The sequence below is a fragment of the Xyrauchen texanus genome, chromosome 20 (assembly GCF_025860055.1).
Source record: "Xyrauchen texanus isolate HMW12.3.18 chromosome 20, RBS_HiC_50CHRs, whole genome shotgun sequence".
Classification (NCBI taxonomy): domain Eukaryota; kingdom Metazoa; phylum Chordata; class Actinopteri; order Cypriniformes; family Catostomidae; genus Xyrauchen; species Xyrauchen texanus.
The window spans coordinates 11,878,049-11,999,561 of record NC_068295.1 but is presented as its reverse complement, the minus strand read 5'-3'; the positions used below and the strand labels follow the sequence as shown (position 1 = coordinate 11,999,561).

General features: G+C 40.2%; 5 protein-coding genes across 7 annotated transcripts in view; 2 read left to right on the top strand and 3 right to left on the bottom strand.

The window, feature by feature from the left end:
- kcnk1b (potassium channel, subfamily K, member 1b) overlaps window positions 1–4,518 on the top strand; it is a 21,462-nt gene extending 16,944 nt beyond the window's left edge. Inside the window, exon 3 of the mRNA XM_052151306.1 lies at window positions 1,064–4,518. Coding sequence (XP_052007266.1) covers window positions 1,064–1,326 — 263 coding nt within the window. The 3' untranslated portion in view covers window positions 1,327–4,518. The remainder of the gene's footprint in view (window positions 1–1,063) is intronic.
- An 8,272-nt stretch (window positions 4,519–12,790) lies between these two features.
- On the bottom strand, window positions 12,791–22,853 carry LOC127660886 (transforming acidic coiled-coil-containing protein 3-like). Its single transcript, XM_052151348.1, has 16 exons — window positions 22,756–22,853; window positions 20,404–20,575; window positions 19,979–20,109; window positions 18,325–19,542; window positions 17,780–17,843; window positions 17,523–17,691; window positions 17,359–17,420; window positions 17,114–17,247; window positions 15,545–15,626; window positions 15,238–15,387; window positions 15,091–15,158; window positions 14,617–14,660; window positions 14,361–14,521; window positions 13,531–13,637; window positions 13,220–13,340; window positions 12,791–13,107 (listed from the first exon to the last, which is right to left on the bottom strand). Exons 2-16 carry the CDS (start codon window positions 20,572–20,574, stop codon window positions 13,036–13,038), a joined length of 2,754 nt encoding a protein of 917 aa, XP_052007308.1. The 5' UTR covers window position 20,575; window positions 22,756–22,853; the 3' UTR covers window positions 12,791–13,035.
- An 8,254-nt stretch (window positions 22,854–31,107) lies between these two features.
- On the bottom strand, window positions 31,108–34,434 carry mycla (MYCL proto-oncogene, bHLH transcription factor a). The gene is made up of 3 exons (XM_052151575.1): window positions 34,179–34,434; window positions 33,176–33,759; window positions 31,108–32,176 (listed from the first exon to the last, which is right to left on the bottom strand). Exons 2-3 carry the CDS (start codon window positions 33,735–33,737, stop codon window positions 31,623–31,625), a joined length of 1,116 nt encoding a protein of 371 aa, XP_052007535.1. The 5' UTR covers window positions 33,738–33,759; window positions 34,179–34,434; the 3' UTR covers window positions 31,108–31,622.
- A 27,923-nt stretch (window positions 34,435–62,357) lies between these two features.
- Window positions 62,358–88,908, top strand: LOC127660878 (sodium-dependent lysophosphatidylcholine symporter 1-A-like). 2 transcript variants are annotated; one of them, XM_052151338.1, is made up of 14 exons: window positions 62,358–62,634; window positions 70,191–70,316; window positions 72,414–72,538; window positions 78,454–78,577; window positions 80,289–80,367; window positions 80,657–80,829; window positions 80,940–81,030; window positions 81,829–81,953; window positions 82,476–82,559; window positions 85,785–85,868; window positions 85,958–86,070; window positions 86,800–86,943; window positions 87,413–87,592; window positions 87,834–88,908. In XM_052151338.1, exons 1-14 carry the CDS (start codon window positions 62,545–62,547, stop codon window positions 87,877–87,879), a joined length of 1,584 nt encoding a protein of 527 aa, XP_052007298.1. In that variant the 5' UTR covers window positions 62,358–62,544; the 3' UTR covers window positions 87,880–88,908. The 2 variants fall into 2 exon arrangements, with proteins under 2 accessions (XP_052007298.1, XP_052007299.1); XM_052151339.1 differs by lacking the exon at window positions 82,476–82,559.
- Window positions 88,909–109,466: 20,558 nt separating this feature from the next.
- On the bottom strand, window positions 109,467–112,603 carry LOC127660743 (CD276 antigen-like). 2 transcript variants are annotated; one of them, XM_052151140.1, is made up of 4 exons: window positions 112,442–112,603; window positions 111,081–111,428; window positions 110,343–110,630; window positions 109,467–110,095 (listed from the first exon to the last, which is right to left on the bottom strand). In XM_052151140.1, exons 1-4 carry the CDS (start codon window positions 112,572–112,574, stop codon window positions 109,899–109,901), a joined length of 966 nt encoding a protein of 321 aa, XP_052007100.1. In that variant the 5' UTR covers window positions 112,575–112,603; the 3' UTR covers window positions 109,467–109,898. The 2 variants fall into 2 exon arrangements, with proteins under 2 accessions (XP_052007100.1, XP_052007099.1); XM_052151139.1 differs by lacking the exon at window positions 109,467–110,095 and having other exon boundaries at window positions 110,104–110,630.
- Between the last annotated feature and the right edge of the window lie 8,910 nt (window positions 112,604–121,513).

The window sequence follows — 121,513 nt, the reverse complement described above, 5'->3', positions numbered from 1 at the left end:
ATGGTGGACGTCTTGAAGCATGTAGGAACCACAGACAGGGAGAGGAAGACATTGAAAAAGTCTGTAAAAACACCTGCTAGTTAATCCACGCATGCTCTGAGATAAGAAAAAAGAGGGCTTTGAGATGTCAGCCAATAAAGAAAGTCTTTTCAAAGGTGGAGCAAGTCATTACATTTTGATGAAAGATTACAAAGACAAACATTTGTTCACATTAAACCCAGGATTGTATTAAGAAGGAAAATTACATCAATTTTGATTTGATTTATTCAATTTGCTTGACTGTTTACTCTGTCAAAATTCTGGCATTAACATGATGATTCAATTCACAGGTATACACACTTCTCGACAAAATAAGCCTTTTGTACTGTAACGGTACATTGTATTAAGTAAACATCCTCCTAAACAATACTTCATTGGTTCACAAGCTTTCTGGCTTGTCCTCTTTCTTTTCAGTGACGTTCAGCCCAACATGGAACTAAAATACTCCACTGACTTCCTTTTTTATATCTATATGTATCTCTGGTCTAATGTCATAGCAACATATGTAAGCTGTAAAGGAAGTGCTTGGGCAGTGTTACAGTGTGCAAATTGCTCTTTCACTGCTTTAGTCTACAACTGCATCTGGTGGTTGAATAACAGTTGCAGTACATTTTCAAAAAAGTTAATAAGATTATATTTTACCAAAGTTCCACATGGCTTCTGTGCATGTGGGTTTTTAGATGACACAAATGGTCCCACTTTCCACTCTGTATGCAGGAGATGGTGAGAAAGGGCCACATTTGCTATAGTGTAGTTGTTAGTAATTATCTTTATAATATATGTTTTACAGTTTTTAATGAATTAAATACAAAATTTTAATCTGTTTTGTATATACATTTTTCTGTGAAAAAAAAAAGCCACATTTCATTGGCTAACAGAGTTAGTGTCCATTTGTAACATTTTACCAGAATGGTAAAGAGCAGAGCACAGATGTAAATGCTTATAATACACAGTTAAACTAAAAAAAAAAAAAACATAACTTGGTTACTTTCCTTCATCATGCTGTCTCTCTTCCCTTCTACAGTGTATCTTCTGCTCGGCCTGATTGGCATGCTGGTTGTGTTGGAGACCTTCTGTGAACTGCAGCAGTTGAAGCAGCTGAGAAAGATGTTCTACCTGAAGAAGGAGAAGCCCCAGGACCGTCTGGCCATCATGGAACATGATCACCTGGCCTTTACCTCTATGCCAGATGGTACCATCAACTCACCCTCTGAGGACAAATCTGAGTGCTTTGGGGACTTTCCTGTCCTAACATCTCCGGGTGGTGATGACCCCATGATCAGATAAATGTTAGCTTTCATTAATATAACCCTCAATCGAGGGAGACATCTTCAGCCAATGGGTTTCCAACATGTGGCTTGCAAGTGACTGGTTGGCTATGGAAAACAGAAATCAAGCACCTGCCACAGAATAATGAAAATTATTTGAATATGTTACTTGATATTCAGCATAGTTAACGGCCCTCTATGAAGCAAATCTAATCCGGCTTCCTACATAATTCAGTGTGCTTACTGACACAATATGTGCAAATTATCACACACATTTTCCCTGTGAAAACGGAGGAGCTTGATTGTAGCAGTATTCCGATATATCGGCCAGGTCCAGTAATTGGCAGATACTTGGACATTATCAATAACTGTATCCACTTGGACAATTAACAGAAGTAGCAGTAATATGTCTCTCATTTCATATAATTAAATTATATGATATAGGCAAAATCCGTGTTATAACTGTAATATTGCTCTCTAGATATCGGTTTCGGCCACAGGAAAACTCACTGTTCGACCACTACCTGATAAATCAAAGAACATGCTTAACTGCAGGCTAAAATCTAGTATGCTACTTACAAATTGGGATAGTGGAAGCAGTATAACATAACCTTGTTTTCTTAAGATACAAGCTCTGACCTAAACCCCCTTGCTCCAGACCTTCTTACCCTGAACCCTAACCTTAAAAGGAGATGCATGTCATTTATTCACTTTTTAAATAATTTATTGTATCCAAGTTAATATGTATAGTGCCTATAGAAAATCATCATACCCCTTTGGAATCATCACTTTTTTTAAGTCAAAATCTATTTTCCATCTTATTTACACATTTTGACTTTCAAGTAACATTCAGGTAACATAAAAAAAGAGCTACAATTAAAAAAAGTTATAAAAGATGAAAAACTAGAATAACAGGGTTTGAAAAGTGATCATATCCCTGAATTTAATACTTTGTAGAGCTACCTTTTGCTTTAATAACAGCTATCAGTCTGATTGATATATCTCTACTAGCTTCACACACCTAGATTGGGGAGTATTTGCCCGTTCTTCCTTCAAGTTAAGTCAAATTGCGGGCCAAGCTGCGATGGACTGCTCTCTTCAAGTCCATCTACAGGTTTCTATTGGATTTAGGTCAGGACTTTGACCTTCCTATTCTTAAGCCACTTCATTGGTTTATTGGCAGTGTGTTTAGGGACATTTTATTGTGCTGAAAGGTTAACCACCTGCCCATCTTCAGTTGTCGATCCGAGGGCCACAGATTTTCTTTAAGGATTTGGGTGTAAATGTCAGCATCCATTTTCCCTTCAATCCTAACCAATTGCCCAGTCGCCGCTGAAGGGAAACACCCCCACAACGCTTCACAGCAGGTCTAGTATGTTCTGGGTGGTCTGCTGTGTTTGGTTTTCTACAAATAGAGCGCTTGGGAGTTCAGTCCAAAATGTTAAATTTTAATTTCATCTCACCTTAAAACCTTTTGCCACATGGCATCGATATCATAAAATCAGAATCCTCCATGGTCAGATTTTCTATAGGCACTGTAGAGTCAACCAAGTAAGCAATTTGTAGGTTGATTTCACCTAAAAGTGTAACACTGTTGCTCTATGTCACTATCAAAACATTCCTGTTTGCTTCAGCAGCCCGTCTAGCCCCACACAGCAACATTGGCTTGGCCAATTGTGTGAATCTTGGGCAGCACTATCGGTTTTCTCTTGAAGTTTCTGGAATCTGTTTGAATACAGCAATTCCATTTGGTACCGCAACAATGACAAGCCTAACCTTGACAGTCCAAATCTTGACTCAACATAGTCCTCTTGCCCTGATCTAAAACTTGGCCTAAAAACCCCTGTCCACTCAGACCTTAGTGAATATGTTGTGAGGGCTCACTCACGTATGGTGTTGGAGACCCATGCCATCAAACATAGTAGATGTTGCACATCATCTGTTAAGCTTTATTTAGATTTGTGTGATTTAGCTTGTAAACAGCTTTAGAATAAGGTTTAAAAGATGTCTGCTACTGAAGGTTAAAGAATCTCTAGTTATATCCAGTGAAACCATTTTGCTCCACTACTGCATAAAATTTTAAGATATTGGAGACTATAATGCACTGAACTGCAATGTATGCTGCGGGAAATTTAACAATTGTAGAGCAAGTCAATGTATAATAGTGTCAGCCAGATCATAATTGTGGCCAAGTCAACATATATAGATGAAAACATAACATTTAACTAAAGGGGTAATTTAAATTTGTGTTAGAAAGGGAAAAAACATTTCACTGTTTGTGAAATGCAAAGCAGCTATGCTACATGGCATAATTTTCTTGTTTTAGAGAGTAATATTTTACCTATTAACCTAAGTATACATATTTAAATGCCCGAGAGAGCTAGTCAATCTCAGTTTACATGGATTTTTTAATCCAGGGTTGAAAAATGGCTACAATGACATGTCAGCACAATGCAGTTACATACCAAAACAAGTTCTATGAAAATCGAGGATTACAGAAATGTTCTTTGTATCGACTAATTGACTGTATTACACTTGAAACATCTAGAAAGTTATTTAAATGTTTGCATTCAAAATTTTGTAGCTTTTTAATAAATGCAAAGCACTTAAATTGTATTTTTGAACATGCTTGAAGTGTTCTTTACAGATAAAGAATACATGTGTATTTGTATTATGAGAATGACTGTTGTAGGCATAGACTTATGACTGCTGTTAAAGGTCTTATTGGAAGATCACACTTTACAGAAGATTGCGTTCTATCACTGTCACAGCAGTAGAATGTCATGAGATTTTTATTACAATAGAATAAAAGGTGAATGTTTTAGGGACATTTCTCTTATTTTAATGGCTGTTGTGTCTGTATTTAGGTAAACAAAAATATATATATATTGCCGTGTCTTTACACTAATAAACATGTTTAAAGCTCAGGCAAAGGGAACTTGAATATGCTGATGTGACATTTTATTGTGTGAAAAATGCTATGCTTTGTGATGTCACTGCTGAATTCTTTGTACTTACTGTAATTCTTACTAGCTGCACGTGTCTCTGTATGGTCATTTACAGTGTATCAACATTGTATCAGTGCTGCACAGCATTGTATATATTTGTGAATATTTAATAATTTTTGTGTACACTTGTTGTGCATTTAGTACATGAGGGCATAAACATGGTCATGATCTTATCCGTTTTATTTGTGTATATGACTGTTGAATAAATGCATTATCATAAATTATTTCTGAATCATGTATTTAATAATCCTCAGACTGAATAAACAGGCTTAGAAACCATTTTGAAAAGGCACCAAAACTGGCATCTGATGAACTATTGCCCTTGTGTTTAACTTCTGTCCATATTGGAAGAAAAATCTGTTTCTTTTATAGGGAATTCTCTGTTATTCACTCACCCTCATGCCATCCCAGATGTATATGACTTTTGTTTTTTCCTGCAGAACACGATTTTTAGAAGAATATCTCAACTATGTAGGTCAACACAAATTAATGGTGACCAAAACCTTGAAGCTTCAAAAAGCACAAAGGCCGTAAAAAGGTAATCCCAAAGACTCCAGTGGTTAAATCCATTTCTTCTGAAACGATCCAAATGGTTTTGGGTTTGAACTAACCAAAATGTAAATTTTTTTATTTTCTTTATTTTAAAGTTTTTGATCAATTCATTTCCTAAAATTTCCAGTCATATGTGATTGTTTTTTTTTAAATCCCTTTCGATTCAGACAGTTTTAAATTCATTTATTCTGCTTTGTAATCTAATTAAATGAAAGACTCAAAATACAATTAGCTCACCAATCAAATATCACTTTGACTTGCAAGTTTTACTCTAAAGAAGGGCAATATAGCCTAGATTAAATATTTTAGAGACCCTGAACAGTGAGATGATTTTCAAAATTAAAGTACTTCAGAGGCTGTCATTAAGAAAAAAATGAAACAAAAAGGTAATAAGGGAAAGGAGTTTTGAAAATATACCAAAAAAAAAAAAAATAATAATAATATTAAAGGCCTTGGTAACTTCTGCAGTCTAATTTAATTTCTTTAATTTGTCTTAAAGGGTAAATAAACCCTAAACCAACTTTTTTTAGTTAATGATCTGTAAGAATGGGGCTTTATTAGTACTGGTCATTGATTCAAGTAATTTTTTTGACATTTGTGTATAAAGTGTTTTAATTCTACAATATATGGTGTAAAAACATCTGAGTGCTGCCCTCTTCAGGTTGAACGGTGGCTACTGCAGTTGAATTTTCCTATTGGCTGTTTGCGGTACTTCGTGATGTACGCGGTGACAGCTGACGTAAGCAGGTTCCAGCTCACCACGCCCTTGGTACGAGCTACCACGCCCATGGCAGTATAAACCATCTCGTTTCATCAAAACCACTGTAGCGAGTCAGGAGTTGGAATTGCGAGTATTGAAAACGATCAGGATAGAGTATTTTAGCATCTATTTAGCATAGCATTCATATAGTTATTTAGATTATTTCGTGTAGCCTAGGTAGTTAATTAGCATATTTGTTAGTGTAGTATTGTTAGAAGCATAGTTAGTTAGTAGCATAGTATTGCGTCAGTTAGGATAGCTTCAAGTTAGCGTAGATTATCTGTATTTAGTACAGTGGTCAGGATGGTATGTAGGTGTAATGTTGCTGGTTGCAACAGCACTGCTGGACTGTATTGCTTTCCATATAGACTTGGAAATTAGGCGCCAGGGGTTGCACGTCCTTGTTCTGGAAGACCGCGAGTTCCCGCCTAGAGCTGGGATTGCTTCTCCAACGCAATGGAGGTGGAAATGGGCTTCTCCAAACAGCTCGCGCTGAAAAGCAACGCAGTGCCAAACACTGCTCCTCCTGCATGGACTCCACCACCTCAGCGGCGTCTTGAGGTGAGTGATCATATATATTTGAATCACAATTTATGGTTAGGCTAAAGTTAATCCTCTGGGGCCGACAAACTCGCGTTCGCGATGCGGGAGTGTTAAACGTATTGCACCCTTATACATTGTATTACGGTACTGACTACCTGTATAGTTTTATTTAGAGGTATATGGTTTTGTACATGATGACGTTACGCTTTACGTCACATTCTTCTAAGTTGAGAGAACAGCTAACTGATGTTATGTTCGAGTGAAGCTTGCTAAATAAAAATCCTGCTAAAAGGATAAACATCACTGAACAGCGTTTCGTTTGTTTTTCCTGCACGCGAGTGAAGGTGAATGCGCACTCGGATGCTCAACAGGGAGTTAAAACCGCCTCTATCCCCGCTGGGGTCTGCCCACTTTTCAAATATTGCTAGTGGGTGGAGTCAGACTCTGAGCAGGGGTTTAGTTACCCTTTAATGAAAACGGCACTATAGGTGAGAACTCACTAAACATCTCACTAAAAACTCATTAACATCACTAAAAGCAGTGTCTGGCCGTGCCTTTAAAGTCTAGGCCTTCAGTGTGATGCCATTGAAAACACAGTTTCAAAATGAAAAAGACATCCTATGTCTTTGGCATGTCTCATCTAACTAATAATACCAACTGACATTTTAAAAACATCCACGCACGAAAGCCAGAACTTGAAATGACACTTAATGCAAGCATTTAAAGTCAGCATGACCGTTTTGTGAAATGAACTTCTCCCGAACAGACATTCAAAAATCATAATTTTTCATATGAATCTACTGAGGTCTATAATACCTGGAAAAATCTATCCAATAATATTTGCGATTTAAATGTCGCTTGCAATACGTTTCGTTAGAGTACACGGTCATGCTGCGTTTCATTCAAGTTGGATGTGGATTCCTACTTGATATCTCAGACCATAAATGCATTCCATTCCCCGATATGCAGAACTGCAATGCTCCCGTTGTCTTAGCAGAGGTTTGACTCTCATTAGAGATATCAGAACAGAGACGGATCCTCACCAAATACAGACTCAGTGATCACAGTCTGGCCATAGAAAAAGGCAGACACAGACAAACATAGCTTCCAAAGGAAGAACGAGTCTGTGCTCACTGACACGGGTGAGGTCGAGACAGAGACACACTTTCTCCTTCACTGTGCGACATTTACAGTGTTGAGAGAGAGAGATACCTCCACATACTCTCAAACCTCATGCCACAGTTTTCCAGTTTGGCCGATCAGATGCTGGTCCCAGATAGCAATAAGTCGGCGGGCCGCTGGCGGTGCTCCGGCGGCAGTAGAAGCGGCAGAATGGCGATATCGCAAACACGTTTGACGGCGAACACCTGTTCTGACGATTTGTGCTGCCTTGTCGAGAAATGCTACCGTAGCGTGAATCGATAGCAGAGTCTGAGAGACATATCCAGCTGCAGACCCGCAGCACCACCAGTTTCAGAACCCCAGCGCCAGAACCTGAAGTGAGGGGCGGAGTTATTGACAATGAGACAAGCATGGCGGAGAGCATGGTGAGTTGTGTAACGTTTTTGACATCATGTTGTGAAAAATTATCGCATATATTAAGTTCAGCGTTTATCTGCTAAATATTTAATTTGTGCATAACTTTATCATCTTAATGAAGCTTGAATATGTTGTCATACGTTCAATACATTTTTGCGTGTTGTAAATGAGCCTTGCGGTGACGTTTTGAAGACATCTTGTGAAGGTGTTAAAGTGTTTGTTCCACGCTCCTCTGTTATATGCATTGTTTGTGAGTTAATGTTACCTTATAGTTGAGGTTTTTTTTGACGTTGAGATTATTGTGTGGTGCTTTCATCTCTTGTAGAGACATTTCGAATGAATGAAGACCACAAGGAAAAGGCCCGCAACAATCTCCTGGAACAGTCAGAAGCTTCCAGTGAGCCCTTTCTATTTCATTTTGTGTTCAGGGATGACATGGAGTTATTTTAGCAAGAATGTAAGGACAAAATGGGCCTGAGAGTGAATTCCTCATTTGATACATTTTAAGTTTAATTTATACAGGATTGTCATGTTAAAATGGGCCTAGGGCTGAATTGGTCATTTGTTGTATATATTTTTATTGTTTCTTTTAAAATTATGCTGAATTTTCTCACTTTTTTAGTTTTTTGACATGTTTTATTTTACATAAAGAAAAATGCATTGTGAAATAAAGTATATTTTATATAAAATGCCCATAAGTTTCAAGCATTTTTTTTCACCATCATGATCAGGAAGTAACTCTCATAATACAATGAAACGGATAACTATATACAATTATATTACACAAGATCAATGTTTTAAAGTGCTTATTGTACTGTACCTTAAAGAATCATTATAACATACGTATAAAGTATGATGTTTCGGTTGTAATAAAAGCAAAGTACTCTCCAAAAAGTTAGGTGGCGCTACTCGGTTTCGAACGTAAGCTCCGCCCCTCACTTCAGGTTCTGGCGCTGGGGTTCTGAAAATGGGGTTCTGAAACTGGTGGTGCTGCGGGTCTGCAGCTGGATACTATTGGAGTCTGACGATTTGTGCTGCCTTGTCGAAAAATGCTACCCAAGCGCGAATCGATCACAGAGAATGTCGATTCATTCTCTAGCTACTGTTTCCATAATGATGTAAATCTCACAATATTAAGACATCGTTATTTCATTTAAAACAGGGTAAGTGTATGGGGAGCATATTTTTATATTTTAAATGAACCAGCAATTATCACATTTGATATAACAAGTAAAAATGACATTATTGTATATTATATGAAATACAATTATAATAAAATTCTAAGTTATGAGTACTGTATACTGTACTGTTTTTATTTTTAAAACTGTGTGAAAAGTAAAAAAAAAATCATAAAATATTAATCTTTGACCTGTCAAAGCACACCTTTCCTAACTGAAACTTTCAGTTATTCTTGTTCAGCTGGCTGACCGTACAAATATTCATATGGTAGTTAGCATTTTTTGACACATGAATATTTTTACCTTATGTTCACTGTCATTAGAAAAAACAATACTACATAATAATGTCTTCAAGATGTAAGGAGTTGCATATTTTGATAGACCAACGTGCCCTATCAAATAATGCTCCCAGTGCAAATTCACTTTATTTTACATCACTACTCACTCCATATGCACCTTATGAATATGGAGAGTATGTTGAGATATTTTGTAATTATGCCTTCAAGATGTCAGGAGCAGCATATTCTGTAATAGCATCTTTAAGATGTCAGGAGTTGCATATTTTGATAGACCAACGTGCCCTATCAAATAATGCTCCCAGTTTTTTTAAACTAAATAAATGATGAAAGTACTCTGAATCTGGCAAAACAGTACATTTATTTATTTATGTAAGCACATTTCAATCCTTGAAAACATACAGGTTAAAAATCAAGAATTTTCCAAACTTTCAAAACTCTGAAAGAAGTAGAACACACGATGAACGTAGGTCATTCATAGCTAATTGCTATATTATGCTGAAAATAAGGTGTGCATGCTAACATTTACACGTTCACATGTCAAATTATGTAATAAAAAAAGGATTATTGCAATGCTCACCGTCAAGTCTCCACAGCAAGGATGCATAGATTTATGGGCGTGGTAACGCAGAACAAAACTGTGAGTCTGCACATGCGCATAACCAGTAAGTAGCACATATCGATGGGTAGCACAAATCGTCAGAACACCGGCGGCAGCCGCCTTCGTTCCGCGGCCGGCCCGCTGGCCATCCGCCGTCGTTATATCGAAGGCGGACCTTCCGCGGAGCGTCGGAGGCAAACGCTTTTTTCGAGCGATCTGCCGCCGCTTATTGTATATGTATATATATATATACATTTATAGCATGCAGTTTATCAAGAATAATGATCGATCAAACCAGACACATTTCCATTTGGCGTTTTAATTCCACATTTCAAAGTACAGTAACTGTCATTGAAACAAGATGTCAGATCACTGAAATATAAATAACAGAAAAATACAAACATTAAATACACACACACACACACACACACACACTAAAGAGCATGCAGGTTTCCAATTCAATTTTGGTAAAAAAAAAAAAAAATTTTTTTTTCAAAAACACTATTGTAACACTTACAATAATTGTTAATAATATAAAGAGGTCAGCTCTGGGATGAAAAGAATTACCAGTAAACATAAGCAATGAGGATATTTGGTACCAAAGAAAGTGCAGGATACCAAATAAATTGAGGTATAACATCATATTTCCAATCATTTCTAACAATAGGTTAAGTGGTAATAATTTAGAGTAAAGCTCTGGAGTAGAATATACCATTATAACTGCAATGCTGACCTGTGGCACAAGGATTTACAAGCTATATTTAACAATAGAATAACAGTTAAGCACTGTGACGGAATGAAAGTAGAATTTTTGGTACTAGTTAATGTGCAATATCAAGTATCAGAGGTATGAAATAGGATTTACAAACTATAATAGAATCGTTAAGCACTGACGGAATGAAATAAGCCAATACTAAAGTCACGGTAAGTAGAATATTTGATACCGCCTTTTTCCACCTTCCAGTAACAATTGTTACTTACTGGGGGAGGACCGTCATGCATCAGTTGCAGCTAAATTCATTTTTGAGCTGCACACCATCAGAAACCAATTACTGCCTTAATGTACTTCATTCACAGTACTTTTATGAACGTAAGAAAATAATAATAATAATAAGAAAATGCTTATTTTATATTGTGTATATTGTTATTATAGTTTTTATTTGATTAATTACCTGGCACCTCTTTATTGCTATTGTTACCATTTTATTATTTGTCTTGTGTATTAATGCTTTGGCAATATTGTATTTAAACACAATCATACCAATTAAGTAGCCTACTTTTAAATTGAAATCTCCTAGCAACCCAACTGATAAACAATGCTGCCACGGTAGCATTTGTGCTTTAGGTGTACGTTTATGAAATTAGATTATGTTTTATACACCCGTTTCTGCAGGCGTTTGTTACACACGCTTTAATATCATGTAAAGTGGAAACAACTCTTTTATCGATATCACTCAAATTGCATATCTAGTGTCGACATGTTTGTGTGACAGCAGTATCTTGGCAAAATCGGAGTTGATAATTTCTTCACGAGCCTACAAGTTGTAATTCTGACTGTGCATCCCATTGCACGTTTTCTAGTAGGAAATTGTAAAATTCGACTTTCCGAATTGAATGGAACACAGCAAAACTTGATCGACACTGAATGCTCCAGCAGCCTAATTTACACTTAGAAAACTTCTGATGTTTATATAACAATGAACAAGAGCACTTACCAATTTACTTGGAAGTGAAAATCAGTCCTCCTTTCGTGATTAACAAATCAGACGATCATGCAGAACATCTTTGTTTTTAAATCCACAAAGATCTCTTTATCAGTGGTGATATGGCAGTGATGTCAGCGAGATCTCGCGCTCTTCGCTTTCCGTACAAATTGTAACGCGTGATTGCATCACTCAAGGCAGCTAGAAGGCCTAGACCTGGGGCACGTTCAAGTTCAAAACGGTGCGCAACGTTTTGCTACGGTTTCCGGGTTGAACGTCATGTTTCCATGCGTTTTCTCTTGTTTGGTGGGTGTGTCAGAACTGCAGTCCAATCAGCAGCAACATGTATATAAAGCACGTGGAATTAAAGTGAACTCACACAATGGGTTCAAATAAAGTATTTTACAAATGTGTTCGATGCAGCTCGGTTTACGCATCAACTGAGGATATTAGAAGACATGTTTGTCGTAAGTTTTATTGTAAAATATAGGATATCAACATAATGATGTAGTTGTTTAGGCTATATTTTTAGCTTCATTGCAAGTGTATGACATTTGGTATAGAAATAAACAATGGTAATTAAGTGCTTTTCCTAAAAATGAGAAAGAAAATACAGGGTATTAAAACAGTATGAACTACAAATCAAGTCAGTATGTGAGGCTAAATAGATGTTTTAGTCTGAATTAGGTAAGATGTGTGCTTCCATTTCAGTTTCCACAAATCCCTTCACTCGACTGGGAAGTTCTCTCGTGTTCTGGGCGGCAAGTGCAGTAACTGTAACATCGGGCATATTTTGCAGTATTAAACACATATTTATATCGACTTCATCAGGCTCCGAAAATTCTTCACAAAGAATGGCCTTCTCAGTTGCCATAGTTGCAACTCTTGCGTCATCAGAACAGTGCGTTCAACGCATCACCGTTTCTGTTTAAAAACCGTTGTGCAACGTTTTGTCGGCGCTGAACGCAGCCCTGGACTTATCCTAAAGATAACACCCACCAAGAACAAATAAATCAATCTGATTTGGCTGATGAATCTGACTTTAGTTGCTCATTCGTTTGCACTTTTGAGGGTTTCTGAACGCATGAGGGGGTGGAACTCAAACTCACAATGCTTTGGGCTTGCAATTTGGGAAACAATTGTCACACTTCACTTGTAAGCATCAAGGAATAACTTTTCATTTTTCTCTATTCGTTTATAGATTAAGAGTGGAAAGCTATTTAAAATACATACAAAATGTGACTGAGGAGAATGAAAGGATGAAAAATATTTATTTATTTGGCAGTTAGACCAGCAGAAGGCTTTGTTGGCCCCGAGTATTCACCACTAATAAAAAGCCACAACTGAATCAAAGAAATGACTGGTGACTAGGAGGATGTAGTCTTTCATCAGCTGCCTTAACCTTATGGTTACGATAATCACCCAACATACGTTTTCAATCATTGACGTTCAAGACAATGTGCTTCCAGACTTCATTTATTATTTATTAAAACGGCGTATAACGAACACAAATAAACATAACAAACAACAAAGATAAAGGCAAACACATTAAAAGCCATGCTTCTGCACTTTATGCAGCAGCTCATCACACAGTTCTGTGACATCATTGACTTCTTTAGCCTGAGAAAAGATAAGAGAAACATGTCAGAAAAATGGAAAGATACAATTAAATGACTTATTTCAGAACTACACCCATACAAAATGGCTACACCACCACTGTAAAAGTGTAAACCTTTTGTTCCAGATCCTTCTCTAGGGACTGAACTTTCAGCTGTTCTCTCTTGAGTTGTATTTGAAGAGTTGCCACCTCTGCACCCTGCTTAGTGCGCAACTCTGCTATCACCTTATTCGCTCTGAAACAAGAGTATTGTTACAGACACTTCCAGGCATCTAATCTCTTCATATTCACTACACAATTCTACATTACCAGCATGTTCATAAAAACTGACAGTTTAGACTTCAATATTACAAACTCGCAGCTTCACTATGATGACAAATATCACAATGAGTGTGCATTTTTGTTTGGTGCAGAAGAGCTCATACTGATCTAGTTTCTCCTCCGCATGGGCTTTAAGAGCATGATAACGCTTTTCTTCTTTCTGCAGCCTGTCCATGCAGTTCTGGGCATACTGTTTTAGAGTCTCCTCATTCTATATAAGAGAAGAAAAATGACCATTATACTCAAAATATCTACATGACTTAAAGGGATAGTTCACCCAAAAATTTAAATTCACTCATCATTTACTCACCCTCATTCCAATCCAGATGTCTATGACTTTATTTTGCTGAACACAAAGATATTTAGAATATCTCAGCTCAGTATTTCCATACAACACACACACACAATAATAATTAAGGTAACATAAAAGTAATCCATAAGATTCCAGTGGTTAAATCAATGTCTTTAGAAGTAATATAATAGGTGTGGGTGAGAAAAAGATCAATATTATGTCCTTTTACTATAAATCTGACTTTCACATCAAAGTGGTGCCTGTTTAGTTTCAATTCACATCTGAATGTGAAATTTAAAATTTAGGGTAAAACAGGACTTAAATATTAATGTTTCTCAAATCGCACCTATCATATAGTTTCTGAAGACATGGATTAAACCACTGGAATCCAATGGATTACATTTATGTTTCCTTTATGCTATTTTTCATTCACTTGTATACAGAGCTGAGATATTCTTACAATGTTCATTTATGTTCTGCAAAACATATAAACTCATACACATATGGGATGGCATGAGTGTGAGTAAATGATAAGAGAATTTACATTTTTGAGTGAACTATCCCTCTAAGAAGCATGAATGTTAGGTACTGACAGCCTCATTCTTCACCATTCACTTTCATTGTCATTGAAGCATAAAATACCTTTTTGAATCCCTCGATAACTTCCTTGCATCTGTCAAGGCGTTTCACAATAGAGGAAAAAGATTGTTCCAAATCATTTAAGTCTTTGGCCAGCTGATCTTTTTCCTGAAGGACTTGTTCGAACTCTATTTTAGCCAAATCTTCCTTCTGTTTATGTTTATCTACAAACAAACATACACATGGATGTTTGAGTATACCTCAAAAGGCATCATGTTGTATTGTACGTGGAACAGGGATTCTGATGACATTTTCATACCTGTGAGCTGAGTGATGGTGGCCTCAAACTCTGACACTATAAATCTGAGAGAAGTAAAGAGTGTGTGACTGGTGTGTGGTCCAAATATCAACCATTTATCAGGGTTCCAAAATTACAAACATTTTTGACCAATGAATTTCTATTTGTTTGTGATTACTAGATAAGGATTTTTAAAAATCAACTTTTAGCTGTAGATAGATAGATAGATAGGCTGATTTGAGTCATACTGATCTGAAAGCCAAGAACGGACTCAAAATATGATTCATGCACAAATCAGACATCACTATGGCTTGCAGGTTTTACTCTAACAAGAGCAGTTTTTCCTAGATTAACAATTTTAGAGAAACGCAAAGTTAAAAAAAAAACAACCACATTCAATGTATATATTTCCTGGTTTTCCAAGATCGTGGGGAAACCTTTTTCTCAATGCTCTGCAAACATCACATGAAAGTGTTAGTCCGATCAGAGACTTACAACATGTGCTGATTTTCTAGTTGCACTGCTTCAATCTGAGACTTCAGCTCTTGTTGCCTCTCCTCTGCCTTACAAAAGAAAAACAAAAAACATGAGAACCCAGGAGAGACCAGACATTGGTCATCTTGTGAGGCTATGAAATCTCACCTGTCTGTCTGCTTTCTGAAGTGCAGCATCCAAGTCTCTCTGACTGTACTTCAGAACATCTATGATGGAGTCTTCCATCTTAAACGGCTGTTTAAAGGTGGGAACCAGCAAATCCAGGACAGTTGGATCTGGCACCACGTTGTCCACTGTCTGGAGATGGACAGATGAAAATATTAGTTTAAATGTCCGTAGAAACTAGCAAATTTGTCTGTGTTCAAATTTTGGCCTGTTTCAGGGCCTTAAACGGTCACTATTTTGTTTTAGCGAAGATACAAACAGAGGATTATGAGAATATGCGTTTTCTTACTGGTGGAGGCAGATTGTAAAGCAGCTTCACACTATCACATTGAGACTTCTGCTTTCCCTCTGATTTTGCAGCCTCCATCATTCTAACACAAAATCAAAATGGTGATTTTTATAATTTCATGCAAACAGTCATTCAAAATGTAAAAAAAAAAAAAAGAAACACAGTAAAATAATACACCAATAGAACAACAGATAGTAAATATAGAGGCAAGTAGCAACGATGGGCACAAACACCATGGGTCTATTTCCACCTGGTAGCTTTCGGAAAACAGTGCAAGATGGACACATGCATTTGACATTATTCTAAACAATTTTTAAGCAATTTGAGTACATGTAAGAGGGCTATTTTAAAGTCTGTTTTAAGAACCACACATCCTGCTGCCAGGTGGTGGCGCAATGACCGTGACCCAAAACAGTGTCATCCATGTGATTAGCCCCCAAAACTAAACATACTAAATCACACATTGCACACAGAAGATATGTGACCCTTTCGGTTTCCTATTTTTCACTATTAAATTTAATGCCTCGCCATGGCAACACTGTTCGATATATCAAAAGTCTGTTCACAATTTAGCATCTTTAATGTCTTGGCATAATATTGTCTAAATGTGGTGACAGTCTCATGAATTCCCAAGAAGTATTTAAAAGTTCAGAGACTGCAATATTAAAAAAATCCAAAATGGCTGACTTCCTTTTGGGCAGAGCTCTAACTATAATTATGCAAGTTATCCAGCTTGATGAGAACTATATATGTACCAATTTTTGTGACTGAAAATGGGGGTGCTACAGAGGACGTCTTACACGCCCATTTTAAAGGGAATGCAACAGAGTCCTCCCTACACAGCCATGCATGAAATGGCCAATGACTCTGATGTGTGTGCAAAATCTTATGAAATTTTAAGCATGCCAAGTGCCTCAAAAACACCCAAATATAGGAAGGAATAACAACAATTAATGCGATGCCATGGCAACACTAAGATATTAAATATCCCTTGACAATTTTACATCAGCAGTGTCTTGACATTATTCTAAAGAATTCTGAAGCAATTCACTTAAACATATGAGGGCTATTTCAAAGTCTGTTCAAAGTGCCATACTTCCTGCTGCCAGTTGGATGCGCTATGACTGTGACCCATAATAGTTGCATCAATGTGATCAGTCTTAATTACCAAACATACAGCTGATTTTATATTTAAAAAAAAAATACTAAAATCACATAATGCTCACAGAACTTCCTGTTTTCCATTTCTTGGCATAAATGTATTGCTTCGCCATGGCGACCGTTCAAAATATAAAAAATCTGTTCTCAACTTAGACTTTACAATGTCCCATTACATGAATCCCCTCAGAGGAGTATTTAAAATGTCAGAGCCGGCCCTGCAATTTTCAGAAAATCCAAAATGGATGAATTCATGTAGTGAATGTAGGAGTATGAAAGTTGTTCTACAGAGCCCCACTTACATGCCAATTTTAAAAGGGGCGCTAAAGAGAGCCTACTACTAATAATAATATCAATTAACTTAAATTTGGAAAACAAGTTATTTACTGCAAGTGCACAAAAGAGACTGACCTGATGGCAAGTGAGGGTCTTGGCATGCTGAATCCATAGTTCCCACTCTCCATTGCGGTTTTCTTTGGACTGTCTTTCAGCAGTGGGTCAAACTTCATATACAGCGATTGCTTCCGCAAGGCTGACTCCTTGAACTATAAAACGTTTTTGTAAAGAGCTGAACAACTGAATGTTAAGTAGTGTTTGAAATTTAGTTTTTACCCCCAAAATGGCTGGCTTTATTGACTCAAAACAGAAACACTCACATTGCTTGATCCAAACTGCTCCAAGTAATCGATCTGCCCATCAAAATCTCCTCCTGGCATGACTGCAACAAAAAGGATGTTTCTCAGCTGTAAAGAGCTTGCACTGAATGGGATGCTTGTCTTTATCCAACGGTTCAAATATAAGCATAAATAAGTTCACTCACACAATGCACCATGCACAAACTCATCTTCACTTGGTATGCCAAAGTCACAAGTCTGATTCTGAAAGTCTGGCCTGGGTTCTGGGGTCACAGTGACCTCCGGGTCCTGAGGGGCTGGACTATGAGTCAAGTTAGTGTGGGAGGCAGTGAATGACTCCACATCTTCTGCTTGCTGTGAGGGAGTATAAAATATTGGTTCAGGATTGCAGTCGGTGGTAACAATGATTTACAGAATGTTCTTGGTTTAAATACACATGTACCTGCACAGTAACAGAACTCTCAGTTTCTGCTATTTTTATATTTTCAGAAGCAGCCTGGGGAGACCTGGATAAAAAAAAATATATGAGCTCAACAATTGAAGTTATTAGGCTAAGGAATGACATGCATTATACCTTGGCAGGTGCTTAACCCTTCTGTGCTACTGATTTTAAACCCATTTGAGCTATGTTTAGAATCCATATATTCCTAAGAATCCTGTCCACTAACATCTAATTATTATATTACTTTGCTAATTTTCTTATTATACAATAGTAAAAAAAATTTAAAGAATTATAAACCCGGTTAACCATGATTTTTTTCTCAGATGGAAATCTAACAGTCAAAAACTCACACGTGGTATCTATTCATGACATCCTAAATACCAAAATTAGTAAATGTTACAGTTTGTTATAGATTTCTTATTGATGCAAAATAAATAATTGGGGAAAGTGCAAACTGACTCTTGACCTGCAATTTGTAATCACTAAATCTTTACACGGTAAGAGCACAGAAGTGTTAAACACTTTGCTAGCTCAAGATTCTGTACCGGCACTCAGGCTGTTCATCCTGTGCAGGGGCCTCAGGCTGCTGTACTGGAATTGCAGTCTTTGTCAAAACCGGGCTGGTCTGGATGCAACATGGTGGAGAGCTACTCATCTTAGCCTTTGTGCCAAAAGGGTTAAAGTCTGGGTCATCAAACTTGTCAAAATCAAAGGGGTAAGATCCTTTAGCAGCAGGAATGTCCAAAGGTTCTGTCTGCTCTAGGTTATTAGGAGACACCTGCTTGAGTTCTGGTTCCTTATCTGTGACTGCTGATTTTTTATTTTTGGGGACCTGTTTGGCATCTGTAGGTCTTTTAACCCCAAGCCGTTTTGGAGGAGGTTTGCGCTTCACTTCAGCACCATCATCAAAATGAAACTCCAGAAGCATCTGGTTCACTTTTGGGGGTGATGGAGATGAGGAGCCCTCAGCGCCGGTGGAACTCTCCTGAGAGGGAGCGCAGGTGGAACTCTCCTGAGAGGGAGCGCGGACATCAGGGGCTGTTGGATGGGCCTGGACTAACATCACCGGTTCCACCTTGACTTCTTGGCTTGACAAGGGTGGATTGAGAATTGCTAATGTCTTGCAAAGCAGAGGAGAGTTGGGGATCTTTGAGCCACCAGTTTGGAACGGGTCAAGCAAATCAAGGTTGTCAAAGTCCAAGTTGTATGATCCCGCACAGGGTAGTGGCAAGTCCTGGGCCTCAGGCTGGTTGTCCATAACACGAATCTGCGGATATACTTGCACTGGTTCCATGATATCAGTCTCCTCAAAGTCTGTAACAATCTTCTCAATGTTCTCAGTCTTGATGATTACAGTGGCCTCTGCTGAAGATGTGTTAACAGAACATTCTGCAAGTGCATTCTCCACTGATGGGGAAAAGGGAAGGGTCTCATCAAGAGCAGTCTCAGTCATCTCTGGAACCTTATCCTCGGGTGCAGAAACAGGGGCTGCAGTTTCATCTGACTCTAGAAGCTCATAAGTCACAGGTGAAATGTAAGATTTAGGAGGGGAATTTGCCAAAAGAGATTTAGATGGGGAATTTGCCAAAAGAGATTTAGGAGGGGAATTCGCCATTTTATTGGACTCCTGAAAAGGGTTGATGGCATCTAGGTTGTCAAGGTCAAGTTTGTAGGCCCCTTTGCTCTGAATAGGAATGTCGTCATCAGTGTAGAAATCTATGTTACCCTGCATGTTGACTGGGGTAGAAGTGCTATTCACAGCCCTTTAAAACACAATACATTAATCATTTGACACATTATTGAATTTTGCCTTTTCTTTAAAGAATAGGTTTTTTTTTGTTTTGACATGTGTCTGTGTACCAAATCTGTTGCATGCTGTTGACTACCACAAACAATTTACACTTGTCTCTTTTTTGTACAATTTACAATTGTACAAATGAGTAAATTTACTTTCAATCTAAGCCATGCTGGCAGTACCACAAAGAAAATATGAAACCATCACACTGTTTCTGAAGTGTTACAGTTAAACAATTACACAGGTTAGAATGAGACTGGTGTGACAGAACTGCTTACCAACCCTGTCTGTGCAAAGTTCTATGCGGTTTACATTTTGGCTGAACTACTCCTTTAAGACCAAAGTTAGTCCTATAAATCTTAACTTGTTTACAGAAACTCTAGATTTTTAGCTAATTTGCTCACTGGTCAGTAGAAGATGATGTGTGAGTCTCCAGTGCATTAGTGCCGTTTTCCTGGCTGGTGATCCTGCTGGTGCGGCTTGGGGACATAATCCTCTTTGTGATTAGGTTTCGCCGTGGAGTCTGAAAACACACCTATATAAACCAACGAAAAACCACGCATATAAATCTTAATGACAGTCCATGCCTGCGAAAATACACAGCAATATGAACAAATGTTTAACTTCAATGTGTGAATGAGAGCTCTGTTTAGACCCGAATGAGAACTAAACCAAACAATTACTTAAGAAATGCAGATCCATGCCTGACTTGTTACAGAAGGAAATTAAAAACTTAGAGTTAAAATCTCCTAATACATCCTGGATTGCTTTAGTATTTTAACCCACATAAAGATAAAATGGTCTATTTTAAATATAGAAGTTTGCAAACCTTTGCTCCTCTATTTACAGTCTTGCTAATGTTGTCAGCCTGTGATTGCTGCAAGATGGAGGGCCTGCCAGTTGGTTGCTCCAAAGAGAAAATGTCACAAGGGTCTTCAAAACTGCTGTTCTTCCATACAGCACATACTCCCTGATTCTCCTTCACCACAACAGAACTCATACTGCAAGACAGAGACAGTTAGAATATGATGATCAGCTTGGCAAAGACACACCCAGAGAACACCATACCCAGCTGGTTTTACTGATAAAACCATGACGCGGGCATCTGACCTTCTAACCCTTCACCAGAAGAGCTAAACACAGATGCCTGGTATTTTCTTGCACAGAATTTCTTGTAAATTCAAATCGGTTGCATTTCTTGTGAGCAAATGTCTATTGCTTTAGGGTAGTACAGAGATTCTGGCAAACCAACAGGGTGACTCACAACCCCAAAAACTTAAACGTGGCATCAACTGGTGCAGTAGGGTGCCGATGGAAATCAAGAGGGGTTCTTTAAAGTCAACATGAAACAGCATTTCAGTTCCACAATGTGAAACATACAGTAGACAAGTGAAATAGAATATACTGTAGAGAAAATCACAAGATGGGATTTCTTTTACGCATAAGCCAACATGAAATAACGGTGTTAAAGGATATGCTGTTCAATACAAGTTAAACTCAATTGACAGCATTTGTGACAATGTTATTTACCACAAAAATGTATTTCGACTTGTTCGTCCTTTTCTTTAAAAAAGCAAAAAAAAAAAAAAAAAAAAAAAAAAAGAGTGAGGACCATTTTTGGAGGGTTTAAATTTTTTAAATGTGAATATTAAAAAAAAAAATTAAAAGCAGTTGCATTAATTCTTAAAATTAGAGTATAATTTGGGCTGTAAAGTTGTTATAATCCTCATCCTGAAATTAGCGTTGAAGTGTTGTGTTGTCATGGCAACCAAATGTAAAATTGCATATAACTTAACACAGAAAAGGTTAATAAGTGATTTTATCACACTAAAATAGTGTTAAAACATCTTTTTATCTATACTTTTAAAATGGTGAGTATTTTAATGTTTAAAGATTGGCCCCATTCACATCCATTGCAAGTGCCTCACATTAACAGATTATTGCTCTTTTAAAAGAAAAGGAGGGATGAGATGAAATAAATTTGTGGCAGTCAACATTATGCATCGATACAGCGTAACTTGTATTTAACAAAGAATAATCCTTTAAATAGGTTATAGACTTACATTATTTCCAGCATGTGTAATGTCAGCCAAAAAGGAAAGTAATTTTAAAGCCAGAGACAAAACACTTAATTCCTTTGCGCATTGGGCAAATAGGGTCCATTTTGATTGTACACAGTAAGACCAGGATTTTATTGTGCATAAAATTAATTTTTATTTCATGTTGACCTTAAATGTGAATTAATCATGCCTTAGAGAGATGGTCGTTGGCAATCAAAGAAAATCAGCTGTCACTGAGTTAAATATGTTGACAAAGGCAACACTGTCTTGTAATTTGACTAAAGCTGGCCTTTGGTCTACTAAGCACTGTGACAATCCCTTGATGGCATGAAATGTATAAGAACAAGGAAGGAACAAGGAAGAGATTGACAAAACCTTCAGAAGAAACGTTACCAATTATGGCATCATCTGTCCTTCCATGGATTCTGCTGAACTATGTAGGATTGATAATAAAATTGACAGCTTTGTAAGAACAGTTTTCTCACTCATTTGCCTTCCATACAGCCTACCTTGACAGGTGATAAACCGGACTACTATCACGGAGATTCGCAACCAAAGTCCACACTTATAAACACACAAGCACTGTTTCGAGTGCAAAAGAAATGTACAACGCCAGAAAGGAAAGAAACCAACCAAGCCCAACCTTTAGTGATGAACAGTGTATTGAGTGTGTTAAACTGAACTAAATCTAACATTACAGTTCAGTACCATGTGACCACATGAATGGCAGATGCCTTTCTTCAAAAAACAGCCTGAAATAACAGCAAAAATACAAGCTGTTTTGTAAATACAATCGCTATACAATACACTTACATTAGGATGCTAACTTAAAAAGATGCACATTAATATTGTCATGAACGGCCTCTTATCATTATCAATGCCAATTACACACATTTCAAGAACCAACAGCGAATAAGGCGCTATTATATCCGCATTCAAATGAGTTAAAATGAAATTAATTTTTATATATATATTTAGCGACTGTACATCATCTGTTGCGATTTTTTTAAATTCTAGCAATTCTACTAAAAAGACCAATACGAATTATTTTATCGAACTACAGTGCAATATCTCAATGTCGCTCTCCCGTGGTGGTGTAAACAGTTTCCTAAAATACGTACCTTATTCAAAATGCTCAAATTGAACACAAAATCGTTTTACTTCTCGGATAACGTGCGCGACCAAAAGATATGTTGCACGTTTATAACTTTCTCCCGTTTGAGACGGTTCAAATTTAAACGGCGCAGTCTTAGCCAATGAAATTTAAGATTCAGCGCTCTTAAGGCGGGAACATTATATGAATTGACCAATAGTATTTAACGTAGAGTTGTGTCTCCAGTTGGATGTTCCTTTGACAGGCATACAAATCAGCCAGTCGGACAAAGCCGTGAATGCAAACGGGTTATGTTTGTATACAAACATGACCTCGTTTAACCTTTCCATTTGTTAGCGTGCGCTGATTCTGAATTTGAAATATTAAATATAAGCGTTTTGTGTTTCTTTTCCCCCCAGAGCGTTTCACCTTAATAAAGTATGGAGGACGAAACCTGCAATAATAATAATAATAATAATACAATAAAGAAAAACCAGAAATACATAAATAAATAAACATATTTGAGCATAAATACATAATTAAAAGTGCAAGGACATATACAAATAATTAAATAAATACATCAATGAATAAATAAATAAATAAATGCACCAATCAAATCAAAATAATGCATAGACAATTTAGGTCAGTTAGCAGGTACATTTGATATTTTGACTGTGATTCACGCCTACAAACAGAAATAAAAGAATGATTAAAGAAATATTTAAATTTTTCAACTTTCAATATTGCATATCCTTAAACCTTTTTGCATTTCCCAAACCATGTATTTTCTATATTGTTTTCTTTATGCATTGATGGTTGTATTTATTTATTTGTATATCTCCTCGCAATGGTCATTTATATATGTATTTATGCACAAATATGTGTATTTATTAAAATATGCATTTATGTATTTGTTTATTTTGTATTTTTGCAGGTTTCCTTCTTCAAATAATGGACACATTTGCGAGAAATAGAGAGATAATACGAATCTTTTTAATAAACAGCAGTGACATTATAGTAATTGTAATTGGCCGACAGTTTAGAGAACACACACACACATATATATATATATATATATATATATATATATATATATATATATATATATATATATATATATATATATGCTGAGTGCTCTGAAGCGTCGAGCAGAAGGCAACAGTTCAAAAAGAAAGTGAGCTGGGTGAGTGGGTTCCAGAGTGATTTTTCCAACCCTTTTCCTCACATTGGAAGTGTACAGTTCTTGAAGAAAGAGCAGGGGGCAACCAATAATCCTCTCGGCAGTCCGAACTGCCTTTGTAGTCTTCTGATGTCCGATTTCGTAGTGTATATATAGGCCTATATGTACACACTACTGGTCAAAACCTTTGAAACACTTGACTGAAATGTTTCTCATGATCTTAGATCTTAGAAAATCTGTTGATCTGAAGGCATATGCTTAAATGTTTGAAATTAGTTTTGTAGAAAAAAATATAATTGTGCCACCATTTTAATTTATTTCATTATAAAACTAAAATTGAATATTAAAAAAAGTTTTTGAAATTGATGACTTGGACCAAATAATAAAGAAAAGCAGCCAATAAGTGCCCAACATAGATGGGAACTCCTTCAATACTGTTTAAAAAGCATCCCAGGGTGATACCTCAAGAAGAAAATGTCAAGAGTACATGTCTGCAAATTCTAAGCAAAGGGTATATATATATATAGTCTCATTATATATTTATATTTTTTATATTATCTCTGTCTTGTTGCTGTATTGTTTGTGCACTGGAAGCTTGTCACCAAGACAAATTTCTTGTAAGCATACTTAGCAATGAAGCTAATTCTGATTCCGATTGTATTACTGTTAATTTTTTCATGTACTAGGCATACAAATGATATACGTTTCATTTATTTAGACTTCGTTAACTTTATGTGTGAAGAAGAAAAACCCATTTGCTTTTTGGATTAATTGGCCTATTAGTGGTCGATTAGGTAAAAGTTATATCCCTAGATAACAGCATTGCAACACGAACGTAAATCTGTGCATACTTCAAATGTTCAAATAAAAATCTGTGCATAATTCAGTGCTCTAAACGGTTATTTAACAGGTTCACTGAATTACTGTTAATTAATTATTGGTGCATATAATAGGCATGCAAATTTACACTGTCATGATTTATAATAATAATAATCAAAATAATCAATACAATTATTTGTTTTCATTATGTGTGTAAAAACATCTGATTGTATTACGCATTAAAAAAGATCAATGCGCTGTAAGAAAATGGCACTCAAGAAATAAACTCATACTGTGCTATAATTGCCCTAATATTACCGGTCGAATACGGCAGTACCCAATTCTAACACCAGCAAGCAGCATCGCAGCACAGTTGATATTGCACTGTATTTGCGCACTAATAAAGCTGCCGTTTCCCTTGCTAGTAAGAGAGCGCGCAGATGGACTGGGGTGATAAAGACAAAAGTTTATTGTGTGTTTACATTTGTATGGGCTTTATATGTAAATGCAATGTTAATCGATGCTTTAAAGCATTTTATCAGGCAAAACGCCTCAGTCAGATTCTGGATCTGAGAAAAAAAAGAGGGAGATAGGGCGGGGCAGGGAGGAGACGAGAGTTACATAACAGTGGCACGTTTGTGCAGAGGTCAGCCAGTGCTGTTGTGTTGAACACACCCACCCCCACTCTACTGACCCACATTCATCTTACATCACACAAGACTGCACAAAAAGGCTATGCACAAAACGCAAAAATTACAGAATACTATTTTGTAGTCTATAGATCTTTCTTTCATTCTACGCATAAACAATAGTCTACATTTGCCTTGAACTGGAAGATAATTTAAATACCCATAAAACACAGTTGTATATTAAATAAATAAAACAAGGATAATCAAACAATACATAGACTACAATGGAACAAAATTGTGTAAATTGTTACATTTCCAGATTCTTTACAATTACAGCATTTTCAATAATATAAATATTTTTTTAGGGATTTAAAACAGTTAATCTAGGCATGCACGGATTAGTACACTATCTAGATAGATAGATAGATAGTTTTTTAGTATGGTTATTTCTAAGTCATGAATTCAAGCTTATAATTGAAGCTTTGGTCTGATGACTGTGAGTCTAAAATCTCATTAAAGACAAAACCCCAAAAAGACAAAGACCCCACCAATCTAACACCCCTCCAATGTCTGAGCTACAGCCCCCTCAACCAATCACAGCACAGAGGGTCTAGGTTCAGTTGAGCCTCCATTCATCTGAGAGCATATACACAATGCACCAGCTGTTCTTTACCAATGCTCCGCAAACACACAGACACGCAAACCAGGCATCCGATCTACAAATCTGCATTATGGCACTAAGGACAAAGTCTAATGGTTGCTAATTTTGTGTGTGCAGTAAAACAACATTAATTCATGTAATTTATGACAGGAATTACAAGGTTATCATGATTTAATTCTGGATTTGCTTATTTCCCTGTATGGTCCCATCTACTGTCCAATGCCAATGACGGAACATCTCTCCATAGTCAGGATCACAGTATTTACCATCTCTCCTCCTCTAGAGCACAGAAAGTCTGTTCAGGAATCTGCAGTTGTGGGTGACTGCATGTTTTCCAAACTTCTGAAGGAGCCATCTTTAAGGGTTTTAAGTGTGGTTAACACTGTCTAGATCTTTTTTGACACGTGTTAAAGAGTGTCTAGTGTGTTTGTATGTTTGGGTGGCAATATGGAGGCCCACGTGAGTCTATGCAACCAGACATGTGTTTAAACCAATGAGATTAAGATTACTACAGATTTTAGGGATCGAGCCAAGAGAGAGAGCTTCTAGCAAGCAGGCACACCCAATAAAATCTGTCACTGATTTAGATCAATCATAAGTTTTAGTGATGCTTATGTTTTCCGATTAACATTTTTTATTGATTCATACATATAACAAAGAAAAACGAAACATATATACACTGAATCAACATTTAAACATCCCTGTGGTAACATATAAGTATACACACACACACACACAAAATAATAGATTTAAATAGATTTAAATACGTTTTTATAGTCAAAACAATTGAAAAAAATCCACCAGTGCTGAAGAAGTAATCCAAAGTATTTAGAATACGTTACTGATCTTGGGTAATCTAATGGAATACTTTACAAATTACATTTTACAGCATGTATTCTGTTTTTTGCAATACATTTCAAAAGTAACCCTCCCAACCCTATATATATATATATATATATATATATATATATATATATATATATATATATATATATATATATATATATATATATATATATATATAATCAAACACATTCCCTGTACACACATGACAGCTCCAATGCCATCATTAAGTTTGCTGATGATACAACGGTGGTAGGTCTGATCACTGACAATGATGAAAGAGGAGGTACACACTCTGACACGCTGGTGTCAGGAGCATAGTACAGTGTATTTTTATTGTATTCAGTCTTCTTTTTTTTGTGTATACTGTATAATGCATTTTTTTGTATATGGTCTTCTTATTTTGTGTATACTGTATATTATTATGTGTATATTGGGGTGTGTAACAAATGTGTAAACTGTGTTAAGTGTAAATTAGATGTTTATTGTTATTGTCATACTGCTATGTTGCTTGGAACCATGTCCAAGACTTTCACCCACTGTTGCACTTATGCATATGGTTGAGTGACAATAAAAGGATTAAAAAAATATATTTTAAAACTATACTTCGCTCTCCACAACCACTCCCCGAGAGTCCTCCAAAAACGCCAAATAACTGTCCCATTTCCCATCAAATGAATCCCAGATCCCAAGCCTTCTACATGACACTTCCTCAAATGCTGCCACCCTCTCCATCTCCGTGCACCACTCCCGAAATGACGCCTCTCCAGCCGACTTCCATCCCCTTAAAAGAATTTATCATAACACTGCTCAGGACCCAATTTCTTATGTTTATCCCCTATATTGATGACCATTCCATCGCCTAAAATACAGAGTCTGAGGCAAAATGAAATTTTAGTCACAATATGTCACACATAAAACTCTGAACCTTCAACCAAAATTCTTGGATCTTAACACACCACCAAAAAAAATGGGTTATGTCTCATCTTCTGACTGGCATGACCAGCAGGTGGGGGGTGTCTTTAAGACCAAGCCTATAAAATCTAGAAGGGGTCTAATAGAATTTATGCAAAATCTTGAATTGCATAAGGCGCACCATTGCATCTCTAGATACAGACTTGATGTTTTTCAGAATCCTAGTCCACACTCCCTCCTCCAGTACCAAGTGTAAATCTTTCTCCCATAATCTCTTGATAGAGGTTAAAGCTCTGATCCCCAGACTCTGAATTAGCAGGGAGTAATACACTGATGCCTCATGACCTTTTCAAAAAGCAGTAATCACCACTCCCAGACTGTCTGCCGCTTTAGGGGGATGTATGCTACTCCCAAATATAGTACAGAGCAGATGGCACAGCTTTAAATACCTAAAGACTGAGATCTGGGAATCCCAAAATGTTGAACCAAATTTTCAGGGCGATGCTGATGTTTACTACTTTCTATATCTGTCTGATTTTGAGTTTAAGAGCAGGAAACATGCAATAAACTTGCTTCTGTGCCACACCTAGTGAAAACAACTGCAAACAGACTACAACGACTGTTGACTGCAGTGAGGTGAGCGAGATTGAAAACACTGTCTGTTCTCTATGTAACACAAATTACAGTAGTTACCTAATTCTTGTTTTGATAGTTAGAGAAACAGAGAAATAAAAGAGAATAGAGAAACAGACAGGGACTGTGATGTGGGAGTGAAATAAGTATTGTGTGTGTGTGGCATAGATTAGCTTCGTTAGGATCAGTGGGTCAGCCGTTGTTTAGAGCTGTCCGACTTCCTGTGATTCTATGAGAATGGAATCTGGGCCAGTGGATGGCAGAGATGGTGCCGATAGGGTGTATGTCTGAGAGAAATTTATGTGTGGAATCTTATGTAATGCACTTTGAATTAAGGGACAAAGGGAGTGATATGACCTCCTTAGCACTGATGAATATTAAACAGACACACCAGACTCATATAAAAGTTGCACCATAACAAAAATGTCCATAGTTACAACTTTTTAACAGCAAAAGTTTATACAATCCAGGAACATGAATGGTTAATTTCTAAAGAGTGTAGTTAGTGGACCTTCTGTTCTCTTTATGTAAAGCTATTATGTAAGTATCGGTAAAATTTACCTTTTTTGCTACCTTTTTGTCTTACAACCTTCCACAGGCCCACCAGTAGGGTTCAAGTACCTCTGTAGCTTCATAATATTGGATATAAATAATATTAATCATGTTATTGGCTATACATTTTCATAGATAAGGCTAGTAAGCAATTTTATCAGGGAGCCTGGGTAGCTCAGCTAGTAAAGATGCCGACTACCACTCCTGGAGTCACGTCGAATCCAGGGCGTGCTGACTCCAGCCAGGTCTCCGAAGCAACCAAATTGGCCTAGTTGCTAGGGAGGGTAGTCACATGGGGTAACTTCCTCATGGTCACAATTAGTGGTTGTCGCTCTCAATGGGGCGTGTGGCAAATTGTGTGTGGATCGCAGAGAGTAGCATGATCCTCTACATGCTGGGAGTCACTGTGGTGTCATGCACAACGAGCCACGTGATGTGTGGAATAAACACCTCCACCAACCGGATTGAGGAGAGAAACCGCTCCACCACCAGGACCTAAGTGTGGGAATTGGGCATTCCAAATGGGCAGAAAAGGGAATAAAATAAAAACACCCACCAAATTAACTACACAACTTGATTTTCCTTTCAAAAGGAACTGAACAAAATTAATTGCAATCTTTTTACAGCCATGATTTTGGTTTTACAGGATAAAGAAAATATATAATTATTGGAAATTCAAGTAGTGAATCACTGATCAAGACCAGTGGTTCTTAACCAAGCCACCAGGGCCCACTAGGGGGCCTCAACAAACTTCCAAGTGGGGGTCTCAAGGGGACTATATATAAAAAAACAATTTTTAAACTTACTCAAAATAAGTTCTATTATAACATTTAAATGCTGAAATTGAAAATCATTTTGTAGGCCTACAACATATAAACTCAGTTCCCAAAATGTCTAAAAATCACAAAATAAATCACAGTAAGCCTTTTAAACAATTGACACTCTGGACCTTTGAAAATTGCCTTGGACAATGGGGGGCCTCAGAATCAAAAAGGTTGAGGACCACTGATCTACAAGTGTTCAAATTCAGATATGCAGGAAAAGGCTGTGGCTGCTAGCGTCACTTCCTCTTTTTGCATCCCTTAATGCCCTTCTCCCACTTCTGTAGAAATGAACCACCACATCCTCACACTGTTCTACACCAGTACTGTAAAGAGCATCCTGACTGGCTGCAGCACCGCCCACAATTGCAAAGCCCTGCAAAGGGTGGTGCGAACTGCCAAACACATCATCGGAGGTGAGCTTCCCTCCCTCCAGGACATATACAAGAGGTGGAGTGTGAAAAAAGCTTGAAGGATCAGAGACTCAACCACCTGAGTCATGGGCTGCTCTCACTGCTACCATCAGGCAGGCAGTATCGCAGCATCAGGACCCGCGCCAGCCTACTACATGACAGCTTCCCCAAACCAATCAGACTTTTGAACACTTGATCACTCACGATCAATAATCAGCACTGCACTTTATTAATCTTATATCTCACACTGGACTGTCAAACATATTCTCACAACTACTCAGTGATACAACTACTGTGTATATATATATATTTTATACACTCTTTGTATTCTCTCGTGTGTATTGTTTACTGTAAATTTGTATATAATTGTGTTGTGCAAGTATGTGTACATTTGATATGTAAATTGTGTTGTGTAAATATGTTGTTTATTGTAATTGGTAGATACACTGTCATGACTGCTAGGTTGCTCGGAACTGCACAAGACTTTCACCTACTGTTGCACTTGTGTACATAGTAGTGAGACAATAAAGTGATTTGATCGATCTCTTTGGAACATACAACTAGAGCATGACTAAATCCATAGCAAATATAGCATGTATTATGAAACTTTTGTTATTCACCATTCCTTGTTGGTTACGTTACTCTGCAACCATATATTATTATTATACATATATCTCTTTAAGTGACAGTTTAACCTGATGTTCAGGATAATGTGGGGTAAATTTAATTTTTGAACTACCGGTCTTTTCAGTAAACATGCGCATTACTTCCCCTTTCAGTTGAGACATCAGTCATGGGAGCGGGATCTGCAAAGAAATCAACCCAGACAAGCATTTTGTTGCTGCTTTATTTGCAGTCAACCTGGTCAGAATGGAGAAATTATGGGGGAAACAGACCTGTTATTTTTAGATGCTTTATTCTTTAACAAAATAGATTCTCTTTGCAGTTCATGGAGTAGAGGAGAACATCCTCAGAATACAGTATTTACAGATCATGTTATGGACAAGACACTTCAGGTTTCCTACTATAGGCCCATCAGGAAAACCTGATACAAAATGTGTTAGAACACCTTGCAACAATCACATAATACCCTACACACCACCATGTGCTCACATACACACAACCCACCCTTCTTCCTATAGGAGGAAGATGTTTCAACCAATAATAGCTTCCACTTTTCCCATTCACTGAGGTTTACATGTCTTGCACAAAGTTCTGTGTCTTAAGTCTAAAGCCTCACCAAAAGCAAACACCTTGGCACACACATAGTACAGATCCCTTCTAGAATGGCAAAATTCAGTGTGGGCTTCATAGGTCTCCCTGCAGGTAGTGACTTGAGTCAATTTTAGTCACAAAATGATATTAGAGTTCTCATTCATAATGAGCTTTAGAAACATTAAAGACGCTTTTGAGTTAAAGTGAATGTTTTTCAGGAGTTCTGCAATACGCTGATCCTGCGGAGAAGCTGTTGTTGTTTTGCTTTCAGTTTCCTTCTCTCCTGAGCCTGACGACGCTGACACTCATGCAGCTGCTGCAAATAATCTGTTGCACGTGTCAGAATTGCCACCTTTGAAGTCTTTGACGTTCCGGACAGACCTGGAATCTCCTGTCGGAGTACTTGGAACCTGGAGCGAAGGTCATCCCTCCTCTTCCTCTCCAAGAAATTCCGGCGCTGTTCGCTGAAGTCTTCAGAGTCCGAGGTGGCAGGTGAGGAGAGTGGAGACGAAGGAGATGAAGGCTCCAGACATGGGCGTTTCCTCACAGACTCCACTTCATCAAAGTCATCCTCAGGTTCTGTGTCAGGGGAGGGGGCAGCGTAATTGTGCTGCTGCCGATGTAGAGACACATGGAAGCGTTTGGGACACGGTCCAAATGGATCCGCACTCACAGTGATTGTCACTGGAGTCCGACGGTTTGGAGGGCGACCACGCTTCGGTCGGTTGTCCACAGTCACCACGTCAATTTCATCTTTATCCTCATCATCTGTACATTAAGCAGAGCACACAACATTTCAATCTGAGAAACATTCCTTTCCAACACAGCACACTTTATCAATAAGTGAAAACCTAGTACTGGTCTGAGTGGTAGACAGCCAGAGGACAGAAACTTCAAACCTGCAATCATTGTGCAACGATTAACTGATGCATGACAGCTGTTTACATATTTGAACAAGGTGAATTTGGTCTGTCGGTGTTGAATTTTATGCAGTTCTTAGTAAAGAAAGTTCCATTCCAAGTCTCCTATAATGTGACATGAGGAAATACATTTTCCTAGTTCAAGGGTAAAGAGCATATTCGCACAGATTTTGAATAAAATTTCACCATTAAAAAAAAAAAAAATTTACACAGTGGGGAAAAATTATTAGTTACCTGGTATCTTTACTACATACTATTAAAAATTACAATACATTAACAAAACATTACACGTAATCTAACAGCAAATTTGTTTTTAGATTTAACAAGTATTTCACCTTTTAGAGATAAAAATGTATAAACAAGAGAATATGTACTTTACACTGAAAAATGAAGTCAGTCATTTTAATGGGAAAACAAAGTAAAACATTATAGTAAAAACTATTGGTTTACTGGTCGTTACCTTAACACATACAGTTTTGGGGGGCAAGAAGTAAAAAGGTATTTTTGTTTTTATTATTGTTTAACAAGAGAATGCACATACATTTTACAGTGATTTATGGTCCAAGAACACAAAACAATTGAATTAGATTTTATGGAAATAGCTCTATATATCCAAGTTATTTACATTAGGGTGTTGTTACATTTTGTGTTTGTTAGGTAATGTTTACTGCATAATTTTAGTGTCACGTGTTACCCTGATGGCTTTGCGTTTTGGCATTGCCCGATTAACGCAAAGCCAATACAGCAGACAAATTGCCAAAAATCACTGGCTCAGCAATATTATTAGTGCACTTCAACTCTCAGTATTAGTGCTGGAAAGTAAATCACATCTAACCCAGTCTCTTACCGGATGAATCCGAGCGACTCTCAGAACCGGAAGACCCTGCAGCCCCTTTCTTGCTAAGCGGGACAGGGAGCTCGAGGACCGCTGCGGGGTTTACGCACTGTGCCGCCTGGGAGCCGGGCGTGCCCGGTGCGGCACGGATAAACTTCTGTGTGGTCAAGGCTGCGTGTAATGAGGTAGAGGTCTGAAACTGAGCCATCACCGGTGCTCGCTCGCCGTGAGACACTTTGTCCAGCCGGTGACTAGTGGAAAACCCGCTCCACATACAGTCTTTGATAACGATAGATCCGAGATTTCCAAAAACGTCCAGAGGGTCGAACTTGTGCAACCCCTCGTACTCTTCGTCACATGTTAATACCTTCGGCGGCGCCGGTAACGACAGTAACCAGTCCCCATCCAACGTCCTTGAGGGCGACATGGGTGGGGTGGGAAGCAGCTCAAATTTCTTCCATATGTCCTCGCTCGGAGCAGAAGACTTAAAAAAATCTTCCTCTGTTTCCATCTCGTCGTAAAAGTAGTGCTCCATCTCCCAGCTGTACAGCGTTGGAGTGTTGCCTCCAGGCATTGCTGCAGAACTTCTAGAGTATCTGCGAAGACAACGGGAACAGGTAATTAGACCAAACGAGGACTGCGCACGTGGACAACTGCAGAGATTCACAAAGCCACTCAGCCTCAAAACAAACAAAGTAACAACCCAACAAACCATTTTTTGGTCCTCAGGACGTTAGTTTGTTACAAAAACATAAATAGAACGTTCCCGTAACATTCGGTTTGCTGGGAGCAGCAGGAAACAATGTAATTATTCACTGTTGGTCTCTTAAAAAAATGGGTTGTTCTGCTTGAGAACGGAGTTTTATTATTCACTTAAATATTACAGGCACTTTGAACCAACATGTTCGCTTACAGGATCCAGGAAATGTTCAACAATCCTAACAAAAGTCCACGGGTTAATACCAAAGTGAATTTAATTCATGCTCAACAGCCTTCCTAAGTAAAATGCACTTACCGATTGCTGCATGGGATCACAGACCAGCGAAGTCCATGGAGAGCCGCGCAACTTAGAACAAAGAAGCGTAGAATCCGGTTATGGGAGCAGCAAAAACTCCGTTACACGCGCGCTCAATGAACAAAAGCTCGCGCCACTGCAACCGCCTTTGTGTTACGTCCGTTTAACCCGAAAAGTTTTGTTTGTTGTCCTTGCGTAAATAAAGTGGGTGTCCTGTTACAACAGCAGCAACGATATATTCGCGTGGTGCAGTGTAGCCGCGCCCTCCCCCAGGCCGCTGCCGGTAAGAGTGATTTCGCGCCAGATTTGCGTCTTTGTGTGCGCGAGTGCATCGTGGACCCACCCACCCGAGTTTCAGGGCGGGGAGAGCGTGTGTGAACTGTCGCTTTGTGAACGTGAAAGCAAATTTGCGTCACTTAAATTCCTTTTGAATGAAAATAGATCATGATTGAGCTGATTTAATTATCTTTTGATGCATTTAATTATCTTCTGATGATTCAACTAATCAATATACGTTGTGTTTGGTGAGGAAAACAACGCGTAAGACGCAAGCGCCTACCATTTGTAATGTTTTTAATTGGTATGATTCAAAACACACTAAATTTGCAGTTGCAGCTTTTTTTCAGACAACGAAGAACAGCAAATAAAACAATTAGTACTAAATAAAATTTCCATAAATTGATATTTTAAAACGATATGTTATAAAGGATGAAAATCAATAAAACAACAACAAGGAAAGCTACTACACAGTGAAATTTGGAGTGTAGCCTACTTCGAAGGAATGTTCCGGTTTCTATACAAGTTAATCTCAATCATCAGCATGTTTGGCATAACGTTAATTTCAACAAAAAATAATTAAAAAAAATAAATCATATAGACTCGAACCTCTCTTATTTTAAAAGAGCAACATTTGCAGTTACAGAAAAGCACGTCCATGTAAGTGAATGGGGACAGCGCATAAACATGAAAATAAACATGAGACTTGTTAACATGATTTTAGTGTGATAAAATAGATTATTTACCTTATCTGTGCAAGTCATTTCCAATATTACAACTTCGCTGTTATGGCAATGAACCCCTGTAACCTGGAATTGGATATCATTTTATCACACTACAATCTATACATAACTATACATAGCCTGTATAATTGCTACATCATTCTGTAACACTATTGAAAAAGTATTTTAGAGTTTATGCACTGGCCCCATTCACTTCCTTTGTAAGTGCCTTACTGTGACTGCCTTTATACATTTTTGTGGTAATCAACATTATGCCATAAATGCTGTTCAGTGATTTTAACTTGAATTGAACCTGGAATATTTTTCCTTTAAGTTTGTTGAAAAACTTGTCATGGATTTCTTTGTAATACAGAATTTGATCAGGAAATCCATCTCTGCCAGTTTTGCTCTGATTTAAGTTTGAAGTTCTCCAGGGAACCATGTTGTGCAAGTTTTTTGTTTCAATGTTGGATTCTGCACACACATGGGAAGTTTGCGGTCTAGTATACAGACATCACAGTCTGTCCATTCACCCCCATCACTCCAAGCTGAGGGCAAAGTGTGAATGTTAATCGAGTGGGATCTGTTGCTTGACCTTACAGGGCATAACGCATCAGTGCAAATGACCAAAGCAGGTACAGCACTGACCATAGCGGACAACCGTATTAAAGCAGAAAAAACATACAGAGTTTAGGTCCATCATCTCATATTACATTAAAATGTTCACTTTATTTACAGGCATATAAAATATCTGTACAGTTGAGTAGCAGATGTGAGAGTTTAAGTGGTAGAGTCCCAGAGTAACAGTAAAACGTGTCAGTGCAATAAGATAAATACGTTTTCTTCTCAAAATACATTAATGGGTCAGGATAATGTAGGAAAGACCAAGAGAAAGTTTCCAGTAAAAGCATTACACAGAAACATTACTAATGAAAGATCACTGAACAATGTTTCTCTTTAGTTCTGTTTCTATGTGTGTGTGTGTGTGTGTGTGTGTGTGTGTGTGTGTGTGTGTGTGTGTGTGTGTGTGTCTGCATGTAGTCTACAGCTAAGATGGAAACTGTATGTATTACATTAACTTAAAATCCCCCTACACACATAGAGGAAAGGTGTAGAAATTGGAGTCACAGCTCTGGAACAGTGTATAAATTACTGTCCTTGCCGGTAGGTCTATATTTCTTATGAAACTGTGATCTGTTAAAGGGATATATTCTTCTAAAAATCTTTGTTTGTGTTCAGCAGAAGAAAGAAAGTCATAGACATCAGGGATGGCATGAAGGTAGGTAAATTATGAGAGAATATTTTCTTTTTTAGGTAAACTATCCCTTTAACAGTAAATTATACACTGTTCCAGAGCTGTGACTCTATCACTTAAAATATTTTATTTATATATTGTTTCTTACACACACCTTTCATATCACTTTGACGATATGGATTTAACCACTGAGGATTAACCACTATTACTTTAATGCTGCTTTTATGTGATTTTTGGAGCTTCAAAGGACTGGTCACTATTCACGTGCATTGAAAGGACCTATAGAGCTGAGATATTCTTCTACAAATCCCTGTTTTTGTTCTGCAGAAGAAAGAAAGTCATACACATCTGGGATGGCAGGAGGCTGAGGTTTTGGTGAACTATTCCTTTAAGTACATATTAATTGATTAAACGTCAAAGCGTGGGACACACATGCTATGCTGTTTTAACTGTACTGGACATCTGTTGTCTGAGGTTGGGCAGTCAAAATATTCAGTCAAGTAATTAAAAAGATTATAATGGGCAGTACTTACACACAAAGGACTGCCGCTGCAAAGTCACTACTAAACCGTGAAAGCGCACATCCATGCTCAATTCACTCTGCGTTTGGGCGCCTCCTACCACAAAATGGAGACATAACACTTCCTAGCCAATCACTAGCTTTCAAGAAAGAAACAAAAGAATGTTTTTTTCCTCCGTTTCATCCATCCCCCATTTTTCCCCTGCAGGGAAAATGTTTTCCTCCTTTGTATTCAGACACTTGCATAATACACTAACATTTATATTTAGATGCAAGTAATATAAAATACTGTGAATGTAAATGTCTTATTTTAAACAATATTTAAAATGTGATTTTCTTTCATTTTCGTGTTCTTTTCAAATTTGGAATTATTTTAAATGTATTATTATTTTTGTTTATATCTATAAATGAAAATTGATTTACAGTTAACCATGGTTATTTATTTTCCCATCTGTGGGTATTTAAACTCTAAACTCAACCAGCTCTGAGCATCACCACAACCAACCAACACAAAAGCAATCACCCTAAGACATGCCGATAGTATACAAATCCCCCAATCCTCCTTTTCCACCAATTCCTCTCTTCTTTACCCCACCACACCACCATCCCCCTCCAGAGACTAACACTTCCACTGTCTTTGTTAAGGCAACAGATTAGCCTCTAACAAAGGGTTAAGGGACGGTTAGTGCTGCAGGCAAGCCGTTCAGTGTGGTGGATGCTGGTGTTTCTCTACACAGTCACAGACTCATATGCGCATATGGAGAAAGGATGGGGACTTCATACCTTTCGTCAGTTATTATCATTCACATTTATCTACACACACTCTTGCTCTAAATATGACTTGAAAGAATGGCAAACATCTTCATTATGTTAATGTGTGAAATTAATAGTTGTACACAAACAGCAATTTACTGTCTATATGCACAATGCTAATGAGAGAACAAACATGCACAGAAACAAAAAGCCTAGTTTGTTTCAGAATCAGAGATAAAGTAAACCAGTTAACAAGTAAAATAAATAAATAAAATGAACAAGCTTTGGTAGTTTGGAGGAAAAGAAAAAAAAAACAAAAAAAAACAACAGCTATCCTCAGGTCACAGTCCCTCTCTCATCTGACGATATGTGTTTAAGAATAGTCTGAGGTTTGGAAGAACCCTTGTTCATGCTCTCAATCCCCTCACTTGCCTGTAACCTCTTTGACCCCTGGCAGTCTTGTAGAGAGATTGGGGTTCAGAGACCACACTAAGCAGGGAGATTTGTTTTGTGAGGATTCTGAAAGATGAGTTTGAGCTGTGTGCATGGTGCAAGTTCTCAACCTTGTTATTTGCAGTGGCACTTCTTTGTTGTATTCATTCTTAGGAAGAATGCCTCATTAAGCTTGAATATGCATAAACTCTGTTATGAGGAAAAATCATAGCAATTACATAATGTTTTATTAGCAAGAAGTACAAAAATATTGAATATATAATGTGGATAATGTGAATAATGTGGCATGGTGTAATAATATTTGCTAGTTAAAAATGATTCAAGCCATTTCTACACTGATTTACAACCCTAAATAATTTAGATTATAACAGATGTTGTTCAGATGTAAAAAGAAACATGTCTTGGGTTATTTATTTTTTTCAGTTATAATGTGTCATTTATTGCAAGGTCTGTGAACTAATTACCTTAAGGACTGACTACACAAGACTAGGCACACAGAGACTGCGAGATACTACCAACATGTATTACATACTTAAAATGGGGTGAAATTATGTAGAACTTGACAGTTAGGATTGGTAAATAACTATTAATTCTTTACAAGGCTGTGACCACATATTTAGGATTAAAGGCAATTTGGTTGGCCACTTATTTGAGTATCACCCAGTGTCTATGGTTGTCACCGCAATGGAACCCAGGGTCTGATGTTGTGAAAACATGCTTTTAACATTTAGCAGTAACTTTTTCAAATGAAATTATAGAATAAAAAATATTGAAGTTGTCTGGCACAAATGGCATTGTTACATGAGAATTAGCAGAGTATACAGACAAAGTGATCTAGAGATTGCAAAATTGTCATGTAAATGACATGATATTTCATTCCTCTTTAGATGATGAGATAGATCTCTCTAAACATGAGAGAGGTGGAACTGTAACGTTATATTTCTCATTTCACAATATCTAATTAAACCAAGTACCTTAATCTTCTGTGGAGTAGACCATTTAGTAATTTGCTGCTTTTCAAAATTTTTACACAACAGCATTTAGCTCTAGTTCAGTTAATAAAAACAAATAAAACAATTCTGATAACCGACCGCTGAACCTTCTCCCTTTTTTCTGTCTCTGAATCAGTAACTGGTTTTAGGATTTGCAGAGACAGTTGTTTAAAATATGGTCAGTTATACTGTGTTTTGATATTCATACACCTTTACATCAAATACTAGTATAGCAGCATCATTTATCAGTTTGGTTGCTAGGAGACATCTCTGGTGACAATAACTGCTAAGCTAGCGGAAAATAGCATTTTTGTTACCTTGTACATCATCAAAGTGTTCCTAGTAAGTCAGTCCACTGGTGACCATCTTTGGAAGGCTCTTGGGAAGCTATTTCAAGTCAAGAAAGTGCAGCTCCTATCTACTTGAATGGTGGAACACCAAAATCTCAAAAACTGTTGGTCAGAATTAAGATAAAATAACCTATTTCTAATCAGCAGTAAAATCTGACAACACTGGTATGATAAATTGTGCTTCCTAACATCAGATTACATTAAAAAACGCAATTTTCCCAGCTTGTATATTGAATGCACATGCGAGTTCTCAAGTTGATTGACAGACAATATCTCATGTTTCACCTGTAAGGCGGGACTTCTTTTCTACATCCGTTGACTGTTGGGTGTTCCAATTTTACCCATTTATTTTAATAGAAGTGAAGTTCTTTCTTTCTTTCTTTTTATTATTGCCAAAACAAATTATACAACAGTATACACAAATATACATGTTTATACACAAAAACAGTGAGTAGTACTTTGTAAAACTCATACTTAATGGGGGGTGACCCATGTCCTCCTCCAACCCTGTTGGTTGTGATGTGTAATCAGTCCATTAAAACCATGGTGGTACAGATCAGATTTCAAAGTGCTTCACAATTCCACATGTGAGCGACTGCTGTAAGTCCTCATGTTGAAAATACTGTCCACAGATGAAAGAGGTTCATCTTTTAATAACAAAATTATCTCCTTCTAATTTAATTGCCTGAATACACCGAGCTTGTACAATGTTCGGCAACTTTTGGAAATTCATTGAAAAACACACCCACATTTTTTTTTTAATTTGTAATTTTTTTTTATTCCTGCAAATATAAATACACTGTAGTGGCACTGGTTATAACTGTTCTTTCTGATCGCCACCATAATATACCCAACTATGACGACTTCCACTTCGCAAATGCGTAAGTGTGAAAAGGGTCCAGTGGCCCATCTCTGAGAGCAGGAAGTGTCTGCCAATGTCTGTCGAAAGAGTAGGAGGAACCTCCTCCTGCTCAGCCACCAATCATTAGCGTACAAACAGTGACAGCAGCTAATCACTAAACTTTGAGTTTGTTTTTATTAAATAATTCGAACAAATTTCTTGAATCGTATGTTAAATAAATGTCTATGGACAACATAATGCTGTCATCCTTCATTTAGACAGTAGGTATAGTAGACTATTCCTATTGTGTATGATATAAACAACATAATAAGAATTACAAAGCATTTCAGACAAATATGAATATATGTTATGGCCTGAGAAAGACATGCAATGGTGATGAGAGGCAAATGTCTAGAAATGTTTTTTGATGATTGAGAACCATGCTTATGGTTTTGATTTAGGTTTAGTTCACTGTACACTTAAGCATAATATTACTGCCCCAAAAGGCAAAAGCAGTAGTATTTTGAAAATTGTAAGTTATTACCAAAATAACAGGCCTATATCTGTCTTGTTAAAAGACAGTGTTGGCTCAACTATGCTCAGATTCAGGGAAAACAAATCTAGTTTTATAATCCATTGTAAATACTTCAGTGTTGGTGTATAAGCGCCAGAAAAACTTGTCACAGTCTGGCCTGGCTGTGTCCTCCGGAGTTCGCATAAAAGCAAGTAGGACAAAGCAGCCTTCGTTCACAGGAATTCGGAGGATGCATGAGGTGTATCCTTCATAGGCACTCACAACCCACAATTTAACAGAAATGTCTAAAAAAAATTATAATGCTAATTTGCCTGTAAATATGACATTCAAACGCAAGTAATGTTAATTCCAAGTTGAATTACATCAGTAGATGGGTGCAGAGTATGTATTATTATATTAATATATACTTTAAATTACTAGACTAAAAGTACACCTGTAAAATCTATTTTCTTTTATCTTTACATCTTTATAACTCTCCTAAAATGTACCTCATACATTCCCTTCTAAAGGGACTTTGTTACCTTCTCACTGGAAGCACTCCCTTTTTAAAGAGTGGGGTGCTGTCATAGCAACCATGTTCTGTTCCGTTTCCGTTTGTCCTACGAAGGTCGTCTCTTTTAAACGAGATTTGTTAAAAGGAGGACGCTATATTGCAGCCTTCAAAGGACGCGTCCTACATAGCACGCAGCCTTCGAAACAAGACACAGCGTATCACATCTGAATGCGTTTCCTGTGTTTACCTTGTCTCTTACGCCCTCTTGTGTCTTACAGGTGCCACGTTGAGATTGCCAGCTTCAGTTTCCTTAGCAACGTTATTCCAATCAGACAATTATCTGTGGCACCTGTTTCCCCAATTATCTCTCCCAATATCAGCTTCCTTTGTCTCTAGTCCTGTGCTGGTCTGACCGGACAGCGAGCATTGACTGGAAGCGGAAGGAACTTCCTGTTTGGAACAGCGTGCTTGACAGTGTCAGCGAGGCGGGTAAAAATGTGTAGAGACAATCCGAGCCAGGGATTGGCAACACTGGGTTGTGACTGGAGCAGAGATGATGGGTAATGAACTAGAATTGGGAGAAGATCAAGAGATGGAAGATGAAGGGAGTGGATATATGAAAATAGGTAGCAGTAGTTATAGCTCTTGGATTGGGTTCGATCAGGGATGCTGGCAGCGGTTCACACGACTCAGAATGCGCGGATGATCGCCTACATTCCCTGTTTCATTTGTTTATTTTTGCTTTCAGAACAACACGTAATGCAATACGAAAAACACCAATATTAATCCTTGAGATATACAATCCATACAGGTAGGCCCTACCGTACTTAATCCGTGGGCATTCAAAATTACATGAAACTATTTAAAGAGAAAACATAAACCAACATGGTGGGGTTAAAAATCTGAGTCTATTCAAAATATAAATTAAATCTGGAAATAAAGTTTTAGGATTTTGCAGGTGCGATTAACTGAAAAGGGCTAGTTGATCGGCTTGTGATGCACGAGTGACTTGCACGTGCAGTGCGAGTCTCCTAACATTTTAATAGTGTTAAACAGGGCTGGATTGGTAGTCTGGCATACCGGGCATTTTCCCGGTGGGCCGACGCACATTGATGTCGATCAGGGGTGGACTGGCCATTGGAAGAACCGAGCCTGCAGCGAAACGGGCGAATGGACAGCGATAAGGTGAAATGTGTCATGAGCTGCCGTGTTATGCAGAACTGGTCACAAAACGGTGCCGCAATATGCAGAAAAGTACAATATTAGTTTCAAGTTCAATATTAGATGAAAATAAATGGACGAAAGGAGCGATTACAGGAGTTCCGGCTGAAATGTCGAAAGATACCATAAAAAAATCTGACAAGAGCTAAAGTGATTGAGGTAAGAAGGTTGAAGTTTAAAAAAAAAATGGATAGCTTTTCGGTGATTGTACGTTTTGAAGAGGACACAATACCTGAAAGAGTGTTTTTGGGATTCATCAGCTTTATGGTTAGAACTTATATTCCTCCACCTATTAGCTGCTTTAAATGGCAAAAGTTTGGACATGTGGCTGCTGTGTGCAAGGGAAAGGAATGATGTGCAAGATGCGGAGAACATGAGTATGGGAAATATTAAGTTGTAGAAGCAAAATGCTGTAATTGTGGTGGGAACCATAGTGCTGGTTCTGGTGGATGTCAGGTAAGGAATGAAGCAGAAAAAGTGCATGGTGTCAAGATAATGCATGCGGAAGCAGTCAAATGGGTGGATCATTAAAATACTTAGAAAATAGAAAAACTAGAGAACATGAGTAGGAATGGAGATGAAACGAATAAAAGTATATTGAATGTTGATAACATTCAAGTGTCTTTTGTTGCATTTATGGCAAAAGTAATAAATTGCTCCGCTCAAACAGAAATCAGGACGGAGAGGATTAAGATAATATTTAGAGCAGCGGAAAGATATTTGGGTTTTGAAAGAATCTTAATGGCGCAAGTAAATGAGAAGATAAAGATGCAAAATTCTCAGCCAGCAGGTGGTGGCACATAATGGTACTACTAATAATACAATGGAATGCAAGAAGCTTAATATCAAATGTTTTCGAATTCAAGAAATGTATAGATAATTTAGATAATAAACCACTCATATGTATTCAAGTAACATGGCCTAAACCTAATATAAATTTAATTATAAGTTATTCAACTATAAGAAGAGATAGATGTATAGGAAATGGTGGAGGGTATTCTCAACCTTTAAGAATGAAACAGGATATAGTAATAGATGTAAATAAAGAATATTAATCAGTGGTGATAGAAATATGGGAAGGAGCACAGAGTACTAAAATAATAAATTACTATAATCCGTGTAATATGTTTGTGAAAATGCATACAAATCAGAATGTTTTAGAAAACGTGAGAAAGAATAAAGATAGTAAGAGAAAATCCAGATAATTTCAAAGACAGAGCTCCCAATGGTAGTAACTTGGATGACGAATTTTCTAAGCAGGCACTAGATAGGGTAAGAAATACTTATCCAAGCATAGACGAGATATGTTATGAAATGATAAAACATTTAACAGATCAAGCACTGAAAATAAACCTTCAGCTCTTCAATAAAATATGGAAGCAGGGCAGGGGTGGACTGGGAAGATGAATCAGCCTGATTTATCTTGACCCGATTGAAATACAGAGATAATACTTGTGAAAGAGTCCACCGCAGAATGGAAGGAGGACACAGGGAAACGGGCTTCTCCTGGCACAGGTTAGATTTTTAATTGGCAACTTTATCGCTTGCAGCTTGACAAAACTCATTAGCTTCACGGGCATGTCGTTTCACAAACTCATTAGCTTCACAGATACAAACACACACATAAACTCATCAGCTTCCCAGACACTATGGACTTCCTTGTGCCAGGCTCTCTCTCCCTGCTGATGGCATGGATGCTTATATGCCACTCTCCCGATGCTCACTGGAATGAGAGACATGTGTTAGACATAATTTAGCTCAGCTGCAAGCCCTTACCGCTTTCTCCCAGACGCTTTTCCACGCCCCCACTGCGACATATCCCCACCGCCCAACTCCGGCCGGGGAGAAATCTGGCCTGTCTAACACATCAAGCACGCCCCGCGGGCACCGCCCATACAGCAGCTCGAATGGGAAAACCCAGAGGAGGCTTGCGGGACCACTTGTACTGCGAATTACAGAGCACTTTGTCCCAATTTCCTGCATCCTCATGCACAAACTTACAAACCATGTTTTGTTTTTACCATCTGTTTGTGGATGGTAAAAGCTGGTATGAATTATTTAATGCCCAATAATTAGTAAAGCTTGCGTAGTGTCCATGACATAAAGGTTGAACCCCGATTGGTGAGGATTTCTTTTGGAATCCTCACCCGGGAGATTATTTTACTTCTGGATATCACGTTGCATAGTCCATTAGGACAAATACAAAGCGACGTCCACGTGCTGACTGCTCTAATGGCCCGATGAGGTCTATGCCAATTCTCTCGAAGGGGACCTCGATCAGCAGAAGGGGGTTCAATGGTGCTTTTGGGGTGGCCGGCGGTTTCACCAGCTGACGTTCACGGCAAGGCGGACATCACCGCCAATACCCGGCAAATAGAAACGGGCTATTATACATTTCAGTGTTTGTCTTTCCCCTTGATGACCCACCATGGGATTATAATGAGCTGCCTGGAACACCATTTCCTGACATCTCCATGGTATTAAGACCTGGGTTGTATCTTCCTTTGTTTGAGCATCCTGCGTCACTCTATACAACCGTTCATTTATATTGCAAAATGGGGATAAAAGTTCGACATTCGGCCGGAATTATTGACCATCGATCACTATCACTTTGTTGAAGTCATGATTGAGGGTTTTGTCCCGCAACTGCTCCAAAGGGAAATCGACTTCGGGAACTCCCCGGAGGATGGGAGGGGCTGTCATCCTGACATAGAGCTGACAAAGAAGGCCCCGGCTCCACCTCCCCTGCTAGAGCATCGCACATTTCACATCTCATCGCTCTTATGCAGGACCCATCAACGCATATTCCCTTTAACACATTTCTGAATTGAGTGAGTCTGTTTGCTATTGGCGCTTCGGTCGGTTCAAGTACTTTACTAATTCTGTTTTCAGTTTGCCTTTTCTCCATCAAGAGAGTTTTTGTTTGCATTTTGTCTTTTGCTTACTAAAGCTTACACTTTGCCTCATCTCTGTAACTGGGTCCTACTTCCCTTAGACTACTGTGACAACTAGTGTGCAGCCATCTTGAAAATTTAGTCTCAGATCTTCCGTTCTAATGGTTCTATGTAGATATCTATGGTGCTGATGTCAAAGTGTTATTATCTAGTGAAATGGATGTACAGGTGTAAAGCTCGTCTTTAAGGCGGGAAGGAGGACACTGGGAACAGGGCTTCCAAACAGGGGTAAGGCTTTAATTGACACACACAGCAGTGCTCAACAACCATAAACTTCTTTAACTGAAACGTCTTCCTCTCATGTAGCGTATGTCAACACTGGACTGACGTGTCGCACTCTCCCCCGAGGCTCTGTGGCTGCTGCCTATTTATGCTGCTCTCCCCAGGCTTACTGAAATTAGACACAGGTGTTAGACATAATCTAGCTCAGGTGTAAGCGCCCTTACCGCTTTCTCTCCCGGATGGGCGCTTGACCACGCCCCCGCTGCCACAACAGGTTATCATTGTCAAAAGCTATCATGAGTATTTTGATGTGTTCAGGGGATGTCATAACTGGAATTAGAGCAGGATATTTTAAAACGAGAGTAATTCTTAAATACATAAGATCATGCCTTCTAGCTGTAGACGGACCGATGTGCCACTGTGCTCTTTAAACTCCAAGAGACAACACAAAGTCACCTCTGACCATCTTCTCATGTCATTCACCCATCATGTAGTGTATGTTATGTACTCGAGTAGTTATGATAAGCTTTTTTTTTCTGTTTTGTTTTTTTGAGAAGGGTATAGCTGCAGCCATTGCATTGAAAAGGGGCATGAGTTCCAAATTACCATTAGTGATATAAGGAGACCCTAACCCTTTCCCTAACCTTATAGTGATGTCCAGGTTGAACTAGTTCACCAAATCGGAATTAATTGTTTGAAACCGTTTGTGTCTCGAGTCTACACTGATCCACGAGTTATTCTATCTTAACCTGTTTCTTGGATGTGCCTGACATTCCGAATCGATATGAGCTGATAACCGGGAGTAATATGATCCTAGAACTGGTGATATCTGCTTTTGCCAACTCTTCTTAACAATTAACCGCTCCAACTAGTTCAGAAATCGGACTGAACGCTCTGGTTGCAACAGCTCTCGAGTCAACAGTACAATGAGTCGCTCGCAGCAGTTCTCAAGTCAACAGTATACTGAACTGAGAATTGCCTCTTTCGGAGGTGTCTGACATACTGAGAACCGATGAGCTGCTGACACTGGGCATGTGTGTGATTAAGTGGTGAAATGTATGTTTCAGGTGTACAGTACTGCACAAAAGTTTTAGGCACTTGTGAAAAATTTTGTATAGTGAGGATGTCTTCAAAAATAGTTTTCATTTATCAATTAACATCATACAAAGTCCAGTAAACATAAAAAAGCTGACTCAATATTTGGTGTGGCCACCTTTGCCTTTAAAACAGCCCCAATTCTCCTAGGTACATCTGAACACAGTTTTTCTTGGTTGTTGGCTGATAGGATGTACCAAGCTTCTTCACACACAGTCTTCTATGCTGTCTCAATTGCTTCTGTCTCTTCATGTAATCCCAGACTGACTTGATGCTCTGTGGGGGCAATGCCATTTCTTGCAGAGCGCCCTGTTCTTCTATTCTAATCTTTTCTATTTGCAAAAGTAGTGTTTGGGAGTCTAAAATGTATTTTTCCTATTGACACACTAAAGCTGAAGACATAACCATCAAACTTCTTAATTGCCTAAAACTTTTGCACAGTACTGTATTTTTTGTAACAAATAAAACATACTGGAAATATGTTTATGAATTGATTGTATTTCTGTTTATCAAAGTATGAAGATGATTCAGTCCACAGCTCTCGAGTCAACAGTACATTCAGTCGTTCGCAGCAGTTCTCAAGTAAATAGTACACTAATCCCGGGACAGCAGCTCTGGCGCCAGCAGTACATTGAGTCAATCACAGCAGTCAGCGAGTCACCAGTACACTGAAATGAGAATTGCCTCTTTCAGAAATAATACTGAGAACTGCTGATCAGTGAGCAGCTGATGAGCATGCGTGAATTGAGGTCTTGAGTGAGGGGGTGTATCGTTTCAATCGAGAGATGTAAACAAATTTTATTATAGAGTATTGTGCATGCAGATTATATCTGAAGTTGCGTTGAGCGGATGATGGTTTGTGTAAAAAAGGGTGAGTTGATTACGACTAGTTGAATCACTTTTTATGCTTTAAACATGTGTAGAACATCCACATTTGTATATCAGTGTCAGTATTGGGTGCTTTAGGTGCAAAACTTTAATGTAGGATGTACTGTAAGATCACTGAATGAAACACTGATGACAATAAACACCCTTATTATTATAACTTAATTAAAATGTTATAATCAGCATTATGCCCTTACATATGGCTTTATTGAATGTGTTTGTGTATGTATTCTAAGGCATATTAGCATTATATAGTGACATCATTACGTGATGACCTAAATTAACTTGTGAATCGTTTTTTTGAACCAGTTCATTGAAACAAACCATCCGAAAGAACCAGTTTGCGGGAAAGAATCGGACTTCCAATCATTATAACCTTAACCATGAGTGGAAGTGATGCCCCCTTTTGGAATAACCCCACCCCATTATGTAGACTCCACCCTATTTGGAGGTCTCCTGCCTGCAGCTACTGACCTGTTTCATGTGATGTCACTGTATGACCACGCCTCCATGTTTGTGACCAAAATTGTATCATTCTACTGCGCTGTGGGATCTGACAAAAGTCGGGATCCCACAATTTTTGTTTCTGTTTAATTACAAGGTTTAAGAGACAAGGCTTAATTTAACTAAATTCATGCAGCGATGAAGGGGAAGAGCAGGGATAAAACACTTGTGGGATGTTTACAGTGACGTATCAATAGGGGTGTGACTTGCTGGCATACAGAGATGAATCATGGATAAAATATATTTAAAAATGTCTGAGAAAGTCGAATTTGGCAATATTTATGCAGACCTCTGACCTAAATACAGCTTTCCTGGGACTCAAAGTTTTTTTTATGTTTTTCGTGATCTATTTTTAACGGTTCTTTTCCATTCACTGCAATTGTTTCCTCCCACTGATGGTCACAAATATGGCGGCAGCGGGGTTACTCCAGAATGGGGCGGGGTTACTACAAAAGGGAGGCGTCACTTCCACTCACAGTTAAAGTTAGGGAATGGGTTAGATTGGGGCTCTTTACTGGCGATTTGGAGCTCACGCCCTTTTTGGAGCAATGCCGGCAGCTATACCCTTCTCTGATTTTTTGAGCATTAAACTGGGACGGGGAGGGGTGCAACTATATTTATAAACACATGTGTGAAAATGTATGTTTTATTTTAGTAAACAGTAGTAAGGTTTTGTATTATATTGGCGGTCCATTGCAGGTAAATATATTTTATAAATATATTCAAAAAATATATTTAGCAACAACATTAGTTGTTTTGATCAATTTAACTTCAAGTGTGCATAATACATATAGGCTAATGCGAAAATGTGTATTTCATTTATTTTCTTTCATATTTGATAGCCCAGTTGAGTTTGAAAGGTACTGCATAAATGCCAGAAGAGGCTGACAGCTCTAGTCAAGGCTCCGCTTAGTAAACTGAACAAAAATAATTATAAAAAATGTGTAAAATGTGGCAGAATAAGGTGAAATTGTGTATGCCGCCTCCTACATTAAAAAACAATAATTATCTGAGGTGAACTTTCAAGCCAAGCTTTCAGCATCACGTCACGTAGGCCTATATCATCAAGCCTGGTTGTGGTTAACGCATCAGATGAAGAAAGTGAAATTTAGCCAAATATCAATAAAGTCCAAATTATTGAAGGATCAGAAGTGGAAGACTGAAGGACATACTGTATATTTGCTCTCAATGAAGAAGTGGAGGATGGAGTTTCTTTTCACACATGCTGAGTTGATCTGTTAGCTGGAATGGGGCCCTCCATTCTTTTATTAATTGATCAGTCTGTACATGTAGATGCACTGTGTGATTGATTTGATATCTTCTTTTATATCAATAAGTGATTGCATGGAGTTCGGAAAGATTTGAACGCATCGTTAATTATCAAGACTAAAAGATATAATGAAGAGCTCATCTGTGTATAGGAGCATAATCATCAGCTGTTAAGGAAATGCGGGTAGTAGTTTTTGCTATTTAGTGTTTTGGGAGAAAATAAAATAAAAATGCGCTTTTTACCCTGGGGAAACTTTATAAAGAAAAGAGACACTCCAACATAGGACAACACAGCTGCATCCCGGACGCAGAATATTGTGCTTCAATGTAACTGGAGATCTTGGAGTCGCTTCAAAAGTTTATTTTAGGTGAATAGTAGTACCTTTATATGTAATACATCCAATTGTCTTCAGTTATTAAAATGCTCCCAAACAGATGATTTAAGTCCCCCTTTATGGTTATGAGACAGGTAGATTTAATTCCTTTCTTATATTTTGGAGTGCGTGTGTTTAAGGTGCAGTTTCACGTGACACGCAGCCACATCTGTAGCCATAACAACAGCCAGTAACCAGCCAGGCACAAATGCTTGTGAAAAACTCCTTTATTAATTTATACATTACATACTGTATACAGTATTTTTGCCACGTGTAAATAAATCATTTCTTGTCTTAAATGAACCATGCCGTTTTTTTTTATCGCGGTTAATGGTGAAACCATACAATGACAACATCCCTAAACACCACCAATAATTTTAGTCACATTACAGTAGCTACAGTTATAGTAAAGTGAATGTGTGCCCCCCTAGAAATTTCACTCCTCTCTCAAACCTCACTCTCCTGATGTCAAGAGGTGCACTAGCAACTGGCGCTAGAGGCTGTAGCCTTTAGCCTCCATAGTGCACCCACCTCCCATGCCAGAGACGCCGGTTTGAGTCCCGTACGGAGCTAACAGGAGCATAACAATGGTGCCGTGACCCAGATGGGAGTGATGTTTAGGGGGGTGAGTGTAGCAGTGGCCAGCTGATAGATAGCTGTGCAATGTGTATAAACCTCACTCACCTGACCTCAAGAGGTGTACTAGCGACTGACGCTAGAGGCTGTAGCCTTTAGCCTCCTTGTTAGTGCACCCACCTCCCATGCAGCACGCAGCAAAGCCGGTTGGAGTCCCGTATGGGGTGGGTTCAGTTTGACCTTTTTGCTAGCGTTTTTATAACATTGGTGCCACACAATCTATTAAGAAGGATAAAACGTCTTCCCCTCAAGCATGCGAGTGATTGGCTGATCCCAATGACAGCCCCTCCCACTTCCGCTTATTTTGTCTGGCACTTCCTGCTGCCAGCGGCTGATTTTTGTTGATGTTTGTTTCTTTGTTATTCGGACCCATTTTCACGGGTAGACTCATTTGACTGACACCGTCTCTAGTAAACTGTCTCTGATGCCATATTCCGAGCATCGGTCAATGAAGATTGACCGATGTGAATTTCCCACATCTGACTTTAAATGGAACTCAGCTTATAACTTATCAACAGTTAAACACACACACACACAAACACGTTTTTGGGGTATGACTGCTTGTAATTTATGTTGTAGAGCAAAACGTCCAAGTATCTTAACCCTTGTGTGTCAGTTACTCAGTGGTCTTTAGAGGACAAAAATATCTGCGTCAAAAAACTGCCATAATATTAATATTATTTTCCACTTTCAATGAGTTATTGATCGATTTTATGATATTAGGATATTCATTAATTTTCAGGATTTTAACCCTTTAAATGCCAGCTTGTTTGTATAATGCAACTGTTGTTTTTTTTATGAACCCCCCACAAAAGTGAATTTATTTCCATATACTAAATGCTAAGGGGATTTTTGTTGTTGTTGTTGTTGGATTAACACAGTCTGGGATATGTCAATGATTAGCAACAACATTGATTCATAATGTTTTGTGTAGTGTCAGTTAAAAAAAACCCACTCAGGACCTTAGAGGACAAAAATGTCAGCGTAAAATCTGCCATGAAAATATTATATATTAATATTATTTCCCACTTTCACCAACTTAGATTTTTTTAATCTAACATCAGTCCTGATCATATTCCTTCATTTTCAGGATTTTAACCCTTTAAATGGCAGTTTGTTTACATAATGCCACTGTTGATTTTTACACACTCACACACGTTTTTCTCAATACACCAGTGGGGATTTATTTAAGACTGCAAGGGAAGCTCAGCTTCCCCTATAATGTCAAAAAAATAATGGTCAAATATGTACTATTGTGTAAACAATTTATTGACTAAAAATGCGTTAGAACACGTTCATCTCGAAGACGAGTTCGTTCAGAATCAGCTACATTACATATAGCAGGTCGGCTGACTCGATTTACTTCTCATGCATTCCCGTAGCGTCAGTGCATTTCCCTGTTGAAGCCGAGCGTCCATTGACTTCAATGGGGCTGCTCTGAACAGTTTTTTCAGTGCTCCGAAAATAGACGGTCATTGGATAAATGCTGCGATTATGTCCCGCCCACGGACGCTCAGCGTCTCTGGGGGTGAATGAGGAGTGGGCTGGCCCGGACTCCGGGCTTCAGCGTGATGATTGGAGGATCTGTCGAAAGACTGCATCTCCTTTTGATTGACAGCTGAATCTGTACTATAAGAAGTCACTGAAGCTATTTCGCGCTCAGTCCCATCGCGGATTTCTCAAGTGTAGTCGAAAGACAAACTGCTGCAACCTATTTCTTTATATTTGTTTGGCGAAATTGCTAGTCAATTTGCATAATACATTTCACACAATTATACACCACATTCCTTGTTTCAGTTTTACCAAGTTTAATATATTTTGTTTTAGAGCGTTCGTTCGTTCGTTCATTCATTCATACAGTAGGCTAGGCTAGCGTCGTACGGGTGAAACTGCGCACGATGGCAGACGGTGCTAATATTGTCGAACTGATTTTGGCGAAGCCATTTGAAAGTCTTCCTTACGAGGAAAAAATTTGAATTAAACAGCAGGGCAGATCAACACCTAAGATTGATTTAGTGCAAAAAATAGGGAAAAATAACAGGTCTTTTCAGCTATCCTGGTATGACAAATTTAGCTGGATGACTGGAAGTGCTGTGACAAATAAAATGTACTGCTGGCCATGCCTCTTGATGAAACCATCTCACGGATGTGTTGTTTGGTCAAAAGTGGGGTTTGGAGATCTGTCTAACTTTGACAGGGCATATAAAAGACATGAAAAGAGCAATGAACATTTGAGTGCATGTGCAAGATTAAGTTGCATGGGCAGGATCAGGGTTGAGCATGCAATCAATGAAGGTGCTCGCATTCAAGTGACTAAACATAATGAAACAGTCAAACAAGTAGGGCAGAATTTACTTTTAAATAAGTTTATAATGTAGGCCGAAAATGAGCTTCCCCTCTTTGAAAGACCAGCAGCCGCCACTGCAATACACACATTCAAAACACACTCTTACATCCATTCCAACACACCCACACAATTTTAGCTGCATCATTTATTAATTTGCCCAGCATTGCTCTATAATACAGCAAACAGAAAATAGAAAAAAAGAATGTATGTGCTCCATAGGCTAAATATGAGAAAATGATGCCATCTGGTGTAAAATATAAAATGTTGAAGCCAGTGCTACGGAATGAAAGCTCAATATCATAGAATTCATGATTTGATGCTTTAATGGGATCAAATATTGCCGTTTTAATGGGTTTCAATGGGGAAATTTTTGTAAGTGTAAAATAGTGTAACTATTTTGTGTACACTGTGTATTGTAGATGTATTATAGTAACTAAGGTTGAAATATCAAAATTCCCCCAAAAATGCACACCTATGGTAAAATATATGCCGTTGGAATTAACACAGCCAAAATGATCGGGGAGAAAAAATGAAAAAGACAAAAATGTCCAGAAGGTCGCACAAGGGTTAAATATATGTTTACCACATATCTTACGTTGCTTCTAATTCATTTTAAAAACACATGTAGTATAATTACGAGGAAACCCATGTTTTGAACTTTGAAAATACTTAATGCTCATTTTCTTTCTGGTTTTTGGACTACAACCTGAACAGCTCTATTGCAGATGTCCAACAGATGGCGTCACACAATCTGAAATTCAAACAGAAGTAAAAGTAGGAACAGAACACAGATAGTATAAATTACGATTTCCCTTGTGGTGTAGGCTACGACAGATGAGAGTTTAATGGTTTGAATGCAGCCTGAATGTTTGAATGTAATTTCTCCTTGAACATGACAGTAACACATCACGTTAACAGTTCTGCTGTCAAGAAATCCGATTCAGAGTTGTAACCAATTCTACCAAGACACGCCATACTGCACACACAAACACAGAAGAAACAGTGCAATACAAATATTTCAAACATTGAAAAATCGATTTTACACTTATGTGTGTGGTTGAATGGATGTGTACGTGTGAGTTATATGCACGACAGATGTCCAGTGTTGGGTTCATAGAAAACACACACTCATTTCAGAATGTGTGTGTACAGTTTCAGACCACTCTGATTTATTAACTATTAAATTAGGTTCTCGATTTCAGTTCCTGTTTATTTGGCAGACACTGTGAGAGCGAAGATAAATGCACAGACTATGTCTGTGTTAGGCTTCAGAAAGCCTTTGACAAAATTTACAAACAGTGCACTACAACTGTAGAGAGCTACAGTAGGCTATGTGTTACACCCACTGATCAATATTATACGGATCAGTGGTTACACCCTTAAATTGACTGTGCTTTAAGAGTCTAAGTGTGTTTCACATTATGCAAGGTAGAACCGTTACAATGATACAATGATCTCACTATTTTGTTCTGTGCACTTTTAGAATCTCCCTCTTGAACACACACACATAATTGCACTAAATCACAGTCAAATGAATCCATTCTCCCCACAAGCAAATCAAGCCTTTCTACTCAAGCTCCAGCTGGATTTGAGAACATTCCACATTCATTCCATAGAGGCTCAGTTGAATTGAGACCTGGAATTTGATTTGACCAAGCCAGGATATTACCCTTTTTAAATGAAAGCACTTCAGCATGGCTTTTGCCATTTCGGTTATTGTCCTGTTGAATCTCCTTTCCAGTGTCAGCGTTCTCAGTTTTGTACATTGCTCTGTTTATTTACCTTTCACATTAATGTCTTCTGTCTCTATAAAAATGGAAATGTTCTACTTTAAGTCACTTTAGAAAAAATGTGGCATCTAAATTACAAATTTGGGACATTGGTCTTCATGAAACTTTTAAATGGAAATTACCAGTGGGTTTTCACACTTGAAAAAAACCCTCAACTGCACACAGGTAGAAGAAAATACCATTTAGATATGTAGTTCTCAACTGAGCGGCAGGGGTCTGCTATAGGGGGCCTCAGCAAACATCCAAGGGGGTGATGACTTAATTTAAATCTAACTTGCTATAAAAAATGCTAAAAATCAAGATGTTCAACATGTGAACTGACATGGTCTGGGTACTGATACAGATTTTCCAATTTGATTTGATTCTGATTCACATGCTCTTGATTTTATTTAAATTGTCATAGAGTTTATAAGGTTATGCTGTTAATTACACAGAGAACCTTCTAAATAGCCTACATTAAGATTTATTTTAAATTTTTTAATTGACACCATGGCCCAAATTATGCGGTTCAGTTGCTTTTTTTAAAAAACAGACATAAATAATCAACAAAACCAAAACTGAAGTAAATTTTAAAGTAAAAGACAGATTTGGGGATTTAAAAAATTGTTATGGAGATTGTGATTAAAGAGATAGTTCACCCCCCAAAAAAATTATCTCATTATTTACTCTCCCTCATGCCAGCTCAGATGTGTATTACTTACTTCTGCAGAAAACAAACAAAGATTTTTAGAAGAATATCTCAGCTCTGTAGGTCCTCACAATGCAAGTGAATGGTGGCCAAAACTTTGTAGCTCCCAAAATTTATTTATAATAAAAAAGTACATCAATTTTTATCTGTTTCTCATCCACGTCTTTCATATCGCTTCTGAAGATATAGATTTATCCACTGGAGTCATATGGACAGGGTTGGGAGGGTTACTTTTGAAATTCCACTACAGATGACTGAATAGATGCTGTAAAATTTAATTTGTAATATATTTCTTTAGATTACTCAAGGTAACTTATTCTAAATACTTTGGATTACTTCTTCAGCACTGGTAGATTTTTTTTTAACTTGTTTTGATTATTAAAACTCTGCCAGTACAGTAAGACAAAATACACGTTAAAAATACATTCTCTGAAAAACCTAAATATCTAATGCAGTGTTGTTTCTAAAACAAGATCAAGATTTTACAAGAAAACAATACAAAAATGATAATCAAGAATATGATTTTTGCCCTAATATCAAAGGTCTTACTAAAAATTTTGTATTACGATCCAATGTGAATTTTCTTGATAAAAAAAAAAATGATTGTGCCTGGTAACATGTGCATGTAAAATGGCTAGAAATAGCATTACCAATTATTTAAATTGTAACTGTAGTGGAATAATATTAATAATAATATTTATATTTTGTATTTTAAAAAGTAATCCCATTACATTTATTCTGTTACTCCCCAACCCTGAATAAGGATTACTTTTATGTTTCCTTTATGTGATTTTTGATGCTACAAAGGTCTGGTCACCATTCACTTGTATTGTAAGGACCAACAGAGCTGAGATATACAGTCAGGTCCATAAATATTGGGACATCGACACAATTCTAATCTTTTTGGCTCTATACACCACCACAATGGATTTGAAATGAAACGACCAAGATGTGCTTTAACTGCAGACTTTCAGCTTTAATTTGAGGGTATTTACATCTGTTGCTGTCAACTCTCAATATGAGATCCAAAGAGCTGTCACTATCAGTGAAGCAAGCTAGTTGGCCAGATCAAGAACACTCTCCAGGAGGTAGGTGTATGTGTGTCAAAGTCAACAATCAAGAGAAGACTTCACCAGAGTGAATACAGAGGGTTCACCACAAGATGTAAACCATTGGGGAGCCTCAAAACCAGGAAGGCCAGATTAGAGTTTGCCAAACAACATCTAAAAAAGCCTTCACAGTTCTGGAACAACATCCTATGGACAGATGAGACAAAGATCAACTTGTACCAGAGTGATGGGAAGAGAAGAGTATGGAGAAGGAAAGGAACTGCTCATGATCCAAAGCATACCACCTCATCACTGAAGCATGGTGGTGGAAGTGTCATGGCGTGGGCATGTATGGCTTCAAAAAATTTGGTCATTAATCTTACAGTTCAAACACAATCGATGTTTAATCACTGATCCTTAACACTTAGTTTAATAATTTTAAACCATGATTTTACCTATACATAATTAATATTTACATTACATTCATAATGTTAGCCAGAGGGGAACTGGCCCCCACAGTGAGTCTGGTTTCTCCCAAGGTTATTTTTCTCCATCAATCTACATCTTATGGAGCCACAGTCGCTTGCTCACTGGGGTTATTAATACAATTATCATTTAATTATTTTTAAACACAATTAAAAATCGTATTTTATCTAAATTACACAATGATGATTAATCGACTTTATAGACATTACAGTTTTATCGTCTGTTAATGCTGATATTCTGTAAAGCTGCTTTGAAACGATGTGTGTTGTGAAATGTGCTATACAAATAAAATTGACTTGACTTGACTTGGCTGCCAATGGAACTCTCTTGTATTTATTGATGATGTGACTGCTGACAAAAGCAGCAGGATGAATTCTGAAATATTATCTGCTCATATTCAGCCAAATGCTTCAGAACTCATTGGACGGCGCTTCTCAGTACAGATGGACAATGACCCGAAGTATACTGCGAAAGCAACCAAAGAGTTTTTTACGGGAAAGAACTGGAATGTTATGCAATGGCCAAGTCAATCACCTGACCTGAATCCGATTGAGCATGCATTTCACTTGCATGAAGACAAAACTGAAGGGAAAATGCCCCAAGAACAAGCAGGAACTGAAGACAGTTGCAGTAGAGGCCTGGTAGAGCATCACCAGGGATGAAACCCAGCGTCTGGTGATGTCTATGCGTTCCAGACTTTAGGCTGTAATTGACTGCAAAGGATTTGCAACCAAGTATTAAAAAGTGAAAGTTTGAATTATGATTGTTAATCTGTCCCGTTACTTTTGGTCCCTTAAAAGGTGGGAGGCACATATACAAACTGATGTAATTCCTACACCGTTCACCTGATTTGGATGTAAATACCCTCAAATTAAAGCTGAAAGTCTGCAGTTAAAGCACATCTTGTTCGTTTCATTTCAAATCCATTGTGGTGGTGTATAGAGCCAAAAAGATTAGAATTGTGTCGATGTCCCAATATTTATGGACCTGACTGTACTTAATTTGTGTTCTGCTGAAGAAAGAAAGTCATACACATCTGGGATGGCATGAGGGTGAGTAGATTATGAGAGAATAAAATTTTTTAGGTGGACCATCCAATAATATCTATGTCTATAATAATTATTTTTTCAGCTCGTTTTTCAACTCCTTTAACAATTTTATTAATACTGTTCTTGAAACCACAAAATTTATTTTGAAATACTTTTTTTTTAAATAGTTATGTTAATGTAGGATATTGAAATTCCTAGTTTCTGTTAGCTTTGGAGTCAAAAAGGTTGTGAACCACTGTTTTAGAGGTAATTTAGATGTCAGAGTGAGGGTATTAATAATTTTATGTGGGTATTTTTTAATAATTTAACAAAATTCCTATATGTTTCTCTTTGATAGAGTTCTATTTAGAAGGCACTTTATATTGAGTAGCAATACTCAATATAAAGTTGTGATCATACACACCAGGTCCCTTATCAGGCTAATCAAGCCTCTGTGAGGGATAAAGGCAGACTGCGGAGGATTGTGTGGGAGAGAGAGATAGTTTACGGACATGTCCGTCATGTGTGTGTTTGTGTCTTTTTAAGTTTCTCATTAAAATATTATTTATATTGTCAAGCCGGTTCTCTTTCCATTGAACTACGTTACAAACCCCAATTCCGAAAAAGTTGGGACAGTGTGAAAAATGCTAATAAAAACAGAAAGGATTGATTTGTAAATGATATTCACCCTTTGTTGTATTTAAAGCACTACAACTAAACATTATATTATGTTTCACCTTGTTGACTGGATACGATGTGATGCAAAGAGTTCATTTTTATCTCTTAACAAATGTAATTATAAAATAGCTCTTATTTGCTCCTTTTTGCAGGTCATCTTAGCAGCACTCTTGTCACTCACTGTGACAAGCATACCGGAGCACTTCACACGCTTTAAAAACAATTGTGCATGAAAGCTCAGTGACCTGCTTCATAAAAAATAAAAAAATGCAGAGTTTACACTATTTACTTAATAAAAAAAAAAATCCCAGTGTTCAATCATCTAATATGTTCTTAAATCCATTTATATGTGCATTACTAATACACAGTCCAATGCGCTGTCTACATGCGTTTTTAAATTGAACTGTTTTTTGTACAGTGAATTACTTTGTGTGTGTTTAGACAGGGTCTCGGTCACAAACAGACAGGCAGGGATATTGTGCTGATAGTGTGAGAAATACAAAATACATTTTTATTGGCTACATAATTTGTTTTAAATAAATAACAGAGCTCGTGAGTTGAAACCATGATGTACCGGTTTAGTTACGTCACAGTGGAGCCCACAATAGCTTATCATATTTAACTATTTTTTGTTTTCATTTTCAGGTCAACCTCTAAGCAACCAGTGGTGGATGTAGAGCATGGAAGGTCAAGTTGTGTGTGAAGGAGCACAGCCCAGCTTTGTCTCTTGCCTTGCAGCGCTGTTTGCCGCATTCTACAATTTCAACCTCCAATATCAGGAAGAAGCAGCGTGCACCCTTGAGTTTGTTCAAAGGTTAGACATTAGCATATTTGCCAACCATTTATATATACTAATGCAGAGTGAATTTTCAATAACCTTGTCATGACCATGTCTGTAAAAAAAAAAAGTCCAGTATTCTTTCAAAAAAAGTTTAATACAATTGTTTCTGAAAGATATGTTGCATGTTTAACATTTTCATCTAGTCATTTATACGATACACACATCGCAAAGGATACAATAAAATTAAAGGAATAGTTTACCCAAAAATGAAAATGTGCTAATAATGTACTCTCAATCAGGCCAATCAAGATGTATATGACTTTCTTCACCAGAACATATTTGAAGATTTTTAGAAGGAAAATCAAGCTCTTACAATGCAAGTGAACGGGTGCCATCACTTTGAGAGTCCAAACCAGATAAAGGCAGCATCAAAGTAATCCACATGAATCCAGTAGCTCAATTAATGTGTTCTGAAGTGAAACGCTATGTGTTTGTAAGAAAATAATCTATAATCAAGAATCAAAACGTGATCTGTGGTGTCTGTATTCCCATTATCTTTTGAAGAATGTGGATCACTGACCTGGAAATGAGCATCACGTAAGCACTTACCTGATGTAAGTGCTTATGTGCGTGCTTACGTGGCATTCATTTCCAGGTCAGTGATCCGTTCTTCATATGTTCACTTGCATTGTATAATTGTAAGAGCTGGGATTTCCTTCTAAAAATCTTGTATTCTGTTCGGATGAAGAACAAAAGTTATCTATATCTTGGATGGCCTGAGGGTGAGTGTATTATCAGTAAATGTTCATTTTTTTTTATTAAAGTCACAGAGGACATATTGCCACAGACAATATTTTTAATAAACCGATGGTGTGATAAGGAGACAGCAAAGACATACAGTAAACTTTAAATCTGGCAACCTGACTTCCAAATGTTAAACAGCCACAAGAGGGTTGTTTTCCATAATAAATGTGTAAAAGAATGAGTATTTGAAACATTATTCAGAAAACAGCAAAATTCAGAATGTGACTTTATGGTCTATACTTGCAGACACCCATATGATTTATCGTATTATTCAATATTATCACATCTAAAATGTTATTGCATTTTTTCTTAATACCGTAGTTGATTACCTGAGAGTTACCTAAAAGTAAATGACCTGTTTGGATGCATAATATAGTTTGATAAAAACTAAATTGGATTTTTGTGTTTGGATCCATGTTTTGTAAATATTCACTTGTCTCTCTCTTTCCCTTTTCTGCATTTTAGGCACTTTATCGACATCAATTCTGAACCAAGAATTTTGGCTCAAAAACCAAGAAAGGGAAAGTGACTTCCAGCAGAAGTCTGGCAAGATAGTGCAAAAAAAGAACAGTATGGTGAACCCGCATTTTGCCTCTCTTCTGCGAAAACTAATGAACTTTGAATGGGATTTTGTTGAGAATTGCTTTTTTTTGTCTTTTTTTGTCTGTTGAACTGTTGAAGGATAAAGATGCCAATTGTCCTGCAATGTTAACACTAGAAAACACTACTGGCTCTAACACTACTGGCTCTAACAGGCTCAGCCAGAGCAAAACTCAAAGAATACCCTCTCACCAGCTTTGGACTGCAGAGAAGTGGTTGCTAGTGTGAAAATAAAATTGTCTGGGCTAAGCCCCGGATGTTCTTCAATGCTGGAAACGCCTCTGGTGCTACATATGTCAAATTGTAGACCAATACCATTGAAGAAAATGTATTGGGAAGAGCAGATCGGAGGGATTGCCCTAATATCTATCATGATTCTTGAATTTTCATGTACATTAACATGAAGTCATCACAAAAGAGTTATATTATAGTGAGTAAAGTGAGGTAAAAAAAATATTGAATATAAATAATGTATATTTTTTGACATAAATAGTCAAAATGATGTATAAGATCCTAAGTTAAAGCAATACATGAATGACTTTAGTTCATTGACACACTATGGCATCGAACTGTATATAATTCTCATCATCTCTATGAGAATAATTCATCTGTCAAAATCCTTTCATTAGGACCATTGAGATAAACAATGTTTCACTTTTAACTTTCTCTAAAGTAAAATGACTTATTAATTGTTACCAGTTTCCATGCCTGATTCTGGCACAGCTGCTGCTGCTCCTCAGTCTGTTGCTCATCTTTGCTACCCTCTACAAAACCATTTAATCAAATCAAAGTGTATATTTCCTACAAACTAATATCACAAAACAAGTCACACATACATTTTATGTTAATGCTTATTGGTTATCCTTAGCGAAAACAACACCTGATAAACAAGAAAAGTACACTTCGAACGGGGCTCGAACCACGGTGTCCAGTGTGGGAGGCGACTGTGTTAACTCGGAGCTACCAAGCTGCGTAAATCTGTATCTGTGGGTGAAAGCCAGCTAGATGATGATCTTAACAATTTAAGGACAAAAACAAATGTGAATTCTTACCCACTGACTGCTTTCGGAAAAATCCCCAAAGCCTCATTTGCTTCATTTTTGCTGTCTTTCCTGCTAATTGCCGTTAACTCGCCACTAAGTAACGTTAGTTGATGTCAACAACTGTGCAAGCTCCTCCTCTACCTGCTGCATATTCAACAGAGAGGAAGAAACGGAGTCGCCCATAGGCTACCGACAGCAAAGAAACGTATTCTGTAGGCTAGATTATGCCTATGTCTATTTTTACAGGCTGTATGCAGTATGTGCAAAGCCAAAGCACAATGAAATAAGGCAACTTATGATTTCGGGGGTTTACATAGGCTTTTGTCCGGTTTCATATTTGTCAGTCAACTATTCAAAATACATTCGGGGCTACACTCAAAACAACAGATGGACAGATTATTTCTCAAATTCTCAGGGGAGGCAGAGCTTATCCTAGCACTGCCTCCCCCAGCCTCCCCCTAGACACGCCCCTGGTTCGGCTGCTTGTGCAGTGTGGCTCTTCTCTCTTGATATGTGTGACGGGGGAAGAGAAGACAGGCGTGGGCGTGGACACTTCAACATTCAAAGGAGACGGCAAGAAAAGTGGAGACTAGTCAGCATCTCGTTTCACTGAACTAGTAGAAGGTTAAAGCGGCATTCTGTCAAACTCTCTTACTTTATCAGAGCAAGCAAAGCCAGTGCACTTTGCTACTGAAAAAAAAATTATAACTCTGATTAGTGGAATGACAAGAGGAGAGGGAGACGAGCCATTTTCATCCGGCTTGATATCTTCAGCCAAACCAATGAATAAAGATGAATTCAAAATTGCCAAGGTAAGTCAAACTGTACAAAATAAATATAATAACTACTTATTAATATTTTATTTTTAACACCGTGATATTTATTTCTAGGGAAACGCTGATCACCTATTAATTGATAATGTGTTTGTGCTGATAGATAAAGCGTAACACATAAAAATGCTTTTTATAAGAGCACGTGGCATTCGCGCGCGACCGTTATTACACGCGGAAAAGCTACTCTCCCGGCGGCGTCTGACATCATTTATGACATACATTTCTAAATATAGAAATATAGGTTTACCGAAAGGAATGGCTATTAGTGTATTACATATTTGTTCACAAAGCATTTTGGCTTTGCTGAGACGTGTCTCCAAGCACCGTGAAGAAAAGCCGGCTTTAAAGGGTACGCGTTCACTCACGCGGAGGGGAATTCACAGCGATATATTTAGACTTCTACTTGAAGGCAGGGGTAAAACCGGGTGTTATCCCGGGGACGAATGGTCCGTGATAAACTGAAATGGGCCGCCGTGATATGCCGATCGGGACACAAAGCATCGCCGCGACAAGTTTCTATGTAAAATCCCGGGCCAATTTCTATTCCCAGTCAGCCCCTGCTTGAAGGACGTTATTTATACACGCATAATTTGCTGATGTTTGTTTGGTGTCATTGATTAACCAATTACAAATGAGAACGTTGCCAGAAACGCATCCTGTCCATGATGTACTATGACTCACAACAGGAACATTACTGGTCAAACACCTGTACAGTGGCCCTGTCCCAAATGGCACACTTCATGCGGACTTTCGGTCTCGTGGACTTAAATTGCGCGTGCTCGCTGAGTCTACGAGTCCGTGGGCCGTCCCATTTAGCATTTTAACGCTCTGAAGTGTGCTCTGAAGTGTGCTCAGCAGCGCCCCCTTTGTACCCTTGAAGCGGTCTTCCGCGAAGCCCGCATAGATCCAGGCTTCACGCACTTCAAATACCCAGGAGTCCTTGCGAAAGGCCAATCAGACAACTGGTGTGATAATTGATAACATGGCTGAGAAGAAAATATTTAAGTGTAAGTATCATTATGGTTTTTATGACTGTGTACATTTTACCAGTTGTTACCTACAGTTTATACAAACATTATGGTCATCGACCAGTGGTTGATGTCTCAAACATAGTAATAGCGCGCTGAATAATAGGCTGATCGCATAACGATTCATTATATAGAACCGAATGGCAGGGCTTTACTGAGACATATGTAAGTGAAGTATGGATATTTAAACCTGTAAATTAAAAACGACATAAAAAAAACAAGGTACACATAAAAAATATAAAATACATATATATATATATATATATATATATATATATGTATATAAAGAAAAAAGAAAATTAAACAGTAAATCAAATAATAATGACTTAATGCATTAACGACTTTTGACAAGTTATATGTTTATCTACAAAGTCAATAACATTTACTTGCTTACCCTTTCCTCCGTGCATAACATCAGCATTTGTATGCATGAAAAATAATCTTGTCTTCTACGACGTCGGAGCGTATAAATGTGATTTCTCTGCATGGCAAGCCATCTCGCAAACACAATAGTAAAAACAACAACAATAGGCAGCATATTTCCCCGAACTGAACCTGCAGCTCCTGTCCAACAATAACCACGCTTCACGATCGAGTCTGTCCCAAAAATACTTCTCAATGCGCCCTTGTGGACTTGCGCGAGGGGCCCTATAAGTCTGCACTACATGACGTCACTGAAGTGTGAACTCTGAGGAAGTCCACAAGTCCGGAGTGTGCCATTTGGGACAGGGCCAGTGAACTTACACATGCCACTACATAGGGTACAAATCATGTTTAAAGCTCGCAAAAACAATGAAATGTGGCATTTAGCCTTACAAAATAAAAGTTATGTTTTCACACCCAGTACCCCTTCCCTGAAGGCATTTTTGAAAGATTTACCTTCTAAAATTACATGGATTAATTTGATTAAAAAAAAAATCTGAATTCTGAGATTTTCAATTACTGCCCTCTGGAGTATACAGGTGGTACTACAAGCTTGCATTTCTCAGTTAAGCATTGCGATTAAAGTGCGTTAATTTTTGTCAAATTAATCGCACGTTATTAACACGTTAAATCCTTTAAAGTCCAGGTGTTAATTTTGCTGCTAGATTTTCCAGTATACTAGATAATAATAAAGTGTTTCTTAATAAGCTATACATTTATATTAAAATAATGTTTAGTTAGAGGTTTGTGTTTCTTTACATATTAAAGAGTATACCCAATTATTTCTACACAATAAAGTAAAGATATTCTAAACTGATTATGCAAAAAACAACAACACTGGTTTTGGCTTTGGATCGGTATCGACAGATACTGAGATTTCTGAGATCGGAATCGGATCGGAAGAGAAAAATTGCATTGCATCCCTAGTATTGGTGCTGACTACCACCCCTGGAGTCGCGAGTTGGAATCCAGGGTGTGCTGAGTGACTCCAGCCAGGTCTCCCAAGCAATCAAATTGTCCCAGTTGCTAGGGAGGGTAGAGTCCCATGGGGTAACCTCCTCGTGGTCACGATTAGTAGTTCTCGCTCTCAATGAGGCATGCACAACGAGCCACGTGATGAGATGCATGGATTGACGTCTCAGAACCTCAGGCAACAGACTTGTCCTCCGCTTCCCGGATTGAGGCGAGTAACCACGTCACCACAAGGACCTACTAAGTAGTGGGAACTGGGCATTCCAAATTGGGAGAAAAGGGGATAAAAAAAAAAAAAAGACTGGGGGGCCTTTCTCTGTTACTGCCACAAAGTTATAGTATGCTCTCCCTCCAGCTATTAGAAATGCTCCTATGTTAGATTGTTTAAAGAAATCTTTAAAAACTCATCTTTTTTAAACGTGTTTTTGATTAGAAGTTTGTTCTCTAACTTCTCGTTTGTTATTTTTAGGGCCCAAGCCTTGAAAAGGCAAGGCCCTATTGATTTCGTATTCGGGCACTTTTGGGGCTCTTAACGTGCTCGAAAACTCTGGAAACTTTGCACACGGGTCAGAACCCGTGGCCATTAGGGCCGGGCTGAAGCTGGTACCCGGGCGTGGCAGGGGGGCTCGACGGCGCCCCCTGGAACGGGGTCCGAAAACTTGGTCCATAAATCAAACATGCTTGAATGTAATAATATGAAACTCGGTACACATATAGATCTCATCGTTTCATATATCCTTCATACTTTTACTTTTTAACCCAGCCCAACAGGAAATCGTCTATTTAGGGTTGTTTGGAAAACATGCAATGGAATTTGAAATACTCCTCCTAGAGAATTCCACCAATCGCCACAAAACTCAGTCAGCATGAAGTCAAGACATTGAGGATGAAAAATTGTCGGCGGATTTTTGATATCTCGAACGGTTTGGCCGTGGCGAGGAAACAAAATGATGGCATGAAAAGAGAAACAGGAAGTGTGTTATAACTTCTGCATACATTAATTGATCTCGATGAAACTTCAGCAGTGTGATCGCTGTAACAGGCCGATCGCATGGATGTGACTATTGTGAGTCAAAGTTATAGCGCCACCAACTGGCAGAAGGAAGTGTGTCACTTTCAAAATGCTTTGAAATCACCCTCTTATTTTTACCCGATTTACTTAAAACTTTTGGTGTGTAATGTAAACACACGGCAGATGTAGACATGTGAAAGGATTATTGATATCTTGGATACTGTTGCCGCGGCAACTCTTCAAACTCGAATATTCTTTTTTGATGCTTTTGAGACTCTTAGCATTCTTGAAATTGCATGAAACTCGACAGACACATCACATTTATTAGCCAGTAGACATGTGCAAAGTTTCAGAAACGAGCGTGGTGCAGGGGCTCAGTAGAGCCACCTTTTGACAAAAGTGAGGGGGTTGGTTTTATACTTTGACCCACAGTCAAAAACTCAGTAATTATATTGTTCTCATCGAGCCGGGCAACTTTCTAATTTACAGTCATTAGCTCCGACCAACAGAAAGTCAGATATTGTGGTTTGAATGTGTATTTCTTGGAATTTTTCTCTCCATGTCTCTCTCTGACAGACAGAGTGCCCCTGCCTGTGTGTGTGTGTGTGTGTGTGTGTGTGTGTGTGTGTGTGTGTGTGTGTGTGTGTGTGTGTGTGTGTGTGTGTGTGTGAGCGTGTATTTATCACTTTGTGGGGACCAAATGTCCCCATAAGGATAGTAAAACCAGAAATTTTTGATCTTGTGGGGACATTTTGTCGGTCCCCATGAGGAAAACAGCTTATAAATCATACTAAATTATGTTTTTTGAAAATGTAAAAATGCAGAAAGTTTTCTGTGAGGGTTAGGTTTAGGGGTAGGGTTAGGTTTAGGGGATAGAATATAAAGTTTGTACAGTATAAAAACCATTATGTCTATGGAAAGTCCCCATAAAACATGGAAACACAACAAGTGTGTGTGTGTGTGTGTGTGTGTGTGTGTGTGTGTGTGTGTGTGTGTGTGTGTGTGTGTGTGTGTGTGTGGGGAGGGGGAGGGAGCCGGACAGCTTTCCAATTTACAGTCATTAGCTCAGACCAACAGAAAGTCAGATATTTTGGTTTGAATGTGGAACACATTGCAAATGAACTTTGAAGCCCCAAAAAGCACATAAAGTGTCACGAACCCCGCTCCTCTGCCCCATCCCCGCTTTCGTCGCACGCACACACTCCCTCCACGAGCTTACACGCTCGCTTCCCTCCCTCGAGCTCACGCTCGTTCTGCTCCCTCGAGCTCACACGCTCGTTCTGCTCCCTCGAGCTCACACGCTCGTTCCGCCCCCTCGAGCTTCCATGCTCGTTTTACTCCCTCGAGCTCGCAAGCTCGTTTTGCTCCCTCGAGCTCACATGCTCGTACGCTATCTCTTCCCCCGAGCTCTCACGCTCGTTTTGCTCCCTCGAGCTCTCCTGCTCGTATGCTATCTCCCCCCTCGGGCTCTCATGCACGCTCCTATGGCCAGAACATTATGACCACCTGCACTCGTCTCAATCACCCCTTTATTCATTTCACCTGCACTCGTCTCATCACCTTTCATTGTTTACACCTGCACCTTCCCCTGTAAATACCACAGCACATCCGTTTCACGGGTGTTGGTTATTGTTCTAGTTTACCCCGCATCTTCGCCCCCCGCTAGTCTCGTCTAGTTTTGTACTCCTCTCGTTTACCCCTTAGCTTGCCAGCCCCCCTTGTTCCCCTGTCTTTTCCTCTCGCTTGTCTTGTTTGTATATTGATTCCCCGACTTCGACCTCACGCTCCCTTTGACTTCTCTCTCCCGGATTTGCCCCCTTGTTTATATCTTGATTCCCCGGCTCTCGACCCTACGCTTTCCTCGACCATTCTCCATCTGGATTTTCCCCACTGTACCTTCGCCTGCTTTTTGCAAATAAAGCAGTTTTGATTCTCATTGTGACTGTCTCGTCTTGTGTGTGTGTGTGTGTGTGTGTGGGTCACATAAAGGGAGTATAAAGCAAGGAAGTGTGTTATAACTTTTGTATACATTAACTGATCTCGATGAAACTTCAGCGGTGTGTTCGCGGGAAGAGGCCAGTCGCATGGATGTGACTATTGTGAGTCAAAGTTATAGCGCCACCAACAGGCAGAAGGAAGTGTGTCACTTTCAAAAAGCTTTGAAATCACCCTCTTATGTCTCAAGTGAACAAACAGACCAACAGAAAGTCAGATATTTTGGTTTGAATGTGGAACACATTGCAAATGAACTTTGAAGCTCCAAAAAGCACATAAAGTTAGCATAAAAGCAAGGAAGTGTGTTATAACTTCTGCATACATTAACTGATTTCGATGAAACTTCAGCAGTGTGTCACATGGATGTGACTATTGTGAGTCAAAGTTATAGCGCCACCAACTGGCAGAAGGAAGTGTGTCACTTTCAAAATGCTTTGAAATCACCCTCTTATGTCTCAAGTGAACAAACAGACCAACAGAAAGACTAGATATTTTGGTTTGAATGTGGAACACATTGCAAATGAACTTTGAAGCTCCAAAAAGCACATAAAGTTAGCATAAAAGCAAGGAAGTGTGTTATAACTTCTGCATACATTAACTGATCTCGATGAAACTTCAGCAGTGCGTTTAATTATAATTACATTAATAAACCTGTACAAAGACCTCCAGATAAATACTGGCCTTCTGGATTAACACATTTAAGTGCTGCAAAAGATATTGACCTATGACATCCTATGACATTAAAAATTATTCTGCATTTGAATTACCTCATAGATGTGACTATTGTGGTTCACGGTCATAGGCCCTGTCCCAAATGGCACACGTCATATGAATTTTCAGTCTTGTGTACTTATTTCATGTGTCCATTAACTCCATGAGACCGTAGGGTGTCTCATTTTTCATTTTAGGTATCAGAAGGGTGCTCACGCATACTTTGTGGTCGATATGTGCCCTCGATGCGCACTTTTGCAGAGCCCACACTGATGCGAGCTCTACTGCACATATCTTCTCGACAGTCAAAGCGAGGTTACGTTATTGCCCATCGTGCACAGCGACCCTAAAGGCATGGGGTGGCGGTGCCACTGGCTTGGGCCCGCCATCGCTGCTTGCAGCTATATTTTTTACTTATATTTTATGCTCTGGTGTTGCGCATTACAAATAAAATGTTCTATTATTATTATTATTATTATAGTGTAAAGTGATCAATGGAAAGGAGGCGAGAACCGTCTTTTCATAATGAATAATATTTTACTGAGAAACTTAAAAGACAGCATAAACACACACATAACGTTCATGTCTGCTAACGATCTCTCTCTCCCGCACGACCCTCTGTAGTCGACCTCTATACCTCAGAGGCTTGATTAGCCTAATACGGGACCGGGTGTGTATGATCGCGACTCGGCCCCACCCTCCGCCCTGCCACATATAGCATTTTAATCTGAACAGTTAAAAATATCCCAATATGAAAATACATCTATTTACTTAGCAAAACCATTTTGAATAAATACAATGTCATAAATAATACCAATATGCTTATATTTCTTGTTGTTGTAGGCTAATGATGATTTAGTTATTGTGTCTGAAAGCTGAAATAAAAGAATTAGACATTGGTTCTGCATATCGATTATTGGACACACAAAACTTTATCGATATTGGTTGTAAAAGAAAATATCAGTCAATCTCAAAGACAGTTTTTTTTGTGCATGCAGTCAAACATTAATGGTGACATCACATGTGGAGTAGAACTTAAAATACAGCTAGAAGAGTTCATTCAGGCCACTTTGTCTCTGCACAGCCAGAACAGAGTGAGTGAAGATCTTATTACTGTTGGACAGAAACTCTAAGAGCCCTCCAGCAGTTATGAATGCTCTTTGATGCAGAGTTCTGGGATCACAAGAGTTTCTCTGTAAACAAAAGAGTTTCAGATGGGATGTCACAAAAACACAAACCAAAATAAATCAACTCTTACAGGCATGATTGTATCTCGTTCTATTGTGGTGAAAAGTTCAGTGGTCTCTCATGGCTCTTGGTTTAAATTTTACAATCACTTTTATTGTCCATCTTCATAATCTCCCTTTTTTCCATCCGTTCTGCTCTCCCCACAGCAAGAGAGGAAGAGAGCTCTGACTATGTGCAGTAAGGTGTGTTTTGCAATAGGAGGGGCTCCGTATCAGATCACGAGCAGCGCCCTGGGCTTCTTTCTACAGATCTTCCTGCTGGATGTAGCACAGGTGAGCATGAATACAGAATAATTATACCACCAGATCTTTATTATAACAATAAACTGTCTCAGTGTGTCTTTGTTACTGTATCAAATCACTCCATAATGCTTGATAGAATGGTGAGAAAATTACCTCTCTTTACTATAATGAAAGCACTCAAACAATGACCCAGAGTCCCAGGTCAAGGACAGATATGAAAGAGACATTGGGAGGGAAGTTATTAAGCATCAGTGAGGGCAGAAAGCAGGCATGCAGCTTCTCTGTTTTACTATATATTCCATAGTGTGACTTTAACATTGCTCAGCTCCAGTCAGTCAGAACTCCTGCTGCCTTATTATTGTAACAGTTTCCATAGCTATAGCCAATCAAATCTCATCCAAGTAAGGTGAGCAAACGACAAGATTGGATGTGGGTTGAATCATTATCTGAGGAAGGAAAGTCACAAAAACAACACAGTAAATATGGACACATGTTGGTGTAAATCACGCCTTCGTGATTGAATTATTTAAAGGGATACTCCAGCTGTGGGAAGATGAATGTGTATTTAATAGTGGTCATTTATGTAGTAGAAATGTGAAATTATTTTTGAATTTGAAGCATTCTAGACTGAGAAAAGGCAAAAAATGTATTTTTTACTCATGTGGCTGAAAGACAACAACTCCCAGAATGCACTTGCTTTGCCGCACTTACGAGGCCACTCCCAAACCACGATTATGCCGGGTGTCCAAACTCTGTACATTACGTCTTAGTAACAAAAAGAAATACAAAACAAATACTCACTTTACACTAAGCCGTCCATTTGTCCATGCAGGCTTTGGCTGGCGTTTCCAATTTATCTTTGGGATCCTGAAATAAGTTTCCAGGACCCCCCTGTCCATGTGTGGTACAAAACTTGGGTGCTCAGTTACACATGCTAGCGGTGCAGTTTCATCAGCGGATTCAGCGATCTCATGCAGAAGAAAATGGCATTGCTGAAATTCGCGACAGCAATAGGACTCTCTATCTGTTTGCATAGACGCACAGCGAGAGCACTGACACCACCAGTTCGCCCCAGCTCGAGACTGGCCGGGCTCTTCCTCCTGACCGCCAAGCAGGTCTTGCTCCCCTGCTGCAGCAGCTGCTCCGGCCGCCTCTTGTTCCTCCATCTCCCGCAACTGTTCGTCGCTGTATTGCGGCTCGTATAGGTAGCCGCGAGCATCCGATTCACACAAAAGATCTTCGAAATCCCCATCTGTCATTACTTCAAAACTTTCTTCCGCCATCGTGATTAGACTATTATACAAAGTTTTACAGAGCAAGAGCCTGTTAGCTTAGCTTAAAGATGGCTGACACTATCTTTACATTCTATGAGTAAGATCCCGCCTCATATGGGCGTGGTGAAAACATGCGGAACTAGCTACTAATACTGGCTGTAGTTTAAAGCCTCTGTCCCAAAAATCCTCCGATGACGCAAAATGACGATTTTTGCGTCATCAGAGGATTTTTTCCAGACTAAAAATGAAATTTTCTCTCATATCATGGGGATATGAGGGGGGGACGCAGGGTAATTCGAAAATACTACTGGTTTTCTACTGATACAAAGCTTAATGCTACATCCTGGAGTATCCCTTTAAGTGATTCTCAGCTAGTTTTGCTTTAAGATCCAGATTTTTCATTGGATAAAAAATGTGGTGACCCAATTCGATACCAAATCCATTACCCATATTTAATTTAATCTAGATCATATTATCATCGTTTTTTGAGGATATGGGGATGTTGCACAACCTGTCCATGTTTGCATCTGACTAATTTAGCTAGCTTCTACCAAGTAACCGATGAATTGCTATTAGGGAAAGCTACTATAGATAGGGGAAGCATTTTCTCCTTCCTTTTAAAATTAATAATTTTTTCTATCTCAAAGGCAAGGTTATATGGTCAGTTGCATTTTATTATTTAGCATTATTTTTTCCCTTCTTTCCACAACCCATATAAGAAGAGACCTGCGGCCCAATTTTGGTTGTGACCTGTCATTTGAGATCCACTGCTTTAGAGAGCCATGCCTGGTCATGCCTAACCCTAACTGTATGTAAATACTACAATAACTAATGACTGAATCTATCCTTCTAGTTGGATCCTCTCAATGCTTCTGTAATCCTGTTTGTGGGTCGGGTCTGGGATGCTGTTACTGATCCCACAGTTGGGTTTTTAATAAGCAGAACCCCATGGACACGCCATGGACGCATGCTGCCCTGGTATGTTCCTCTCAAAAACATCCATCAACAAATGCAATGCATTTACATTTATGCATTTGGCAGACGCTTTTATCCAAAGCGACTTACAGAGCACTTATTACAGGGACAATCCCCCCGGAGCAACCTGGAGTTAAGTGCCTTGCTCAAGGACACAATGGTGGTGGCTGTGGGGATCGAACCATCAACCTTCTGATTAACAGTTATGTGCTTTAGAACACTACGCCACCACCACTCCTACGCTACTGTAATGTGTGCTGAATATGTAATGTGTGATATACTCCCTTCTAAATTCTTGCTGAAATGACAAGGATATGGGACAAAATTCCATATCTTCTGAGCTGAAATTCTGGGAATGGGTCGTTTTTTTAGAAAGGGGCAAGAGGTCTAGCCAAGTCTCTTTAGCAAACAAATTTGCCCGGTTTCTAGGGTGGGTAGAGTCACATGGGGGTAACCTTAGGCTCACAGCAAGTGCATTGTAACTTCTAACCATGCACACCTCACACTCCATTATTGGGAACCAGCTGGTTCTGTTCCACATTAAAGAAATGTTATGTGTGTTGATGATGCAATTCACTTGATTATAATTTTGTACTTTAATGTTATAATAAAAGCCCCATCAAGCTTGACAGTGCTGAAAATTGTACTTGTTGCTGTAATGGAATGCAATAAAATTTGTTAATGAAATTAGTTAAATAATCTGCTTGCAAAGAGTGTGTCATCACACTAATATTTAGTTTATAGAATATGAATGCAGGCATAAAGAGATATTGATAGAGGAGTGAAATGCGATGCTTATCTAGACTAGAGTTACATTGGCTTGGTGTGCATTTATGACTCCAGTGGAGAAAAAAACTCTTGCTTTCGGATTGGCTGAGCCGACCACACCACCAGAATGAACCAGTCAGATTCTAAGTAGCATATATGAGATCTGGGAGAGGATGTTTGAAACAGCAGTTGCTGATCGCAATCAAAAAGGCTTTGTCCAGACAAACAGACCATGTGGCACTAACTTGACCACGCTATAAAAATGTGGATGGGGAAAATAAATGTTTAAAAAAATCAGAAATAAAATACATAAAGAATTAGAATAAATATTAAAAAAATTTACATTTTTGGCAGCCACATGGATGGGAACTATAAGAATTTCAAAAGGCCCATGATACTGTATGAAACATGGTATGTCTTTTTATATTTTGCGATGCAACATGAATTGTGATTCAGTTCTGATATATTTATTTGTGTAATGTTATGTGACTGTAGTGAGCAAAATAACAATATATTTCAAATATATTTAACCTAAATATATTGAATACATTTCATACTAAGCAGTTTCTCACCCGTCATGCTAAAAATATCTAGATGCAATCTATTCAATTTGCTAAAAAACAGAACTGCTTCCTGTTGATGTATTCATGCAATATAATGACAAGCATGTATTGCGGTACTAAAGTGTACAGCTGCCCCCCCCCCCTCCCCTCTCCAATTATCGGCAGCTCTCTGTAGGTTGTGCACAGTTTAAAAGCTTGATGGCATGAAGAAAACAGTTATGTTAATGAGAAGCAAGAGGAGTACATAGGCAATGCATGATAGGACATGGCTGAATTGGACTTCCCCTTGGAGGGCAACCACAATAATGGACAGGGCTTTTTTTTTTTACAGCGTCCTGTAGCGCCGTCATGATGATTTGCAGAGCAGCTGCCATACCAGAGTATTAGCAGTTAGTTTGCTCTCCATTTAGCATCTGCCAATCAGTTGTCTGTGATTTAACTGTTATATTTTTCACATATTTAAGCCAACAGATTCAACTAAATCTGACAATACATTATCAGTTCCATCAACAAAAAATACCTATACAACACGCATACCTTAACATCTCCATACATACAATCACATATGCAATCGAGCAAGTTATAGTTCCATATACGGTATGCAATTTCATGTGACTAATAACTTTTACCCAAATTTGGAATAAAAATACATGATAAATTGACTCACTGAATTAAACATGCAACCAGTTGAGGTAATGTGTCAACAATGCAGCATATTGCTATTTGAAATATGGCATACTGCGATATTTCATTCCAAATGTATCCTGTGCTCTTTCTATGAAACACTGAAGTTGTCAGCATTGGCATCTTAGAGGGGTTTTGCAGCCAGTGTATAGTGTATGCTGTCTGCTAAATCTTTCATCTAAAAGGGTTTACTCTGATTACTCGTATATAAAACATAAATACACCAAGCCTTTAATTTTAGTTTCTCCTCTTGTTTTTCAGTCTGGCTAAATAACGGTGCCAAAATAGATTGGAATTTAAATTTGATAATCATCCCCCTTTCCCTGTTTTGACTGTGGAGAGGAAAGAAAACACAAGATACCCCCACTGTGAACTTTGGGTTGGGGAATGACAGCTAGTGGTCTCTGTTTTTCCATTGAATTATTTAATAAGTGCTCAGAGCTTTAGAATGACCTGACGTGATTAGAAATCCTGTTCACATACCACCAAACTTTCACTGACCTAATCAGAGCCCTTTCTTCAGAACCACAGTCTGGCCCTGGGGGAAAATAATGATCCTCACAAAGTTATTACCTCAAATTACCTCATAAGGATGCAAAAAACACTTGCATAACTGTATTGCAGCCCACTTCAGACCAGCAGAGTTTCTATCAAGGATTTTGTACTTCAGTTCTTTGATGCAACAAGATATTGTATTTTTTTTTTGCCAAACTAAAGTCAAGCATATTTAACAGGCTTTATTTACTTAATAAAGTTAGATAGTGATGGTGATGATGATCAGATTTTTGAGCCAAGTGGATTTTAAAAGCAACTTCCAAAATTGTGTATCTTTGATTATTAAGTTGCAGGATTATTGTAAGTAGAAAAAGTGTTTGTCAAAAACGTGGCAAAGTTCATTCATTCACATGAATAAATTTAGACAAATTGTATGCATATCTTATCTCACCGATGTCTTGAGTGAATCAGTACTGCCACTTAAGAGCTGTTGGAAAAAATTGTTTCAGCGATGCATTGTGATTTATTCTCAAACGTTTCTGAATTGATTCTCAAAAGAATCAGAATCGATTCTGAGTTCAGTTTAAATCACGGCAGAGCAGTGGTGCGCACCAAAGACAGATGTAAAAACAAAGATGTGAGTTAAGTGCACTCACTAAAGTCAAGTGCACAAACACGACTGTTTGCAGACCAGCTGTATCAAACAAATGACCATTTGTGCCCGAATGAAACTACGATCCCGAAATTCTTTCAAAACCCACGCACATAGCAACGGGAGAGTTTATTCATGATAAGAAGCCAACAAACAACACGAAAGACAAGTTCGCGCCCCCCGATGCCTTTCTCTACGCTTACGCGCTCTCCATTTCATTGGCTTTTGTCAATGCCGGTCACTCGTTTGTCAGGACAGTGCGCACACAGTACTCGCAGAGCAAATAGATAGAACAGTGCATACAGGGCGCTTGATATATTTCTGAAGCAACAACAAATTTAAACCGTTTTACTATCACCTGTGCAGGTGAGGAGAGGCGAAGCTGACAGCCCCACTCTCATAGAAGCAGATATATCTCATCCTGGACAAGCAACTTCCACTTGTGCTTAAAAATGAAAAAGAATATCATGGCATAGATTCATTTTAAATAATCATTAAATACTATTAAATGATATACAATGCTTAAACAAAATACAAATAATAATATAATCAGTTGAAGTAATAGTATTCAGTGTGTTTTGATGGAGAACCAATCTTTTTTGTGCTTTTAAGAGATTTTTTTATAAGGTTCTAAAGAAAGAAACTGAAAAACGGAGTTACTCTTAAACTATAGAAGCATTTATTTAATCTTGTAGATGTTCCATGTTTTGTTCACAGCTCGCACTGTATGTAAAATGCCAGTTTATGTAGTGTGACTCATTCTGATTTTTAAAACAGCTGTTAAATAAAAAGCTGAAAGGGAAAAAATAGAGAGTAAAAAATAAATTTTTAAGAAACTGAAAAAGAATGATATTGAAGGACAAGATGCATCGAGATTCGTTTTATAATCAAACCGTTACCCTTTGAATCGTAATTGAATCGTGAATCATGAATATTCACACCTCTACAGCCACTGGCGCCCCCTCAACAAATATAGATGATAGATGTACAGGAACGTTTGGTTTCAGAATGACTTCAAGTGGTCACGGTGCCCAGAGTAGTGGGCACTGCCTTGAAGGCCAAGTTAATTTTATTAAATGTTATTTTCTATATAGCGCCAGATCACAACAGAAGTAATTTAAGGTTACCTTTCCTATAGAACAGGTCTATACCTTGTTATTGTATTAAACAAACTAAATAGCCCTTATGTTATTTATCTTATTTACACGACGGCATGGCATTTCTCCCTCTACATGGTCGCGCGTCCTCAGCTCTCTGTATCGCGCACGACGGAGTTCCGCCCCGATGCGCGCGCACGCATACACACACACACACACACACACACACACACACACACACATGTGCGCGCACACACAGGTGAGCATAGGGGTGTTCGATCCAGGTTTTCTGGTACGGAGGTATGCATAATTACAAACTAGAGTCACTCTGTTATCTACTTTTAAAGAGATAAGCTACATGTAGGATAAATGCAAAGTATCTGCGACAGCTCTGACGCGGTGTAATGCCGCAGTCACACTAGACTTTGAGTCTACTCAAACGCTGCAACGGTCGTGATATGACGTCACATTAATTCAACATATAAAAAATTGTAATACACTCAAAATGTAAAACAATCTACTCGACTTTTCTGCAAAAATATTATTTTTATTGGGATTAGACACTCACAAGTGAGTGATTTCGAACACAGTAACAGAGTCGACACCGAGAGTCGATTCCTGTGATGGAGTCGACCCCGACTTTGGGGCTATACAGAGTCGAGGAATCGACTCTTTTGGAGTCGACTCCCCATCACACACTCCCACCAGCGGACAGAGAGCGCTCGTCGCAAATATGTCGCGTCAACCACATGAAAAGCAGACAAAAATATCTGCGTTTTTTTAAACGCTCCCAGGGTGGTGAAAATGGCAACACTCGCTCTCCTGCGACTCGAGTAGCAGCCGGAGTAGCTCTCCTGCTCCGAGTCCAAGTACAGAAAAGAGCCCAAGTGCTGCACGCCCTGCCCCCGACAAGCAGCAAAAGTCCATGGGTCGTTCGCGAACGAGTCGGTTCTAAGAGCCGTCTCTTGTAGATGAACGTTGGGAGCCCGATCTATTAATAAAAATATTAAGAAAATGAAGATATGAACAATCAAAAGACTTAAATGAATATAATTAACTAATTCAAAGAACGAAAAAATAAAATAAAACAATATAGGCCTAAATGCTCAAGCGCACACACATTCGACTGTTTGCTCAGATTAACAGGCTCACCTTTTGTTCCTGTCAATCAGACACGCAGTGTCAACCAATGAAACAAAGATGCGTGAGGGAGGGCGGAGCCAATTTATGTTGTTCAGATTGTATTAATTTTGAATTGTTACATTTATATGCACTTTGTTTATATATATTAAAAAGTTATACTTTAAATGCACATGTGAACTAGCATCCTTCTTTTTTACATTTATTTAAATTTGTGGAATGCTGCAGTTTCGCTAATTGTGATTTATGTTTCTTTGATATGGTGTAATATTCTATTATCAGTACCGCCACTGCCTACACGCATACTACGCAGTTTCGTAGGGCACCAACCACCCCAAAGCTGTAAACCTAGGGGAAACACTGCAGAGATTTGAAATGTGTTGTGATTTAGAATCCCTTTTCATGCACCACCAAACTCTCAGTGGTTCAGTTAGTTTGACTTAAATTAAACCCTGCACAGAAGGGCCCCTTGTTTAATGCCTGATGAGGATGGCGATGATGATGGCTGTCTCTCTGCAGGATTCTGGTGTCCACCATGCCAGCTGTGTTGTGTTATTTCCTGATATGGGTGGTTCCTCCCATAGAGCAGGGCAAGATGATTTGGTATCTGCTCTTCTACTGTCTCTTCCAGACTCTTCAGACAGTTAGTACACATACACTTTTAACATTTACAAACCGTGATGCTATATATATATGTAGTTGCATATACACTCTCAGTTAAAATTTGGACTCACTTGGCTGAATGGCTCATGTTTCCCATTCATTTTAAAAATATTTACATCAAAAGGCTTATGCTTGCTTGAGATTTTTGTAGACAACTTCAATTATAAATTTATTTACATTTTATTCATGCCCAGAGTATGCAGAGTTGTAATCTAGACAAAGGGTAGGGCTGGGCGATATGGCAAAAAATATTATCACGATATTCAATCACATTTGCACATCGCAAATTCTTTTGAATTTCCAAAAGAAATAAGAGAAAACAAAATCCTAAAAAGTCTAAATAGTCTTTAAAAAAACTGCATTGGGGGCCCAGACACAGCCAACGCAGTGGTGTCTGAGGGATTTGCCATGAAAATATTACAACACTTTATAGAGTTTATCAATTGAGTGCAATGGATATGAATGTTATAAGATGACCTGATCATTTTGAATCATAATGACAGTATATATTTTTTTACATTAAAATTATTTTCATATTTCTTTACATACAGATATCCAAGTATGGGGCATAGAAGCCCTTCTGACTGAGGAATGATACTATATGGGGTTATCTCTAGAGATGAAAATGTAAAAGTCTGAAAGGACCATTTTTCTATTTTCATTAAAGTGAGAAAGACTAGGCTACAAACTACTAATTGTTTTGTCTTTCATCCTTGTCAGAGATGATAACATCTGAATAATTTCACAAAATAAGAACTGAAATCTATTTGTTTATTATTAAAGGCTTGGAACATGCTGATTAATAAAACTAAATTTAGAAAGAAAAAACTGTATGGTCTAAAGGCACTCTGGAAACACGCAACTCATGTTTACGCACATGTGGGGAAAAGAGGAAGCGGGTGCAGACCGGGACAGGGCATTAGTGAAGCATGTTTCAGTGCTAGATAAAAATATTCAAGAATACAGCTCAGAAAGATCAGATATGATGTAACCGGCACTGTTGTTTTGTCGCGCTGCTCACTAGAGATGATGAGAGGGCGTAACCGTCGTCATGATATCGTGCAGTCAAGATTAAATCAATCGGGTCCGGATCCGGGCAATAGCAACTTCATACAGTCTGAGGCTGAGTTTCCACTGAAGCGAAGAAATCCGCACAAAGCCACTCCCAACGCTAGGGAACCGCATGCCCCGCGCTGCTGTCAATTTTACAATCCACTGAAGCGAGCTTGACGCTCGGCTTCCATAGGAAGGAATTGAAAGCGCTCACTCACATTCGCTCAGCATGCGCCAGTGGAAACATACGACAAGAATGCCAAACTGCTAGTGTTTTTAGCAACACACATGTCTAGATGTAGAACACAGGCTAAATATAGAAAATTACTCAAAAGCTTATCGTCAATATCACGATAAATATTGATATCGTTTTATCGCCCAGCCCTAACAAAGGATGACTACTTTTTGAAGAAGCTACGATAAAATATATTTTTGATTTTGAGTTAACATTTTCCATACTACTTCTGTTTATGTTATTTCATAGTTTATATGTGAAAAATTTTTATAATAAAGAATGAGTAGGTGTGTCCAAAGTTTTGACTGGTTATATACAGTATAATATGTGCATATATTAATGCTATACTAGTAAGCCAGTAATGAGTAACTGTTTGTTTGTTTGTATATGTGTGTGTTTGAAGTGTTTCCATGTGCCATACTCTGCTCTGACAATGTTCATCAGCACTGAGCAGAGAGAACGAGACTCAGCCACAGCGTACCGTAAGAGCATACACAACCATTTCCATGCCTTAGTACATTTCGAATACTGTTACAATCAGTTATGTAACACACTCAGCAACACATTACAACCGTAAAATATGATGACAGACCTGTTTCTTTCCAGCATACTCGGACTGATGCTATAACTTCAGATCTGCCCTGTTTCTATGTATGTCTTTATTCAGACAGGCAGGAAAACAAAAAAAAAAGTGCAGAAAGCTCAAATGTGAAAAACAGAATGTGCTGCGCAAACAAAGCCTTACTGTCTCTCTCTTTCTCTCTCTCTCAGGTATGACTGTAGAGGCGATGGGTATGGTAATTGGCACTGCCGTCCAAGGCCAGATTGTGGGCATGGCCAACAGCCCCTGCATTAACAGTTCATCTCTGAACAGCAGCTCCAATCACTCTATGCAGGAAAATGCCACTCAGATCACATTGAATGAATATAAAATATTTAAAGAGGTGAGAAGGGGTGTTGCCAATATGAACAGACCAAGTTAAGGTAGTGGATGGTTTCATATTCCATCAGCCTTCAGCACCTGATCATAATCACATCTCTCTCTTTCTCACAGAGGTGTGCGTATATGATTGCTTCTGCAATCATAAGTTTAATCTACATTATGTGTGCTGTTGTGCTGTTTCTTGGAGTGAGAGAGCAGGACAGTGAGTTAAATTGCTTACACACACACACACTTGCTTAAAATAAAGCATAAGCCACAAGAGGCTATGTGTTTCAGTGATTTGACCACAGTTAAGGGTGTTTTTAGGAATGATTCAAAGTAGAGTATAAATTATTGTAACAACAATATGAGAAGTTAATATTATGTACTATAAAATAATAAAATAGGAGAAAACAGTTCTTCTGCCAAATAATTTATTTCTTAAAGATGCTGTAAGCAATTTTTTTTTCATAGAAAGGTATGCAAAGAGATTCATACTATTCCCTTATGGTAATGAAATAAGTGTTGTGAGATATCTCACCTGTCTCTGGGACAGCACTAGACTGCATAAACAAACAAACAATGTGTCAACCGGCCGCATCCTCGGACTCTTTCTGTCTGTCAATCATTTTGCGCATTCTCATAGTTTTGTAGTTGCAGCGAATTATTGAGGCTTAATGCCATTTTTATGCCATGTTGTCCATAATAGTTGTCAGTTGAGGGGATTATTTTGCTGTTGTTTTTGACAACTGTTTTTGTAAATGGGGGGCGTGGCTAATCCAACGTTTTAGCTTGTGGAAATTCCAGATGGCTAAACTCGCTTATAGCACCTTTAAGGATAATGTTTGCAGTTGCCAAACAAGTAAGCAACTTGCTAAATTAATTTAGAATGTAAGGTCACAGGTATGCTTTCACTAATCACAGTTTGGAGTCAGAACTATCTGTTTTATAACATCACAAACATTACCTCATCAGTAACTTTTAATTATAGCAGAATTGTAATAATTTTTCTCCATTTCAGATGAGGGTGGTTTAAAAAACATGCAGAGGCGTGCATCATTCCTAACTGGTCTGCGACTTGTGATGGGTCATGGGCCATATGTTAAACTTGTGCTGGCCTTCCTCTTTACCTCACTGGCCTTCATGGTGAGACAGATGCTTTAGAGATGCATTAAAACATGTGAACATCTATGAAAAGGCACATTCGCTCTATGAAATCATGCAGGCTGTACTTATTTAACATCCTGTTTTATGGTCATCACATTCACAGAATCCACATTATTTAGGTACAGACTTTGTGTTTTCAGGTCAATGATGTCTATGATGCTGTGTTTACATATAGAACAAAACTATAACAACTATAAAAAATCAGCTTATTATAAAACCTGACAAAACAAGTAAACAATGTTTACATGAGATTTTGTCATTCTCTGTTGTTTCTGGGAAAAAATGTAGATGTGCTGATTTGGTTTTGCTTAATAACGTAAGATGTGCATGAAAACATACTCTGTAAGAGTTTAGGTTCAGGATAATAGTCAGCATTAGAGCAGGTCTTCGGTCAAGACAAGTTTAGAATTTAAGACTGAAGTTAGGTTTGAAGGCACTTTGTTTACAGTAATCCTCCTTCTCTTAATGATTCTCAAATGTGTGTTTGTTTTTCTTTCTCAGCTGTTGGAGGGAAATTTTGCTGTGTTTATCAAGTACACACTGGGATTCCGAAACGATTTTCAGAATATATTACTTGTCATAATGGTGAGGGTCACGGGAGTGTTTTCAATCAACTGCGTAAATAAGTGTTTGTATGCGTGAATTGTTAGGTTTTGTGACATAAAACTGCACTCTCAGGTTTGGATGTGGTTAGCCATCTCCATAGCAATGAAAGACCTTTTGTTTCTTGTTTAGAAGCAGCATTGATTTGAGTTGACACATGAAGAGTGTTTTTAACTTTGGCAATCTGTGCAGAATTTGAACAAAAACTCAGCATCCATTAAATAAATGTGTGAAAGATGCCCACCATTTCATCACTGTTATATAATATGTAATCAGGGGTGGGAAGAGTACTGAAAAATCATACTCAAGTAGAAGTACTGTTACTTCCCAAAAATGTAGTGTGAGTAGAGTAAAAATAGCTGTCCTAAAAACTACTCAAGAGTAAAAGAGTAGCTCATTTAAAAGTACTTATGAGTAGTGAGAATTGAGGACCGAGTTGCAAAACCTATGCCCCATTATAATGAACACTGTATGCCAACTTTTATAATACATCACTTATCTCTGATAAACACTACATGAATCTAAATCTATACTATAAATGTTCAGTCAATTAAAAGGGAGATATGATAACAGAAATTAAATGATTAAAAGTTATTTTCAATACACCGATCAGCATTTTAAATGGTAATGTATGAAACAATTACATTAAAATCAGTTTATGTGTAGGGTCTAAATTTCCCTTAATGCCAACAAAGCGTTATTGTTGTGCATAAAGGAATGCAAAAAAAAAGGATCACTTGGCACATCATGCCCTGCACTATAGAGGAGGTAGAGCAGGCATGGGGAAAGTTGTTTGGTCACAATCATGCTTAAAATGGAATAATTCACCCAAAAATGAAAATTCTCTCATCATTTACTCACCCTCATGCCATCCTGGATGTGTATTTTCTTTCTTCTTCAGAACACAAATTAAGATTTTTGGAAAAATGTCTCACCTCTTTTGGTCCATACAATGAAAGTGAATCGGTGCTAAAATATTGAAGCTCCACAAATCACATTAATCAGCTTAAAAGTAGTCCAATCCATGTGCTTCCAGTGGTTTAATCCATGTCTTCAGAAGCGATATGATAGATGTGGTGAGAAACAGATCAATATTTAATTCTTTTTTAAATATTCTCCTCCATGTTCAGTCAATCTCCACTTTAACTTTCACTTTCTTCTTGCGTTTTTGGTGATTCACATTCTTCATACATATCGCCATCTACTGGGCAGAGAGAAGAATTTTTAGCAAATTATTTTTAAAATGACTTAAATATTGAGCTGTTTCTCACCCACACCTGTCATATCAATTCTGAAGTCATGGATTCAACCACTGGAGTTGTTTGTATTACTTTTATGCTGCTTTTATGTGCTTTTTTGAGCATCAATTTTGGCACCCCCTCACTTACATTGAATGGACCTACAGAGCTGAAATATTCTTCTAACAATCTTAATTTGTGTTCTGAAGGAATTTATAGACAGATGGCATGAGGGTAAATGATAAGAGAATTTAAATTTTTGTGTGAATTATTTATTTAAGCACATGGGGGGCCACATTTTCCTCCTTTTGATATGCAATGTTCCACATTGATTTAGTTCTTGTAATGTTTAAGACAATAAATAGTCGTGTTCTCATTCTAATGCATGATGCACAATTTTCTGAAGTTTGTGACTGGTGGAATGTTCTGCCGAATTTGTTCTGCCGAATTTGTTCTGCAAATGTTGACACTTTTCTATCAATATAAAGGCTAAGCATAATTATAAAATATTTTATCATCTCTACTTTCCTGGTAATTTATTATACCAATTCAAACACTCTCTACATCAGGGGTCAGTATTATTAGAAATGAGATAAATATTATTATTAAAAATGTCACTGTTTTATTATATTAAATTAATACTTCTAAAGGTACTCAAGTTATTCGGCCAAAAGTAGTGAGTGGTCTTCTCGTTAATGTTGTTTGATTAATAGCCTTTATATGACAATTCGGTTACATGTACACTTCAAGTCCAACATTTTTATGCAAATACGCTTTTTGCCCAACTGTAAGTTCATTTTAGACATAAACGACTGCGTTTACATTAAATCCTCATCAAGACGGCATTGGCGGAATTATAAAGTGTATTTGACCATTTAGGCGCATTAGCACTCAAACATTAGCCGCTTGTCAATCAAACAGCACGCAGCTACACACGTCAGGAAATAAAAAATAAATATTTTATATTTCATCTAGATCAACCAACCAGTGGTGCTCTTGCTATTGCAATTGATGTAATGAACTCCCCTGTTCTAGATGTAGAACATAGGCTATATATGGAAAACTACACAAAAGTTTGATCGAGGACATCTCTCTTTTTTCCGATAAACATCTAGATCATTTTATTGCCCAGCCCTATTGATAACATTGTATTAATCTCTCATTAATCTAATCACAGAATCCCAATAATCTCAGTGTTAGATAGTTAAATGACACACAGAATCTAGTAAGCAGAAATATTACATTTACCTCTATATGTTTCTTCAAATTAGAGGCAGGATTAATGCTGATATCTGGCTTAAGCAAGTTAAACTCACATGACACGATCATGCAATTTACCTTTTTCACTGTGAAAAGCCCTTCCAGGTGCAGCTGTGATGTTCAGGTGTAAACTATGCTTGAGGCATTCTTCACATCCATAACAGTTGGTGCCAGATCTGCAGCTGCCGTTCAAGTTTTTTTACGTGTAATTTGATTTGACGGGAGTCACGAAACTCTCCCTAGCCAATCATGTTGATAGATAAAAATGGAGTGGCGGTGGCGTAGTGGGCTAAAGCACATAACTTGTAATCATAAGGTTGCTGGTTCAATCCCCACAGCCACCACCATTGTGTCCTTGAGTAAGACACTTAATTCCAGGTTGCTCCGAGGGGGATTGTCCCTGTAATAAGTGCACACTGTAAGTCGCTTTGGATAAAAGTGTCTGCCAAATGCATAAATGTAAATGTAAAAATAACATCAGGACAGGGAAGTAGCAAACACAGACGGTGGGAAAATAGCACAGTAAAAGTACAGTTACAGCACTTAAAATATACTCAAGTAAAAGTATAAAATTTTTAAACTACTTAAAGTAAAATTATTGGGAAAAGGTAGTTAATTACAGTAACGTGAGTATTTGTATTTCATTTATTTACACCCCTGATGTAATTAGGTTTTGTAGTAATAATTAATGCATGATTTCTCTTCCTAGCTATCTGCCACTCTCACCATTCCCATGTGGCAGTGGTTCCTCTGTCGGTTTGGGAAGAAGACTGCTGTATACATTGGCATCACAGTGGGTATCTCATTCTTGTGTTTACATCTCTGTGAAATGTGTATGATGGAAGTGATCATGACCTTAGTGCATGTGTGTATGTGTTTTAGTGGGCTGTGCCCTTTATGATCTTGGTGGGCTGTGTAAATAGTAGTCTCATCATATCCTACGTCGTATCCATTGCCGCTGGTGCCAGTGTGGCTGCAGCCTTCCTCCTGCCCTGGTGAGTGTTTGGCTGTGGCTTCCATAAAAAAGTTCAAATAAAATAAAAAATAACACTATTAGGTGTCATAACAGATTTTCAGATTTCCAAAAACATCTCTAATATATATTTTTACAAATTATAGAGTAATGAACATAATTTAAGGGATAGTTCACCACAAAATTAAAATTCTCATCATTTACTCAACCTCATGCCATCCCAGATGTGTACGACTTTTTTTCTTCTGCAGAACACAGGAGATTTTTAGATGAATATCTCAGCACTGTAGATCCATAGAATGCAAGTGAATGGTGATCAGGCATTTAGGTGAGTAAATTATGAGAGTATATTCATTTATGGGTGAACTATCCCTTTAAGTTTTCCTCCAAGGAAGGAGAAATGAGAGAGTTAAAACTAATATGGCCATTGATCCAGTTACATAACTTGCCCCAAGTTAGGGGAAGGCTCTGTTATGCCAATGGCTAAGATTAAGCAAACAAGTGAATTTCATAGGTTTTATAGTATGCTTTTCTCAAACACAGGTAGCTGTAAATGATGGCCTCTTCCTCAAAAAAGTGTCATTTAAAAAATTCTTGATTAAGAGGGCGATACAGCTTCCTGACCTCTCTTACCACACTCTTCCCTACACCAATAGCCACTGGCTTTAGCTGAGTCTGAATGAATACAAGGAGACCCTGTCTCCAACACTCAGCATTTTAAGATGTGAAAGTGGATGTGCTTCTGTTCCAGGTCCATGCTTCCTGATGTGGTAGATGATTTTAAAGTCCAGAATCCTGACTATCATGGCCATGAGGCTATTTTCTACTCCTTCTATGTTTTCTTCACCAAATTCGCCTCTGGAGTGTCACTTGGAGTATCAACGCTGGCATTGAGGTAACTCTTTCTCTCTTTCTTCCTTTTTCTGTGTGTACTGAGTAACCAAACAAGAAAACCTGGAAATAAAAGGGAATTTTAACATTTAGATTTTCATGCCTGGACATATTTCCAAATTGATAAATTCCTAAAAGTTATGGAAATTTTGATATTGAATATTGATTTTTTTTTTTTAGTTATGTGGCACTCTAAAATATTTTATTGGCAAGAAATAGCTCTTTGAGTGCAATCCATATTAAAGGACATTCATTGGTCAAAAGGTCTGGGAACCCTGATGTGTAGTAAAACGCCCATTTGTGTGCTTGTGAGAGTATACCGGTAATTATAAAGTAATAACTTAAGGTTTTAATTGCTCTGCATATTTTGGTATGTGTAACAAGCATACCTACTGCCCACGAAAATAACCAGTGATGGACACAATCAGACTTGCACACTTGCCTTCATGTTCCTTTGCTTTCTGTCTCTTCAGTTTTGCAGGTTATGTGACAGGAGGTTGTGTTCAGCCTGATTCTGTGAATATGACGTTAAAGATTTTGGTGTCCGCTGCTCCTGTATCACTTATAGCTATGGGGCTGCTCATCTTTAAAACATATCCCATCGATGAAAAACGCAGGCAGTACAACAACAAACAACTGCAGCTGCTACTGCGGTAAGACATACACACTTATGTAAGAAAGCCCCCCCCCACCCTTGTCGCTAAAATACGGTACATGTGTAGTGTCCTGTATGGGACTTCTTCAAATCTGCCTAAATATGGAACGTCCCAGCTAATTTGGGACAGTTGGCCAGCCTGTGTTCAGAAAATGCCAGTATACTCATGTTAGCAACACTTGAGATTCTCTAGTAATTTCTGCTGAAAATAATTGTTGTAATTTTTTCTTCATCTGTAGGCAAAGTGACAGTCATGTCTCTGAAATGGGAAGCCTTGCAACCTGAAATAAAAGCATAAAATACCAGGCATGGCTGTTCCTTGCTCTGGCCTACAGAGAGCGGCAAAATACATCTTAACCACTGCAAAGAGGAAATCTATCATCTGAAATTTCAGAGAGAACTCTCCTTGCTCAGCTGGTTAACTCGACCAATGGAGGATAGAGATAAACCCTTTTATATATATATATATATATATATATATATGTATATATATATATATGTATATATAAAATTATAATTTTTTTTTTTACAACCTTAACACAACAAGGTTGCTGCTTTCTAACAACTACAGCTTTTCCTGGTGAACAAAGGAAGGCTTATAAAGTGAGATACATATAAGGTTAAAATTACTAATAGAAAATTGTTGGCAACTATCTTTTCTCGTTTCTTGAGATGATGGATGCACATTAATTAATGTTAAGGAATTGCAGTTATCTGAAGAAAATGTTGTTCTTTAATATTGTGATGAAATGTTTTGTTTTTGCACTAATGGGATTTAGCGGTAATATATTTATAATTGAAAAACTTTACACTTGAAAGATTTGAAACCCTTGTGCTTGTTGTGGGCCAATTTATTAGACTGAGGAAGATGACACTTTATTGTTTGAGTAAAACATTTTCATGTTTCTGTTTTTAATTACAGTGCCTTACAATGTGCAAGATAATGGTGATTTACCAAAACCAGATAAAATTAGATTATAGCAATGAACATAAGACATACATTTATTTAGTCACAGCTCTTGGGACATCAGTTATCTGCATGTATGCAGCTGTGCCAAAGAAGGCAATTAGGATAACTAACAGACTAGAGCAACATTGAGATGAAAGGCTTTAATGTTTATTTGTGCAGTTTTTTTTATGTTTGTGTGTGTGTGCGCACATTTGAGAGAGTGATAAATATGATTGTGTGCATAGTAAAGCAATATTAGTAGTTTAAAGGACTGTTAGACTGTGAATAATGATTACGAATTCTAAAGAGAATACTGTGAGTTCTCTGATGCGCTGAGTGCTTTATAAAAAAAATTAAATAAGCTATGGGCATTATGTGGTGCATAGTTGTCTGTAATGTATTATACCTGCATTCTATTTCTCCCTGTAAATGGAAGAGATGAAAATGCAGCTGAAAATGGTCTCTACACTTTTGTCTGGAGAAATTGTCTTTTGTCCAGCAAAATAAGTTTAGAAAATTCAACGGTTAGTCGAGAAACAGAAATTGTTTCTCTCAAAGCCACAAACAACATACACAACTAAAATACATGTACAATATTTGTTTATACATACATTCACAGGCTTTATAAACACACTGACACAGTTGTGTATTTATATTGGACTTATTAAATATGTGCATTGTAAAATAATGACACCTTCAAAAACTGCTTTATTGTATGTAATTCTACAGGTTGATACCTCTCAAAATTCAGTGTGAGGAATCCGTGTGGTTTGGCAGCTGTTTTCATATTGTATAATACTTTATGTTTTCTGTATACTTTTCAAAATGAATTACAAAAGACATTGATATATAATTTCTATAAGGAATATACAGGAGCTGTTTTGACCAACGGCGCACAGTGCGAGCGGAAATCAATCCACAGTTCTCTTACGAGAGGTTCTCTCGTATTGCGTAAGCTAGCTTACGCTACGGGAAAGATTCATCTTTTCTGAGATATTGAAGCCAAAAAATTATCCTTAATTTTTGTATCCATTGTCAACGCAGTGCGGCAGCTGCAGACCTTGAGCGGGCTAACTAGCGAGCTCATAGGTTGCTCTGCGGCAACTGCTGCAGCCTATAGACGAGCTTGGCGAACTTCGCATCCAATGAGAAGCGTCCGGCGCTCACTGCAACAAAGCCCGCCAAAATGGGCGTGACTAGAGTGCATATAAGCGTAGTTCAGTAGGCTGGAACCCTGATTTTCATCTCTTCAGCGAAGCTCTTCGCATCTCTGAACTGGAAGCGGCGTCGCCGTTCGAGGGGCATCAAGCAAGCGTGGACAGCGCTCGAAGAAGCCGGCCGTCTTCGCCACCTTCAGCCGTCCTGCGAGCTAAGCCATCCGGCGGCGTATCCTTTTAAAGCAAGCTAGTTCTTATGAACTTCACAAAAAGTACTGGCGTCTTTTTAAAGATGCCTCGCTCCACTTGCGCCTCATGCCGCGCCCCTCTCAGTACCGGAGACCGCCACGTCATCTGCGCTCTCTGCCTGGGACTGGGGCATGCAGAGCTCGCCCTCGCTGAAGGCGGATCGCGATCTCTGCGAGGAGCTTCGATGTCGACCCTGCGGGCTCGACTCAGCGCTCAGGACCAGCCGCCAGCGCGCCTTCCATTCAGCCAGCGCAGTAAAGCGCCCGCTCTCAAAGGCTGCGGAACCAGTGGTAGAAGCGATTGCCTCGCCGGAGCCCCTCCCTCGAGCATCGCCTTCACCCTCCCCGCCCACCGGGGCAGCGCAGTTGCCGCCCGGCGGCTGCTCTGCTGCCATCTCGGACGAGAAGCGGAGGATAAGGGCTGTTCCATCATGGCTCGGACAGCGAGGTGGTCAGGCTCACACGCCTCCTCCTCGGCCCAGGAATCCAGCAGGACCGCGCCCGAGTCGAAGGGGAACTAGCACGCCTCCTCACACAGGCCGTCGACCGCCTCGGGCCCAGTGGTCACCGCCCCTGAGCAGGCTCCCAACAGACTCCACGCCGCACCTTTGCCCGCCCTCCGCGAGATGGCGGTCTAAGCTGGTGCTCCGTCTAAGGCCTGCAGAACTACTTCCGCCTGTGTTGGCGGCGCCTATACCGCCGCCGGCCAAGCCGCATCTGCTCTGCATTCCATGGCCGTCTTACAGACAGAGGCTGTTTCAGATCTGACTAGCCGACTTGGGAGAAGCTGAGCGCATCTAGCGCCGCTCTCTCTGTCCGGTCTCTTCGGTTCTGCGGTGAGTGGCATTGTTGACCGTTTCTCGAAGCCCAAGCCATGAATCTCTTTCTGCCTCGTCGCGCTAAGCTCCTCTGCAGGCCGCCCGTGACCAGCCTCCTGCACGAGCCTCTTCACAGCGCCCAGCTCAACAAGCCAGACTTCTCAGCGTCGACAGGGCGGCCGCCCTCGTCAGCGCTCAGACAGCCGCCGCAGACCGCCGCCCCTGCGGGCCTCGGCCTAAGATTGTACTGAAACCTGAGCAACCGAAGTCCTCCTAAGCGTTGTTGAGAAAGCGGCGGCTCAGTCCGCCCGCGGCCGGACCACCGTCAAAGCTTAGCCCCTGTCAGTCCCCTTCTCTCAGGCCACTGCACTGGTGGATTCAGCAGCCAACAAGCGGTGATACTACCCGTTTGCCTGCACTCAAATGCCGTTTTCACGGCGACCCAAAGAAATCTTGTAAAGAGTAAACATGCCTTATGTGTAGAAAATGTGCCCACAATCCATTGCTCACCCCTACACACAAGCATTACACATCCGATGTCCCTATCAGAGCACACTCACATAAGCGGTTCACGACCGGCTCGAGTGTTAGAGTTAATAACGCGCCCACGAGCCCGTCGCGTGCTCCCTCCTCTGCCGGCTCTGTCACACGGCCAGCTGTATGTAAGTCCCGTACGCCCCTGTCAGTCCCCTTCTCTCAGGCTACTGCAGTGGTGGATTCAGCAGCCAACAAGCCGGTGATATTACCGGCTTGCCTGCACTCAAGCGCCATTTCCACGGCGACCCAAAATAAAGCCTTATGTGTAGAAAATGTGCCCACAATTCAGTGTTCACCCCTACACACAAGCATTACCGTCCGTGTCCCTATCAGAACACACTCACATAAAGCGGTTCACGACCGGCTCGAGTGTTAGGGTTAATAAGCGCACCCACGAATCCGTCGCGGCGCCCATTCTCTGGCCGCTCTGTCACCACGACCAGCCTTATGTGTAGAAAATGTGCCCACAATCTAGTGTTCACCTCTACACACAAGCATTACCGTTCCGTGTCCCCATCAGAGACACACTCAAAAGCGGTTCACGAACCACTTGCAGTGTTAGAGTCAATAAATGCGCTCACGAATACGTCGCGGCGCCCATTCTCTGCCCGCTCTGTCACACGGCCAGCAAACACTTCTCTGTATGTAAGTCCGTGTCCGTGGCTATGCTTAGCATCACTTAACAGGCGTGACTCTTTCCCCATTCACCTCAATCGGAAGTCACTCACAGAACAGCCTGTCCATGCTGTCTGCGAGCAGTCCAGCATAAGCACAGTAAGCGGCTCACACATTCTGTTCAGCGCTGTGTCGCGGCAATCAGAGCGATTTGGCCATTCACCCTCTAACATTACGCTTCAAAGCGTGGGAAGATATTCAGGGATATCCGAATGGGTGTTAAGCACAATAAAACAGGGCTATTTGCTACAGTTCGATCGCCGTCCTCCTTGCTTCAGAGCGGCTCGAAACTACTTTGAACACGGAAGCTTAGCGTGCATGCTTCGTTCAGAAATAACAAACCTTCTGTGCAAAAGGGCCATAGAGAGTGCCGCCTCCCTGAGCGAGTCGGGGTTTTACAGCCGTTATTTTCTTGTCCCCAAGAAAGACGGCGGCCTCAGACCAATATTAGATCTCAGGGTTTTGAACAAAGCGCTTGCAAAAGACCGTTCAAAATGCTTACAACCAGCAAACTCCTCGCGCATGATGCGCCAGGGGACTGGTTTATTTCTCTCGATCTGAAAAATGCATACTTTCAGATTCAGATAAATCCCGTCACAGGCCATTCTTGAGATTAGCCGATGGCCAGGTTTATCAATACACCGTCCTTCCGTTCGGCCTGTCCTTAGCACCCGTACTTTCACGAAGTGCATGGGCCTTGGCGCTCGCACCCTCTGCGGAGTCAGGGTTTGCGAATTCTGAACTATTTGGACGATTGGCTGATTTTGGCACAATCACATACGGAGCTTCTGTCTCACAGGACAGTTCTCCTCAGTCATCTGAACAGTTTGGGCCTTGCAGTCAATTGGACCAAGAGCTCACTACAGCCCAGTCAGGCAATTTCCTTCCTTGGGATAGAACTAGACTCAGTGGCAATGGCGGCTCGCTTATCTACACAGCTGCGCCGTGTGCAGCGACTAACAGCGTCATTTCAGATGAACAGCCTCACACCTCTGAAGAAATTTCAGAGAGTGCTAGGCTACATGGCCTCAGCCGCAGCAGTACTTCAGCTGGGTTTACTGCACATCGCCCGCTTCAGCATTGGCTAAACACCCGGCGTCTCGCCGGGCTTGGGCCACAGGCGCCAGCCCATCAAGGTGACTCAGACCTGTATTTCAGCTCTGCAGCCCTGGACAGTGGCCGAATGGTATCAGTGGGGAGTGACAATGGGAGCTGTATCTCGCCGAAAAGTCATCTCGACAGGCAGCGTCCAACACGGGTTGGGAGCGGTCTCGCGAGAGCTCTCCGGTTTTCGGCCTATGGTCAGTTCAGGAAAAGCTCCTTCACATAAATTGTCTGGAAATGATAGCGGTCGAGTAGGCGCTGCGTGCGCTTTCTCCCGGTCATTCAGGGTCACCGCGTCCTGGTCGTTCGGACAACAGATCTGTGGTATCCTACCTAAACCGTCAGGGCGGTGTCAGATCCAGGAACCTCTTCCATCTGGCCGAACGCATACTGAGTTGGTCCCAGTGCCACCTGCGCTCGCTGAGGGCGACGCGCGTGCCAGGCCACCTGAGCGGCGGCCGGACAGACTGTCCAGAGACAATATTCCCCAGGTGAATGGTCCTGCACGCTCAAACAGTCCAGACGTTATGGCACCTATTCGGCAGAGCGGAGATAGACCTCTTTGCGTCCAAAGAGAACTCTCACTGCCCAATATTTTTCTCGAAAAGCGAGGACAGAGAGCAGATTTCCTCTCTCAAGCTCGCGGCACAATCTGGCATCCCCACCCAGAGCGCTTGGCGCTGCATGCGTGGGTGATCAGCGACTACCGTCGCTCTGCCAGAAGGAGTAATAAACACCATCATACACGCTAGAGCCCCTTCCACGAGAAGACTCTATGCGTCAAAATGGTCTGTGTTCTCAAAATGGTGCACCGACCGAGACCTGGACCCGCGGACATGTGGGGTGTACGTCAGCTGCTCGTATTTCTACAAGAGCTGCTGGATAAGGGCAGATCCCCATCCACGCTCAAAGTGTATGTGGCGGCCGTTGCGGCGTTCAGCTGAACCCCTGCACGGCCAGTCATGGGGTAAAAGCGAGCTGGTCATCCGGCTTCCTCAGGGGAGCTAGAAGGATGAACCCCAGCGCCCCCATCGGTTCCTATCTGGGATCTTTCTATAGTTCTCGAAACTATGAAAGCCCCCTTTCGAACCACTTCAATCCGTGGATTTGAAATACCTTTCACTCAAAACCGTTTTCTGACTGCCCTGTCATCAGTCAAGCGTGTGGGAGACCTTCACGCGCTGTCTGTCAGCTGCGTGTCTTGAGTTTGGACCAAGTGACTTCAAGGTCATTTTAAAGCCTAGACACGGCTATGTTCCCAAGGTGATCGGTACTCCTTTCAGAGCACAGGTCATTTCTCTATCGGCGCTGCCAGCATTCCGATAGCTGACGCGACGCCAATCTCCTTTGCCCGGTCAGAGCACTGAGATTGTATACTGCTGCGCTCCGCCGCTTTCAGACTCTCTGAGCAGCTTTTCGTTTAGATTGGGGCGCGCAAAGGTCTCGCCGCCTCGAAACAGACACTATCTAGATGGATAGTGGGCGCTATTGCTGCTGCATACGGCGTCAAAGAGCTGCCATGCCCGTTGGGCATTAGGGCTCACTCCGCTAGAGGCATGGCATCCTCGTGGGCATGGTCCAGCGGGATTTCCATTCACGACATATGTGTGGCAGCGGGATGGACTTCCCCTCCACCTTTGTCAGATTTTACAATATGGAAGTGCCCGCTCTGCAGGCAAAACTACTAGCGGTTTAATACGCTACAGCTCCCCTGGTGAGCTGCACTGATGGGACACATTCCACACAGACCGGCACCGCCGCTCTGTCGTTCCCTTCCCACTATGTGCTTATGTATTACACAATCAATGACCCGCATTCTTGCCGGCCAAATATTATTTCCCCACTCATAAGGGCTCCCCAGGTCCCCCTTAATTCCCTGGGGCTCATACAGTGGATGCTTGGCGCGCGGCGTTGACAATGGGTTCCCGTGAGCGTAAGCTAGCTTACGCATATCTGAGAGAACCTCTCGTAAGAGAACGTGTCGGTTACCTAACGTAACCTCGGTTCTCTCTAGATGAGTATTAGCGTAGCGGCCGTGCTTTCGCGCCACGGCGACTTTTCGCTTCAGTCAATGAAAACCAGGGTTCCAGCCTACGAACTACGCTTATATGCACTCTAGTCACGCCCATTTTGGCGGGCTTTGTTGCAGTGGCGCGGGCGCCTCTCTTTGGATCGCGAGTTCACCCAAGCTCGTCTATAGGCTGCAGCAGTTGCCGCAGAGCAACCTATGAGCTCACTAGCTAGCCCGCTCAAGGTCTGCAGCTGCCGCACTGCGTTGACAATGGATACAAAAATTAAGGATAATTTTTTGGCTTCAATATCTCAGAAAAGATTAATCTTTCCCGTAGCGTAAGCTAGCTTACGCAATACTCGTTCCCTCATCTAGAGAGAACCGAGGTTACGTTAGGTAACCGATACGTTTTACAACAGTAATACTGTTGTTTCCATATAGTAACCATGATTTTACTACAGTATTTTAACCATGACAGTAACCATGTTTCTTTTGTGGTTACTGTGATTTTACTACAAATACCATGTTTAAACTATGGTTACTGTTGTAAAACCATGGTGATTTGTAGTGAGTGCAAATCTCTTGATGTGTCTGTTACCATATAGAATATGTTTACTTCAGATTTGCCAGTCATTTTTTTTCTGAACATAAATACCGAAAACATGACCCTAAATCAGTTATACAAACCGAACCGTGAGAAATCTGATCCGTTATACCACTATCAGATATTATTTGTAATTTATTTGTAACATCCACTTGCAATGATTCACTAAACAACACATTTTCCTCTAAGAACATATGCCTATGCAAGTAAAAACACTGGCGAAATTGTGGAACACTTCCATTTTCAGGATAAAGTGTGTGGTTTGGTAACTGCTTTTATTTATTTTTTTACTTTCACTAGTGCATTTTCAAAATATATTATAAAAATGACAATTTATCGTGATATTTAATAGATTCTAAAGATGCTGTTTTAGAACACATGTGGCTCTAGTGGCCAATGGTGCACAGTTTGAGCACAAATAAACCAGTATGAAGGATCAATATGGTTTGGTCAGTGCTTTCATATTCTTTCATATCTTTATGTAAATATTGTTTGCGCTCAATTAAATTTTTTTTAATATCAATTAGACGGGAATCAACAGCAACTATTTTGATGTCATGTGGTGACCTCTATCGACCAATGTCGCACAGTGCGAGCGGAAATCAATAACACAAAAGCCAATCAACCTGATACTAGACCAATCACATCTTATCATCAACCGAACCTTTCTCAACAAGCCCTTTTGATTGTGCAGAGTCTGCTTGTAGGATAAACGCAACCTGAAGCATAAATGAACTTTACTTGTATTGTCAACATCTTGATATGAAAGTGAACACTCTTAGGCCTACTCGATTAATTGTAAAATCAATCCTAATGTTTTTCTTTAATCCACAATTAATCCATGCCTCATCAATACCTATATTAGACGATAAAGTCGATCGCACAGGAACAGCACGCGAGAAATACCCTGCAAAACCTGTCCTGGGCGATGCGTTCACAAACACACCAAACTTCACAGGCCAGAATCTACACCGGTCGGTACTTGCTATGTGGATCCTTGAACAACCCGGCAAAACACCTTCGAGGGACTCGCCTGGCGAGTATTACCTGCCCGATTTGACGCGTCTCTCAGGCGTGTATGTGACCTGCTTAAACACCGGTTTGGTCTTAAGGATGAAGAAGAATTTCTACGGTTTCTCGGCCAAGGCGGAGGAGCTGACTCTCGGACAAACCTGCAAAAGTAACGGATTCATTGAGCCTCACAACGACCTGCTCTTAACATACGCGCTCACGGACTGCCAGAGTGAAAAACAGGTAACGTTTTACTGTAAGCACACAGATTTATCATCTTTCATCAATTCTAAGGAATGACACGTCACTTTTCCATCTAAAAGTTGTTTCCTGATTATATCTGCTACAAATGTGTGCTCAATTACGTGCCCCTGTCACACCACCAGCCCTTCCCGTCTCGGGTGACTGTAGGCTACGTGTAGAGTGTCACTTTAAAAGGTAAAATATTTTTACTGACAAGATCAACTTGCATAGCATAACAATAATAACAAATAACTATACAAATGGCAGAGAATATAAACTGTTAAAAGAGTTTGTACATAATTTGTGATTTGAAGACATATTCAGCAAAAAAATAAAAATAAGAAAAGAAAAGAAACGCCCTCTCACAACTTAATATGTGTAAATATTTGTATGTACATTAAATACTCAACAACTAAGACATAAACTGAATTAGTTTCACAGACATGTGACTAACAGAAATTTAATAATGTGTCCCTGAACGGGGATCGGTCTGTCAAAGTAACAGTCAGTATCTGGTGTGGCCACCAGCTGCATGAATCAGAATCAGCTTTATTGCCAGTTATGTGTACACATATGAGGAATTTGACTCAGGATTGTTCATTGCTCACGATGTGCTTACTCATACAAAAATACAATAACACAATAATAAAATAAATTCAGACACAGGCTACAGTGTAGACAACACAAATATATGCACTATAAACAAATACAATATAGACATATTGACAAATAGTGCAGTGATCAGAGTGCAAAGGATGCAGGAGTAAAATTATTATTATCATTATTATGTACATGTCGGAGGTGGATGTGATATATTCGTGAATTGGTTAAGTACTGCAGTGCATCTCCTCCTCATGGACTGCACCAGATTTGCCAGTTCTTGCTGTGTGATGTTACCCCACTATTTGGCTAAGGCACTTGCAAGTTCTCTGACATATAGGGGAAAGCCCATAGCCAGGGATGGACTGGTAATCTGGCATACAGGGCATTTTCCCAGTGGGCCGACGCACTTTGGGTTAAAGCTAAATAATACGCTAAAATGAGCCGCCGCATTATGCATAACGGACAACAAAACGGCGCCCAATATGCAGAAAAGGACAGCGAACCCAAACTGTAAACAAACCAAACAATAAACTACAGTGTTGTGTCCAATATCCAATGTATATATATATATATATATTGTGGCAGCAGGGGCGTGGTCAAGCGCCCGTCCGGGAGAGAAAAGCGGTAAGGGCGCTTACACCTGAGCTAAATTATGTCTAACACCTGTGTCTAATTGCAGTAAGCATGAGGAGAGCGGCATAAAAGAGCAGCAGCCACAGAGCCTCGGGACAGAGAGTGCCTACACCCAGAGTGGCAACGAAAATAATGTATTGTACGATTGTGTATCAAACAGAAAGTGTCATTAAAAGAATCTTACCTTGAAGCCGACACTGGTTCCCGTGTCTTCCTTAGTGAAAAGCTTCACACTGGTGCCGAAACCCGGGAAATTAGCTGGAAAAATTTTTGCCAAATTATGGAACAGAGTCGCCCCATAGAGTCCTCCCAGCTGGCGGAAGTCCTCCAGTCCCTCGCTACCCTCCATCAGAGCCACCAACAGTCTCTGCTTGAGCTCCGACAGGACCAGGATCGTCGGTTCTTTGAGATAATGCGGGCTCAAGCAGAGGACCGGCTTGCTATCCGGAGCCTCCTCAGCCAGGAGGCCGCTTCAGACACAGCTGCGACCCCGGACACCCGCGCCACACTGCCCCTACCCGCGCTACAGAAGATGGGGCCGGCAGATGATCCGGAGGCGTTCCTGGACCTCTTTGAGCGCACGGCGGAAATTTGGGGTTGGCCGCGCGACCAGTGGGCAGCCCGCCTCGTCCCTCTATTGTCCGGGGAAGCACAGCTCGCAGCACAACAACTTCCGGCAACAAGCCTCCTGGCTTATACCGACTTGAGGAGAGCCATCCTGCAATGGGTTGGTCGGAGCCCGGAAGAAAGTCGCCAGCTCTTCCGGGCCTTGAAACTGGATAAGTCCGACCGCCCGTTTGCGTTCGCCCAGCGGCTCCGTGATGCCTGTCGGAGGTGGCTGCTTGCGGGGGACCGCGACGTCGAGGAGCTCGTTGATCAGGTGGTACTGGAGCAGTTTGTCCAGCGCTTGCCCCGGAGAACGGCGGAGTGGGTCCAGTGCCACCGCCCGGCGTCGCTGGAGGAAGCCGTACGACTCGCGGAGGACCACATGGCAGCGATTCCAAGGGCGGATGAGCCCTCTCTCTCTCTCTCCCCTTCCCCTGTGTCTTCCCCTGTTTTTCTCCCCTCCTCTCTTCCCTCTCACTCTGCTCTCTCCCCAGGGTCCGTTCCTGCCCCCCGCAGGTGCGGAGGATTCATGAGACCAACTTCCCGGCCGTGGGAGAACCCGCCTACCCCTTCCCCGTCCTTCAGCCGCTCTCCTCCTCAGGTGGGGGCGCCCGCCAGCACGGGTGCGGCCGTGGCGCCTGGGCCGGTCTGCTGGAGGTGCGGAGACCTGGACCACTTCCGGGATCAGTGTCCGCTGATGGAAATAGGGACGGTGGTGCGGGTCTCCGATGTCCCGCAGGCTGCCCCCGATCGGGTTGGAGCGTACCGTATTCCGGTAAGGATCCAGGGGGGTACATACCAAGCATTGTTGGATACCGGCTATAACCAGACCACCATCCACCAACGCTTGGTTCAACCCGGGGCTTTGGGCTCAGCTAAACGGGTGAGGGTGAGGTGTGTGCATGGGGATGTTCACAAGTATCCCAGGGTGACTTTGGCAATCAAATTCCGGGGAGAAAACCATAATGTGGAGGCAGCGGTTAGTTCCCGCCTCACCCATCCGCTAATTTTGGGAACTGATTGGCCGAATTTTAGAAATTTATTGGAGGGAATTTGTGCGGATGGGTCCTGCAGGGAAGTGAACAGATGTGTGATGTGCGATGCTTTGGCGGGGGAGGCGGAGCCGGGGCCATCCTCGGCTGCTCCGAATGACGAGGGAAGGGGCGAGGTTGTCGCCCCTCCTCTCAGGGAATTCCCGGAGGGGGACTTCCCCTTGGAGCAGTCGCGGGATGAAAACCTTAAGCACGCTTTTGACCAAGTGAGAGTAATCGATGGTCAACACCTTCGGCCGGGTGTCGCCGTTTCATGTCCATATTTTTCACTTATTAAAGATCGGTTGTACAGAGTGACACAGGACGCTCAAACAAAGGAGGAAGTGACACAATTATTGATTCCACGGAGCCGCCGGGAAATGGTTTTCCAGGAGGCTCACTATAATCCTATGGCCGGTCACCTAGGGGAAAGAAAGACACTTCTCCGTCTAATAGCCCGTTTCTATTGGCCGGGCATTGGCGACGACGTCCGCAGGTGGTGTGCGGTGTGCCGCGAATGTCAGCTCGTAAACCCACCGGCCACCCCAAAAGCGCCTTTGCGCCCCCTTCCATTGATCGAGGTTCCCTTCGAAAGAATTGTAATGGACCTCGTCGGGCCATTAGAACGGACGGCACGCAGACATCGCTTTGTGTTAGTCCTGATGGATTACGCAACGCGATATCCGGAAGCAGTGCTTTTGAGCAACATCTCAGCACGTAGTGTTGCAGGGGCACTCTTCAAAATAATCTCCCGGGTGGGGATTCCGAAAGAAATCCTCAACGACCAAGGCACTACTTTTATTGTCATGAACACTTCGCAAACTTTACGAACTCTTGGGCATTAAGTCGATTCGCACTAGCGTCTACCATCCTCAGACGGATGGACTGGTGGAACAATTTAATAAGACACTCAAAAATATGATTCGTAAATTCGTACACAAAGACGCTAGAAATTGGGATAAGTGGCTGGACCCTCTGTTATTCGCAGTGCGAGAGGTCCCGCAAGCCTCCACGGGGTTCTCCCCATTTGAGCTGCTGTACGGGCGACGCCCACGCAGGGTCCTCGACGTCATCCGCGAAGCTTGGGAGGAGGGACCTTCTAATAGTAAAAACGAAATTCAATACGTTCTTGATCTTAGAGCAAAACTCCACACACTGGGGAAATTAACACAGGAGAATTTGCTCCAGGCTCAAGAACGCCAACGCCGGCTGTATGACAGGAGTGCTCAGCTACTGGAATTTGCACTGGGAGATAAAGTGCTTGTATTACTCCCAACATCGAGCTCTAAATTACTCGCCAAGTGGCAAGGACCCTTTGATGTCACACGACGAGTAGGGGATCTTGATTATGAGGTTAAACGTACCGATAGAGGGGGCAAGCGTCAAATATATCACCTCAACCTCCTGAAATTGTGGAGAGAAGAGGCGGCCTCTGTGACGTTGGCAACAGTAGTTCCGGAGAGGGCGGAGCTTGGACCGGAGGTAAACAAAGCCCGCAATCTCAACACCCCGGTTCCTTGTGGAGACCACCTCTCACCGCGCCAACTCGCAGAGGGTTCCGAATTACAAAAGGAGTTTGCAGACGTGTTTTCTCCTCTACCGGGCCACACAAACGTCATACATCACCATATCGAGACCGAGCCGGGCGTGGTGGTACGTTGCCGCCCCTATCGCTTGCCCGAACATAAAAAGAAAGTAGTTCGAGAAGAATTGGACGCGATGCTTGAGATGGGAGTAATAGAAGAGTCCCACAGCGATTGGTCCAGCCCGGTCGTCCTTGTTCCCAAGAGCGATGGGTCTGTACGTTTCTGTGTGGATTATAGGAAAGTCAACGCGGTGTCTAAATTTGACGCGTATCCAATGCCCCGTGTTGATGAACTGCTCGATCGGTTAGGTACGGCTCGATTTTATTCGCCCTTGGATCTAACGAAGGGTTATTGGCAGATCCCCTTGACACCAATATCCCGTGAAAAAACGGCCTTCACCACGCCGTTCGGATTACACCAATTCGTGACGCTTCCTTTCGGTTTGTTCGGGGCACCAGCCACGTTTCAGCGCCTCATGGATAGGATCCTCAGACCGCATACTGCTTACGCCGCTGCCTATCTAGACGATATCATCATTTATAGCAATGATTGGCAGCGGCACATGCAACATCTGAGGGCCGTCCTGAGATCGCTGCGGCGGGCGGGTCTCACGGCAAACCCGAAAAAGTGCGCCCCCAAATTGACAAGACCGCGGCGATTGCGACTTGCCCTAGACCCAAGACCAAAAAGGGGGTGAGGCAGTTCCTGGGGCTGGCTGGCTATTACAGAAGACTTGTGCCTAATTATTCGGATGTCACCAGCACGCTGACTGACCTCACTAAAAAGGGGGCTCCAGATCCGGTCCAATGGTCAGAGCAGTGCCAACAGGCGTTTTCACAGATTAAAGCTGCACTTTGTGGGAGGCCGCTTTTGCATGCACCTGACTTCTCTCTCCCCTTTTTATTGCAGACGGACGCTTCAGACAGAGGGCTGGCGGCCATACTCTCGCAGGTGGTGGAGTGGGAGGAGCGCCCGGTGCTGTACATCAGCCGGAAGCTCTCCTTGAGGGAGACCAAGTACAGCACCGTGGAGAAGGAGTGTCTGGCCATCAAGTGGGCAGTCCTCACACTCCGTTACTACCTGCTGGGGCGGGCCTTCACCCTCTGCTCGGACCACGCCCCACTCCAGTGGCTTCACCGCATGAAGGATACTAACGCCCGGATCATCCGTTGGTATCTGGCACTCCAGCCTTTTAAATTCAAGGTGATCCACAGACCGGGGGTGCAGATGGCTGCCGCTGACTTCCTCTCCAGAAATGGGGGGGGGGGTGGTAGGCAGGCCGGATGACGCCCCGGCCTGAGTCGGGCGGTGGGGGTATGTGGCAGCGGGGGCGTGGTCAAGCGCCCGTCCGGGAGAGAAAAGCGGTAAGGGCGCTTACACCTGAGCTAAATTATGTCTAACACCTGTGTCTAATTGCAGTAAGCATGAGGAGAGCGGCATAAAAGAGCAGCAGCCACAGAGCCTCGGGACAGAGAGTGCCTACACCCAGAGTGGCAACGAAAATAACGTATTGTACGATTGTGTATCAAACAGAAAGTGTAATTAAAAGAATCTTACCTTCAAGCCGACGCTGGTTCCCGTGTCTTCCTTAGTGAAAAGCTTCACATATATATATATATACACTCACCTAAAGGATTATTAAGAACACCATACTAATACTGTGTTTGACCCCCTTTCGCCTTCAGAACTGCCTTAATTCTACGTGGCATTGATTCAACAAGGTGCTGAAAGCATTCTTTAGAAATGTTGGCCCATATTGATAGGATAGCATCTTGCAGTTGATGGAGATTTGTGGGATGCACATCCAGGGCACGAAGCTCCCGTTCCACCGCATCCCAAAGATGCTCTATTGGGTTGAGATCTGGTGACTGTGGGGGCCATTTTAGTACAGTGAACTCATTGTCATGTTCAAGAAACCAATTTGAAATGATTCAAGCTTCGTGACATGGTGCATTATCCTGCTGGAAGTAGCCATCAGAGGATGGGTACATGGTGGCCATAAAGGGATGGACATGGTCAGAAACAATGCTCAGGTAGGCCGTGGCATTTAAACGATGCCCAATTGGCACTAAGGGGCCTAAAGTGTGCCAAGAAAACATCCCCCACACCATTACACCACCACCACCAGCCTGCACAGTGGTAACAAGGCATGATGGATCCATGTTCTCATTCTGTTTACGCCAAATTCTGACTCTACCATCTGAATGTCTCAACAGAAATCGAGACTCATCAGACCAGTCAACATTTTTCCAGTCTTCAACTGTCCAATTTTGGTGAGCTCTTGCAAATTGTAGCCTCTTTTTCCTATTTGTAGTGTAGATGAGTGGTACCCGGTGGGGTCTTCTGCTGTTGTAGCCCAGCCGCCTCAAGGTTGTGCGTGTTGTGGCTTCACAAATGCTTTGCTGCATTGGTCTTCTCTGACCTCTAGCATCAACAAGGCATTTTCGCCCACAGGACTGCTGCATACTGGATGTTTTTCCCTTTTCACACCATTCTTTGTAAACCCTAGAAATGGTTGTGCTTGAAAATCCCAGTAACTGAGCAGATTGTGAAATACTCTGAAATAGTCTGGCACCAACAACCATGCCACGCTCAGAATTGCTTAAATCACCTTTCTTTCCCATTCTGACATTCAGTTTGGAGTTCAGAAGATTGTCTTGACCAGGACCACACCCCTAAATGCATTGAAGCTACTGCCATGTGATTGGTTGATTAGATAATTTCATTAATGAGAAATTGAACAGGTGTTCCTAATAATCCTTTAGGTGAGTGTATACACACACACACACACACACACACACACACACACACACACACAATTCACTAAACGATGCTGCAACATCATATTAGTAGATTGAAAAAGTGGTTAAATCTATATCTTCAGAAGCGATAATATATGTATAGTACAGATCAATATTTAAGTCCTTTTTTACTATCAAGCTCTTCTTTCACTTTTACATTCTTTTGTTTTTGGCGATTCACATTCTTCGTTCGTATTGACACTTACTGGGCAGAGAAGAGAATTTATAGTAAAAAAGGACTTCAATATTGATCAGTTTATCACCCACACCTATAATATCTCTTCAGAAGGTATGGGTTTAACCACTGGCGTCTTATGGGTTACCTTTAAGCTGCCTTTATGTTCATTTTGGAGCTTCAACGTTGTGGTACACTTTCACTTGCATTGTATAGACCTTCAGAATTTCAGAGCTGAAATATTCTTCTATAAATTAGTTTGTGTTCAGAAAAAGAACTTCATACACATCTGGGATGGCATGAGGGTGAGTAAATGGTGATTTGATGATTTTTGGGTGAACTATCGCTTTAGGATTTGCACTCTCATGGATTCAAGGTGCAAGGAAAGTATTTTAATGCATTTTACTTAATGGTACACCACATGACATTTTAAATTAAAGTCATTAAAATGTTTTTCAAAAATGTATGAAACCCAATAAAACACAAAAAGATTACTTTTCTAGTATTTTGACGTGTGTTTTAAACTACATCTTTAAAAGATTTCTCATTTTTATCAACACGGTTGAAAACCTTATTTGTCAATTACCATATTTCTCAAACCTCTATGCCAGTGTTTCTCAATTTCTCAACAGTGTTTCCAGTGAGTCCATGACTAGGATTGAGAAATACTGTTCTATTGTTCTTTATACAGGGATCATCATGTGGAGCATCTGGTTGTGCGACCAGCTTGGCAGACACTGTTGCACAAAACCATCAGGAGCTGATGGATGGTGAGCAGCCACTGGCGGGTCACACTACTTACAAGTGCAGTCACAGTCACATGCTGAATGAACCAATTTAGATGACTAGATTTAAACAACTGGAACTAATGCTTTGATGCCTGTCTACTATTTGAGTACATAATATCTAATTAAAGTACAAAAATGTACTCTCTGCTTTAAGTACACAAACGCAAGCATTGTATACATACTTAAAGTGCACTCTTCCATTACACATCTCTCAGATCTATTGACAATAGGCAATAGGCACTTTAAAATTATTATAATTATCCTATGTATCTATATTGTTTGCGTTTGTCTGTGCTCTAGACTCCTGGTCCTCTCCAGTCATGTCTGCTGTTTACTTGCTGGGTCAGAAGGTGAATGTTCAGGTCTCCTCTCAACATCATTACCCTGGTGTCAAGCTCTTTATCAACAGCTGTTACGTGACTACGATGAACACTCTCAGCCAAGCCAAATACAGCATTATAGACAATTATGGGTGAGTGAACCAGAAGCAACCCAGATTAATCCTTATCTGACTATAAAAGACTGAATGATATTTGCACACAAAAACTCACTCACTCTCTTGCATTTCCCCCACACTCATAAATTTGTTTAAGGGAGAGCCGAATAAGTCCTAGTGCTTCTAGATTCAGGTTCTCCAGAGCAGATAACATTGTTCAGTTCTCCTTTGGTGCTTTGTAGTTTATTGAGGCTCCTGATGCCAAGGTATGTATGTTTGTTTGTTTCTGCAGTTCATGATAGAATGAATTTGCTCACACTTGACAATATTTGGTTTTAATATAAAGACAATATAAGGAAATAGAAAAAAAAATATTTTTACAAATAGAATAGAATAGAATAGAAGAACAGGGAGCCTTGCAACAGATTGCATGGCGCCAACAGAGCCCCCCACTGAACTCATGAGTCAGTCTGGGATTACATGAAGAGACTGAAGCAATTGAGACTAAATAGATAGAAGAACTGTGGTGAATTCTCAAAGAATCTTGGAACATTCTATCTGCCAACAACCAAGAAAAACTGTGTCCAAGTGTGCATAGGAAAATTGGTGCTATTTTGAGGGCAAAGATGGTCCCACCAAATATTGATTTAGCTTATTTGTATTATTATTGGTCTTTGTATAACGTTCACTGATAAATGAAAACCATTTATGGAATTTTTTTGCACAGTACTTTACATCTATGTGATACATCACTGTGCATTTCTTTCTATTTTTTACAGTGTTGGGTGTAATCTGATAAAGTAATAGTTACTGAAATCTAATTAGTAGTGTAATGAGTGTATATACTTTTTACATTTTTGTAAATATTACTTGGTTTATACAAGATGAATGTTTTCAAACAGTCCAAGCCCCACCCCCCATCTTTGATTCTTCATCAAACAGGTAATCCCGTCCCAAACTCACTCCATTGGTTGAGTGAATGTTTAATGTCCAGACCAGTCAGGCCGATCTATTCAACTTTATTTGTACAATGTTAGCATATCATGATTGGTCTCTAATTTCTTTGCATTTCCAAGAGCTTTTATAGCTACAAGAAGGAAGCTCTAAAACCGATTCTTTCCTTTTTTATACTTGTATTTATATATATAAATTAGCACTCACAACTCTCTGAGCTTCCGATATAAGGAGAAATAGAGGTCATGAACTTTCTTTTTTGACTTCTATGTCAGGATTTGTAAGCAGTGAGCAAGCAGGCTTCCCTAATCTGTCTCCTCTCTCAACTTTGGCTTCCTCAACATTGGCCTTCTCTCTTTTGGAACTTCAGAAAGATGATGTTATCTGGTTTGATGCCAAATTGGACAAAGAGCCCCAGAGGTCACTTACCCACAAGGACTACCTCGCCTATGTGACAGTGACACCCTCTGAGGACCATGCTAAGAGACCGTATGAGTCTCACACCAGCACAGTACTTGTAGAAAATGAAAGGAAAGCAAAAGAGTGGCAACCAGTGAGAGCTTTGTGGGTCTGAAATGCTTAAATACAAGGTTAAAAGCCAAAGAGGGGCAGGAGTTGGAGCAGTTTGAAGGATTGAAGCACCAAGGAACTAAAGTTGCATCCTTGGGTTGGTCAAGAGACGGGGAGATGCAGAATATGATTAAGGGGCAGAATTACTGGCCAATAAACATTCAGGGAGTGGGGGAAGGTCTCCAGAAGAGTAATATTTCCATGAAGACACCAGTTATATTCAAAGAAACAATAAGTGAAAGTTCCATCATAAAGGAATCAGCTTTGGGTGATGGAGAACTTCAGGATGTGATTCATTCATACTTCATCTCAGAGGAAGATGACAACATCTCAGGAAATGTGGAGGAAAGTTTGGATGATGTCATTGTTTGAAGGAATGTCACAGTTCTAGTTTGATTGGATGAGCAAATGGAGCATGGTGTTTTGAGAACACTAGAAAAGTGAATCAAAGCTGCTGACGTTTTGACATGCCTGTATTTTTATTTGGATTAATATACCAAAGAACCAGGTAACATTTAATAATTAAAGCAAATATTTCTGAAAATTTGTATTCTTTACTGATAAAGGAATTCAGGCACTTATAGAGTTCAAGAGTCTAGTTCGGGAAGTAAAAATCTCATGATTTTATTTCAGTTACGTCATTCGCAATGGTTCATTGGATTGGTTTAATAGTCAAATACTTTTTAGCTTCAAACCAAAGTTTGTAATGTGATTCACCCCAGAGCTGGTTGGTTTAGTTCCTTTGAAAAAAAATGAACCAAGCAGTCTGAAAAAATGGCAGACCCAGTTCTGGTCTATTGAGTAGAGAGATTCAGTGACCTTTTTTAACACTTGAGTAGCTGATGCACAACATATCCATGAGCTTTTTGAAGAAGATTAGGTTAATGTTAAAATTAATTTACTGTATAAGAGTAAGTTTATATTTTAGAGGATGTGATTGTTTCTTTTATGTATTTCACCAAGTATTTTTGATCACATTTTTGCCTCTAGTTAAATTGAAATGTCCTATGGTGTGACAAAATATTTTTTAAAAGTAGAAATATTTCATGTGGTTTCTTAATATAAGATAAGAAAAACTACATGCATGGTAGTTATAAAAGAAAAATGCTGTTTCCCATTGTCAGAGAAAATATTTGAAGGCCCCCCCATGTAGGCTATTAGATATTTATATTGTAAGATATGTCTATTAGAAGATAATTCCTTAAAACTTGTGATTCCAGAAATGTCTACAATTGTATATTCTTCATAAAAAGCAAGCTGATGAAGGGAGTTATTACATTTTTAGCATTTTCCACAAGTTTGATATTATAATAATATATCATATTTTATATAATTTTAAGAGATCTTGAGGCCCACTGGCTTATAGCATGCCACCACAGGGAATTTTAAATTCTCCGAAGTGTTTTGTGTCAACCATCAAGTTCCCTGAAATTCGGTTTCATTAAAACGTTTCAAATGACTGAAAGCAGCTTCTCTTCTCTTGTTTGAGAAAGCTCCATTTACTTTTCCAGAAACTCTTGATTATGCAACTTCTTTTAATATCTTGTACATGTTTGGTCTTGCAGTCTTCACAATCTCATTGTAGATTGAAGGCAGATTTTCTCTTACACAAAACTCCTTTTGACATCAAAACAACAGTTTTATAAATATAAAAGACCTATTGTCCCCTTCAGAAATGCGTGCCACCCATGCTGACCTCTTCCGGTGTGAGAGAAGGCCTTTAGGCTTTTTACCTGTTCATAATGGTCTGAAAAGTGTTATGCTTTTACATTTGAATAAGTATAATAACTTTCATTCATGGAAGTTTCTTCTGATCTTAATATTATGTGGGAACAGATAGAGCTAACAGACTTCATTTTGGAAAAATGAAAATGCTCTATCATCTTTTTTTATTCTTACTGATAAGAATAAATAAAAAAAAACACAAAGTTTACACTGATTCAAATTCTAAAACAATGCGGTTTAATGCAGTAAAAACACATACAGTAACATCAAAAAGCCATTTATAATATATTCAAAGCACCCTAAGCTTCACAGTCTAATACATTTGACACGCACACCATTTAGGACAATACAGTTTCAATCTGTTCAAATTCAACCAATAAAATGATGTAACTTTTAAGTTCTAATATGTACTTTGTGGAACCTGCCAGCAGGTAGATAAATTATAAATTTTGTCCAATTAAACAGATGTCACAGAGACGTTGAATTTCAGTGCACAAATTGACAACAAATATATCATACCGTGTCTACTTTGTGAATGGCACTAGAGCTAGATCTCATTATTTTATATTGTAACACTCAAAGCTGCAAGTATGGCACAATGATATGATTACTGAGAATATATAAAAATTCGTCTCCACAATCTTCAATTGAAATCAGTTTTGAGACCAAGTACAAATTAATTTGCAAGCACCAAGAAGTAGATCTGGTTTAGGTGGGAGATAAATAATACTCTCATCTGTGTTTTATACTGTAGATAACTTATTGATGGATTGAAATGTTAACTAAAATAGTGCATCGTAAAGCACTAATACATTGTTCTATTTGTAAAAAGATGCTATGGTCAAGAAATAATGTAAAATATAAAAATAAAGACTATATAAAAATAATTTAAAACACAAAAATTGTACAATAAGCATTAAAGCTAAATAATAATAATTATCTCTATATTATTGTCGGTCATGTACATCACAGAAAGTCCTTATTTGTAAAAAGATATTTGTCATTGGTTAATGTGATCAGCAGAACTGTTGTGACCATATTAAACTTTTCCATTGAGAACTTGGGTTTCAGGCAAAAATCCCATCTCAGTTTTGTTTTGTTTGGTCTGTTCTTCTCTTCTGCTTCTAATGAACCTAAACAATAGACCCATCATGACTAGCAGCAGCACAATAGCTGGGATCAAAGTGAAGAATACATGACATCGGTCTGCTGCCTTTCTATGCCTCTTTCTCTTATCTGTAAAAAGAAATAAATGGTTTTATGAATGCACTTTAAGCAACAACTCAGGACATGTATTTTAGTGATATCTGTCTAGTAGTATGTGGTATTCCAAAAAAAATAAAAAATTCATACAGCACCTGTAAACATCTACAAGTTTGTGAGAACAAGGTATACTTATAATACTTAGTGTAAAACTGATCATTTGTTTGATGATTAAAAGGCATTTTAAAAGGTTTCTTTCTGAGTATCTTAATGTCCTGACCTGAATACAGCTGAATCTCTCTCCTGATGTCTTGTCCCAGTGGCTTGTTGTGCAGTATGAATGTCAAAGAAGAGTTGGTGATTTCAGTGAGATTTATCCAACTAGACACTGTGTAAAGTCCTGTTTGTGTGTCCTGTATGAGGTCTGTGTGTGTCTGGTTGGTGATGTCTACGGAGTTTTCTATCTGCCACTTCAGTGTAGGAGTGGGGTACCCCTGCTCGGAGGTCACTAGCAGTTTGACCCCATCGGTTAGCAGAGAGAACTGCAGGCGAGGTTCAGAGTAGAAAGCTGAGAAACAGAAAGGGACATAGCGATTAACTACAAACACCAGACAGTTGCCACTTTATTCTGATAGTTGACCCAAAAATTTAAATGGTCACATTTTACACACACTCATGTTGTTCCAAACCAACATTCCTTTCTTCCATAGAACACAATAGATGAGGTTTTGAAGAATTATCTAGCCACTCTTTTCCAAAGAAAGTAAATAAGAGATTGTCAAACTCCAAAATGACAAAAACATCATTAAAGTATTGTAAAATCAGTCCATATGAACGTATATTCAAGGAGTGGCCAGGATATTCTTCGAAGAATTCAACTTTTGTGTTCCTCGTGTTTGGAACAACATGAGGGTGAGTAAATAAGCACAGAATCCTCCTCCTGTGGGGGAACCCTTTAATATAGCTTTATGCTGTTGTTTACTGAACATTAGTCCCAGTTGCTTTGCGAAACAATTACCTGCAATGTTCACCCCAAAACTCTTCTTCTGGCTGCCAGTGTTTGTGCTGACAGAGCAGGTGTATACACCAGTATCCTGCAGATTGGCTTTGTCCAGCTTGAGTGATGCATTGCCTTGTGCTATCTCCTGAATGAACAGACTGGTACGGTTGACATAGTGCCGATTCTGACGGTCGAGCTGGTCCTGGTTGTAGTAGAAGCTGTGAATGACGTCCAGTCCACGCTGCCAGGTAATAACGGTGCTGATCAGATCCCATGAACTGTCCACAGGAAAAGTGCAAGGTAGGATCAGCACCTCGCTGTAAGAGCCAATGACAGAGCCACTGGGAACAGTAATCTCAAACTTATCTAGAGAGTGAAGGAGAGAAAATATATCACTATTATTTTACGGAGTAGAAAAGGAAAATGCTTTATTAAATAAAATGATGTATCCCTGCATCAAAGTGGTGAAATTTTGGGATTTGCCACTATAACCAACATTTGAGTTTCACAATCTCCTTAGTTTTACAATTATTTTGTTGGTCCGTGTATTTAGCTTGATGAGATGAGGCAGTAAAGTGATCTAGATTAAAGGAGTAATTCTACAGACATTTCCAGGCTTGCTTGAGAAACCAATGAAGTGGGGGCCAATTATTTTTCCAAGAACCCATTTGCCAGAATAATTTTTGAAGGATTTTTCCATAAACATGAGTGCTGATTAATTCATATCAGCTTCACAAAACTGGTGGAACAATAAAAAGCAAGAAGTTTTGATTTGGAACATTGAGAAAATGTTCTGCCAAGATCGTGTTTTAAAGAACTGAAAAACTTTTATACTTCTATAAATATGATCATATTAAGCGTTTTTCTCTATTTAAATTCCATTTTTTTTTATTCAATTTTTTATAGTGTCCTTTTTTGTTCCATTAAACTTTGAAGATTTCAACTGAAATGTTAAACTGTTTCACCATATCAAATCATCTATATGTTAACACACACACACACACACACACACACACACACACACACACACACACACACACACACACACACACACACACAAAACGTATCCCTTATTAGACTACCATTGGCAAGTTGAGCCACTTTTCTTTGTCGAATTATGTTTGTTTCTGTTGTTGTATAGTTATGCTGATAACATTTATACCCCATGATATATATTATCTCTTATAATAGGCTATCGTATCAGTTGATATAATAATGTGTAAATTGTGCATTAGTTTTGTGACATTTGTGTTCATCAATAAAAAACTTTGCTTAGCGATACTAACATCATTCTACAATCTGAGAGGCTTCATAAAGGTCATTTAAGAATTTCATTATAATTTAAGCATGAGATTTGTTAATTTATCAAATGTACTTACTGAAACAGGACGTTTCCAACAGAAGAAGACAGAGACAGAACACTGTCGCAAGTTTCAGGCTCATGTCACGGTTCTCGAGCGCTGTTAATAAGGAAATACTTTCTGGAACGCCGCGAGAACTTTGAGATGTCATTCCGAGCCGCCGTTGTTTTATACAGACGACTCCTCCTCACAGAAAGTTGTGACGCTGTTTTTTTTTTAGTTCACGTGAATTGAATATCTCAAAACGAGTGTTTCTGTTGAAGTGCTAAACAATTGTGAACCTGACCACAAACTACTTTAGTGTGAGAAATATGAGCATTCTCTGAGATAAGCAGTGATTGATTATATTTGGACTTGTTCTTTCATGGCGAGCACAAATCGAAACACTACACCTGGCGGCGGACACACCTTCGAAGGTTTTACCTAATCTTCTTTAAGTTATTTAACATATTTGAAAAAGATTAAACCGTAAAATTACGTTTTGTGTCTATAGCTATACATAATTTGTATAGCTTAATACAAGTCAAATAAGCACAAATCGTGGATTATACATTCTGTTTTTAAGTAATGTTTTAGCGCTCATTTTTTTTGCAAATAACAGCAACTTAACAAATATTGTGTTTTAATTTGCAGTGGTAATGTATTATTGTATATAGGTGCCGAACAGTTGTATGAGTGGTTGCTATTACCACATGTCGATCAAATTGACGCGTGGAAACGTTTACGTCATAAGGTGTGTGTGTCACACCTTAATGCGAAGATTTCGGCCAGGGTTGCTAGGTGTGACAAAAATAACCCAGTACCAGAGCTAAAAATATGCCACTGATACCCAATAAACCTTTCTTTCTCCCCCCCCCTCCCCTTTTTTTATATTTATCCAACACACCTCTTCTGTCATTACATTCCCTTGCACTGAATATAACAGATTTGTATTTGCACTACACACACATGTATATATATATATATATATATATATATATATATATATATATATATATATATACACACACACACACATATATATACACACATATAAACAGTATATATACTTTATTTTCTATTACATTTTTAGTTCTATCCAGTTTGTATTTATTTCTTTTTTGCTGTATTTTATTGTTGTGCACTGGAAGCTCCTGTCACCAAGACAAATTCCTTGTATGTGTAAGTGTTAGGAATTCCTTGTCTTGTTTCACTGTTGCCCTTTGTCTGCCATTTTTGTCACCTTTGCTTTCCTTAGTTTTCACTTTTGTCCCTTGTGTAGCTCCTTAGTCTCTGTGTTAGCCTTCATGTTCACTTGTCTTTAAGAACTACACTTCCCAGAATCCTCCTGCCATCTTCACTGCCATTTTGTGTCATTGTTCACACCTGTTTATCATTTGTATTATCACTCCCTGTGTATTTAAGCCCTGCTTTTTGTTCACTCCTTGTCGTTCGTTGAATGTTGTTAGCCTGGTGTGTGTGTTCCCTGCCCGTGTTTTCTAGTTTTATGTTTATTTCCCCATTGAGGGTTTTCCTTTGTGTTTTGCCTGTTTGTTTATGAAATAAAGTTGAACTGCAACTGGATCCGCATCTCCTCGTCTGCCTTCGCTGCTCGTTCATAACAGAACGAACGACCACACTATGGATCCAGCGGTTCAACTAGCAAACTTCCACCTGCTCTGCTTGAAGCAAGAGGACCGCCCTATAGAGGACCACATCCGCGACTTCCTTAAGCTGGCGGGTATCTCGGATTTCCCGGACTCCTCTCTGGTGGTCTTCTTCAGGCGCAATCTGCACCCCGCACTTAAGGAGCGGTTGCCACAGGCAATGCGCGGCTGGACGCTCCACGCGTTCGTAGAGGAGACTCTGCTGGCCTGCGGTTCACCGTTAACTGTGGGCGCCATCGAGGAGAACTCTGCCACTCCTCCCACAGTAATAACCCTCCACTCGCCCGTGGTTCGTACCTTCACGCCTGCCTTGGTCAGTGAGCCTGCACGGTCCACTTCGTCTGCCCGGCGGAGGAGGAGAAGAGGAAAGGCTTCTGCTCCCCAGTCTCCGCCTGCCACGGCCAGCGAGCCAGAGCCCGCCTGCCACGCCAGCGAGCCAGAGCCACGCCTGCCACGGCCAGCGAGCCAGAGCCCACGCCTGCCACGGCCAGCGAGCCAGAGCCCACGCCTGCCACGGCCAGCGAGCCAGAGCCCACGCCTGCCACGGCCAGCGAGCCAGAGCCCACGCCTGCCACGGCCAGCGAGCCAGAGCCCACGCCTGCCACGGCCAGCGAGCCAGAGCCCTCGCCTGCCCCGATCTGCGAGCCAGAGCCCTCGCCTGCCCCGATCTGCGAGCCAGAGCCCTCGCCAGCTACGGCCAGCGAGCCAGAGCCCTCGCCAGCTACGGCCAGCGAGCCAGAGCCCTCGCCTGCCCCGGTCTGCGAGCCAGAGCCTTCGTCAGCCACGGTCAGCGAACCCAAGCCAGCGCATACCACGGTCACCCAGCCAGAGCCTGTCACCTCAGAGGTCAGTGAGCCAGCGCCTGTAGCCTCGACCGTCCCTGAGCTCCACCTTCCGAGCCTCCCGAGCTTTCCAGAGCTCCGCCTTCCGAGCTTTCCAGAGCTCCGCCTTCCGAGCTTCCCAGAGCTCCGCCTTCTGAGCCTCCCGAGCTTTCCAGAGCTTCACCTCTCAAGCCTCCCAGGGCTCCGCCTCCCAAGCCTCCCGAGCCTCCCAGGACTCCGCCTCCCAAGCCTCCCGAGCTTTCCAGAGCTCCGCCTCCCGAGCTTTCCAGAGCTCCGCCTCCCGAGCTTTCCAGAGCTCCGCCTCCCGAGCTTTCCAGAGCTCCGCCTCCCGAGATTTCCAGAGCTCCGCCTCCCGAGCTTCCTAGAGCTCCGCCTTCCGAGCCTCCCGAGCTTTCTAGAGCTCCGCCTCCCGAGCTTTCTAGAGCTCCGCCTCCCGAGCTTTCCAGAGCTCCGCCTTCCGAGCCTCCCAGGGCTCCGCCTCTCAAGCCTCCCAGGGCTCCGCCTCTCAAGCCTCTCGAGCCTCCCAGGGCTCCGCCTCTCGAGTCTTCCAGGGCTCCTCTTGAGCCTTCCAGGGCTCCGCCTCTCAAGTCTCCCGAGCCTCCCAGGGCTCCTCTCGAACCTCCCAGTGCTCCGCCTTTCAAGCCTCTCGAGCCTCCCAGGGCTCCACCCCTCAAGTCTCTTGAGCCACCCAGGGCTCCGCCTCTCAAGTCTCCCGAGCCACCCAGGGCTCCTCCTCCCAGGGCTCCATCTCTCAAGTCTCTCGAGTCTGCCAGGGCTCCTCCTCCCGAGATTCCCAGGGCTCCGCCTCTCGAGCCTCCCTCTGCTCTGCCTCCTGAGCCTCCCACGGCTCTGCCCCCTGAGCCTCCCGAGCTTTCCATGGTTCCTCCTCCCTCGGCTCTGCCTCCTGAGCCTCCCTCGGCTCTGCCTCCTGAGCCTCCCACGGCTCCGCCCCCTGAGGCCTCTGAGCCTCCAGAGCCTCCCTCAGCTCCGCCTCCAGAGCCTCCCTCAGCTGAGCCTCCCGAGCCTCCTACGGCTCCGCCTCCCGAGCCTCCTGCGGCTCCGCCCCCTGAGCCTCCCAAGCTTTCCATGGTTCCTCCTCCCTCGGCTCTGCCTCCTGAGCCTCCCACGGCTCCGCCCCCTGAGGCCTCTGAGCCTCCAGGGCCTCCCTCAGCTCCGCCTCCAGAGCCTCCCTCAGCTGAGCCTCCCTCGGCTCCGCCTCCCGAGCCTCCTACGGCTCCGCCTCCCGAGCCTCCTACGGCTCCGCCGCCAGAGCCTTCCAGGTCACCGCCTTTGTGGCCTCCTCCCAGGCCTCCTGACCCTGTTCCCGTCCTGTGGCCTTCCCCCAGGCCTCCTGACCCGGTCCCTGTCCTGTGGCCTCCTCCCAGGCCTCCTGACCCAGTGCCTGTCCTGTGGCCTCCTCCCAGGCCTCCTGACCCAGTGCCTGTCCTGTGGCCTCCTCCCAGGCCTCCTGACCCTGTTCCCGTCCTGTGGCCTCTTCCAAGGCCTCCTGACCCAGTCCCTGTCCTGTGGCCTCCTCCCAGGCCTCCTGACCCAGTCCCTGTCCTGTGGCCTCCTCCCAGGCCCCCTGACCCTGTTCCCGTCCTGTGGCCTCCTCCCAGGCCCCCTGACCCAGTCCCTGTCCTGTGGCCTCCTCCCAGGCCTCCTGACCCAGTCCCTGTCCAGTGGCCTCCTCCCAGGTTCCCCAAACCTGTCCTTGCCCGGTGGCCAGCTCCCAGACCACCTGAACCTGTCCTTGCCCTTTTTGCCCCCTTGGACTTCCTGCCTGCCCCTTGTGCCCCCTTGGACTTCCTGTCTACCCTTCGTTGCCCCCTGGACTGCCTGTCTGCCCGTTGTTGCCCCCTTGGTCTGTCTGCCCACCTCAAGCCCCCCCCCCCCCCATTTTTTGTTTTGTTTTGTTTTATGTCACTGTGATCGTCTGGAATCCGATCCTTGAGGGGGGGGGCTATGTTAGGAATTCCTTGTCTTGTTTCACTGTTGCCCTTTGTCTGCCATTTTTGTCACCTTTGCTTTCCTTAGTTTTCACTTTTGTCCCTTGTGTAGCTCCTTAGTCTCTGTGTTAGCCTTCGTGTTCATTTGTCTTTGTTTAAGAACTACACTTCCCAGAATCCTCCTGCCATCTTCACTGCCATTTTGTGTCATTGTTCACACCTGTTTATCATTTGTATTATCACTCCCTGTGTATTTAAGCCCTGCTTTTTTTTTCACTCCTTGTCGTTCATTGAATGTTGTTAGCCTGGTGTGTGTGTTCCCTGCCCGTGTTTTCTAGTTTTATGTTTATTTCCCCATTGAGGGTTTTCCTTTGTGTTTTGCCTGTTTGTTTATGAAATAAAGTTGAACTGCAACTGGATCCGCATCTCCTCGTCTGCCTTCGCTGCTCGTTCATAACAGTAAGCATACTTGGTAAAAAAGCTAATTCTGATTATAATGCACTTTAATTGTTAGTTTTAGGGCAATAGAGCGCACAATTGCAGCGCTCAATTACAATCCCTGAATAAAAACCCATTTGAGAAATATACTTTTGTGATCATTAGGCATATATAAATCTGAGATACACTTTTCAAAACATACTTACAATAAACTCTAAGGATGAAATCAATGGCAAATGCTTAATATATATAATTCAAACCTTACAAGAGATGCAACAATACTATTACAATAATATAAAAAATATTTTTTTAGTAATATTGTAATTTTCAAGAAGGGTACAGTGGTGGTGATTATCTGAGGGTAGCATATTTTTTTATTTTCGAAAACTTGACTATTACTAACTCCAGGACAATACAATTGATCGCCAAGGCATCATAACGTTATGTTCTAAGTTTTTTTTATATGAAGTGTAAGTTTATTGGGTAAGTGATAATGGGACTGAATACTTATTTGGTTTAGAAAATAGATATTGTAACAGTTTTAGTTCATTTTATGGGAAACTAAGAGCTTCTGTTACTTTCACTGCCTTTGAGTAATTCACATTTTCTCTTTATCACATCCATTCAGTGTCAACACACACAGATCTGGTGCTAAAAAGTGTTTTTAGATGTACAGTATTTAGATTACTAAGCGATTAGTCTTAATTTTTCAATAATTCCGTTCCGTTATAGTTTTCTGATCTACTTGCGCTGTATGGTTGATTTTTGACTCCGTTTTGTTTATGGTTAGATGTAGTTGTGGCCTTTAGGGATAGGGACCAATGACTTCCTATTATGGTTTGGTGTAAGGGCGGGCTTCAGTGATAAGGACCAATCAGGTAGCGGGATTAGGAATCTGGAGGGAAGTCAGATTTCGGCACAACACCTGTTGCAGTCGGGGGAGGAATTGAAAAGAGAGTCATCAAGCTTCTGCTTTCCATCGTGTGCTTAACCTAGAGGGGCAAAAAACATATAAGCAATGTATGCAACACATATGGGCACCATATAAAGGGGGTGAAAAAATCTCATCCCACATAGCACATGTATACATCTCCGAGATGTCTGTTTTATATCTTTTCATCTGGAAAGCAATATAATCTGATTAACATCTGCTAAACATCTTAAAAAGATCAGATTTACAAACCTTCTAAACCATGAACATCTCAAAGACATCTGCTGAATGTCTTATTGACATCTGAGACATACATCTTATAGACTTTTTGCAGATGAGCAAACAATGAAAAAAAAAATACATCTTCCAGATGTGCACATGATATCAGGGATCGTAAGAAAGAAGCACATTTTGTCAGAGAGTGAAACTACCTTAGATAGGGTGGCCAGATGTCCCGTATTTCCCAGGACAGTCCCATATTTAAGCACTTTTTCTAGTGTCCCAAAGTATTCTGGAAAAAAAAAACGTGTTTTGTCCCATATTTCCCTTCTTCTAAAATTTCTCTATTGCTTAAGTGGCTTTCTCAGTCACATAAATATTCTAATCAAAGGTAGCCAAGGGGTGCCTGGGTAGCTCAGCTAGTAAAGACAATGACTGCCACCTCTGGAGTCACGAATTTGAATCCAAGACTCCAGCCAGGCCTCCTAAGCAACCAAATTGGCCTGATTGCTAGGGTGGGTAGAGTCACGTTGGGTTGACCTCCTCGTGGTCACTGTGGTGTGGTTCTCGCTCTGGGTGGGGTGCGTGGTGGGTTTTGCATGGATACCGTAGAGGATGGCATGGGGCCTACACACATGCTGTGTCTTGGTGGTGACACGCTCATCAGGCCATGTGATAAGATGCGCGTATTGATGGGCTAAGGCATGTAGGTAACTGAGATTCATCCTCCGCCACTCGAATTGAGGCGCCACCATGAGGACTTAGAGCGCAATGGGAATTCCAAATTGGGGGAAAAAGAAAATAAAAAATAAATAAAATAAAAAGGTAGCCAAGGATACGGCTAGTAAAACCAACAAAATCACAATGTGTTATTTGAAGTACATGATTCGATTGAACTATCAATCACAATCCCTTATCAGTAGACGTCCAGTTAGTGAACTGACTGAAGAGTCAGTTTGAAAGAGCACACAGATGAAATTGCAAGGAAAAATGTGAAGGTAGTGTGCATGTACATTTAATGAGGATGTTCAAAAAGAGTTTACGTTTCTAAAAAAAGGAGTCACAGACAGAGTCTAGTAAAGTGAGGTGTGAGATTTTGGAGCTCACTTTCCATCGCCCATGGAGGCCACACCGACATTGCCCAGCATGCTCATACGAAAAAGCATGCGGATGCTGCTAAAAGTGTGCCAGGCAAAGTTCCGAATTCGACAAGGTGCATGGAAGTGAAGGACTTTTTGCTTACCATTCTGATGTGCACGGCCATAGTTTTCAGTTGGCTGACTGCACTGTGAAATTAATCAAGAAATTGTATGATCTGAACTTTTCTTCTGCCTGCACCAAATCTGAAGCAGTCATGCAACGTACTCACTTTTGTGCAGCTGGACTATCAGTAATTACTTCAGCATAGCAACACATGCTTTCTCTCTCTTGGTCCAGCTCTTGAAAGAATACCACACATTTCTAATGGTCTGGGTGCATACTTTCTTTCTCGAGAAAAATGCCCAAAGTTTCTAAGAGACATTTTCAGTGATCCTTGCACTGAATTTTGGATTGGCTTTGTACTCAAGCAAACTTTTAACCGTGCACTGGAGATAGTGCAGCAAAACCACATATCAGCCACAAAAGTGGCTTTGTAAATTCATGACCTGAGAAAAGTCTTGCAGGCCAGGCTGGAGGAATCAAAAAACATTAAACTAACAATAAAAAGCAGTTGAAGCTGGTGTCATGCAAGGGTATGATTTATTTTGTGCAGTGAGAAACTTTTATTCAGCATCGGTGGATTACCTCCAAAATTGGAGTCGCTCATTGGAGATAACAGAAAAATATGAGTGGGCCCTACTTCAGAGCAGCCACGAACACTTCTACTCCAGAATCCTCGCTCTTTGTTTGATTGAAGAAACAAAACCACGCTCTTTGATGAGTGGGCTTGCGTAAAAAACATTGTCACTCGTTGCATCACTGAGTGGAACATGAACAAGACGGCCGTGTCTGAAATGGGCAGATGTTTTTCGTCTGATGGAGAGCTAGACCATCAACTTCGGAGTTCAAAGTCGTGGAGTTTGTTTTTAATGAATGCAGCATGAAAACCGGATAAATCGCGACTCAGTGTAACAGTCTTGAAGGCAATGCTTTTCGTACATCTTTATTTTTGGCTGGACTGCTCTGGATTTTATGATAAACTCTTGAAAGACAAGCTCACACAGAGAAAAATTGCTGTAGGCAAAAAGTACAAGGTGACAACAGATGCAGATGCGCTCTCTACTTTGCATAGATCTGCACCTAGGTAAGGATATGTCAATTTCATTTTTGCTGGGAGGGGCGAGGGGGCTGTCCCATTTTCCAAAACAGGAATCTGGGCACCCTAACCTTAGAGCACACTGGTAGATCTGGTTATCAGTAAATAAGAAAATGAGTCACCATGAAACCAGGGGCCGTATTCTCAAAATGATCTTAAGAAAAACAAAGAAAGTTCTAAAGTTCTCAAATATTTTTTAAGAACATAATTTTCTTAAGAATAAAATTACAAGCATTGACATTGTCTGATTATACTAGCCTGCGCAGAAGGTTGCCTTGTCTAATACAACAAATTAAATACTTTAACACAAATTGTAGTCTAACTATAAATGAATCTATCTATCTAAGAACTGTTGTGGAATATTGAGGATTCTTTTCCCTTTATGTAAGAAAATTCTCAAAGTCAGGAGTTCCAGGTGTCAAAGGTTAGTCTTTATTGAGCAAAATAATGACTTCTTTTTAATGGTGGATTTCTTAGTATATTTTTAAAAATAACCTTTTAAATTAATTTATTATGAAAGTATAAATTTTTCATAATACATTAACTTTGACTATTGTCTGTGCCATTCAGTGCTTTGAAGAGTACTCTCTCCCTAGTACATTTCTGTCATGGCTGAGTCCCCAGGTTTCTCTCAGCAAGGTCATGGACAACTTACATTCTCATCCTTATTTGCCTGGATTAAAATAATGCTCAAACTATTCTATATAAGCACTTTTTCTATGTTTGATATATAAAAATATAATATAGCACCTACCGATAGGCCTAATTT

What these genes read in the sequence shown, in the direction of transcription:
- LOC127660878 (XM_052151338.1), top strand. Translation starts at nt 62,545, where the DNA reads ATGACAAGAGGAGAGGGAGACGAGCCATTTTCATCCGGCTTGATATCT. An exon ending in CATGGACGCATGCTGCCCTG is followed by an intron (nt 72,539 to 78,453) that starts GTATGTTCCTCT and finishes GTCTCTCTGCAG; the next exon opens with GATTCTGGTGTCCACCATGC. An exon ending in GCAGCCTTCCTCCTGCCCTG is followed by an intron (nt 86,071 to 86,799) that starts GTGAGTGTTTGG and finishes CTTCTGTTCCAG; the next exon opens with GTCCATGCTTCCTGATGTGG.
- mycla (XM_052151575.1), bottom strand. Translation starts at nt 33,737, where the DNA reads ATGCCTGGAGGCAACACTCCAACGCTGTACAGCTGGGAGATGGAGCAC. An exon ending in GAGTCGCTCGGATTCATCCG is followed by an intron (nt 32,177 to 33,175) that starts GTAAGAGACTGG and finishes CTTAATGTACAG; the next exon opens with ATGATGAGGATAAAGATGAA.
- LOC127660743 (XM_052151139.1), bottom strand. Translation starts at nt 112,574, where the DNA reads ATGACATCTCAAAGTTCTCGCGGCGTTCCAGAAAGTATTTCCTTATTA. An exon ending in GTTGGAAACGTCCTGTTTCA is followed by an intron (nt 111,429 to 112,441) that starts GTAAGTACATTT and finishes TTCACTCTCTAG; the next exon opens with ATAAGTTTGAGATTACTGTT. An exon ending in TTTTGGGGTGAACATTGCAG is followed by an intron (nt 110,631 to 111,080) that starts GTAATTGTTTCG and finishes TCTGTTTCTCAG; the next exon opens with CTTTCTACTCTGAACCTCGC.
- LOC127660886 (XM_052151348.1), bottom strand. Translation starts at nt 20,574, where the DNA reads ATGAGTTCTGTTGTGGTGAAGGAGAATCAGGGAGTATGTGCTGTATGG. An exon ending in ACATCATCTTCTACTGACCA is followed by an intron (nt 19,543 to 19,978) that starts GTGAGCAAATTA and finishes TGTGTTTTAAAG; the next exon opens with GGCTGTGAATAGCACTTCTA. An exon ending in AGCAGTTTGGATCAAGCAAT is followed by an intron (nt 17,248 to 17,358) that starts GTGAGTGTTTCT and finishes AACGTTTTATAG; the next exon opens with TTCAAGGAGTCAGCCTTGCG.